Source organism: Salvelinus alpinus, chromosome 13 (assembly GCF_045679555.1).
Source record: "Salvelinus alpinus chromosome 13, SLU_Salpinus.1, whole genome shotgun sequence".
In the NCBI taxonomy this organism is placed as follows: domain Eukaryota; kingdom Metazoa; phylum Chordata; class Actinopteri; order Salmoniformes; family Salmonidae; genus Salvelinus; species Salvelinus alpinus.
In genome coordinates this window covers 9353637-9497815 of record NC_092098.1, presented here as the reverse complement: position 1 = coordinate 9497815, position 144179 = coordinate 9353637, and the positions used below count along the sequence as shown (strand labels likewise).

Here is a 144179-nt window from a genome sequence, read left to right as displayed (position 1 = left end):
TTCAGGTCATCCCATACAGAACAAGTCAGTCCATGAAGTCAATATTTTTGGCATCGTGTCATTTCCTTTTTTGGGTGTTTGGCAGCATCTCATTTATCTTTCTCTGACTGCGTCTCCATTCTCTGGTTGCATCTTAATTCTCCATACTTATCCCAAAGTGTGCACTAGTACACTTTTGCCCATGGATTTAAACGCACTCTAGCCAATGCTTACACCATTTCTATACTTTTAAATCCATGACAGGATGAAGCTTATGTCCTTAAACCTGAAGTGTGCTCTTGATCACTTGTTTTAATTAATCTGAAATAAAATGACTGGTATCCGCATTATGGTGGGAAATCCCCCTATCTCTTGTTTACACCAATGAAATTAAATGACAGTTGGGATGAAAGGAACAGATATATACAGTTGAAGTCGGAAGTTTACATACACCTTACATGCTGACCAGACCGGACACGTCGCGTGCGCGAGCGTCGCAAAATAAATTTAGAAATCCATGTTATTCAATTATTGCACCCACACTGCTCGCGCGAGCCAACGAGCGTCTGCGACGCCAAGGGCTAAAATAGAACTCATTCCTATTTCTGACGCAGATCGCACTGCAAGTCCTGCCTCTCCCATCTCCTCGTTGGTTTATAGAAGCAGGTACTCATGTGCCATCTCCTCATTGGTTTATAGAAGCAGGTACCCACGTGCCATCTCCTCATTGGTTATACCCACGTGGGTGATAGAAAGACGAACTGTTTTGCCGGTAGTCGTGGTAATACAATGAAAGTTTAGATGCGATCACCATATAATTTAAACGATTAAAAAGCCTGGAAGGAGGAGAGATGACTAGAAACGATTCGGTTGGCCGTTTTATGTGTGGATTAATTGTCGGAGTAGAGATCCTTGTGCATTTCAGGTAAAATAACAACTCAATGTTTATATCCCAGGACAAATTAGCTATCAACAGCAAGCTAGCTAAATAGGACAAATTAACGTTAGCTAGCAAGTGCAAGCTAACTAGCTAAATTACCACACATGTTTAATGCTTTTCGACCTGTCCCCAAATTAATGTCATTGGTTCAGAGTTTGTTTTGATATTTTAACCTGCGTGTCGTGATCGCGTTTGGTGTGGGGGGGGCAAAATACATTTATGCACGATAGCGCACGATGGCGCACGCGATTTGGGCAAGGTGTTAGCCAAATACATTTAATCTCAGTTTTTCACAATTCCTGACATTTAATCCCAGTAAAAATTCCCTGTTTTAGGTCAGTTAGGATCACCACTTCATTTTAAGAATGTGAAATGTCAGAATAATAGTAGAGAGAATGATTTATTTCAGCTTTTATTTCTTTCATCACATTCCCACTGGGTCAGAAGTTTACATACACTCAATTAGTATTTGGTAGCATTGCCTTTAAATTGTTTAACTTGGGTCAAATGTTTTGGGTAGCCTTCCTCCTGACAGAGCTGTTGTAACTGAGTCAGGTTTGTAGGCCTCCTTGCTCACACATGCTTTTTCAGTTCTTCCCACAAATGTTCTAATGGATTGAGGTCAGTGCTTTGTGATGGCCACTCCAATACCTTGACTTTGTTGTCCTTAAGCCATTTTGCCACAACTTTGGAAATATACTTGGGGTCATTGTCCATTTGGAAGACCCATTTGCGACCAAGCTTTAACTTCCTGACTGATGTCTTGAGATGTTGCTTCAATATATCCACATAATTTTCCACCCTCATGATGCCATCTATTTTGTGAAGTGCACCAGTCCCTCCTGCAGCAAAGCACCCCCACAACATGATGCTGCCACCCCCATGCTTCACGGTTGGGATGGTGTTCTTCGGCTTGCAAGCCTCCCCCCTCTTCCTCCAAACATAACAATGGTCATTATGGCCAAACAGTTCTATTTTTGTTTCATCAGACCAGAGGATATTTTTCCAAAAAGTACGATCTTTGTCTCCATGTGCAGTTGCAAACCGTAGTCTGGCTATTTTATGGCAGTTTTGAAGCAGTGGCTTCTTCCTTGCTGAGCGGCCTTTCAGGTTATGTCGATATAGGACTCGTTTTACTGTGGATATAGATACTTTTGTACCTGTTTCCTCCAGCATCTTCACAAGGTCCTTTACTGTTGTTCTGGGATTGATTTGCACTTTTCACACCACAGTACGTTCATCTCTAGGAAACAGAACGCGTCTCCTTCCTGAGCGGTATGACGGCTGTGTGGTCCCATGGTGTTTAAACTTGTGTACTATTGTTTGTACAGATGAACGTGTTACCTTCAGGCATTTGGAAATTGCTCCCAAGGATGAACCAGACTTGTGGAGGTCTACAAAAAAAATTCTGAGGTCTTGGCTGATTTCTTTTGATTTTCCTATGATGTCAAGCAAAGAGGCACTGAGTTTGAAGGTAGGCCTTGAAATACATCCACGGGTACACCTCCAATTGACTCAAATGATGTCAATAAGCCTATCAGAAGCTTTTAAAGCCATGACATCGTTTTCTGGAATTTCCAAGCTATTTAAAGGCACAGTCAACTTAGTGTATGTAAACTTCTGACCCACTGGAATTGTGATACAGTGAATTATAAGTGAAATAATCTGTCTGTAAACAATTGTTGGAAAAATTACTTGTGTCATGCACAAAGTAGATGTCCTAACCGACTTGCCAAAACTAGAGTTTGTTAACAAGAAATTTGTGGAGTGGTTGAAAAACGAGTTTTAATGACTCCAACCTAAGTGTATGTGAACTCCGACTTCAACTGTATATTGTTTATCTATCGCTATTATATATATATATATATATATGTATATTCCAACCCATACGTGAAGGCCAAAGATGTCATCACCTGTTTCTGAAGCCATTTCAGACTTCTTGTGTCTATGCGAAGCACAACTTCCTACCCATAACAGATTCCCTATAAGAAAACATTTGAGAGTTTAAGCAATGTACCTACACTAGTCATGATGATGATGATGGATAACTGTCCTGTGTATCAGATCATTTAAATGTCATTAATATTATATCTGCATTTAGAATAAATCAAACTTAGTTGTCATTGTCTTGTTTTTCTTTACAGATGTCATCTTTTAGAAGAAAACAAGCTACGCTGGTTTACGGAGACCTGACCAGAGGTGTGATAGTACGTACACTCCTGGAAAACAGAAAGGAAAACGCTGCACATTGCTGCTCATGCTCTCAGGTGATATTTATTTACAACGTTTCGACCCTTAGGTCTTCATCAGGCATCCATATCCCAGGGTGGAAGGTCCTATTTATATGGGCAGTACTCAGTGACATCACTTCCTGAAACAGGAGGTAAAAAATTTATAACATAGTTTCACAATATTAACATTCAATGTATCAAAATATATGATCGTACACAGAGAATGTGATCATTTTTTATAGTAATATACATACACATACAATATTCAATTAGGATTTTTTTTTAAACACAATTGAGACTATAAAAACGGTTTCAAGTCAAACTCCTTTTTAAGGCCAAGAGTTCATCCTGTGGATCCAGAAAGATTCCCGTTGAAGAAGTTTCCTCTCAATGTCCCCTCCCCTGCGTGACATCTTGACCCTTTGTATTCCAATGTATCTCAGAGAACTAATAGGATGTCCAGCTTGTACAAAATTAGCATCAACCGGATTTTTTGTCTCACCTGTCCGTATATTGCTGCGGTGTTCACTGATCTGTGTCTTTAGGCTTCTACAGGGTTTCACTATGTAAGACAACACCCAAAGTCCCTGCCCCACACACGGAGCAAGACATGGTAATAAACCTGTCCAACAGGTCTATACCTGATACATGTTCATCTGCCCTAGGTAAGGCACTATAATTTGTCCCAACATCACAGGCCAATGACTTTGATACAGTTACAGACTTTCAATTTTGTTTTGCGTGGTTTGAGATTGACTACATTTTTTGGTAATGGGGTTGCTCCCTACGCACCTGCCAATGTTAATCTATTGAACAATATTAGTAACCAGACAGGAACTGAAAACAGTGCTAATGTTTTTCCAATTGATAACCTCCATGACAATGAACTTGACTCTCGCCCTGAGGACATGACAAGGGAAAATACATATTTCAAGAGGAAAAGCACATTTTTTACCACCCAAAATAAATCCCTCTCTTGAAACATATTGCCGCCTAGTTGAGAAAGATGTACATAATCTCCTGGCTAAGAAACAAGAATACAAGGTATTCCACAATATGTTCAAAGCAGAGAAATAATCTCTTATGGAACTGAAAAATGACTCCGGTATCATTATAAAACCTGCCGACAAAGGAGGTGCAACAGTGATACTAAAAGAAGCAGACTATGAAAAGGACATTCTGAGACAACTTAGTGATGATGACTCCCAAAGTACCCTACTAATCAATTCAAGTCTCTGATCCATGATATATTGTCAACACTTTTGAATGAAGGGGATATTACAAAGACAGAATATGACTAGATTAAAGTTGCTTTCCCAACCACACCTGTCATATACGCTCCACCCAAAATTCACAAGAGCATGACACCACCTATACCAGGCAGGCCCATTGTGAGTAGTAATGGATCTCTGACAGAGAATATCTCTACCTTTGTAGACCATTTTGTGAAACCCTGGGTGATCTCCCTCCCCACGTATACTAGAGACTCGATTGATTTTATAAATGTTTTTAAATCTGTGGACCATATACCTGAAAATTCTATTCTGTGTACTTTTGATGTTACCAGTCTATATACCAACATCCCCAACAGGGCGGTCTAGAGGCCCTCAATTTCTACCTCAATGAAAGTCCCCCTAATGCTCTACCCAGCATCAATTGTATTGTGGACTTGGCGTAACTGGTACTAACCTCCAACTATTTTCTCTTCAGAGGAGACTTCTTCCTCCAGACCAAAAGGACAGCGATGGGGAGCACTATGGCTCCTTATTATGTTAACCTATATCTATTAATGTTTGAAAAACAGGTGATGCTGAATCCAGAACTTAACCCTTTTCTCTCCAATATTCTCCTAATTCTGAGATATTTGGATGACCTTTTCGTGATCTATACAGGCACCCAGGAAGAACTTTTGGAATTCCATGCTTATCTTAACTCTATGACTGAACACCTTCACTTCACCGTTAACTGATTTGTGATAGGTCATAGTTTTCTTGATGTGATGGTTATTAAGGACAAAACATCCCTCTCTACTGTTCTCTATAGGAAACCTACGGACAGGAATACCCTCCTCAGCTTTCATCCATGTCAACATAAAGAAATGTAGCCTAATTATTAATTAATAGATTTAGTTAACATTAGATAGTTAATCCAGCGATTCTTACCTATTCCTCGGTTCGGCAGTCTCGCACCAGATCATCATGGCATTTGTAGTTCTTTATGATAGCCACATTAGCAGCTAATTAGCGTTTCATTTTTGGGGGTTAAATACATGCAAATATATTGATAAAAGTCAGCTTGTCCTAGAGAGATTTACACAGTTATCAAAACGTCACGTTAGGGTAACCCTACATGAAACAGCCCTTATTTTAAGTGTTTCTAAAATCTATGGGAAAAATGAATGGTGGAAAAACTATTATTGGAACCATTTCCCTGTTTGACCTCTGGGTTTTATGGGTATTATGACTCATACTGTGGTACTCTATAGTCCACTCAGTAACAGTAAAAGGGCTCTCCAACCCTTTTCCTGGAGAGATACCCTTCTGTAGGTCTTCGCTCCAACCCCAGTTGTAACTAAGCCGATTCAGCTTATCAACCAGCTAATTATTAGAATCAGGTGTACTAGATTAGGGGGGCTGCAGTTCTGCAGCTGTGAGCTGCAACCTGGGCCTGACTATATTCAACCTGTTTGAAAATGATCGGGACACCACAAGTGCCCGTGAGAGCCATCAACCTCATATCGGTATGTTCTTACACTGTACGAGCTGCGGCGTTACATTTTACTCCGGGTTTGCTCCGATTTCCTCCGACTTGGAAAAATACGCCAAGAGCTGATCGAGAGCCATAGATCGGGCAAAACATTTGTAGTGTCCGCCTGGCTTTAGAAGTAGGCCTTATGTCAAAATTGGAAACTAATGCCACGTTCACGTCATGTCGGATTTATCTGAGGAACATCTTGGAGTGCTCGGAGCTCTGAAGGAATACAAGCACCATTCTAACCATTGACAGCCGTAATCGCAGCCATGTTTGTTGCCATTTGCAGAGGTGCGTAACGTCAGGGTTCAGCATTCGGGTCCAGAGATATTACCCGAGTCGTGAGCTGAAACCTGTCACCCTGATCCGCCACAGACTCTGGCCTGCCACCTCCCATCAGCCGCAAACTGCAATTTCAGTGGACCTCCTGCGCCAGTTTGCAGCCCTGCAGATGGAGTGTGGGGTGTCTTGGCTGGGGATGACCTTGCTGGAAAGCAGTTTTATTTTAAATTGGAAATCAAACCATACATTTCAGTGTTTTCTATGAGGAGTAGTTGTTCATTCTCCAGACAGTTGAGCTCTACAGGAAGCTCACAAATGATTCCTTTGAGGAGTTCAAACATTGGCAGTTTGAACGAGAGACTGTCAGGAAGTTGGCGCCACTCACCTCAGATGGAATAAACAGAGAATCTCAATTGCATACTCCTCACGTCCTTATTAACCTGTCTCCTCCCTTTCATCGACACAGATTGAAGTGGATTTAACAAGTGACATCAATAAGGGATCATAGCTTTCACCTGGATTCACCTGGTCAGTCGATGGAATGACAAGAGCAGGTGTTCCTAATGTTTTGTAGAGTCAGTGGCGACTCGTCATTCAGGGCAGGTGGGGCAGAGCAAAAAAATATATAATAAAAAATAAAATACTTTTTTTGGGGGGGGGTGGTTGCTTGTTTTGCATGTTATTTTGGCATTAATACGAGTCACATATCAGTTTGCAAACAATGTAAAAAAAAATATATATAATTGAGTTAATAAAGCCACATACAAACATGGTCTCTTTTTTGTTTTCTTGAGTAATGCAGGTGTTTCAGCCTAGCTCAGTGCTTTCTGTGGTCGTGGGGCAAGCCAGCAGAAAATAGGAGCGTTGTGCCGTGATTGGCTCAGTGTTCGGTCACTCATGGGGAAACTACGTCACCAGTCCATAGTAAGGGTAGACATCGAAAATTCTAGCCCTCTGGGTCCTGCCATATAGTTATATTAGTAATGCCCTTAACAAGAAGGCTCAAGGTCATTGGCCATAGATAAAATGACATTAAATCACATTATATGTGCAGTAGCTTTGATTGGACTGATCATGCCAACATCTTACTTTGAAAATCTTAGCTAGCAGTCATCATCATGAATCAAGTCCACAATCTACTGGCAAATCCTTTTTAATCCTTGTCATACAAAGAGAAGTAATGAAGATAAATGACAAATAAAACGTATCGGTGCTCATCGGCCATAAACATTTTACAACAAGTAGGAAATCAAAAATTCAACAATGAGTGGTTTAGAAGTAATCGTGACAGTTGATAACTGCAAGCATTGCAACTGGGAAGTCGGGAATAAATGAGTTCAGACTGGGAAAATACGTTTTTGAAAGGTCATCCAACTCGGAATTGTAAATCTTTGTAAAATTGTAAAACATTTGCCCACGAAGAATCGCTGCGCCACCCTGTTCAAGTGAGCACATCACAACAAGGTGAGTCCAAAAATGTCTTATATGCTGCTGCATAAATGATGTAATACGCCAGGGAGATATGTATACAGTAGCTAAGAAAGTAATACTAAGTGTATTTTGTGTTGTAAGCTGTTAGTAGCCCATGTGTCTCATCCTAATAATTTGGTCTATTTTCACCTCTTAATTTCGCCTAATGTTACTGTTTCTGACTCGGTGGTGCACATGTAGCCTATAACCTGTTTTTTGAGCAATGTCATCATCTAATATTGTAAGAGCTTTCATTGTCTGCTTATATGCCCTCTTTATTTATCCTACGATTCTGACTTGGTGTACAGGGAATGTTCTGCATTCTGTCACTGTACATTTCAAAAGTGCTGAACACATAGTTATATTGACTACGTTCGTCTTAGCTCGCTCATTAATGTCTTAATCGAAATTACGGAATACCTCTTATCCGCTCATCGTTCCCTTATGCCATCTCAATTGTCAGTAGAAACCACATTTGTTTAAGCAAAGTCAGCCATATCAGCTATGTTTTTTTTAAAGGCAGTAAATGAGGCTGAATGAACTGTTTCGCTGCCAGACAAGGCTCTGCTGATACCAGGTGTAGCAGTGGTAAGGATTCACTCCATGGTGCTGAAAAGAAAGCTCTGCTGTTGGGATAGCTTTATGTAGGCCCTAACTGATTGTGGGCACCGTTTGTCACCGTTATAGTGCAATTAATGTATTGTTTGGTGTTGTGTTGTGTCGTGGCCTTTGCTGGCATGCACCTAAAAAATGTTTTGGGTGTCTGCCCCACCAAGATTTATATGCTAAAATCGCCACTGTGTACAGTCATTGTACAAAGTCTCAGTAAGCTAATTTGTGATACAGTGAATGGTAATACACATATAGGTGAATTTGTTCCAATACTTTTGGTCTCCTAAAATTCGGGGACTATGTACATAAAGTAACTGTAATTTCTAAACAGTTCACCCGATATGGATCAAAATACCCTCAAATTAAAGCTGACACTCTGCACTTTAACCTCACAGTCATTGTATCATTTCAAATCCAAAGTGCTGGAGTACAGAGCCAAAACAACAACAAAAAGTGTCACTGTCCCAATACTTTTGGAGCGCACTGTATGTTAGCTATAATGATACATTAGATCATGTATTGAATATTTAACCACCCTGTAGTGACATTCATGAATTGCTTGACACGGTTTTATGAATGGCTTGATATGGATTTCTCCATACCCACTTTGAAGTAATGTTTTACACAAAAATGCATGAAAGAAATGCTCTTTACAATTTTTCTTTTGACATTTACAAAAACAGTCCCAATCTGATGGTGGACAGTGCCAGCCTTTCATGATTATGCTTACGATGGTGACTGGCAGATAATTACAACAACAAAAAAATGATTGATAATTTCTTCTGTTATACACTGCTTCTTTGTATAGTTGCAAACCGTTGCCCTGACGGTATTCATAAACAGCTAGCTGTAATCTGTCCTATTTCCTTAATTAAACATCACCCATTGTAATGCTCATTATGGTTTCTGATTGTACTTTACATTTCAGGTCACAGATGGTACCAGATATGTGACTGGTAGCAGGCTTGCTGACGGAGAACAAATTAAGTTTGTGGTCTTGCCTACAAAAGTTTGGGAAGATCACAAAAGAGATGACACCAGCTCATCGTGTTGACACCCTCATTGATTCCCTCCTCTATTACTAAGCCAGGGTCAGGGCAAGGTAGGAATTTATAACTGGAAATCAGTTAAGTATTGAGAGGGTCCATTTTTCAGGATTGTGTTGATATCCCATCATTTTGCACAGAATACAACGGCAATGTATTTGAAACAATCTATGAAATGTATGTTCCCCTTCATGTTTCAGCACTGGAAACACAACTCTGTCGGCAGAACGTCCTGAAGGAGGAAACCGAGGCAAAGGAGGAGTTGATGGTGCTGCTAGGCAGCATTCCAGGTTAGATTCCATGTGTTTTGCTCATATCTTTTGTTTATATGTAATGATCCCTTTCTGCCAATTCAATCAGTTGAAGATGTCATAGGCAGCACACTGTCGGACGTAGAGGTTTGAACCCGTCAGATAGAGGAGACCCTCACAGACAAGAGGATGTTGTCCCTGATACGTGGAAACTCTCGCACAGCAAGTAGTTGCTACATCTCTGACCTAAGGTTTTATCCCAATCTATAGACACCCCTTTCTGTCTGGCTTAGCCCTGCCATTCATGACAGACACGCTCCTATAGCCTACTGTGCGCTGTGTCCTGGTCCCACCATCTCCTGGATCTGCATAGCTACTCCCTGTTGCTTTATACTCTGATCACCACCTCCTGCTATCACCTGCCATTTTCCACTACATATCCCAGAAACTTAAGTGCCCCCTCCACTGCCTAGTAACCCTTTACACTCGTACCCGTATACGGGTTGAAAATAGCAGATTTGGGCGCTAATAAGAGCCTAAATTCTAACGTGGCTATACAGTAACATGCTATACATGACGTCAGAGCTCAGGCTCTGCGATTCACAGCTCTGTATGGGTTTTGACTGACAGTCGTTCTGAACTTGAGCACTGCACGCGACAAGCAGTTCCCCCCCATCCCTCCCGGTAATTAGGCAACTTTTGCACATTTCTTGTTGTCTGAGTGGGGGAAATGCTTGAAATGAAAATGACTCGATGTATTTTGAAAGATAAGACGTGGAGGATATAATAAATATCACTTTGACGTCATACAAGCATGCCAAACACCCGTGAGTCCAAAATTGCACTTCACATTTACAGTGTCAACATTTATGATCACTAACTTTGTTTGATGTATAGTTAGAAGATGACACGGCATCACACCCTGGGTGGTTCTGAACAAAATGAACCTATGTTTGTTTATTGTGAAGGAAATTCGCCGTGGCACACGCACCTGCCACTCATGACTCCTTTCGATGCTCACCAAAATGCTGTTTCCCTGGATTGCATTGTGAAAGCCTGACACTGTAAGATCCTATTTTATAACATAGCTAGTCCTGTTGGCAATATATCAAGCTTTCAAATCATGCCCACCTGACCCAGATTGCGATTTATAATGGACTGTTTTTGGATTGGGTAAACAACAATCACAGCTGACCACTCTGCTTGAAATGCAAATCACTTTTTTAGGATGCTGTCTCCATCATATTTGTCCCACTGTGTTGGTACAACTGTATATGAAAGATTTCGATCAAACACATTATTTTCAAATGTTTTTAGATGGATAAACCATTGCTGTGCGGCTCTCCAGAAATGTCAAGCGGAAATAGCAGAGAATAAAACACCAGATCGACGCCGACAATGGAAGGAACCTCAAAAAGACTGGAGTATGTGGATGTTCTCCAGCAAGACCATCCAGTCTGGTCCCAGGTGTCCAACAGCTTGGGAGACAGTCTTTATTTTTTATTTTTGTTTACTCTTTATAGTGTTTTATTTACATTTTAGAGTTGATAAGTTGGACAAATCGGGTGCTTGGGAGACAGTCTGCTACGGGCCAAGCAGCGTGTAGTGATGCTACACAACATGTGCCTTAGGGCAGCTGAGGAGAGGCACACCTACACAATGGCCTTTTTTATTGCCAGAGAGAGCTGGGGCTTTTTGAAGAGGCCCTTGCTTCTCTTGGGCAGTGTGAGGCCGAGCCAACACGCTTTCACATGGGTGCCTCTGTGCTGCTCCCAAATAAAATGCAGAACAGATTGAACTTCCAGCAAGCATTTACAATGTTGGCTGGGGGTGGTATGGTCAGGACTGATGTAGAGGTGGTGGACAGTGACCCAGAGGATGAAAGTGGTTAAGGAATGACTGTTTGAAATGGTATTGTTTGAGTTAGATATTATTCCTGTTTTCCCAAGGTATTTTTATGGAAAAGGTATAATTTGAGTTAGATTATATTATTATATTGTATTCCAGTTATGAACTATACTGAACTAAAATATAAACGCAACATGTAAAGTGTTGGTCCCATGTTTCATGAGCTGAAATAAAATATTTCCCATATCCACAAAAAGCTTATTTATTTGCACAACTGAAGAATTTCTGCACAAACTGTCAGAAACTGTAACGGTAGTTGTCATATTCCTCCTCCTCGGACGAGGAGAGGCGAGAAGGATCGGACCAATACGCGGAGTGGTTAGTGTTCATGATGAATGATTTATTATAACGGAAAAACTGAACACTGAAAATACAAAACAAATAAACGAAGTGCAGAAAACAGATACAGTACCGTGTGGTGAAAAACACAAACACGGAAACAAACACCCACAAAACACACGTGAAACCCAGGCTGCCTAAGTATGATTCTCAATCAGGGACAACGATTGACAGCTGCCTCTGATTGAGAATCATACCAGGCCGAACACAAAAATCCCAACATAGAAAATCAACCATAGACAAACACACCCAACTCACGCACTGACCAACTAAAATAAATACAAGACAAAGGAAAACAGGTCAGGAACGTGACAGAAACTGTCTCAGGGAAGCTAATCTGCGTGCTCGTCGTCCTCACCGGGGGTAACTGCAGTTCGGCATCAAAACCAACTTCAGTGGGCAAAAGCTCACCTTCGATGGCCACTGGCACGTTGGAGAAATGTGCTCTTCATGAATGAATCCCGGTTTCAACTGTAACGGGCAGATGGCAGACAGCGTGTATGGCGAGTGGTTTGCTAATGTCAACGTTATGAACAGAGTGCCCCATGATGGCGGTGGGATTATGGTATGGGCAGGCATAAGCTACGGACAATGAACACAATTGCATTTTATCAATGGCAATTTGAATTGTGCCATTCATCCGCCAGCATCAAATTTCAGCATGATAATGAACGGCCCCATGTTGCAAGGATCCGTACACAATTCCTGGAAGTTCTTCCATGGCCTACATACTTACCAAACATGTCTCTCATTGAGCATGTTTGGGATGCTCTGGATCGACGTGTACGACAGCGTGTTCCAGTTCCCGCCAATATCCTGCAATTCAAATCAAATCAAATTGTCACATGTGCCAAATACAACAGGTGTAGACCTTACAGTGAAATGTTTACTTACAAAGCCTTAACCAACAATGCGGTTTTAAGAAAAATAAGTGTAAAGTAAAAAATAGATAAGTAAAAAATAAAAGTAACATAATTAAAGAGCAGTAGCGAGGCTATAAACAGTAACAATAGTGAGGCTATAAACGGGATACCAGTACAGAGTCAATTAGCAGGGGCATCGGTTAGTTGAGGTAATTGAGGTAATATGTACATGTAGGTAGAGTTAAAGTGACTATGCATAGATAATAAACAGAGAGTAGTAGCAGCGGTCTTATGTCTTGGGGATAGAAGCTGTTAAGAAGCCTTTTGGACCTAGACTTGGCGCTCCGGTACTGCTTGCCGTGATGTAGCAGAGAGAACAGTCTACAATTTTTATACCGCCTTGTATAGAGGTCCTGGATGGCAGAAAGCTTGGCCCCAGTGATGTATGCACTACCCTCTGTAGTGCCTTGCGGATGGAGGCCGAGCAGTTGCCATAACAGGCAGTGATGCAACCAGTCAGGATGCCCTCGATGTTGCAGCTGTATAACTTTTTTAGGATCTGAGGACCCATGCCAAATCTTTTCAGTCTCCTGAGGGGGAATAGGCTTTGTTATGCCCTCTTCACGACTGTCTTGGTGTGTTTGGACCAAGCTCTCAACCTGCTCCACTACAGCCCCTGTCGATGAGAATGGGGGCGTGCTCGGTCCTCCTTTTCCTGTAGTCCACAATCATCTCCTTTGTCTTGAGCACGTTGAGGGAGAGGTTGTTGTCCTGGCTCCATACGACCAGGTCTTTGACCTCCCTAGCACAGCCATTGAAGAGGAGTGGAACAACATCCACAATCAACAGTCTGATCAACTCTATGCGAAGGAGATGTCGCGCTGCATGAGGCAAATGGGGGTCACACCAGATACTGACTGGTTTTCTGATCCACGCCCCTACTTTTTTTTAAAGGTATCTGTGACCAACAGATGCATATCTATATTCCCATTCATGTGAAATCCATTGATTAGGGCCTAATTTATTTATGTAAATTGACTGATTTCCTTATATGAACTGTAACTCAGTAAAATCTTTGAAATTGTTGCATGTTACGTTTATATTTTTGTTCAGTGTAATTTCCTCATCAGTTTTGACATTGATGTTATTTTATGTAAATATGTTGTGCTATGGTCCATATTCTAGCATTTATTTGCTGACTGTGTTACAATACTGTTGCTAACAGTTGTTATGGAATTAGTGTATGGTTTACATTGGGAATTTAGAACTTTACCGGTAACTATTGCATAATAAGATCCATTACAAATGTATAGTCCTTGTAATACTGGAGTCCTGATTTGTGTGGGGCTGGACAGGGTCCGGACCAGAGGTGACACACACATTCCCTGTCCACTGCACCATAATACACACACTCACACGCTTACACTCACACTCACTTTGTTTGTACTCATGTTATAGCCAACTCTTGACTTTGGTATTAATTGTTTTTAATACAATATTTTTTATGTAGTTCACTGTCATTTATTCATGATCTTTAACTGGTTAAATGTTTGTAGTTTGAATGTTTCAGGATTGATTGACATGTTTAAATAGTTGTAAATATCTGCTCGATATGAAATGATCAGTCTAGACTCCGAAGCCATTCGGCTATGGGTTTCAGAACCCTGTGATAATGATACAAGTTATATTAGCTTAAAAAGGGTTTATTTACAACCTCAGGGGTATAACATGTTTGGCAAAGTGATATAGGAGATTCTGACATGAAATATAACCCCTAACCCTAACATGAGTTCAGTCTAAGCTAATGAGAACCAAGAGGGGTCTAGCTTCGTGCATGCCTCCACTGAGTGAGAACGGCTGCAACCTGTCCTACTAGGCCCCTTGCGTGCAACTAACACTATATCTGACCCCAATACAGTAGTGGTCGTCAGTGATGCAGCTTTCTGTCCTTCATGACTGGGAAAGGCCTAGATTCTAGGCCGTAGAAGATCCTACAGCGATCTCATTAGATCAAAACCGGATGGATCAACAGTGATTCATATTACTGGTTTGCATCCTAAAAAAAGGAAAGTTGTGTTTTGCTGCATAACACATTATTTGTCTACCGATATGATGTGGATCATTGTCAGGTTATTAGATGTATACGTTTCAGTAACAACAGAACACCATGGTTGCAATAACACTTTTAACAGGTAGTTTGTAAATGTGTAGAATGTGTTTGTTTTGGGTCATCACTGGTAAATGAATTGATGTAAATTAGACAGTCAGAGGATTTTCTGAGTAACTGGTCAGGGAATAGCACTTTCCATTCAGCTTCAGGCAACTTTGATGTAAGGCTTGATCACACCTGTAGTGACTACTTTATCAGGCCCATTGATAGTGAACAATGGATAAGCAACAATGTATTACACCCAACACAATGTTGACAAAAAAGGTTTTTATCAAAAAACTATTCATTGTGATAATGGGGTTAATTGTAACTGCCATTGCAAATGTTTATGACTGGGGGGAAAAAAATAAGATACACAATAATGAAGTGATAATTGTGAGGAAATACTGTATGTTCTTCATAATCAAAGAAAAAATACAGGTTGACTTGTTGTCTACATTCACAGTACACTTTGATGTGTTTTGAATATGGTGTCTGCATTGAAACACCTCCTCCAGTTCACACATTTACTCAGATTCTAATTCAGGATTTACAACTTTCTACGCCGGCAAAAATTCTGGTTTATTAACCAGGTTTCCATCCAAACTTTCTATGCAAGTAAAGTACATGTTGGATATAGAAAATGTCATGACCTGATGGAAACAACATATTTCCAAATGTCGACAAAACGAAATACGCTAGACAATGTGAGATATTTTTGTGTCAGTAAAATACTTTTTGTGAGAAATGTGGGCTGCAGGGGCAGTATTGAGTAGCACTGATAAAAGGTGCCCATTTCAAACGGCCTCGTACTCAATTCTTGCTCGTACAATATGCATATTATTATTACTATTGGATAGAAAACACTCTCTAGTTTCTAAAACCGTTTGAATTATATCTGTGAGTAAAACAAAACTCATTTGGCAGCAAACTTCCTGACCAGGAAGTGGAAAGTCTGAAAACGATGCTCTGTTCTAGGGCCTGCCCATAAATGGGCATGATACGTATTAGTATACATGCACGTCATACACCTTCCACTAGATGTCAAGAGGCAGTGAGAGAAGAAATGGAGTGATTATCTTGGTCTGAGGTGGAATAAATCCTCTTGGAATGACGTGTCACCCATTTCCTGTTTTCTGGAAAGCGCGAGGATGGACCTGGCATTGCCTTCTGGAAAGCTGTCGTTATAGGCGACTACTATCTCCGGCTTTGATTTTATTTGTTACATGTGACAATGTCATCGTAAAGTATGTTTTTTCAATATAGTTTTATTAGATTATTGACATTTTTTCGGGACGTTAGGCGTGTTGCTTTGTCTGCGTATGTTCAAGAAGGAGAGCTTCGCGCCACTTTGCTAGCTTTCTGTGCTAATTGACTGGAGAAGAGGACGTTCTAAATCCAAACAACGATTGTTCTGGACAAAGGACCCCTTGTACAACATTCTGATGGAAGCTCATCAAAAGTAGGACCCATTTTATGATGCTATTTCATATATCTGTCGAACTGTGTACTATTAGTTTTGCGCCCAGGTTTTGGGCACTATCTCGCCATAACGTAAGCCTTATGTCGTAATGAAGTTATTTTTAGAATTCTAACACTGCGATTGCATTAAGAACTAGTGTATCTATCATTTCCTATACAACATGTATTTTTTAGTCATGTTTATAAATAGTTATTTGGTCAGAATATGTGAGTGTCAGATAAATATCCGGACGTTGTGGGAAAAATATGCTACGTTAGCACAATGTATAACCACTGATTTCAGCTCTAAATATGCACATTTTCGAACAAAACATAAGTGTATGTATAACCTGATGTTATAGGACTGTCATCTGATGAAGCTTATCAAGGTTAGTCAAAAATTATATATCTTTTGCTGGTTTGTTACGATCGCTAACTTTTGCTGCTGGGAAATGGCTTGTGTTTCTGGCTATTGTGGTAAGCTAATATAATGCTATATTGTGTTTTCGCTGTAAAACACTTAATAAATCGGAAATATTGGCTGGAATCACAAGATGCCTGTCTTTCATTTGCTGTACACCATGTATTTTTCAGAAATGTTTTATGATGAGTATTTAGGTATTTGACGTTGGTGTCTGTAATTACTCTGGCTGCTTCGGTGCTATTTCTGACGGTAGCTGTGATGGTAGCAGCAATGTAAAACTGATTTATACCTCAAATATGCACATTTTTCGAACAAAACATAGATTTATTGTGTAACATGTTATAGGACTGTCATCTGATGAAGTTGTTTCTTGGTTAGTTTGGTTGGATCTTGGTTAGTTATGTTGGTTTTGTGCATGCTACCTGTGCTGTGAAAAATGTCTGTCCTTTTTTGTATTTGGTGGTGAGCTAACATAAATATACGTGGTGTTTTCGCTGTAAAACATTTTAAAAATCGGACATGTTGGCTGGATTCACACGATGTTTATCTTTCAAATGCTGTATTGGACTTGTTAATGTGTGAAAGTTAAATATTTCTAAAAAATATATTTTGAATTTTGCGCCCTGCACTTGAGCTGGCTGTTGTCATAAGTGTACCAGCGTCGGGCGTGCAGCCAGAAGAAGTTTTAATGCACAAGTATTGATATAATAACCATCATATTGAAGTCTCCCAGTCCCTGCCTCTGAAAAACATCCCCACAGCCTGATGCTGCTACTACCATGCTTCACCGTAGGGTTGGTGCCAGGTTTACTCCAGACTTGACGCTTGGCATTCAGACCAAAGAGTTCAATCTTGGTTTCATCAGACCAGAGAATCTTGTTTCTCATGGTCTGAGAGTCCTTTAGATGCCTTTTGACAAACTCCAAGCGGGCTGTCATGTGCCTTTTACTGAGGAGTGGCTTCCGTCTGGCCAATCTACCATAAAGGTCTGATTGGTGGAGTGCTGCCAGAGAGGGTTGTCCTTCTAGAAGGTTCTCCCATCTCCACAGAGGAACTCTGGAGCTCTGTCAGAGTGGCCATCGGGTTATTGGTCACCTCCCTGACCAAGGCCCTTCTCCCCCTATTGCTCAGTTTGGCCAGCCGGCCAGCTCTAGGAAGAGACTTGGTGGTACCAAATAGAGGTTGACCGATTACTTAGGGCCAATTTCAAGTTTTCATAACAATCGGTAATCTGCATTTTTGGACGCCGATTATGGCCGATTACATTGCAATCCACGAGGAGACTGCGTGGCAGGCTGACCACCTGTTATGAGAGTGCAGCAAGGAGCCAAGGTACATTGCTAGCTAGCATTAAACTTATTTTATAAAAAACAATCTTAACATAGTCACTAGTTAACTACACATGGTTGATGATATTACTAGTTTAACTAGCTTGTCCTGCGTTGCATATAATCAATGCGGTGCCTGATAATTTATCATCGAATCACAGTCTACTTCGCCAAACGGGTGAAGATTTAACAAAAGCACATTCGCGAAAAAAGCACAATCGAAGCACCAATGTACCTAACCATAAGCATCAATGCCTTTCTTAAAATCAATACACAAGTATATATTTTTAAACCTGCATATTTAGTTAAAAGAAATGCATGTTAGCAGGCAATATTAACTAGGGAAATTGTGTCACTTCTCTTGTGTTCCATGTAAGCAGAGTCAGGGTATATGCAGCAGTTTGGGCCGTCTGGCTCGTTGCAAACTGTGTGAAGACCATTTCTTCCTAACAAAGACCGTAATTAATTTGCCAGAATTTGACATAATTATGACATAACATTGAAGGTTGTGCAATGTAACAGCAATATTTAGTCTTAGGGTTGCCACCCGTTCGATAAAAGACGGAACGGTTCCGTATTTCACTGAAAGAATAAACGTTTTGTTTTCGAAATGATAGTTTCCGGATTTGACCAAATTAATGACCGAAGGCTCGTATTTCTGTGTGTTTATTGTATTAAAATGATGTCTATAATTTGATATAGCAGTCTGACTGAGCGGTGGTAGGCAGCAGCAGGCTCGTACGCATTCATTCAAACAGCGCTTTCCTGCGTTTGCCAGCAGCTCTTCGCAACGCTTGAAGCATAGCCCTGTTTATGACTTCCAGCCTATCAAATCCCGGGATTAGGCTGGCAATAATATAGTGCCTATAAGGACATCCAATAGTCAAAGGTATATGAAATACAAATGGTATAGAGAGAAATAGTCCTATAAATTCATATAATAACTACAACCTAAATCTGGGAATATTGAAGACTCATGTTGAAAGGAACCACCAGCTTTCATATGTTCTCATGTTCTGAGCAAGGAACTTAAATGTTAGCTTTCTTACATGGCACATATTGCACTTTTACTTTCTTCTCCAACACTGTGTTTTTGCATTTAAACCAAATTGAACATGTTTCATTATTTATTTGAGACAAAATTGATTTTATTTATGTATTATACTAAGTTAAAATAAAAGTGTTCATTCAGTATTGTTGTAATTGTCATTATTACAAATACAGTGGGGAGAACAAGTATTTGATACACTGCCGATTTTGCAGGTTTTCCTACTTACAAAGCATGTAGAGGTCTGTAATTTTTATCATAGGTACACTTCAACTGTGAGAGGCGGAATCTAAAACAAAAATCCAGAAAATCACATTGTATGATTTTTAAGTAATTAATTTGCATTTTATTGCATGACATAAGTATTTGATCACCTACCAACCAGTAAGAATTCCGGCTCTCACAGACCTGTTAGTTTTACTTTAAGAAGCCCTCCTGTTCTCCACTCATTACCTGTATTAACTGCACCTGTTTGAACTCATTACCTGTATAAAAGACACCTGTCCACACACTCAATCAAACAGACTCCAACCTCTCCACAATGGCCAAGACCAGAAAGCTGTGTAAGGACATCAGGGATAAAATTGTAGACCTGCACAAGGCTGGGATGGGCTACAGGACAATAGGCAAGCAGCTTGGTGAGAAGGTAACAACTGTTGGCGCAATTATTAGAAAATGGAAGAAGTTCAAGATGACGGTCAATCACCCTCGGTCTGGGGCTCCATGCAAGATCTCACCTCGTGGGGCATCAATGATCATGAGGAAGGTGAGGGATCAGCCCAGAACTACACGGCAGGACCTGGTCAATGACCTGAAGAGAGCTGGGACCACAGTCTCAAAGAAAACCATTAGTAACACATTACGCCGTCATGGATTAAAATACTGCAGTGCACGCAAGGTCCCCCTGCTCAAGCCAGCGCATGTCCAGGCCCGTCTGAAGTTTGCCAATGACCATCTGGATGATCCAGAGGAGGAATGGGTGAAGGTCATGTGGTCTGATGAGACAAAAATAGAGCTTTTTGGTCTAAACTCCACTCGCCGTGTTTGGAGGAAGAAGAAGGATGAGTACAGCCCCAAGAACACCATCCCAATCGTGAAGCATGGAGGTGGAAACATCATTCTTTGGGGATGCTTTTCTGCAAAGGGGACAGGACGACTGCACCGTATTGAGGGGAGGATGGATGGGGCCATGTATCGCGAGATCTTGGCCAACAACCTCCTTCCCTCAGTAAGAGCATTGAAGATGGGTCGTGGCTGGGTCTTCCAGCATGACAACGACCCGCAACACACAGCCAGGGCAACTAAGGAGTGGCTCCGTAAGAAGCATCTCAAGGTCCCGGAGTGGCCTAGCCAGTCTCCAGACCTGAACCCAATAGAAAATCTTTGGAGGGAGCTGAAAGTCCGTATTGCCCAGCGACAGCCCCGAAACCTGAAGGATCTGGAGAAGGTCTGTATGGAGGAGTGGGCCAAAATCCCTGCTGCAGTGTGTGCAAACCTGGTCAAGAACTACATGAAACGTATGATCTCTGTAATTGCAAACAAAGGTTTCTGTACTAAATATTAAGTTCTGCTTTTCTGATGTATCAAATACTTATGTCATGCAATAAAATGCTAATTAATTACTTAAAAATCATACAATGTGATTTTCTGGATTTTTGTTTTAGATTCCGTCTCTCACAGTTGAAGTATACCTATGATAAAAATGACAGACCTCTACATGCTTTGTAAGTAGGAAAACCTGCAAAATCGGCAGTGTATCAAATACTTGTTCTCCCCACTGTATATATATATATTTATATATATATATATTTATATATATATATAAAAATCGTCCGATTAATCGGTATTGGCTTTTTTTGGTCCTCCAATAATCGGTATCGGTATCGGTGTTGAAAAATCATAATCGGTCAACCTCTAGTTCCAAACTTCTTCCATTGAAGAATGATGGAGGCCACTGAATTCTTAGGGACCAGACATTTTTTGGTACCTTTCCCCTGATCTGTGCCTAGACACAATCCTGTCTAGGAGCTCTACGGACACTTCCCTCGACCTCATGGCTTGACTTGCACTGTCAACTGTGGGACCTGATATAGACAGGTGTGTGCCTTTCTAAATCATGTCCAATTATTTTAATGTACCACATGTGGACTCCTATCAAGTTGTGGAAACATCTCAAGGATGATCAATGGAAACAGGATGCACCTGAGCTCAATTTCGAGTCTCATAACAAAGGGCCTGAATACTTATGTTTTTAATTTTTAATACATTTGCAAACATTTCTAAAAACTGTTTTCGCTTTGCCATTATGGGATAGTGTGTAGATTGCTGAGGATTTTTATTCATTTCATCCATTTTGTAATGTAACAAAATGTGGAAAAAGTCAAGGGGTCTGAATACTTTCCCGAAAGGCACTGTATATACCGTCAGAGTCACCCACCCCCCCCCCCCCCCACCCCAGTCCCATTCTTCGTTGCATTTGTTGACCTCCAGAAGGATGTCAAAGGAGGGGGTAGGAGGAAGTTTGTTTTCCATTGACCTTCCCCAGGCTCCATTTTTAGCTCTGCCGATGCTGGCGTCGGCGGTAAATGTGCTGATGTTGGCAGTAAAGGTGCTGATTCTACAGTCTTTAGCTGACCGCGACGGTAACAGCGACGCAGGGAGTCAAGAAGCAGGTGCAGTTAGTGAGTTTTAATAATAATGAACGTAGAACGATACAAAACAAGAGAAGCGTCTGACAAGGAAACATAACCAATACTACCTGAAGAGTGATGCTAGGGAGTGCTAGATAAAGGGGGAGTAGTCAGGGAAGTGATTGAGTCCAGGTGTGCCTCTTGATGGGGTGCAGGTGTGCCTCATGATGGGGCGCAGGTGTGCGTAATGAGGGTTGCCAGGTGTGCATAATGATGGGTTGCCAGGACCGGTGGTTAGTAGACCGGCGACGTCGAACGCCAGATAGGGAGAGCGGGAGTAGATGTTACAGTTACGCTGCTCAGATCTCTCCTTCCTGTATTTCTATATTTTAAGTGTAGCTCAGCAGTAGTGAGAGTTATATCCAGCCCATGGGTCATTAAAATAGTCAACACAAAACTATCATCTTCCAGGGACTAGTACTCTTGTGGACGACACCTTTTTCTAGCTAGCAGATTGTAACGGGTAAATGTGATGCTCCATTAGCCTTTACAGGTTAGCTTATACAAGACAGCACGATAGATTTTTCAACTAACCTGCCCTTGGCGATATTGTCTTTGATAAGGGATTTGTTTTCTTATTAATGTCCGTGTCCAGTTATAGATAGCCACATCCTTCCCCTCTCCTCAGTGATCACTAATTTGGGTGTGAAATTCAAACCCTGCTCTCTTCTTCAATGCCCACATTAGTCACATCTGTAAAACATAATTCTTTCACCAGAAGAACATCTCCTGCCTAAGACCCTCTCACCACATCGGATGCAGAAAAGCTAATCCATGCATTCATTTTTGGGAACGCAGTACTTGGGGACCTGCATGCAAATTCAATTTGTGGTCCTTTTGTTGTTTATTTTGACTTTATTTTCTCTAAATGTATCCGCTATCATTTCTAAGAACCGATAAAAACTTTTGAACATCAGATCGGCAGTTACTTACATCAATTCCGGCTTCAACTTTGACTCATCTGCCCTGGGCTCTTTCTGTAATTCCTACCCAATTTTCCACTACCGAAGAGGAAACGCCCATGTTACGGAGGCAAGAGAGTGGGGATCCGGCCACCTCTTCCCTTCATTCTACTGGCCAATGTCACTTGATAAGAAGATGGATGACCTCCGACTGCAATATTCTCTGCTTTTCTGAAACATGGCTCTCCAACTTGATGTATTCTCCATTCACCGTGCCGACAGGACAGTGGAATTGGGGAAATCGAGGGGGGGGGGGGGGGGGGGGTTTGAGTCTTCATCAACAACAACTGGTGTGCTGACTCGAGCGCGGTGGAAGTGTCGACCCATTGTTGACCCATCATGGAATACCTGATTGTCAAATCCTTTTACCTCCAGAGGGAGTTTTCAGCTGTTATCGTGACTGTTGTACATATTCCAAGAAAAATAACAAGTGAACTATACGAGGAAAACGTACATCCAGAGGCTGCTTTTCTGGTTGCTGCCGATTTTAGTTCTGCGTCATTACAAGTGATGTCCAAGTTCCCTTAACACGTCTCCCTCGCCGGTAGGCGACAAAGTCCTAGACCACTGTTTTTCTACCCACAAGCAAGCATACAAGGCCCTGCCTTATCCACCTTTTGGCAAATCAGATCATGACTCCATACTCCTGCTTCTTGTTTACAAGCAGAAGCTCAAACAGGAATTCGCCATGACTTGCTCCATTGAGAAATGGAGATTATGCTAGAATGCTTTGCCAGAAAGACCCAGCCATGATCTGCCCAACGATGCCTCTACCAGATTAACTCAATGCATTTTATGCACGCTTTGACAATAACATCGTGCTGGGTGTGAAGGCAGCCACCGACCCAGAAGATTGGGCGATCTTGCTCTCTCAGAGGCCAACATAAGTAAAGTCTTTAATCAGGGGCGCATTCTCAGAGCATGCGCAGAATAGCTGGCAGGTATATTCACGGTCATTTTCCACCTCTCCTTGTCCTAGTCTGTAATCTCTACATGTTTTAGAATTACCACCATCATTCCTGTTCCCAATATCTCTAAGGCTTCATGCCACAATGACTACCCCCCTGTAGCACTCTGTAATCGTGAAGTGCTTTGAAAGGCTGGTTATGGCACACATCAACTTCATCATTCCAGACACCCTAGACCCACTACAATTTGCATACCACCCCAAAAGATCCATAGATGATGCCATCTTAATTGCACGCCACACTGCCCTCACCCACATAGATTAGAGGAATACCTATGAGAGAATGCTGTTGATTGACTACAGCTCAGCGTTCAACACCATTGTCCCCTCCAAGCTCGTCACCAAGCTTAAAATCCTGGGACTGAACACCTCCCTCTGCAACTGGATCCTGGACTTCCTGAAGGGCCGACCACAGGTGGTCACCTCTGCCACACTGACCCTCAACATGTGGGCCCCACAGAGGTGTGTGCTTAGTCCCCTCCTGTACTCCCTGTTTACCCACAACTGCGTGGCCACGCACGACTCCAACACCATCATCAAGTTTGCTGATGACACAACGGTGGTAGGCCTGATCACCGACGATGATGAGACAGCCTAAAGGGAGGAGGTCAGTGACCTGGCAGTGTGGGTCCGGAGCAACAACCTAAGGGATTTGAAATGACTCATACTTTTACTTTTGATACTTAAGTATATTTTTGCAAATTACATTTACTTTTGATACGTGTATTTAAAGCCAAATAGTTTTAGACTTTTACTCAAGTAGTATTTTACTGGGTGACTAACTTTAACTTGAGTCCTTTTCTATTAAGATATCTTTACTTTTACTCAAGTATGACAATTGGGTACTTTTTCCACCACTGGTAATTGTTTACAAAAAAAATTGTGAATGTGCTAGAAAGCTAAACGGCTACCTAAGTTAGCTAGCTAGTTGACTGCTGTGGCTAGCCAAAAAAGGACTTGTTTTGAAAGTTGGATCATCTTATCCTTTGAGGCTTTAAAAGTGTTCTTACCCTGTGATTTTCAACATTCAAAGCAACTGGGAAACATCCATGGCATGCATTGTTGTCACCTTAGCTTGCGACGTAACTTCGGAGTGATAGGAAGCACAAACACCACCACCGATCAGCCTACAACACTGCACACACACCTGTCGTTACTATGACAACTAGCATTGCCTTGTCAGCAAATTACTGCTGTCTGAACACACACAAATACGATTTGGTCACTTGTAACTTTCTCTTTGGACTGTCAGTAGTCCAAAATGGATTTGAAAAACAAAACTGAGAGCATTAAGGCCTGCATTGTGAACGAGGCTTAAGTAGACCCAGCTGCTATCGCATTGCATGTCTATGGGAGAGCCACTCCTTCAAATCGGCAATCAGCAGTTGAAACTATAACAAAGCATTCTACCTGAGTTGGCCTTAACTGGTTTTTGGAGTATCCATTTCACAGCCACCACAAAAATGGAAGTCAAAACCGGTTTAGGCCAGCTTGGACGTGTATATCTGTGGAGCATTTCAGAAGGACTCGGCTGATCCAGAGTGCTGGTTGTGTATTGGTTTTGTACTGCCGTACTTTGTTTTCTTAATTGGGAGTAAAATATTGCCTTTTGTCAAGATTGAAGTGTTTCCCAACTCCAGTCCCACCAACACACATTTTTGTAGTTGCCCAAGATAAACTCAAATGATTCAACTAATTGAGGGCTTTATGATTAGTTGACAAGTTGAATCAGGTGTGCTTGTCTGTGGCTACAACAAAAATGTGTGTTGGTGGGGTTTCTTGAGGACTGGATTTGGAAAACACAGCCTTACACACCACACACACACACACACACACACACACACACACACACACACACACACACACACACACACACACACACACACACACACACACACACACACACACACACACACACACACACACACTCTATGCAATAACAACAACTACCTCTGACTTGACTCAATGTGCCCACCGGACCTACTGTAAGCTGTATTTTTATACAGTGCATTCAGAAAGTATTCAGACCCTTTGACTTTTCCACATTTTGTTACGTTACAGCCTTATTCTAAAATGAATTAAATCAAAAATTGTCCTCATCAATATACACACAATACCCCATAATGACAGAGTGAAAACAGGTCTAGATTTTTTTTGCAAATGTATAAAGAATCAAAAACAGAAATACCTTATTTATGTAAGTATTCAGACCCTATGCTATGAGAATCGAAATTGAGCTCAGGTGCATCCTGTTACCATTGATCATCCTTGAGATGTTTCTACAACTTGATTGGAGTCCACCTGTGATAAATTCAATTGATTGGACATGATTTGGAAAGGCACACACCTGTCTATATAAGGTCTTACAGTTGACAGTGCATGTCAGAGATAAAACCAAGCCATGAGATCGAAGGAATTGTCCGTAGAGCTCCGAGACAGGATTGTGTCTAGATACAGATCTGGGGAAGGGTACCAAAACAATTCTGCAGCATTGAGTGTCCCCAAGAACACAGTGGCCTCCATCATTCTTAAATGGAAGAAGTTTGGAACCACAAAGACTCTTCCTAGAGCTGGCTGCCCGGCAGAACTGAGCAATCGGGGGAGAAGGGCCTTGGTCAGGGAGGTGACCAAGAACCCGATGGTCACTCTGACAGAGCTCTAGAGTTCCTCTGGGGAGATGGGAGAACCTTCCAGAAGGACAACCATCTTTGCAGCACTCCACCAATCAGGCGTTTATGATGAGAGTGGCCAGACCGAAGCCACTCCTCAGTAGAAGGCACATGACAGCCCACTTGGAGTTTGCCAAAAGGCACCTAAATGACTCTCAGACCATGAGAAACAAGATTCTCTGGTCTGATGAAACCAAGATTGAACTCTTTGGCCTGAATGCCAAGCGTCACGTCTGGATGAAACCTGGCACCATCCCATACGGTGAAGCATAGTGGTGGCAGCATCATGCTAGGGGGATATTTTTCAGCGGCAGGGACTGGGAAACTAGTCAGGATCGAGGGAAAGATGAACGGAGCAAAGTACAGAGAGATCCTAGATGAAAACCTGCTCCAGAGCGCTCAGAACCTTCCAACAGGACAACAACCCTAAGTACACAGCAAAGACAACGCAGGAGTGGCTTCGGGACAAGTCTCTGAATGTCCTTGAGTGGCACATCCAGAGGCCGGACTTGAACCTGATTGAACATCTCGGGAGAGACCTGAAAATAGTTGTGCAGCGGCGCTCCCCATCCAACCTAACAGAGCTTGAGGATCTGCAGAGAAGAATGGGAGAAACTCCCCAAATACAGGTGTGGCAAGTTTGTAGCTTCATACCGAAGACTCGAGGCTGTAATTGCTGCCAAAGCTGCTTCAACGTACTGAGTAAAGGGTTTGATTAGTTATGTAAATGTATACTTCTGTTTTTTATATATATATATATATATATATACACATTTGCAAACATTCTAAAAACCTATAGAAAGAGGAGGAAGGGAAGCGCTACTAAGGTACACAATAGTACATTTTGGTAGATAGAAGGTGCTCTTTGGTAAAAGGGGTAAATTGGTCATCAAAAAGAAAGGAGGACCATGGCACTCTTCATATAATTAACTAAAATGCCTTTATTAGTATGGCATGTTCAATAGAAACTTTTTTTTATTTTTTTATCCGACGCGTTTCGGCTGCATGGCCTTCAATAGGGAGTACAAAGAAATAATACAATGTCCTCTTTTCAAATTAGCCCTAATTTGAAGAGAAAGTGGTTACAAAATTGATTGGACACACCTAGTAAACAATACTATACACATTAAAAAGTTAAATACTCTAGCTATGTTATCATAAACATACAACTCCAAGCTAGAAGTATCAGAACACTTAGAAAGGTAGTTCTAACCTTAAATATGACTGGGAGAAGTGTCAAGAATAAGAAAGCAATATATTCCATAGTACACTAGAACACAGCAAAACATGAACAACAGTCTAACATAGCTGAGGGCAATTGAGTAAAATGTCCACTAGATGACAGCAAATGGACCTATCACGACCCTATAGGAAGGGTGAGAAATTCATATCTTCATTTAAACCAGGGTATTTAGTGGCCTGTAGTTTGTAAATCCCAAAACTTTCCCTTTGGTTTAACTGTTTAAGACGGTCCCCTTTTCTAATAGAGGCCGGAACATGATCAATACCCATAGCTTGTAGGGAGGCAGGGTTGCCATGGTGTAAGGACTTGTAGTGCCTTGCCATGGGGTAGTGTTCATTGCCTACCAGTATAGCATACTTGTGTGTTCCGCTAAGCTGTCTTGAAGGCGTCTCTTTGTCCGTCCAATGTAGAACACCTTGCACTGTGGACATTCCAATCTATAGATGACATGAGTGGTTTTGCAGTTAATGAAATGCTTGACGTAATACTCCATTTTGGAAGCTGTGTCAACAAAATACATTTTCTGTGCAATATTTCTGCAATGGTTGCACTGGTTATATTTAAAAGAGCCCTTGGGTTTGTGGTCAAGCCAAGTTTTTTGATAATTTTATCTGCCGAAATCGTTGCAACCCCTATTACTAGCCTGTTCAACCTCTCTTTCGTATCGTCTGAGATTCCCAAAGAATGGAAAGCTGCCGTGGTCATCCCCCTCTTCAAAGGGGGTGACACTCTAGACCCAAACTGCTACAGACCTATATCTATCCTACCCTGTCTTTCTAAGGTCTTCGAAAGCCAAGTTAACAAACAGATTACCGTCCATTTCGAATCCAACCGTACCTTCTCCGCTATGCAATCTGGTTTCAGAGCTGGTCATGGGTGCACCTCAGCCACGCTCAAGGTCTTAAACGATATTATAACCGCCATCGATAAGAGACATTACTGTGCAGCCGTATTCATCGACCTGGCCAAGGCTTTCGACTCTGTCAATCACCACATTCTTATTGGCAGACTCGACAGCCTTGGTTTCTGAAATTATTGCCTCGCCTGGTTTACCAACTACTTCTCTGATAGAGTTCAGTGTGTCAAATCGGAGGGCCGGTTGTCCGGACCTCTGGCAGTCTCTCTACACGGACGACACCATTCTGTATACTTCTGGCCCCTCTTTGGACACTGTGTTAACTAACCTCCAGACGAGCTTCAATGCCATACAACTCTCCTTCCGTGGCCTCCAACTGCTCTTAAATGCAAGTGAAACTAAATGCATGCTATTTTACATTTACGTAATTTAGTAGACGCTCTTATCCAGAGCGACTTACAGTAGAGTGCATACATTTTATTACATTTTACATACTGAGACAAGGATATCCCTACCGGCCAAACCCTCCCTAACCACGCTATGCCAATTGTGCGTCGCCCCACGGACCTCCCGGTTGCGGCTGGCTGCGACAGAGCCTGGGCGCGAACCCAGCCCAGCCTGGGCGCGAACCCAGAGACTCTGGTGGCGCAACTAGCACTGCGATGCAGTGCCCTAGACCACTGCGCCACCCGGGAGATTCTAGATTTAATTCAATCGATCACTGCCCGTACCTGCCTGCCCGTCCAGCATCACTACTCTGGACGGCTCTGACTTAGAATACGTGGACAACTACAAATACCTAGGTGTCTGGTTAGACTGTAAACTCTCCTTCCAGACTCACATTAAGCATGTCCAATCCAGAATTAAATCTAGAATCGGCTTCCTATATCGCAACAAAGCATCCTTCACTCATGCTGCCAAACACACCCTTGTAAAACTGACCATCCTACTTATCCTCGACTTCGGCGATGTCATCTATAAAATAGCCTCCAGCACTCTACTCAACAAATTAGATGCAGTCTATCACAGTGCCATCCGTTTTGTCACCAAAGCCCCATACACTACCCACCACTGCGACCTATACGCTCTCGTTGGTTGGCCCTCGCTTCATACTCGTCGCCAAACACACTGGCTCCAGGTCATCTACAAGTCTCTGCTAGGTAAAGCCCTGCCTCATCTCAGCTCACTGGTCACCATAGCAGCACCCACTCGTAGCACGCACTCCAGCAGGTATATCTCACTGGTCACCCCCAAAGCCAATTCCTCCTTTGGTCGCCTTCCTTCCAGTTCTCTGCTGTTAATGACTGGAACGAACTGCAAAAATCACTGAAGCTGGAGACTCATATCTCCCTCACTAGCTTTAAGCACCAGCTGTCAGAGCAGCTCACAGATCACTGCACCTGTACATAGCCCATCTGTCAACAGCCCATCTATCTACCTCATCCCCATACTGTATTTATTTATTTATCTTGCTCCTTTGCACCCCAGTATCTCTACTTGCACATTCATCTTCTGCACATCTACCATTCCAATGTTTAATTGCTATATTGTAATTACTTCGCCACCATGGCCTATGTATTGCCTTAACTCCCTTATCTTACCCCATTTGCACTCACTGTATATATATACTTTTATTTCTTTTTTTCTACTGTATTATTGACTGTATGTTTTGTTTATTCCATGTGTAACTCTGTGTTGTTGTATGTGTCGAATTGCTATGCTTATCTTGGCCAGGTCGCAGTTGCAAATGAGAACTTGTTCTCAACTAGCCTACCTGGTTAAATAAAGGTAAAATAAATAAAATACAAAATTAAAGATAACTGTGGACTAATTTGTAATTTAGGGTAGGACATCTCTTAAAGCTTATGACTGGTGGCTCAGGAAAGACTTGGCGTAGTAGCGTATCACTTTGGATGATTCCCCAATTATTTTTAATGATTCTTTTAATGTTCTCTGCTTCAGTGCTGTATTTTGTAACAAAATACACTCTCTCTGATGTATCACGAGGCACTCCCCTTCGCAACAAGTTCTTTCTGTCAAGTAACCTGCATCTTTCAGGACCTGAACGCTGTAGCCCCGATTCAAGAAGCGATTCTCCAATTCAGCAGATTTGACACTGTAGTCTGTTTCCTGATCGCAAATTCTGCAGACTCTTTGGAATTGGCCATATGGAATATTCTCTTTTAGCCTTTTGGGGTGAAAGCTGTCTGCCTTCAGAATGGTATTCCCATCTGTAGGCTTCCTAAAGATTGATGTGTGCAAACAACCTTTGTCATTTTTACTGATGTCGAGGTCCAAAAAATGAATGTTATCCTTGCTGTACTCCATAGTTAGTTTGATGTTAGGGTTAATGCTGTTAAGGTATTGGTGGAAGGAAATAAGTTCATCTTCTGAGCCGGACCAAAACAGGCAAACATCAATATAGCGTCCCCACCATATAATCCGGTCAAAGAAATGGTTATTAGAAGGATCCAAAATGAAGTCATTTTCCCATTTACCCAAGTACAAACCAGCGTAGGAAGGGCTGTAGCAAGCTCCCATGGCACATCCTTTGACCTGTTTAAAAATACGGTGCTGAAAGATAAAGATGTTATGATTAAGAGTCCATTCAGTCAGTGATACAATGAATTCTGTAGGAGGCATCTCAGTTTCAGGTCAGGTACTCAAGAAATGGTGCATAGCTGCCAATCCTTGTTCATGTTCAATGGTGGTGTATAGAGACTCCACATCCATGGTGACTAAAAAGGAAGCTGTACCTATATTGTTCAATTCCTTAATTTTGTTCAACACATCTGTGGTATCTTGAAGATAGCCCGGGAGTGACGTCAGAAAAGGCTTAATAAAGTAATCAATGTACTTAGAGATGGGTTCTGTCAGACTTTCATTACCACTAATGACTGGTCTTCCTGGGGGATTTTCAAGATTTTTGTGGACTTTTGGAAGAAGGTAAAAAGAAGCCTTACGCGGACTGCCATTGAAAAGAAATTTGAACTCATTATCTGAAATGTAGACATTCTCCTCAGCTTCTGTGAGGATCCCTTTCAATTCAGTTTTTAGGTCCTCAGTAGGGTTGAAGATAAGAGATTGGTAGAATTCATCATTGTCTAATTGACGGTAGGCTTCTGTCACATATTTGTCTTTACTCCACACTACTGTAGCGCCACCCTTGTCTGCTTTTTTAACCACAATCCGTTCGTTTTTGGACAATGATTCAACTGCATCCCTTTCTGTCTTAGAAAGATTACGTCGTGTTTGGTTGGAGTCAATTTTTATCCTTAAACAGATTCTCTACATCAAAATTCACTTTCTTGGCAAATGTATTTAGTGTGGCATTCTGGACGATGGGACAAAAGGTGGACTTGGGCTTAAAAGGTGTTTTTGAGGGAACAGAAACTGCCTGACCTGAGACACTGGTGTCTGTAGTTGGAGAGATGTTTTGCTTGTACCAGGCCTTCAGATGTAGATTCCTGTAGAAACGAAATAGGTCAATCTTCGTATTAAATTAATTAGTTGAGTATGTGGGGGCAAAGGACAGTCCTTTAGACAATACCCTTACACAATCATCAGTAAGGGGTTCTCCAGAAATGTTGATCACAGCCTTGTTCTGGTCCTGCTCCGTGTGGTTGGATAGTCTTGATTTCTTCCTCCCCCTTCGTGTTGGCCTTTTCCGCGTCCTCTCCCTCTCTTGTTGAGGAACCTGCGTGACTCCTCTTCCTGATCTAAAAAATCTTGGGAGGAGCTGGCCTCTGAGTGTCTGAGGTGATCCTCATCGTCACTGCTCGTAAAGTTGAAAGAAACAGATCTAGGCTTCCTCCTCTGCGGATGTGATTCTGAATTCTCGCGCGCTGGTTTTCTCCAGGCAAAGACCTTGCCATCTTTATCGTCTACTTTCATCTCTTCTAAATTTTCTTAGCTTGTCTTGCTTCAATGTCAGAGTGAATGTGTCTGCTTTCTCTTTCAAGATCTCATCACATTGTGCTTTGTTAGAATTGTCACTGTGTTCTGTGATTTTCCTTCTTCAATTTCGATTTGGATTACTTGTCTGTCCTTTTTAGATTCTTCTAGTGGAAGAAAAGCTGTTCAAAAGAGGACATTCTATTATTTCTTTGTACTCCCTGACGAAGGCCATGCAGCCGAAACGTGTCGTTTAAAAAAAAAAAATTTCATTTGAACATGCCATACAAATAAAGGCATTTTAATTAATTATATGAAGAGTGCCTTGGTCCTCCTTTCTTTTTGATTCTAAAAACCTGTTTTTGCTTTGTCATCATCGGGTAGTCGGTGTACTGTAGATTGATGAGGAGAAAAAACGATTTAATACATTTTAGAATAAGGCTGTAATGTAACAAAATGTGGAAAAAGTCATAGGGGTCTGAATACTGTACTTTCCGAATGCACTGTATGTATAGTAAGGTTTATTTGATCTTGTACACATTGGCAGCTAAAAGGTTAATTTAACAGAAGTCTATAAATGACAAAAGGACATATAGAATGGAATGGTTGATTCAAGCAGTCCTGGATGAATTGTGCCTGCGCAGGGAGTATCATCAGTCGTGGTATAGCATCACCTACAATTCAAAGAATTACGAATGCCTCATCTGCCTCCTTGAATCCAATGTTGACACCGTCACCGGTGGGGGATGAGTACTTGTTGCGGATGGTATTCACGACGCAACTGCGCATCACTCGTCTTGACAACGGCCAAGTTGTTCGCTGATCAACCCCATGCCAAGACTACTCTGTAAGAAACCAGCCTAAATTGCCTAAGGAAAAATATTATAAAACAGGTGAGCTTGCTATACCAAAGCGGAATAACACTAGGTAGATCTACTCTGATGAAAAATATACACTACATAGCCAAAAGACACCCCTTCAAATTAATGGATTTGGCTATTTCAGCCACACCCATTGCTGACAGGTGTATAGAATCGAGCACACAGCCATGCAATCTCCACCAAAAACATTGGCAGTAAAATGGCCTTAGTGGAAAGCTCAGTGACTTTCAACGTGGCACTGTTATAGGATGCCACCTTTCCAACAAGTCAGTTCGTCAAATTTCTGCCCTGCTAGAGCTGCCCCAGGCAAACTATGTGCTGTTATTGTGAAGTGGAAACATCTAGGAGCAACAACAGTTCAGCCGCGAAGTGGTAGGCAACACAAGCTAACAGAACTGGACTGCCGAGTGCTGAAGTTCGTAAAAATCGTCTGTCCTCAGTTGCAACACTCACTACCGAGTTCCAAACTGCCTCTGGAAGCAATGTCAACACAAGAACTGTTCGTCGGGAGCTTCATGAAATGTGTTTCCATGGCCGAGCAAGCCAAAGATCACCATGCTCAATACCAAGCGTCGGCTGGAGTGGTGTAAAGCCCGCCGCCATTGGACTCTGGAGCAGTGGAAACATGTTCTCTGGAGTGATGAATCACGCTTCACTATCTGGCAGTCCGGCGGACAAATCTGATTTTGGCGGATGCCAGGAAAACGCTTCCAGCTTCCAACATCTAGCAATGTCCCAACATCTAGTGGAAAGCCTTCCCAGAAGAGTGGAGGATGTTATAGCAAAGGGCGTGACCAACTCCATATTAACACCCATGATTTTGGAATGAAATGTTTGGCGAACAGGTGTCCACATACTATTGTCAATGTTGTGTATGTGTGACAACTGGCATTTTTTTTTACACAAAGTATAACAGAATACTGCAACACTGGGAAAACTATTTATCAAACACACACATGTTATTGACAACTGACCATTAGGTCACTCTGACCAAGGTCTCTTCCAGTTTATTTTTGGCTCATCGAAAAACATTTCTACAACTGCAGGATTGATGAGTGCTGAAAAGTAATTGTCAATTGTTGCACTGAGTGGGGTACACTCGCGGGGTCAACGTTGTCTCGTCGATCAAAATGGAATACAACGTTGCGCACAAAGTTCAGAATGACACAATGTCACGTGTACAACATCTAAAAACATGCATCACTATGCTGAGAGGTTTACCGTTTCTAAAAGGACATGTTTTGGGTGTTTTAGGGGCCTTTGATCATGTTTTTTAATGAGGCCCCATACTGTTAAACAAGGATGAGGAAAAGATTCACTGGTTGGGGTAAGTTTCTCAAAAACATGTTTACTCACACAAAAAAAAGTGTCTGGACCCTTCCATAAAATGCCATTTTCATCAAAAATTGCAATTTGGTTGTAAAAACAGGAAACTTCTCACTTAAATGAAGATATGGATTTCTTACCATTACTGTAGGGTCTTAGTGGTTATTTTGCTGCCATCTAGTGGACATATTGCAGGACCGAGCTTGGGAAACCCTGAGATTCTAGTGTACTATAAAATGTATTGCTCTCTTACTCTCACCCTTTTGCCCATTCCTATTCAAGGCTAGTACTACTTTGGGCTCTATTCAATCTGTATCGCGTAAGTTCAGCGTTACAGCGTGATTAAAATGTAAAGGCAATGCTCATCCCAAGTAAGTGGAGACGGTATTCACGGGATTTGTCGGCTCAATCAGAAATTACCTTTACATTCATATTGCGCAGTCTGTAACGCTTCAGTGATAGATTGAAGAGCCCCAAGTCTTTTCTAATAGTTTTGGGGCTCTATTCTATCTGTAAAGTCGAAGCGATATAATTGTAAAAGGTCATTTCCAATTTGTCACATGCTTCGTAAACAACAGGTGTTGACTGAGTGTTAAGAATCCCTTTGGCCCGGCAGTCTAGGGGGGGGGGGGGTGGTAACGAGACCGTAACATAACTCATGCAAAGTATAATAGTGAAAAAGTAACAGTGAGAACAAAAAAAAGACAACTAAATCTACCGTCAAACACTCATGGTTTATTTGGTATACACGCAGTAAAGGGGGACAGGAAAAGGGGCTGAGCTGGACCCAAGGAAAGAAACAAATATCCAAAAACACTCCTAAGTTAGACTAGCCTACTTCAACAGCTAGCTAACTAACCAAAAATACAGAGGTTGGTCCACCCAGTTCTAACCAGTGTTCTTTAACAAAGTATTCCTACGGGTAGTGTATGCCCATGGGCAACTTGTCTTGGTACCCCCTTTTCCCACATCAAACAGTCAAACACCATAACAAAACAATACTCACAGGGTAACGGACAAAGGGACATGTAATTGCAAAAACAAGAGATCGCATGACAGAGCGATCGAGCTACACAGAGAGATTAAGCTCATGAGAAAACAACTGACAGGGTTTTTAAACAAAGGGAAAGGGGATGTGATAGGGTAATGGAAACAGGAGGAGGTGTGTCTTCTGATTGATGACTGATTGGGGAATGATGATTGCCACCTGTGAGGGAAGAAGGAGAGCAAAGAAATACACACACAGGATACACACAGGATACCTGTATCCGTAACACTGAGAATGAAATGTCTACTTACGGCCCTTCCCAACAATGCAGAGAGAAAAAGATAAATTAATTAAAAGATTAACACAAGGAGTAAATAGACAATGAGTAACAATAACTTGACTATATACACGGAGTACCAGTACCGAGTCGATGTGAAGGGGTACGTGGTAATTGAGGTAGATGCAGTATGTACATAGAGGTAGGGATAAAGTTACTAGGCAACAGGATAAATAATAAACAGTAACAGCAGTGTATGTGAAGAGTCAGTAGAGTAGGCTCAAAAAGGGTCAATGCATATAGTTACATAGTTAACCAATAGCTACCTGGACTAACTATTTAGTAGTCTTGTGGCTTGGGGGTAGTAACTGTTCAGGGTCCTGTTGGTTCCAGACTTGATGCGTTGGTACCGCTTGCCGTGCGGTAGTAGAGAGAACAGTCTATGACTTCTGTGGCTTGAGTCTTTGATAAGTCTTTGATTTGGTTGAGTATTGTGATCTATTGGATGACTTCCCTGTTTACCTTATTTTGGGATTTTACGAAAGCATTTGATACCGTAAGTCACAATTTTATCTTTGATTGTCTTAAGCATTTGAAGTTTGGGAATTATTGCTATTAGAACAATAGCTGTATCAAACTCTGTCATTGAACATCCTCAAGGTTTAACATTTACAAAGGAATATGACAAGGTTGTCCAATCTCACCTTTTTTATTTTTGTTATTATCTCAAACCGTATGCTCATTAGTTTATCAAAGTCCATTTGAAGGCATTACATTCCAGGGCAGAGAGATCAAGATATCCCAACTGGCGGATGACACCTAACTTCTCCTCATGGTTAGGGAGGGATTTAAGTCTTCAAGGGAGGGTGTTTCTATCCAAAGCTGAGGGGCTATCTCGTACATCTTTTTTTCATCTATTGACATTCCCAAATCCACTTGCTGTACCTTAGATATGCTATTGTACAACTTCATGTGGAAAAATAAGCCACATAAGATAAAAAAAGATGTTATCACCAACAGGGTTTGTGATGGCGGTCTAAATGTCTTAGACTTCACTCTCTTTAATCAGATATCAAAAGTAATCTGGGTTAAAAGGTACTTAAAAAATCCTCTTAGTTTCTGGAATATTGTACCTCATTTTGTTTTTCAGAAGCTCGGAGGGATTCATTTTTTACTACAATGTCCCTATATTGTGAGTAAACGTCCTGTGAAATTGGCAGGTTTTCACAAGCAGGCTTTAATGTGCTGGTCTTTGCTGTATAAACACAACTTTTCACCTCATACATGTTTTATATGGAATAATTTGTCGATATTATATAGAAACAAGATGTTATTTTACCAGAATTGGTTCTGAAAAAACATTGTCCTTGTCAGCCAATTAGTTAGTATTAGTGGGAATCTATTTAGGCGGAGAGAATTTATGGAAAGATAGAACTTTGAGGTTTCAAGTAAGGAATATGACACTGTTATAAAAGCTATACCTAGTGGGATAAAATCTTTACTTCCGGATAATGCATATTTTGGAACATCTCCTATCGAGGTAAATGGCATAGGTTTACTTGATAAGAAAATAAATAAAAAAATTATTGAAGCATATTTTCTACATGAAATATGTAAGGACGCTGGAGACGAGAAACAAGTACAGGGAGTGAACATTTCATGGAAAATGGACATCAAACAAAACAAGAATAGCTGGACGGGGGGAACAAAACGACATGACGACAATAATGCTGACACGGGAAACAGAACTGAGGAACAAACAGATATAGAGGGGGCAATCAACAACATGAAAGAGTCCAGGTGAGTCCAATGAGCGCTGATGTGCGTAATGATGGTGACAGGTGTGCGTAATGAAGGGCAGCCTGGTGCCTTTGAACGCCAGAGAGGGAAGCGGGGCCCCCTAGGGGCGCCACCCGAGGTCCCACCTGGGCGAGCCTGACGTACCGGCCGAGGTATGGGCGCAGGACTGGCTGGCTGAGGCGTAGAAGCCCGATGAGGCGTGGGAGCCTGACGATCCGGCTGAGGCGTGAAAGCCTGATGATCCCGCTGAGGCGTGGGAGCCTGTTTGGCTGGCTGAGGCATGACGTGGGATGGGAGCCTGATGAGCCGGCTGAGACGTAGGAGCCCGACAAGGCGGCTGAGGCATGACGTGGAATGGGAGCCTGCCGAGCCCACCGAGGCAAGGAAACCTCTCGAGCCAGCTACGGCGTGGAAGCCCGACAGCTGAGGCACCCCCGGTTCCATTGGCGTAGGCACCCGGAACCGACGTCACCACCAAAAACAGAAAACAAGAACTCACTGATGCCTCAAATAGTGTTGTCAGCATTCAAAAAGGAATGATGCTGGTAGACGAGAAGCAAATACTGGGAGTGAACATTTAATTAACAACGGACATGGAACAGGACAAGACAGCATGGACATGAAAACATAGCGACATTAATGCTGACACGGGGAACAAAACTGAGGAACAAACAGATATAGAGGGGGCAATCAACATCGTGAAGGAGTCCAGGTGAGTCCAATGAGCGCTGATGTGCATAATGATGGTGACAGGTGTGCGTAATGAAGGACAGCCTTCATTACGTGACAGAAATCTATTCTTTCTGCTATATTTTGCTGGGCTTCATCATTTGATGTTAACTGGCGCCGTGCAAGGCTCACTCCACACACATTTATGATGACCAATGAAGTAAAGGAGATGTCCTTTAAGATTATCCATAGATTCAACCCGTGTAATAGCTTGATTTGTAAATACAGTGGGGCAAAAAAGTATTTAGTAAGCCACCAATTGTGCAAGTTCTCCCACTTAAAAAGATAAGAGAGGCCTGTAATTTTCATCATAGGTACACTTCAACTATGACAGACAAAATGAGAAAAGAAAATCCAGAAAATCACTTTGTAGGATGTTTTATGAATTTATTTGCAAATTATGGTGGAAAATAAGTATTTGGTCAATAACAAAAGTTTATCTCAATACTTTGTTATATACCCTTTGTTGGCAATGACAGAGGTCAAATGTTTTCTGTAAGTCTTCACAAGGTTTTCACACACTGTTGCTGGTATTTCGGCCCATTCCTCCATGCAGATCTCCTCTAGAGCAGTGATGTTTTGGGGCTGTTGCTGGGCAACACAGACTTTCAACTCCCTCCAAAGATTTTCTATGGGGTTGAGATCTGGAGACTGGCTAGGCCACTCCAGGACCTTGAAATGCTTCACTCCTTCGTTGCCCGGGCGGTGTGTTTGGGATCATTATCATGCTGAAAGACCCAGCCACGTTTCATCTTCAATGCCCTTGCTGATGGAAGGAGGTTTTCACTCAAAATCTCACGATACATGGCCCCATTCATTCTTTCCTTTACACGGATCAGTCGTCCTGGTCCCTTTGCAGAAAAACAGCCCCAAAGCATGATGTTTCCACCCCCATGCTTCACAGTAGGTATGGTGTTCTTTGGATGCAACTCAGCATTCTTTGTCCTCCAAACACGACGAGTTGAGTTTTTACCAAAAAGTTCTATTTTGGTTTCATCTGACCATATGACATTCTCCCAATCTTCTTCTGGATCATCCAAATGCTCTCTAGCAAACTTCAGATGGGCCTGGACATGTACTGGCTTAAGCAGGGGGACACGTCTGGCACTGCAGGATTTGAGTCCCTGGCGGCGTAGTGTGTTACTGATGGTAGGCTTTGTTACTTTGGTCCCAGCTCTCTGCAGGTCATTCACTAGGTCCCCCCGTGTGGTTCTGGGATTTTTGCTCACCGTTCTTGTGATAATTTTGACCCCATGGGGTGAGATCTTGCGTGGAGCCCCAGATCGAGGGAGATTATCAGTGGTCTTGTATGTCTTCCATTTCCTAATAATTGCTCCCACAGTTGATTTCTTCAAACCAAGCTGCTTACCTATTGCAGATTCAGTCTTCCCAGCCTGGTGCAGGTCTACAATTTTGTTTCTGGTGTCCTTTGACAGCTCTTTGGTCTTGGCCATAGTGGAGTTTGGAGTGTGACTGTTTGAGGTTGTGGACAGGTGTCTTTTATACTGATAACAAGTTCAAACAGGTGCCATTAATACAGGTAACGAGTGGAGGACAGAGGAGCCTCTTAAAGAAGAAGTTACAGGTCTGTGAGAGCCAGAAATCTTGCTTGTTTGTAGGTGACCAAATACTTATTTTCCACCATAATTTGCAAATAAATTCATTAAAAATCCTACAATGTGATTTTCTGGAGAAAAAAAAATCTAATTTTGTCTGTCATAGTTGAAGTATACCTATGATGAAAATTACAGGCCTCTCTCATCTTTTTAAGTGGGAGAACTTGCACAATTGGTGCCTGACTAAATACTTTTTTGCCCCACTGTATATACCTGATGTAACCAGTGAATGCAGTTTTTGTGAAGTAGAAACTGAATCTATTGAACACTTATTTTGAAATTGTTTACATAGTGAGTTGTTCTGGACTGATGTGAAACTATATATTGGCAACAAAATGCATACAACCATTGAAATATCTAAGTTTGACATTATTTTACTACACTGATTCCACAATTGAACATCAGTATGTCATAAATCTCTTTATTTTATTAGGAAAAAATGTAATACACAAATCAAAACATAGGAAGAAAAAGCCCCTTCATTATTTTATGTTATCTGATTTGGAAAAATATTAAGAACCGTTAATACGTATACAAAACAAAACGTCATTTTTTTTTATTCGGTTCATGTCTGTATTTGAGTTGATACAATGTGTATTTGTACTATTACTTCCCTGGTGGGAAAATACACATTGTTTTAATTGATAACACTGCTACTCCTACTGCTCTCTCCTCGTCTGCCCACGTGTTCTCGCACACCCCGAGAGCTTCTGGTCAGCGGGGTGGTGGCACTGGGATCCTCATCTCTCCCAAGTGGACATTCTCTCTTTCTCCCCTGACCCATCTGTCTATCGCCTCCTTTGAATTCCATGCTGTCACAGTTACCAGCCCTTTCAAGCTTAACATCCTTATCATTTATCGCCCTCCAGGTTCCCTTGGAGAGTTCATCAATGAGCTTGACGCCCTGATAAGTTCCTTTCCTGAGGATGGCTCACCTCTCACAGTTCTGGGTGACTTTAACCTCCCCACGTCTACCTTTGACTCATTCCTCTCTGCCTCCTTCTTTCCACTCCTCTCCTCTTTTGACCTCACCCTCTCACCTTCCCCCCCTACTCACAAGGCAGGCAATACGCTTGACCTCATCTTTACTAGATGCTGTTCTTCCACTAATCTCATTGCAACTCCCCTCCAAGTCTCCGACCACTACCTTGTATCCTTTTCCCTCTCGCTCTCATCCAACACTTCCCACACTGCCCCTACTCGGATGGTATCGCGCCGTCCCAACCTTCGCTCTCTCTCCCCCGCTACTCTCTCCTCTTCCATCCTATCATCTCTTCCCTCTGCTCAAACCTTCTCCAACCTATCTCCTGATTCTGCCTCCTCAACCCTCCTCTCCTCCCTTTCTGCATCCTTTGACTCTCTATGTCCCCTATCCTCCAGGCCGGCTCGGTCCTCCCCTCCTGCTCCGTGGCTCGACGACTCATTGCGAGCTCACAGAACAGGGCTCCGGGCAGCCGAGCGGAAATGGAGGAAAACTCGCCTCCCTGCGGACCTGGCATCCTTTCACTCCCTCCTCTCTACATTCTCCTCTTCTGTCTCTGCTGCTAAAGCCAATTTCTACCACTCTAAATTCCAAGCATCTGCCTCTAACCCTAGGAAGCTCTTTGCCACCTTCTCCTCCCTCCTGAATCCTCCTCCCCCTCCTCCCCCTCCTCCCTCTCTGCTGATGACTTTGTCAACCATTTTGAAAAGAAGGTCGACGACATCCGATCCTCGTTTGCTAAGTCAAACGACACCGCTGGTTCTGCTCACACTGCCCTACCCTGTGCTTTGACCTCTTTCTCCCCTCTCTCTCCAGATGAAATCTCGCGTCTTGTGACGGCCGGCCGCCCAACAACCTGCCCGCTTGACCCTATCCCCTCCTCTCTTCTCCAGACCATTTCCGGAGACCTTCTCCCTTACCTCACCTCGCTCATCAACTCATCCTTGACCGCTGGCTACGTCCCTTCCGTCTTCAAGAGAGCGAGAGTTGCACCCCTTCTGAAAAAACCTACACTCGATCCCTCCGATGTCAACAACTACAGACCAGTATCCCTTCTTTCTTTTCTCTCTCTGAACGTGCCGTCCTTGGCCAGCTCTCCTGCTATCTCTCTCAGAATGACCTTCTTGATCCAAATCAGTCAGGTTTCAAGACTAGTCATTCAACTGAGACTGCTCTTCTCTGTGTCACGGAGGCGCTCCGCACTGCTAAAGCTAACTCTCTCTCCTCTGCTCTCATCCTTCTAGACCTATCGGCTGCCTTTGATACTGTGAACCATCAGATCCTCCTCTCCACCCTCTCCGAGCTGGGCATCTCCGGCGCGGCCCACGCTTGGATTGCGTCCTACCTGACAGGTCGCTCCTACCAGGTGGCGTGGCGAGAATCTGTCTCCGCACCACGTGCTCTCACCACTGGTGTCCCCCAGGGCTCTGTTCTAGGCCCTCTCCTATTCTCGCTATACACCAAGTCACTTGGCTCTGTCATATCCTCACATGGTCTCTCCTATCATTGCTATGCAGACGACACACAATTAATCTTCTCCTTTCCCCCCTCTGATAACCAGGTGGTGAATCGCATCTCTGCATGTCTGGCAGACATATCAGTGTGGATGACGGATCACCACCTCAAGCTGAACCTCGGCAAGACGGAGCTGCTCTTCCTCCCGGGGAAGGACTGCCCGTTCCATGATCTCGCCATCACGGTTGACAACTCCATTGTGTCCTCCTCCCAGAGTGCTAAGAACCTTGGCGTGATCCTGGACAACACCCTGTCGTTCTCAACTAACATCAAGGCGGTGACCCGTTCCTGTAGGTTCATGCTCTACAACATTCGCAGAGTACGACCCTGCCTCACGCAGGAAGCGGCGCAGGTCCTAATCCAGGCACTTGTCATCTCCCGTCTGGATTACTGCAACTCGCTGTTGGCTGGGCTCCCTGCCTGTGCCATTAAACCCCTACAACTCATCCAGAACGCCGCAGCCCGTCTGGTGTTCAACTTTCCCAAGTTCTCTCACGTCACCCCGCTCCTCCGCTCTCTCCACTGGCTTCCAGTTGAAGCTCGCATCCGCTACAAGACCATGGTGCTTGCCTACGGAGCTGTGAGGGGAACGGCACCCCCGTACCTTCAGGCTCTGATCAGGCCCTACACCCAAACAAGGGCACTGCGTTCATCCACCTCTGGCCTGCTCGCCTCCCTACCTCTGAGGAAGTACAGTTCCCGCTCAGCCCAGTCAAAACTGTTCGCTGCTCTGGCACCCCAATGGTGGAACAAACTCCCTCACGACGCCAGGTCAGCGGAGTCAATCACCACCTTCCGGAGACACCTGAAACCCCACCTCTTTAAGGAATACCTAGGATAGGATAAAGTAATCCTTCTAACCCCCCCCCCCTTAAAAGAGTTAGATGCACTATTGTAAAGTGGTTGTTCCACTGGATATCATAAGGTGAATGCACCAATTTGTAAGTCGCTCTGGATAAGAGCGTCTGCTAAATGACTTAAATGTAATGTAAATGTTTTTATGCAGATTTTACAATATTCGCATGATAATCTGTCGCCAATTGGATAGAAACCTAGCTAGTGATACAGTACTGAAGTTAATACTTAACTCGATTGTAATTTGTATTTTTCTCTTTAAACTGCTACAAACATCTTGCCCAATTGGGTACTGGGCTACATAGGGCAGCATGTTGGGAGCCTATTGAGCAAATTACCCACTCTTGCTACTCACGTTTCCTGGCAAGCTGTGCCCACGACCAGATTATCAAGTTCTGGGACATTTCAAGTCTCCGTGACATGACAGTCTGTGACTACCGGAGCGTAAGAAGAATGATAGAAACCTCAAGTCCCTAAGCAAGAAAGCCTATGGAGGTGGGGATGTTTTCTTTTCTGGGCTGATGGAGGAGACAGAGGCAGAAAAGGAAGAGAAAGAAGAGGAAGAAGGAGACATTGAGAATGAAAGTGACAGCGACAATTAATAAAATTTACTTGTGGAAGTCAAGTCTGTCTTCATGTATTGCCAGAAGTGATGTGTGCTATTGGTCAAACTCCTGACCGTTGCATCAATTTAAGTCCTCTCAACCGACACTGTTAAAACAGAGGCATCTTGGCAGAGTGAAGGCTTTAGATGGCATATACTTGAGGCATAGCCCTGGAGATGAGAACAGTCTGTTTCATCCACTGCTTGCAGAGTATTTTTCTCGTGAAACACAACTCTTCAAAAGTCTATTTAAATCTGGTGCAATCCCAGGCAAAAATATGTTGTGTTCTAAGGTAAAGTAAGGTATGGTAACTGTTTTTATGTTCCAAGTTTAGAGGCCTTGTAAATGAGTCTGCCACTAGTGATGAGATATGGTAACTCAGGATTAAGGAAGTTTGAGGCTGCTTATAGGGTCAGAGGTCAAGTATCACTGTTCAAAAGGAAATCCCTCTGCCTGGTTTGCAGTAGTATTGTAACGTCTGCTTCCAACTCACACTCTCAACACGTAGATCCCCTGAACGCAGCTCACTTTCCAGCTCACACTCTCAAACACATAGATCCCCTGAACCCAGCTCACTCTCCAGATCCCAATCACCTGAACTCTGATCACCTGTATGTCATTATCACACACTATTTAGTTCAGTTCTCTTTGCACCCCATCATTGTGAGGTATTGTTTGTTTTTGTGACACACTTCTAATCGGAGTGCTGTTTTTCCTGTAATTTACTCTTCCTGTGTATGATAGTTTTTGCCTGCCTCACTAATGACGCCTTTTGCCTATTCCCTGCCTGTACTTTAGTCGATCGGATTTCCTGTTATCAACCTATTACCCGATCTCCCGGGCAACGTTACTAGCCTTTTCCCTGCCTGTACTGTTGCCTTTTTGGACCCCTGTGTATGACCTTCTGCCTGCACCTGGACCCAGCCACCTGCCTCCTCTTGTGGTCCTTGACAATGAACACCTGCTGCGCCCCGTGCTTGAAACCAGCTCTCTGTCTCCTATCGTGTTCATTACAAGTATCTTTGAATGCCTTTATTACCAGTCCATTGTAACATGGGATCATGCACATGTCTGTAATGTACAGCATAAAAATGTATGTCCTATTCTAAAGTATATCAGCACTCATTGGCATCTTGTAAAAATAACCAGGTAAGGTGATGGTCTTGTTCTGTTGATTTTTGAAGACCCTCGTAATAGTAGTGAGGAGAGCACCGCCAGCACAAAATACACATTCCAACAGCTTTGTCTGTTAGAGGCCACAAACTCAAGGATCAACAGGGCAGCAGCATTTTAACGGTCCCATTCATCTCCGTAAGGCTCCCTCACCAGAGAGAAAGGTTGCCTCACCATCTTGGTTTGAATTACAGGGCCCAGAATCAATTTAGAAGGTGGCATCGTAAATCTAACTTTCAGTTCCTTTTTCTAATCTATACAGCTCCTTATTTGAGGGCAGTTAAGTTTGACCAATGTTAACTAGAACAGATGTTTCAAGAATGGGGTGTTTTAAGTGGATACTATTATCTCTACTTTCAAGAAAGGGGCACCTGGAAGTAGACTAAGGTAGTTACTTCTGCCCTAAGGGTGGAGAGAGAAGTGAATGACTAGAGCTTTGATAGTGTGCATACATTTATTTGGGCAAAAGACATATACAACAATATTTATGTACAAATATGTACAATATGTTCCCAGAAGAAAGCACTTAAATGAACTACAACACTTGTTTCCAAAGTTGTCCTCGATGGTAAGAACATCTAATGATGACAAGACAAAACGACCAACAAACCCATCACATTGATTCATACTGACATCCTAAAAAGTACACATAATCCCTAACCTTAAAAATACAAACTAACTCATTACACATCACCCTAACTTTAATGATACTAATTCATTGCACATCATTCCTAACTGTAAAAAAACAAGTTTTAGTTGCACATCATCCCCATCTCTAACAAAATCCAAGCTGACCAGTAGTAGCAGTAACAAAATGGTGCACACGGAGGCAGTGGAGTGGTTTCACTTAGTTAGACAACCTCCTCCAAATGAAAACCCTTGACTGCTTTTTAAAGCCGTTTCTGCTATTTCTTTGCTTGATCTCCAAGGGGAGGCTATTCCTTAGACAAATGCCTGTATAGAATAGCGTGCTCCTCATGGTACTGTTTACTCTTGGGATTTTAAAATATACAACATTAGTTCTGGTATCAATGTGTTTTTTTATTTTTTTTACCTGGGGTACAATCATTTATAATTAAGCAATAAGGCCAGAGGGAGTGTGGTATGTGGCGAATATACCACAGCTAAGGGCTGTTGTTAGGCATGACACAACGCAAAGTGCCTGGATACTGCCCTTAGCGGTGGTATATTGGCCATATACCACAAACCCCTGAGGTGCCTTATTGCTATTATAAACTGGTTACCAATGAAATTAGAGCAGTAAAATAAAATGCTTTGTCATACCCGTGGTATACGGCTGTCAGCCAATCAGCATTCAGGGCTCGAACCACCCAGTTTATAATATCAAACATATGACTAGTTAATGACTCCTAACTTTTCCTGGGTTAGTAACTATTTTGGGGAGCTGGGTATGACTTAATCTGATGAGTGGCTGGATCCTTGCCTTGTTTTCTTTGTAACACAACACAAAGACAGCTGCCATGATGTTGAGGGGGGATGGACTAGTGAAAGGGACCAAAATGACCCTGCACTGTAATACGTCAGCAATGAGTGTCTTACACTTTCCTCATTGAACAACACTAATCAGCACTGTTAATTAGCCAACTACTACCGTGATGTGTACGGAATGAGAGACTACAATAGGGCTGTGACGCAATTCCCTTGGCTTTAAATAACACATTTCTGTCTCCTGCTGTAACCAGCACAATGACTGTTTTCTTTCCACCCAGCTGCGTTACTCTCTCCAGAGATTAATATATCTATAATAACAAGGGGGACACTCCCTCAGCTGTGGTCGGTGAATGTCTGGTCTCAAATTGAGCTGGATTGTGCCTCATGCTTTCCATGCACATGGGTGACTGGACCTGGGTGGGAGTTTACTATTAAATCATTACCATGTGTGGATTTCTTTCTCTTACAAATCCCACTGTCTATATTTCTATCTTGTTTTCCATTTATACATCCGTGTGATGTAACAGTATATCATCATCAGACTACTAGATAGATAGATACCCTCCCACCATTACCTCTCCCAGACACATCATCAAATTCCTTCTCCTATAGTTCTATTTTGCTCAGTGTCATGTTTTGTTCCCAAGGTTTATAAATCTTACATAATGTGAAAGAATGCGTGTTCCTTACATTTGGAAATGTTTGTCACGCCCATGTACTATAGACTTACTTAACATACATACATTGGTTGGATCTCAAAGGACTAAATCCTAACATCCCTGCGTTCTATAACACTTTTCAGCCACACAATGTCATACCAATGTAATAACCCTGTAATAAGTTGTCTAATATGAATTTCTGTAACTTTGTGCCATTGACGGAATGGTTGTGTCCTCTTGAATAAGCCCCTTTCTGGTAAGCATCAGTGGGGATGTGATGTCAAAGGATTGTGAAAGCCTGCCCCCTGTCTGAGATTTAGATATAAGTTTCACCGTGGCACTAAGCATTTCAAACTCATCACTGGAGCAAGGTTCTACACATCGGAGTATCATCACCACAGATCAGCAACCAATCCCCTGAAATAAAATAATACGGTCTCGGTTTTACGTGGTTGAGAGTCTCTGAAATATTTGTATTCGGTTCAGCTGCGCACTCATCAACTGCTGGTAAGTGTCCCGTTTGTTTTGTGTTTAGCGGGTGCTATAAGTTATCGTTAGCTAGCTACATTTGTTTTGCAACACATATTGATAATCGACGGGATGGGGCTACATTCATGTAAAGAACGGGTCTGAATAAAGTATAGGTGGCTGGTGTACAGGCGCAAGTTAGCAAGATATACCGCTAGCGCTAGGTAACTAACGTTAGCTAGTAATATAACATCGAAGTAGTGGCTCCAATTGGAAACGTGTGGCAAGTTTTATATTAAACCCTAACGTTACAGTCCAGCATCATCACAGCAGGAAACGTTCCTCACCGGCCACAAAATGGTTTCTGATTGTGAAATGTAGTTTTATTCACTGAATAATTTTCAATGGTTTCTTTTGGTCCTTCTGTACAGATCTCTTAGGCAACTGGCAGCCGTACAACTGGCAGCCGTTTATCACTAGTAAATAGTACATCACAGAAATTTATCACAGTAGCTAGCTATTCTAACCAGACCAAAGTCAAGAATGTTTACATTAGTAGGATGATTAATATCTGCCAGGTCCTGCACGTTATTTAGTCATTTCTGGGGTAGAAGTTAGGAATAATGTGGCTTTTGTATCTAGGGGCCAGTTGTGTGTGTATGTCCCAGGGTGTTCCATCTGACCACACTGCACATAGAGCCCTCTCTGTGATCTAGAGAGCGTGGCAGAATGGGTGGAGTGAGGGGCAAACTGGCCAAATAGAGGTGGTTTGATTTGCTCCACGGAATTTTCCTTTAACTGTATTCCATTGATACCCACTGGGGAATCCAAGTGTAAATCTTGTAGCTATTGCCATGGCATATTCAGATTTTGCATTGGAATAATTTTTTGTTTCAACACATTTTTTGTTTCGACCAATTCAATATTGAATTTCAAATAGTACAGCACATAAACCCAACGTTTTGCCCTTGAGCCTTTGTCAATGATGTGCAGGATACCAGACATTATTGGGAAAGGACAAACTCAAAGGCTTGACTGAAACCATCGGTTGATGCGTTGGTTAGAATTTTATTTGAATGTTTTATTCTTAGCCCAACTGTGTATTTGCTTAGATCCTGTTAAATGGAAAAGTAGGATAAATAGCTATTCTATCACAAAAATAGAGTATTTGAGACCCCTGTCTTAAGTGCTTGTATTTTCTTTCTTTTTGAGAGGGAGAATGGTGGAGGTGAGGAGGATCTGTTGTATTGGGGCTGGCTACGTGGGCGGTCCCACCTGCAGCGTGATCGCCCAGATGTGCCCCGAGGTGACGGTTACCGTGGTGGACGTGAACGAGGACCGCATCCGTGCCTGGAATTCTGATAGCCTTCCCATCTTTGAGGTGAGTGTGAGTTGATATTAATACAAGGAACTAACATCAACTGCAGGATATGACGTAAAACGATTACACATTCATGTCTAACAACATCTCTCCTTTCTTTCTAGCCTGGACTCCAGGAAGTGGTGGACTCATGCCGCGGGGTCAACCTTTTCTTCTCCACAGACATGGATGAGGCCATAAAAAATGCAGACCTGGTTTTCATATCTGTAAATACTTTTTTCCCCAACACTTTCCCTTCTTATAATGTCAATGGCTTTCACACAATTTCCTTGAAACTATTGTTAAGATGAATGGAACTCAGTTTGGCTTTCTTTAAAGGTAAGATACAGTGATGGAGCAAGATCCATGATTGAATCCACCTGAAACATCTCCCCCTTCCTTTGCCAGGTCAATACGCCTACCAAGACATTTGGGATTGGTAAGGGTCGAGCAGCGGACCTGAAGCACATAGAAGCATGTGCCCGGCGCATTGCTGATGTGTCCATCGGGTGTAAGATTGTTGTAGAGAAAAGCACAGTTCCTGTACGTGCTGCTGAGAGCATCCGCCGCATCTTCAACGCCAACACCAAGAGTAGCTTCAACTTTCAGGTGATTGCAGGGGACAGTGTATCAAACGTCTACATTCATCGGTCTGCCATGTCATCAGGTCTTATAAGCATGATCTTGTTCTCCTGCAGGTTCTCTCAAACCCAGAGTTTCTTGCTGAGGGAACAGCCATCACTGATCTGAAGAATCCAGACAGGGTATTGATTGGAGGGGATGAGACCCCTGAGGGCCAACATGCTATTGAGGCCCTGCGGAGCATCTATGAGCACTGGGTCCCCAAGAGCAAGATTATCACCACCAACACCTGGTCCTCTGAGCTCTCCAAGCTGGTATTAATACCATTTTATGTCCGTCTGTTATATCAGTACAATCTCAGCTCAGCAGCATTACGATCTCAGACACCTCCTCCTGTGATGTTTCCTGCCTTTATTCATTTGCTCACTTCTATCCTTGTTTTTTTCCTTTTCCGTGTTTACAGGCAGCCAATGCCTTTCTGGCCCAACGTATCAGTAGCATCAACTCCATCAGTGCCCTGTGCGAGGTAACTGGTGCTGATGTAGAGGAGGTGGCTCATGCCATCGGGACAGACCAGAGAATAGGCAGTTGCTTCCTGAAGGCCAGCGTGGGTGAGTGAGAGGGAAGCAAAGCTGGATTGGTTGACTTGTGGGGCAGTATTAGTTGATGGTTGGATGACTGAGGGATTGGGTTTCAGTTATGAACTACTGGGAATTGAGTGGGTGAGTTCAGTCATGATACATTCTGTGTTTGTTTCACAGGATTTGGTGGCAGTTGTTTCCAGAAGGATGTCCTCAATCTTGTGTACCTATGCGAGGTGCTAAACCTACCAGAGGTTGCAAGATACTGGCAACAGGTGTGCTTCTTTTTTCATCAACTCAAAGTAGTGCAATACAGAACTTACTTCTCATTTGAAAATAAATTCCTGTAATTGTCTCTCGCAACACTGTTTTACAGTCAGTAAAATATCACAATGGCAAAAATGTGGAACATCCAAATGTTGTCTCTCCCAGGTTATAGAGATAAACGATTACCAGCGAAAACGATTCTCTTCACGGATAATCAGCTGCCTCTTCAACACAGTGACGGACAAGAAGATAGCCTTGCTAGGATTCGCTTTCAAGAAAAACACAGGCGATACAAGGTATGGATGGGGCATTTAAAATCTTTCTCTGCTTACATCCAAAGCTCTCAGAGCACATTTTTTTTCTGCTTCCCCCTCCAAGGCTATCCTTGTGTGTATTTTGTTTTCAGGGAATCCTCTAGTATCTACATCAGTCGATACCTGCTGGAGGAGGGAGCCTGTCTACACATCTATGACCCCAAGGTTAAAGCGCAGCAGATCATGCACGACCTGACTCAGCCCACACCCTCAGAAAGACATGACCCCGCCACAGGTAGCCACAGTATTCTGTGTTCTTTGTGTAAATTAATAGTAAGGAAGGATGTTTGATATGTCTTTTACAGTTGTAACACAAACCATTTTTTTTTTTATCACGATAAAGTGGCCATTTTAGGCCCTTTTTAGGCCTACAGTGGCCTTCAGAAAGTATTCATACCCCTTGACCTGCTCCACATTTTGTTGTGTTACAGCCTGAATTCAAAATTGATTAAATATGCATTTTCTTCTCACCCATCTATACACACTGCCCCATAATGACAAATGAAAACATGTTCTTAGATATTTTTGCAAATTTATTGAAAATGAAATACAGAAGTATCTAATTTACATAAATTTTCACAACCCTGAGTCAATACTTTGTAGAAGAATCTTTGGCAGCGTTTACAGCTGTGAGTCTTTTTGGGTAAGACTGGATTGTACAGTATTTTCCCATTATCCTTTAAAAAAAATATTCAAGCTCTGTCAATTTGATTGTTGATCATTGCTAGACAGCGATTTTCATGTCATGCCATAGATTTTCAAGCCGATTTAAGTAAAAACTGTAACTAGGCCATTTAATGTCGTCTTGGTAAGCAACTGTAGTGTAGATTTGGCCTTGTGTTTTAGGTTATTGTCCTGCTGAAAGGTGAATTAGTCTCCCAGTGTTTGTTAGAAAGCAGACTGAACCAGGTTTTCCTCTTGGATTTTGCCTGTCCTTAGCTTTATTCCATTTATTTTTATCCTAAAAAACGTCCTAGTCCTTGCCGATGACAAGCATACCCATAACATGATGCAGCCACAACCATGCTTGAAAATATGAAGAGTGGTACTGCTCAGTGATGTGTTGGATTTGCCCCAAACATAATGCTTTGTACTCTTTTGGTGATTTGCTGAATGTGCAATCCTACATGAGTGCTGTGATTGGTTAATGACCTATAATATCAATGTATATATATTTATTTATTTATTTAACCTTTAATTTAACTAGGCAAGTCAGCTAAGAACAAATTCTTATTTACAATGACGGCCTACCGGGGAACAGTGGGTTAACTACCTTGTTCAGGGGCAGAATGACAGATTTTTACCTTGTCAGCTCAGGAATTTGATCCAGCAACCTTTTGGTTACTGGCCCAATGCTCTAACCACTAGGCTACCTATAAAATGTATAATTTCTTTCAAAAGTAGCTGAGTGCCAACTCTGGAAATGTGATGTGTTTGAAGAATATATTGTTCCAACTTCTAAACAATGTCTAAAAAATAAGCAAAATCAAAAAGGGTACTTTTGAGATATTAATAATATTTTTTTATGTTGAACATATTTGTGAATGTTATTTTGTTGTTGCACACTATAAGAAGCATAATGACACCAATGTTGGCTTTACCATGTACAGTTCACGGATCATAAGGTCTCACAGGAGGCAAGTATAGGTCTAGAAAGGGCCTAAAATGGCCACTTTCATTGTGATTTTCTCAAAAATGGTTTCTGATATAAATGTAAAAAGCATGTTAAACATACTTCTTCCCAATTACGTTCTTATGTCCCCCTGAGAATTGAGAGAACAATCTGTGATACCCCCCCCCAAAAAAATTGGGCTATGCTGTGGGATTGTCTGAGACCAGCCACCCGGACAGTGGATTAAACTGAGTATTTCTGTCTGTAATGAAGCCGTTTTGTGGGGAGAAACTCATTCTGATTGGCTGGGCTAAGTGGGTGGGCCTATGCCCTCCCAGGCCCACCAATAGCTGCACCCCAGCCCAGTCATGTGAAATCCATAGAATAGGGCCTAATGAATTTATTTAAATTGACTGATTTCCTTATATGAACTATAACTCAGTAAAATCATTGAATTTTTACATTTATATTTTTGTTCAGTATAAGTTTATTGAATACATGTTGATATTTCAATCTGGGTGTACTGTTATCTCTGCATTAGGTTTTGGTTGCCATACATAACTGGGGACTTGTTTTGCTCATTCTAATGAGATGGGATGAATGTTTGTTATATAACTGCTTGAAAAAGTTGATTTATATTTATCTGCATGAAGTAAACTTGGTTTATACTCTCTCGTCCTAGTTTCTCGTCTAGTCACCATCGTCACTGACCCATACAAGGCTTGTGAGAACGCCCATGCAATTGTCATCTGCACAGAGTGGGATATGTTCACGGTGTGTTTTATTTTATTTTTGAAGCTACTCACTCATCAATTACTGACATCAAATGGCAAGGAGATGACTCTGACCACACAGATATTTTGGTGGCAATGATAATTACATACATAGTTGCATTGGACTGTACATGGATTAAAGGGAGCTCTCAATGTAAACCATAGAGTCCATATTTGTACTGCAGGAACTGGACTATGAGAAGATCTATAAAGCCATGCTGAAACCTGCCTTCATCTTTGACGGTAGAAGGATCTTGGACAGCTTGCACGACCAACTCCAGCATATCGGCTTCCAGGCAAGTAACCACAACCACAGAAAGACAGTAAACACTATCTAGGATTCTGATGAGGTAATGGCTTTAATATGAAAACACCCTAGGCACAAACAAAGGAGTTGTTTTTGCTTTTGGCACTGACAAAAAGCCAAAAGATCCATTTGCAGCAGCTCCTCTAATTAGTATTTGAGAAATGTCAAGTACTGGACAGTCCAGCAGTTTCCAAAGTAATTGTTTGTCTTTTTCCAGGTGGAGACTATTGGGAAAAGAGTTAACCAGAGGATCCACTTCACTGCCATTGAGGACAAGTCAGAAATAGACCAACAGCAACCATTGAAGAAGATCAAACTATGAAGCGTGCTTATGGGACAGGAGCGACAGAGCCAGCTCAGTGCAGTAATATATTAAACCAAGTTATCATTTTTTTATGTAATATTAAATCAGTGGGATGGCTAGGCGGTATACCGTATTTTACTATATACACCCCAGTATTGATGCACGGACCGGTTTGGGTTTTTTGAAACGGTGTTTCAATGTTTTGGTTTGTTAAATGTGTGGTACGCGACTCACACGCGTGTAATGTTCGTTTTTATAGTTTACTCCCTTTGCTACTTGGGCCATTGCTCTCCCTCTCCTCCTGCATGCCGCCAGAGAGGAAGAGGTGAAGCGAGAGGTTTTACTTGCTAATTTGCTACGTGAGGATTATTTGATCGAATAGAAGTTTCGTATTGGTTAGGTTGTTAAAAATGCACTGCTATAAGTGGACGCACGTTGCATTTTGGAAACGTTTTAGCATGGACATTGCCTTTGAGGGGTTCCACCATTTTAAAGTAGTCAGGGATTCCTATGAGTTGGGAGCAATCGGCCAATGAAGAAGATCATTGACTACTTTAAAATAGAGATAGCCTCAATGGCGTTGCCCTCGCTGTCACAGATGCTATAATGCACAGATAAAATGATGAGTCCTATACATCTCTATGGCCTGTTGTTCACACGCATATTTGCCCTCTCGTTTGCAAGAAAGGTCCCACCTGATCTCGCCTCCTCCCGCCTGCCTTCCATCTTTGAGGACGTGTATTTCCATTGTTAGAGTGGTCACTTGACTATCTTGTCAATATAATGCCACGTGCATCCACTTATATCAGTAAATTTGTAACAACCTAAACATTACAAAACTTCTATTAGATCAAATAAGCCTACCGTAATTAGACACTCATAGACTTCCATACAAAAAAGAGCTTATTTCATGTGGACAAATTTTGGGTAGAGTAAATCCTCTCGCTTCACCTCTTCCTCTCTGCTTTCACTCTGTCTGCATGGTCAGATGCAACGAGGTGTTGGGGACAATGATGCTGATTTATTCTTTGCTTCTTAATATACAGTGCATTCGGAAAGTATTCAGACCCCTTGACTTTTCCACATTTTGTTACAGCCTTATTCTAAAATTGATTCAATTGTTTTTCTTATTCATCAATCTACACACAATACCCCATAATGAGAAAGCAAAAACAGGGTTTTAGAAATATCATATTTACATAAGTATTCAGACCCTTTACTCAGTACTTTGTTGAAGCACCCTTGGCAACTATTACAGCCTGGAGTCTACTTTGGTTAGGATGCTACAGGCTTGGCACACCTGTATTGTGGGAGTTTCTCCCTTTCCTCTCTGCAGATCCTCTCAAGTTCTGTCAGGTTGGATGGGGAGTGTTGCTGCACAACTATTTTCAGGTCTCTCCAGAGATGTTCGATCAGGTTCAAGTCTGGGATCTGGCTGGGCCACTCAAGGACATTCAGAGACTTATCCCGAAGCCACTCCTGCGTTTTCTTGGTTGTGTGCTTAGGGTCGTTGTCCTGTTGGAAGGTGAACCTTCTCCCCAGTCTGAGGTCCTGAGCGCTCTGGAGCAGGTTTACATCAAGGATCTACCTGTACTTTGCTCCGTTCATCTTTGCCTCGATCCTGACTAGTCTCCGAGTCCTTGCCACTGAAAACATCCCCACAGCTTAATGCTGCTAACACCATGCTTCACTGTAGGGATGGTGCCAGGTTTCCTCCAGATGTGACACTTGGCATTCAGGCCAAACAGTTCAATCTTGGTTTCATCAGACCAGAGAATCTTGTTTCTCATGGTTTGAGAGTCTTTAGGTGCCTTTTGGCAAACTCCAAGCGGGCTGTAGAAACATTTCAAGGATGATCAATGGAAACAGGATGCACCTGAGCTCAATATCGAGTCTCATAGCAAAGGGTCTGAATACTTATGTAAATAAGGTCTCTTTTTTTTGCAAAAATTTCTAAAAACCTGTTTTCGCTTTGTCATTATGGGGTATTGTGTGTAGATTGCTGAGAATTGAACATATTTAATACATTTTAGAATAAGGCTGTATAACCTTACAAAATGTGGAAAAGTTCAAGGGGTCTGAATACTTTACGAAGGCACTGTAAATCTACAAGTGTTCTATTATTACCCTATTAGTTTGTGTATCCTACTGTCTGTCACACTGGTATAAAGGATTTTGAAGACAGGCGCAGGCGATACACAATAGGGGTTTTTAATACACCCAAAACAAACACGTATACAAAAACACTGGGCTGTACCCAAACAAAAGAGCGAGAGTAAACCTCACTGAACGACACGGGACAATACCCGTAATACACAATATATATATATAAAGCATGCAGCATAACAGCTGCACTAACGCATAGGTACTCGCACCACCAACGGACATGGGAACAATAACCCACAAAGACAGAGGGAACAGAGGGCACATATATATATAGCATACTAATCAGGGGAAATGGGAACCAGGTGAATGTAATCAGACAAGGCAGTCCGGGGTTGATGATAATGAATCCTGTTCAGTGAAGCCTAGAAAGCCGGTGACGTAGACCTCCGGAACTGGTGAACAGAATGAGCATCAATACCAACTTGCTCGCGGTCAGCAGATTAGACCAAAATGTTGTCTATATAGACCACTACGCCCCGTCCTAGCATGTCCCGAAACACTTCGTTGATAAGGACTGGAAGACTGAAGGAGCATTAGACAGGCCAAAGGGCATTACGAGATACTCGTAATGACCCGTGGTCGTGGAAAAAGTAGTCTTCCATTCATGCATACCAGATTGTAGGCACTCCTAAAGTCCAGCTTCGTGAAGTACTGCGCCCCATGCATTTGTTCGATGATGGTTGGGATAAGGGGTAAAGGATAGCTGAACTTGACGGTGGCCTTGTTCAGTAGTCCGAATTCCGCGCAGGGCTTCTTCGGAATGAATCTCGTTCAGTGAAGCCTAGAAAGCCGGTGACGTAGACCGCCGGAACTGGTGAACAGAATGAGCATCAGTACCGGGGGATCCGTGACACTGTCTGCAAACAGCTAGTGGGTCTTGTCTTAGCAAGTTGTTGCAAAAATAAATTGTGTTAGCTGGCTAGCTAAATGGACAAAGAATCAGAGCAAACTTAGCTAGCTAATACAGACTGATACCAGTGCTGGTGTAGGCCTAGATTAGCATGTTGTTTGTGCAACAGTATCTTCTAAAGCAGAGGAATAGGCAAAGCATTCATATTTTAGCTTGCGCTAGCTAACGTAAACTCGTACATCGCCTTGGTTCGTACAATTGCCCTTATTTTAGCGCCCCAAAACGTAATACTTCCAGATCAACTGTAATGTCAATACCATTGTAAAGCACAATTTCTCCCCTTTCCAACAGAATAAATGACATGACCTAAACGCTGCCCGTTTCTGCATAATTCAAGCAGGTAATGAGCCCCATCGGGTCTTTTTAAAAATGGCGGGTGGGGAAGCGAAACTAATGCGTGAGAGTGAGAAGGAGAGATATTGTGTGGGAAAATTGCTTTTTTTCACTCGATCTGTCCAACTTATCACCTTATCGCCTCTAAAATGTAAATAAAACACTATAAAGAGTTTAAATAATGTGTCATTACATACCTATTTGAAGGTTTGTGTGGAATTTGAATCGGGTTTTTAGGGCGGTGCTAAAGTGATCTTAGAAGTAAAGAGCGGCTTTGAGAATGATGATCGCATGCAATGAAGATGCAAAAAATGACTAGGTATCCCCCCTTACCCCCGTCACTGTCCATTTCTTGTTTTTAAAGGATGAGAGAAGTGCTACACCTGGTGGAGAGAGATTGTAAGACAGAAATAGTTGCTTTATGCGTGCTGTTACGACATGACACGTCTAGATGTAACGGAGGGTCCGTTTTTTTCAACTTTTCTCCAATACTATAGAGCCATTACCATGTCGATCAACACTTGAATAGAAACCTAGTTCACACCCCGGATTTTGGAGTCAACACAGTCGCTACAGTCCCATTAGTTTTCTTTGTAGCCTCGTTTGAATGTTGCGGTTGCGCACATTTGTACGGAATGGGGTGAGTTTACGTTAGCTACATGGAGTAAGAGAAAACATGTAATGTAGCATCTAATTAGGGTCCCTTGGGAAACGCTCACAAAAATTCCTCCATGGCTTTTTCATTCGTTGTCATGTCAAACGACAATGTATTAAAAATGCTGCCCACTATATTCCTAAAATATAATTAGAATCATTCATTTTTGATAATTCGAACAGTTCACCAGTTTATTAGGCCTTGATTTTTTCCCCCATATCATGCGGGGGCAATGGAGAAATCCCAAATTAAATCACATATAATTTATGTTATGTCACCCTAGGGTCATAAACTACTCATAAAGCATATTTAGAAAATTTTTATATATAAAAAATTATAAATACCGTCAAATACTGTAAAAAAAATATATATATATTGTTATATTACTTTTTGGCCATATCGCCCAGCCCTAATTAGTCATTTCAGCATCCTCATCAACTTGATATGGTGACTTGAAACAAATAATTATGTCAGCTACAATGAAAGAAGTTTTGGGCAATGCTTCGAAGTTAGGGTTGAGGACCTTGTTTGTCAGCAACATGTGGTAACAATACCCCTCCAACCTCGTTTATTTGTTTTGTGCATGTTGGATAACTACCAGGATTTGGATGTTTAACTTACACAAGGGGGAAAACAACTTAATTAAATTTCAGATGTTTCTATATTTTCCCTTTTTAAGAATATTTGCCCCAAAATAGTCATGTATGAAAGCATTTTTGGATGACTGATTCCATTGCTCTTTTAGTTTTGATTCACTTCTAAGCAATTTTCATGAAATAAAATAATTTTATTGGTCACATATATTTGTTTAGCAGATGTTATTGCGGGTGTTGCGAAATGCTTGTGTTTCTAGCTCCAACAGTGCAGTAATATCTAACAATTCACAACAATACACACAAAAGTAAAAGAATGGAATTAAGGAATATATAAATATTAGGATGAGCAATGTCGGACTGGCATAGACAAATACAGTAGAATAGAATACAGTATATACATATGAGATTACTAAAGCAAAAATATGTAAACATTATTAAAGTGACTAGTGCTGGTTGAATGTGAATTTGAGCGGTGTTAGTGTAAACATGTAACCGATATGCAATATTATAATTATATGTTGTTGTTTTATAATGTAAGAACTCTGTAAAGTAAAACATTACATTTTTTACCTGCAAAATAAAACCATGTTTAGTATCTGTGAATCCATTTTTATTGCATACCTAGAATCAATTGTACTGTACTATAATAATGTTCAAACATAAGTTGTTTTATGCCACTTTCTCTCAATTATTTTGTGTACTATGTAGTGATGTTGCCAGTTTACATTAGATGCTTTTATTCAAAACAATTCAAGGTTGCTCTGGGTCAACTCAAAGTTGCAAGCAACTCAACTCAATCCTTATTAGGTGCATGGCTCTTGTTTGGTCAGGCATTTGCTTAGTCATTCTGACAGTTAATTCTGGGAACGGGAAGACTTTCCTCACGGAACGGCGTACCTCTGTCGACAGTCTTGACCCACTGCTGGGTTTCCTGTGGATCAGCCATGGGTCAGTGGCTTTATGTGACACATGAACCTAATCATAAACATCTGTTCGGCTCTGACAAATGCACTTTCGCAACAAGGCCCATGACGCACTGATGTGCTGTCCACTAGTGTTAATCATAAATCCGCTATTTCCTTTCAATTACAGCTTAGAGCTAAACCATGGATGATTATGCCCAAGTGGATTGATTGCATTGGTAAGTCACCACAGCTTTCCTTATTCAGTTTCAGTTACTTTTATGCAATCTCTACCACTCCATATTCAGAGACAGGCAGCATTTTAATGACATGCAGGCTCATGTAATTGGTATTATAGAATACTCAAAATACATTCCTCATAGGGACTGGGGGGGGGGGAATAACCTGTAAAGGTTATTTATAATATGGGTTACATGGAAATAATTGGACCTCTCTGAAATGAAAATGGATAGCCCTCCCTTCAGCAAAATATATTTGACCTAAACCCTCCCTGAACACATAACAAAAAAGTAACCCTCCCCTATACCTAAAATAATAATTAAAACAACGTGGATAGCAGAGAGCATGTCTACAGTTTACCCTCACTTCTTGGACAGGCCAGAGCCTTAGATATGCCGTTTTAGAAACTATTCTATTGTAAGCATTACACGTCAACATGGGAATTTTGATAGAGCACAGGGCTGCGGGACAGAAGCTTATGGGTTTGTAGACCACCGTGGACAAGAGTAGGGGTGGAAAGATCTTCTTTATAGTAAAAGCATTGCATGAATCTATCATCTTATTTGCAGGTCAAGAAAAAATTCACATTTCATGCAATTCTACGTATTTTTTTAAATTTTACACCCTTTTTTCAACGCAATTTTGATCTTGTCTCATCGCTGCAACTCCCCAACGGGCTCGCAAGACGAAGGTCGAGTCATGCGTCCTCCGAAACATGACCCGCAAAACCGCGGTTCTTAACACCCGCCCGCTTAACCCGGAAGCAAGCCGCACCAACGTGTCGGAGGAAACACCGTTCAACTGACGACCGAGGTCAGCCTGCAGGCGCCCGGCCCGCCACCAGAAGTCGCTAGAGCTAATGAACAGAGATAGGCATATGTCTTCCTCTTATCATATTTCCCCAATGCGAAATCAATGTGTCTTGTTTGCAAACTAAACTGTCCCTGTTTGCAAATAATTAGGAATCTGAGCATGGCACTTTCAAAAGTTAGGCCTACCTTTCCACCCCAGACAAGAGTAGGCTTATCAATGCAGAAACATTTAAGCGTTAACTGTTCGCTACTCTTCTTCCGTGGCGTAACCCAACGAGAGAAGGTCACAAGCGTTTCCATAAAAGCTGTCTGGATTTAAACATCTTCTATTGTACAGAAAGTGAATAGCTTAATCAATTGACAGTGACAGATTACTTCCCAAGCAAAGCCAGCCTATGAATGTCAAAGAAATTAAACAATGATATCCCCATATGTATTGGAGTCACGTCTTTGTAGCATAAAGCATCGCGGAACAAAGCTCTGTTGTAAATCATTTTATATAATCGGATCCATTTTATTTTCTTCAAAATCTTAAGCTAACAAGGGGTAGACCTGTGCTTTTTGACATTTTCTTTAATTAAAGGTAGTTATATGGCAGACCCTCTCATACCCCCTCAATTGGAGTCTTGGTTTTAACTTAACAGCCCTTAATTGACACGGAGGTAGGCTATTTAAAGAGTGCATGGTCGGTGGAGGAATTGACCGACAAATCTATGGATATAGCAGCCTATGGACTAATTTAGTCTGTCAAACAGGTAGGCCTACCTCTTATTTCTTAAATACGAAGAAATAGGCTCCAACACAAAGTCCTCGTTGTTAGTAAAGTCTAATTAAAATAAAGACGTTGAAAATAATTATGCCTACTCGAATTTGCCTACTTTCACCACCATGAGCTGTCCACTTCCGATTGATTGTGCCGTGGTTGTTTTAACATCACAATGAAAATTACTCAAATCTGGCTTATTGTAAGGTCAATAACCCTGATAAATACCCTGAACAAAAATATAAATGCAACAATTTCAAAGATTTTACTGAGTCAATTTAAATAAAGTCATTAGGCCCTAATTTATGGATTTCACATGACTGGGAATACAGATATGCATCAGTTGGTCACAGATACCTTAAAAAAAGGTAGGGGCGTGGATCAGAAAACCAGCGCAAAATCATGCAGCGCAACACTCTCCTTCACATAGAGTTGATCGGGCTGTTGATTGTGGCCTGTGGAATGTTGTCCCACTCCTCTTCAATGGCTATGCGAAGTTGTTGGATATTGGCGGGAACTGGAACACGTTGTCGTACATGTCGATCCAGAGCATCCCAAACATGCCCAATGGGTGTCATGTCTGGTGAGTACTGTTGGATTTGGGGTAAACTTTTAACATTGTTATACGCATAAGCATAGTATATAAAGGAGTGGAAGAGACTGGTTTTTATGTCAGAGGTTAATGGTTCTCTGTAGAAAGACAGAGTGGCTGTGGAATGTGCTGGGTGGACGGGAGGGAGTCACGGCAGTGCGATAGGTGATACGGGTGGAGAGCTTTGGATTAGACATCAAGGGGGTTGAGGTCAGGTCAGGTCACCTTAAGGGAGACAGAACGGTTTATTACTCTGTCACTTCGTCTTCCTGTCGAACCATAAGATGTAAGGATTGGAGAGAAGGAGGAGTGCCTAAAGTGGAGTATATACACTGCTCAAAAAAATAAAGGGAACACTTAAACAACACAATGTAACTCCAAGTCAATCACACTTCTGTGAAATCAAACTGTCCACTTAGGAAGCAACACTGATTGACAATACATTTCACATGCTGTTGTGCAAATGGAATAGACAACAGGTGGAAATTATAGGCAATTAGCAAGACACCCCCAATAAAGGAGTGGTTCTGCAGGTGGTGACCACAGACCACTTCTCAGTTCCTATGCTTCCTGGCTGATGTTTTGGTCACTTTTGAATGCTGGTGGTGCTTTCACTCTAGTGGTAGCATGAGACGGAGTCTACAACCCACACAAGTGGCTCAGGTAGTGCAGCTCATCCAGGATGGCACATCAATGCGAGCTGTGGCAAGAAGGTTTGCTGTGTCTGTCAGCAAAGTGTCCAGAGCATGGAGGCGCTACCAGGAGACAGGCCAGTACATCAGGAGACGTGGAGGAGGCCGTAGGAGGGCAACAACCCAGCAGCAGGACCGCTACCTCCGCCTTTGTGCAAGGAGGAGCAGGAGGAGCACTGCCAGAGCCCTGCAAAATGACCTCCAGCAGGCCACAAATGTGCATGTGTCTGCTCAAACGGTCAGAAACAGACTCCATGAGGGTGGTATGAGGGCCCGACGTCCACAGGTGGGGGTTGTGCTTACAGCCCAACACCGTGCAGGACGTTTGGCATTTGCCAGAGAACACCAAGATTGGCAAATTCGCCACTGGCGCCCTGTGCTCTTCACAGATGAAAGCAGGTTCACACTGAGCACATGTGACAGATGTGACCGAGTCTGGAGACGCCGTGGAGAACGTTCTGCTGCCTGCAACATCCTCCAGCATGACCGGTTTGGCGGTGGGTCAGTCATGGTGTGGGGTGGCATTACTTTGGGGGCCGCACAGCCCTCCATGTGCTCGCCAGAGGTAGCCTGACTGCCATTAGGTACCGAGATGAGATCCTCAGACCCCTTGTGAGACCATATGCTGGTGCGGTTGGCCCTGGGTTCCTCCTAATGCAAGACAATGCTAGACCTCATGTGGCTGGAGTGTGTCAGCAGTTCCTGCAAGAGGAAGGCATTGATGCTATGGACTGGCCCGCCCGTTCCCCAGACCTGAATCCAATTGAGCACATCTGGGACATCATGTCTCGCTCCATCCACCAACGCCACGTTGCACCACAGACTGTCCAGGAGTTGGCGGATGCTTTAGTCCAGGTCTGGGAGGAGATCCCTCAGGAGACCATCCGCCACCTCATCAGGAGCATGCCCAGGCGTTGTAGGGAGGTCCTACAGGCACGTGGAGGCCACACACACTACTGAGCCTCATTTTGACTTGTTTTAAGGACATTACATCAAAGTTGGATCAGCCTGTAGTGTGGTTTTCCACTTTAATTTTGAGTGTGATTCCAAATCCAGACCTCCATGGGTTGATACATTTGATTTCCATTGATAATTTTTGTGTGATTTTGTTGTCAGCACATTCAACTATGTAAAGAAAATAATATTTCATTCATTCAGATCTAGGATGTGTTATTTTAGTGTTCCCTTTATTTTTTTGAGCAGTGTATATTTGTAATGTTGGAAACATGTTTGGGTCTGAATACAGCTGTGTCGACTCTTTGGAAGAATTAAACTTGGTTAAGCTTCTCTAGTGTCCGTGAGTTCATTACTCTGAAAAATTAGAACCTAACAGTATGCAGGCCTTGGAAGAATTGGGACATTTTCAGCTTCCAGGAATTGTGTACAGATCCTCGCGACATGGAGCCGTGCATTATCATCCTGGAACATGAGGTGATGGCGGCAGATGAATGGCACGACAATGGGCCTCAGGATCTCGTCACAGTATCTCTGTGCATTCAAATTGCCATTGATAAAATGCAATTGTGTTTGTTGTCCGTAGCTTATGCTTGCCCATACCATAACCCCTCCGCCACCATGGGGCACTCTGTTCACAATGTTGATATCAGCAAACCACTCACCCACACAATGCCATACATGCTGTCTGCCATCTGCCCGGTACAGTTGAATCCGGGATTCATCCGTGAAGTCCACACTTCTCCAGTGGCCATCGAGCATTTGCCCACTGAAGTCGGTTACAACGCCAAACTGCAGTCAGGTCAAGACCTGGTGATGATGACCAAGCAGATGAGCTTCCCTGAGACAGTTTCTGACAGTGTGTGCAGAAATTCTTAATTTGTGAAAACCCACAGTTTCATCAGTTGTCCAATTGGCTGGTCGCAGACGATCCTGCAGATGAAGAAGCCGGATCTGGAGGTCCTGGGCTGGCGTGGTTACACGTGGTCTGCGGTTGTGAAGCCCGTTGGACCTACTGACAAATTCTCTAAAACGACGTTGGAGGCAGTTTATGGTCGAGAAATTAACATTAAATTATCTGGCAACCGCTCTGGTGGACATTCCTGCAGTAAGCATGCCAATTGCACGCTGCCTCAAAACTTGAGACATTTGTGGCATTGTGTTGTGTGACAAAACGGCACATTTTAGTGGCCTTTTATTGTCCCCAGCACAAGGTGCAACTATGTATTGACCATGCTGTTTAATCAGCTTCTTGATATGCCACACCTGTCAGGTGGATGGATTATCTTGGCAAAGAAGAAATGCTCACTAACAGCATTTAGAGAAATAAGCTTTTTGTTTTTTGTGCGAAAATGTATGGCATCTCTCATTTCTGCTCATGAAACATGGGATGTTTGTTGCGTTTATATATTTTTTTCAGTGTACATCATGGGCAAGAAACATAATTGCTTTTAATAAAATCAATTATAGTAGTAGCAAGCTATCAAAGTTGACCTCTGGTCCTCCTCCTTATCTTCGTGCTCTCCTCAAACTGAACAGAACACAGGCTATAGGCTAGATGCGCGCAATATAGTGCTTTATTTTCGACTATGCCTTATCAACAACAAAAAAATCAGAAGAAACCTTTGACTCTCCTCCTGAACTACCACTGTAGCCCTACACAGCACAGCCATTGGTTAAGCAGCACACAAAAAAGTTTTTGATCTGCAAGAGCAGAGTAGGCCGGGGCTCAGGGTTGGAATATCCATTGCAGTGCGCAGCCAAGTTTTATTTACACCATCCCAGCAGCTATCTTAGAAATATAACTTTGCTCTGTGCTTCTCCCAGCATGCACTTCGTAGCCCATATGCTATGGATCATTTGCTTGAGACCACACTAAATAGCCTATAGGCGCAATGATATTGCCCGCCCAGTGGCGAATCAGAGATGAGGGGCGGCATCGGGCACACATCGATATATAGCCTAATATGCAACTAATTCTAAAACACTGAGAAATATAGAAATTTTATCAGTTACCAATTACTGTCCATTAGGAAAGTATTCAGACCCACATTTTGTTATGTTACAGCCTCATCTTAAAATGAATTAAATTTTAAAAATCCTCAATCTACACACAATACCCCATAACGACAAAGTGAAAACTGATTTTTTTTTTTTTAAATGTGCAAATGTATTAAAAATAAAAACTGAAATATCACATTCCGAATGCACTGTACATGACCCTCCCCTGGACTAGTTAAAAAAATAAAATAAACCCTCCCCTTGACTGAAATTTTAAAAGCATGAACCTCCCCCATTTTCCTCCAGGTAACCATTCTGTACACTTAGATCTAGCTAGCAAGCTAATATTCCAGAAGTTAGAGTATTTATTCTGAAGTGAATGGGAAAACAAACTTGTTTTCTATTGCCATTTTTTATTAATTTTAGTAGTTGATACAATTATTATTCATATCAGGTAATAAAAAAAAAAAGTTGAATCCTAGAATTATTTGGGGGCTTTTATTTTGAAGATTCTAAGGCTTTTATTTTAAAGTTCTGTCTGTACAAATGAACATTTCTTTATGCATTTGCATGCAGCGTTTCCATTTTTACTAGATCCAATTGACATCGGGGCACAAGCGTTTGTTCAAAGACAGACAAAATCCTGTTTTTCTGAAGAATATAATAATGAAAGGTATCACTTCTCGTCTCATTGTAATGCATACTGTTGGCACCATCTGTTGGCACCATCGTTGAGCAACGATACACTCCGCAGCTGTGGGCTTACAGTAATGCAAACACTGTGCATTGATTAAACATTTTCCGCGTGTGTAGAATTTATGCATAGTCGATGACGCAGGAAACTTGAGCAAATACGGAGAGCCATATGGAGAGTATACTTCTCACTGGCAAGAATTCTCCTTCATTTCGTGTCGTTCCTTGGTCATTTGCTCTCAACAAGAAATGTAATAGTTTTTATAGAATAGCAGGTGATGTATTCATTGATAGTAAGGTTAGGTCAATGCTTTGGGAGTAAGTTAAACTGTAAACTAGTTAAATAATTATTAACACCAGGACTACCTAATACTAAGGGGTGGACAAACTAGTTGACTCGAGGGCCACGTCGGGATTTTGAAATTCAACGGAGGGATGCATTTTTTGGGGGACCAATTGTTTGTTAAAATCAATCTGCAGGGGACTCCCGAGTGGTGCAGCGGTCTAAGGCGTCATTACAGACCTTGGTTTGATCCCAGGCTATGTCACAGCTGGCCGTGACTGGAGACCCATGAGGCAGCGCACAGTTGTCCGGGTTAGGAGAGGGTTTGGCAGGCCGAGATTTCCTTGTCCCATCGCGCTCTAGCGACTCCTGTGGCGGGCTGGGCGCCTGCACGCTGACATGGTCGCTTGGTGCACGGTGTTACCTCTGACACATTGGTGCGGCTGGCTTCTGGGTTAAGCGGAATTGTGTCAAGAAGCAGTGCAGCTTGGCTGGGTCGTGTTTCGGATGACGCATGGCTCTCGACCTTCACCTCTCCTGAGTCCGTACGGGAGTTGCAGCGATGGGACAAGACTAACTACCAATTGGATACCACAAAATTGGGGAGAAAAAAAGGTAAAAAAAAAAAAGATTAAATCATTTGCCGTACTATGCCCCCCCCTTGGGTTAGGGTTAAGTTTAGGAGTTCGGTTAAAGGGTTAATGTTAAGGTTAGGGGAAGGGTTAGCTAACATGCTAAGTAAACTCAGAAAAAAAGAAACTTTTTTTCCTTTTTCAGGACCCTGTCTTTCAAAGACAATTCGTAAAAATCCAAATAACTTCACAAATCTTCATTGTAAAGGATTTAAACATTGTTTCCCATGCTTGTTCAATGAACCATACACAATTAATGAACATGCACCTGTGGAATGGTCATTAAAACACTAACAGCTTACAGACGTTAGGCAATTAAGGTCACAGTTATGAAAACTTAGGACACTAAAGAGGCCTTCCTACTGACTCTGAAAAACACCAAAAGAAAGATGCCCCGGGTCCCTGCTCATCTGCGTGAACATGCCTTAGGCATGCTGCAAAGAGGCATGAAGACTGCAGATGTGGCCAGGGCAATAAATTGCAATGTCCGTACTGTGAGACGCCTAAGACAGCGCTACAGGGAGACAGGATTGACAGCTGATCGCCCTCGCAGTGGCAGACCACGTGTAACAACACCTGGACAGGATCGGTACGTCCGAACATCACACCTGCGGGACAGGTACAGGAAGGCAACAACAACTGCCCGAGTTACACCAGGAACGCACAATCCCTCCATCAGTGCTCAGATTGTCCGCAATAGGCTGAGAGAGGCTGGACTGAGGGCTTGTAGGCCTGTTGTAAGGCTGGTCCTCACCAGACATCACCGGCAACAACGTCGCCTATGGGCACAAACCCACCGTAGCTGGACCAGACAGGACTGGCAAAAAGTGCTCTTCACTGATGAGTAGCGGTTTTGTCTCACCAGGGGTGATAGTCGGATTCGCATTTATCGTCGAAGGAATGAGTGTTACACCGAGGTCTGTACTCTGGAGTGGGATCGATTTGGAGGTGGAGGGTCCATCATGGTGTGTGGCGGTGTGTTCAGAGCATCATCGGACTGAGCTTGTCGTCATTGCAGGCAATCTCAACGCTGTGCGTTATAGGGAAGACATCCTCTTCCCTCTTATGGTACCCTTCCTGCAGGCTCATCCTGACATGACCCTCCAGCATGACAATGCCATCAGCCATACTGCTCGTTCTGTGAGTGATTTCCTGCAAGACAGGAATGTCAGTGTTTTGCCATAGCCAGCGAAGAGCCAGGATCTCAATCCCATTGAGCACGCCTGGGACCTGTTGGATCGGAGGGTGAGGGCTAGGGCCATTCCCCCCAGAAATGTCTGGAAACTTGCAGGTGCCTTGGTGGAAGAGAGGAGTAACATCAAGAACTGCAAGAACAGCAAGAACTGTCAAATCTAGTGCACTCCATGAGGAGGAGATGCACTGCAATACAGCTGGTGGCCACACCAGATACTGACTGTTACTTTTGATTTTGACCCCCCCTTTATTCAGGGACACATTATTCAATTTATGTTAGTCACATGTCTGTGGAACTTGTTCAGTTTATGTCTCAGTTGTTTAATCTTGTTATGTTCATACAAATATTTACGCATGTTAAGTTTGCTGAAAATAAACGCAGTTGACAGTGAGAGGACGTTTCTTTTTTTGCTGAGTTTAGTTGCAAAGTAGCTAAAAAGTAGTAAATAGTTGAAAAGTTGCTCATGAACTAAAATGATAGTTGTCCGAGATTAGATTCACACTCACAACCTTTAGGTCCAGATCAATACGAAATGCTCTGAGACCAGATTGGATTTCACAAAACAGAATTTCGTAGGATAAATGTGTGGTTATTATTGACGAAGATGTAAATGCTATGCTCTCAACTCTGCCAAATAAATTAAACATTTTTTAAATATATTCCTATAGCAAATCTCATGTGAAAATGAAAACTCAAAGCATTTAAATATCTTCCAGATTGTTTCTAATTTGCAATGTCTTATCACAAACATTGAGGCAAAGTGGCCTGGATCTGTGAATGACTTCAACATACTCCGAGAGAGAACACTGTACCATCAGTGACATAGTAGTGGAATGCATAGTACTTCCTAACATTGCCATCATTTGTAAGGAGGTACCACCCTGTATCAATTGGATGCCCTGCAAAAACCCAGAGCCTGTTCACTGTGATCAACAAACTGGTACAGCAATCAGGGATAGCATCGCTGCTTGGCTCTTTACATCATGCAGACAAGTGTTATGATAATTTCACCCCAAAAAGCCAAGAGGGTAAGAGAGGACTCGCTCCACTAAGTGACTGAACAAAAATGAGTGACTACAGACACTGCAAGAATATGCTCTCCAGAGATTAGTAAATGGTATCGAAAGAAGGAATCTGTTGACCAATGTTTATTTGAAAAAGGGAAATTTATTAAAAAAGTTAAACTGGAAGATTGCAATAACAACATAAGCATGATTAATTTATGTTCCTTGTGGTTCATGACTGAGAAGAGAAACAAAGGCTTCACGTGCAACACAGCATTCCTAACTTAGCCCACAATGTCTGCTGTGTGGATCGAGCAGTCAACAAGTCGAGCAGTCTTTTGAAATAGTAAGAACATTTCAGCAAGACAACTCAATGGCAACATCCATTAAAGCCAAGATAATGGAATTCATTGCCCTTGACAATCAACCGTTCTCTGTCGTGGGTGATGTTGGCTTTCGCCGACTGGTCGAGCACACACTACCAAGTGCGCTATTTTTCAGATGTTGCCCTACCAGAGTTACACAGTAATAGCGTCACTACTACTAGCTTCACGACATACATACTGTAATGAAACAGGCAGGGAGCAGGTCTCGAACCCTCGACCTTCTAGCCCGAAGTCCAGCACGCTAACGACTGTGCTCCAAAAGCATACTCGAACGGCAGAGTTGATATCCACGCTTATAAACCCAGGGTCGTTACACTACTCCCTCCTTTCAAAGAGCGTGTCCTCGCGCTAGCTTGCGACTCAACGTCTTATAGGAACGCGCTCACCGACCAAGCACACGCACTGTCGTGGATGCAAGGTTCGATCACTTCTGACACCAATGTAATGAAACAGGCAGGGAGCAGGCCTCGAACCCTTGACCTTCTAGCCCGAAGTCCAGCGTGCTATCGACTGTGCCGCAAAAGAATGCTCCAGCGGCAGAGTCGATATCGCGCTTATAAACCCAGGGTCGTTACAATACTATGGGTCTTTGCATGTGTCAAAAAAGATACAGTAGTACTGTCAAAGCTGTATAAAAAAGTATGCAAACAAGCAAACACCGGCCATGAACGATGTGTTTTCAATACCGCGTTTGTAATAAAGCATCGTTTGTTCGACGGCAACTTCTGGGGTAGCTAGCTTTAGCTTGGTACCTAGCTAGCACCAATACAACCAGCCTGAAAACAATGACCAGTAGAAACTGCTGTCATTTTCATCATTCTTAGCAATGATTTAGGAATCCTTGTGAGTAAGTATTAGCTAGGTTGCCACTTGTAGTTCGTCTATTGAAATTGAACTTCAGTTCATGAAAATAAATAGCTAGCCAGCTACTAAACCGTGTTGCCCAAAGCTAATGTTGTAAGCAGCCAGCTAGCTTCATGTGGTTAAATGATTATGTGACGTGCAGTCATATTCAGGTCCTGAACAAATGAACAACGAAACAGCACAGCAAGTAAGTGAAAGAAATAGGTTTTGATTATATTTTACTGTTAATGGGAACATACGTAAATGCCAACAAAATAATTTTATGGTCAGTGTGGTGTGTGTGTGTGTGTAACCTTTTATTTAACTAGGCAAGTCAGTTAAGAACAAATTCTTATTTACAATGACGGCCTACCCCGGACAACGCTGGGCCAATTGTGTGCTGCCCTATGGGATTCCCAATCACGGCCGGATGTGATACAGCCTGCACTCAGATGCAGTGCCTTAGACCGCTGCGTCCGTCCGTGTGTGTGTTAACTTTTTAACTACTAGAATGCTTAAAAGGCAGCTAAAATTTTTAATATAGGTATCGTTTTTTGGGGAAAGGAAAATACCGGATATCGGTATCGGCCAAAAATGTCATATCGGTGCATCACTAGAATAAATCCTAAATTGGTTAAATTAGAAACATGAGAACTGGTTGTTGAAGTGATGTGGAAAGTTAATATACATTCCCGAACGGATATCCAGTTAGTTTCCCCAATCTTGGGCCTTGAATTCCACCAAGTTTGACTTACTGTTCATACAAAGCTCTTAGTTTATTATTTATTTAACCATCCTTCTACAATTATACAAACATGATACTGCTTTTTTTTATGACATCCTGTAAACATTAAATTGTGAAATGTACATTTAATTGTTTCTCAAGTAATTTAATCTCCAAGGTAATCTTTTGCGTCTTGAATTTCCTGTAGTTGATCTCCTGTTGCAAGTATTTAATATACAAGTCCTTCATATTGACATTTGAGGGCTTTCTTTGTTTGTCACCCTGAAAAACATTGATTTAAATCAAATGCATAATTGTAATTGTTTAACAGCTGCCATTTCACCCATTTTCTCAGTACATTGTATTCATAATGTAGAAATAAGGCCTTATATGGCAAACACTTTTTTTCAACAACTTATCATTGAGTTAGTGTAATAATCTTACCTCTGTCCCATGTTTTGGAAGTGGATGCTGTGGCCTCAGGCAGGTTCTCGTTTATGCCTGGACCCTATGAGGTGTAATGTTTAGGCCATTATCTTTATCCATGATGTCTGATTACTGATTAGGCCACTTACAGAATACTTTTTCACTTTCAATGATAATGTATACATCAATAAATGTATTTAACAAATTCCACGAACATTTTCCAACCGCACAAATCTCTTCTAAATAAACGGTATTATGCCTACCTCATGTGTAGAGGATTCTGACGTGATTTCTTCTGCATTGTCAATGTATATGACTGGTACCTAAAACATACAGCGGTCAAAATAACAAAAGTACTGTAGGCTAAGTAACCACTGCTTGAATGTTTTCTATAGCTTTTCATAACTCACATTACTCAAAGACACTTTGGACCCAGATTCTGCTGCTGTCTCCTCTGATGTCATGTGGTTTGCTAGCACTGCAAAAGCATAATGCTCTTGTTAAAACCATGGTGAGGTCCATGCCAGATCTAATAAAAGACGCAGAGATGATCCCAAAGGATCTTGCCTCACAAAGTTTGAGCGGGACAGTGTTGACTCAAGCTCGGAGGTTTCTCCTGTCATACAGTCTATAGTGGAACAGAACTGTTGGGTTTCATCCATATGTTCCTTTGCAGCAGAAAAGCCAGGTTGTAGTGAGCCTTCCCTGGTCATACGCCTCTCTGCTTTATTTGGTCTGGAATCAGAGATTACATTGTACATCTGTATCTTGACAAAACGTCACAGTGGAGAGTTAGGGGCACTGACTGTGCAACTCACTTGTTTGTACCATATTCTTATATTTCACCTTGACCTGCACCCAACTTCGTTTTACTCCAGATTAGAGGTTGACCGATTATGATTTTTCAACGCCGATACTGATTATTGGAGGACCAAAAAAGCCGATACCGATTAAACAGACCATTTTTTTTATATATATTTGTAATAATGACAATTACAACAATACTGAATGAACACTTTTATTTTAACTTAATATAATACATAAATAAAAAAAATCTATTTAGTCTCAAACAAATAATGAAACATGTTAAATTTGGTTTAAATAATGCAAAAACACATTCTTTCTTGAGAAAAAAGTAAAAGTGCAATATGTGCCATGTAAAAAAGCTAACATTTAAGTTCCTTGCTCAGAACATGAGAACATATGAAAGCTGGTGGTTCCTTTTAACATGAGTCTTCAATATTCCCAGTTAAGTTTTAGGTTGCAGTTATTAATGGAATTTATAGGACTATTTCTCTCTATACCATTTGTATTTCATATACCTTTGACTATTGTATGTTCTTATAGGCACTATAGTATTGCCAGCCTAATCTCGGGAGTTGATAGGCTTGAAGTCATAAACAACGCTATGCTTCAAGCATTGCGAAGAGCTGCTGGCAAATGCAGGAAAGTGCTGTTTGAATGAATGCGTACGAGCCTGCTGCTGCCTACCACCGCTCAGTCAGACTGCTCTATCATATTAAATCATAGACTTAATTATAATATAATAAACACACAGAAATACGAGCCTTTGGTGATTAATATGGTCAAATCCGGAAACTATAATTTCAACAAAGAAAAAAGGTTATTCTTTCAGTGAAATACGGAACCGTTCCGTATTTTATCGAACGGGTGGCAACCCTAAGTCTAAATATTGCTGTTACATTGCACAACCTTCAATGTTATGTCATAATTATGTAAGATTCTGGCAAATTAATTACGGTCTTAGGAAGAAATGGTCTTCACACAGTTCGCAACGAGCCAGGCGGCCCAAACTGCTGCATTTACCCTGACTCTGCTTACACTGAAAACAAGAGAAGTGACTCAATTTCCCTACTTAATATTGCCTGTTAACAAGAATTTCTTCTAACTAAATATGCAGGCCCAAATTAGGCACATTTGGGCAGTCTTGATACAACATTTTTAACAGATATTCAATGGTTCATTGGATCAGTCTATAACTTTGCATATACACTGCTGTCATCTAGTGGACAAAATCTAAATTGTGCCTGGAATATAATACATTATGTTCTTTCTCTTGCATTTCAAAGATGATTGTACAAAAAACGCATGTTTTTTTCTTTGTATTATATTTTATGTGTTATATTGTCCTACATTAATTTCACATTTCCACAAACTTCAAAGTGTTTCCTTTCAAATGGCATCAAGAATATGCATATCCTTGCTTCAGGTCCTGAGCTACAGGCAGTTAGATTTGGGTATGACGTTTTAGGCGATTTTTTTTTGTTAAACGGTTGGGTCCTTATTAACCAATCAATCCACCGCTAGCTAGCATAACATTCTATCCAACATAATATTAGCTACAGCTACAGGGGCTAACTTGCCACTCACTGGGTACTGTAGGTTGTCTATATGGCAGCTACTTAAGCGTTGACTGAATCGGCAATTTTATGCCATGCTTCCTGTCTAAATTTGCGAGCAGCAGTTGTATTATTTTTGTGATAGAAAATATGTTTTAGGTCGTCAAACCGCTGAAGTATAGCTTGCTGCTCTGAAAACCGCCCTTTGTCCCTTTTCCAATCACGTGGTGTTATCGTTGTCATGGTTACCGCTCTTCTATTTAAAAAAAATCAAACATCCTTAAACCCCTACCTTTACTCACCCTAACTATAACCCTTACCTTAACCATTTTAAATGTAAACATCAATGGGGTAGGGCATCCCAAGAATTATTATGACCACGCTATGGAAAGGGGAGACTCCGTTTTGCTCTACGCCCCCAACAAGTGTCACGGGACTCGTTTCAATTTGATTATGCTGATGTGCACTGTTTGAACTACAACCTAACAGTGGTGGAAAAGTACTCAAAAGTCATACTTGAGTGAAAGTAAAGATACCTTAATAGAAAATTACTCAAGTGAAAGTCATCCAGTAAAATATTACTTGAGTAAAAGTCTAAAAGTATTTGGTTTTAAATATACTTACTGTAAGTTTCAAAAGTATGAAAAAAAAAAAGTACGGCTATGGAACCCTGACCTGTTCACCGGACATGCTATCTGTCCCAGACCTGCTGTTTTCAACTTTCTAGAGACCGCAGGAGCGGTAGAGATACTCTTAATGATCGGCTATGAAAAGCCAACTGACATTTACTCCTGAGGTGCTGACTTGCTGCACCCTCGACAACTACTGTGATTATTATTATTTGACCATGCTGGTCATTTATGAACATTTGAACATCTTGGCCATGTTCTGTTATAATCTCCACCCGGCACAGCCAGAAGAGGACTGGCACACCCTCATAGCCTGGTTCCTCTCTAGGTTTCTTCCTAGGTTTTGGACTTTCTAGGGAGTTTTTCCTAGCCACCGTGCTTCTACACCTGCATTGCTTGCTGTTTGGGGTTTTAGGCTGGGTTTCTGTACAGCACTTTGAGATATCAGCTGATGTAAGAAGGGCTATATAAATACATTTGATTTGATTTAGTGAGTCTGCCAGATCAGAGGCAGTAGGGATGGCCAGGGATGTTCTCTTGATAAGTGTGTGAATTGGACCATTTCCCTGTCAAAATGTAACAAGTACTTTTGGATGTCAGAGAAAATGTATGGAGTAAAAAATACATTATTTTCGTTAGGAATGTAATGAAGTGAAGTAAAGTAAAAGTTGTTAAAAATATAAATGGTAAAGTACGGATACACCAAAAAACGACTTAGTAGTTAAGTAGTACTTTAAAGTATTTTTACTGAAGTACTTTACAACACAGCAAACTAATATAAAACACAAGTGTAACGGGACTCGTTCCTGAGCTGTCTTGTGTGTTATTCAATGTGTTTCTATCGTAGTAAAGGCCAAGTTCAATGTTTTATCAAATAATTAGTTTAGATTTTTTTTTTTTTACCTAAAGGGGTCCTAAAATTCTAAACCAAATAGCTAAATGAGCCATGGTATGACCATCTTAAAACAATTCCATATATTAGCTTAGTAACCCCCCCCCCCCCCCCCCTCCTTCACATGGATCCAGCTGTCCATACAATCAGCTGAGAACCCAAGACAGGGACTGGCTGTATGCCATTTTGGGCCCCCTTGAGTTCTCGAGAGCTAGTGCCATGACTTGTGAATAAGACGAGGCTAAACCTACAACCATGATCTTTATACCTCCATATTTACCCATCTTTATCCCATGCATCGCCTGCATTACTTAGTGACACTCCTCGGCAATGGTTGAACATGTCTAGACATCGCAGAGGAGTGAAACTAAGTAATGCAGGCGATGTCTGGACCTGTCCAACCTCAGCACTGGGAGTGTAGACGATGCTGCTGCACAGGGATCACCACACAAAGGTGAGCAATTCCTTTTACAAAGGCCTATTCATTCACACACAAAAAATGCTTGACAGCAAGTCAGCAACCCAGGGGAAACCCCCAAAGAAAAGCAGAGGAGACAATGGCAAGGATCTGAACAGGTCTCGGATCCGAACCAGCACAGGTCTGTTTGGGTCTGTTTTCCACACTACTTTTCGGAAAGGGTCTGACTGTTCTCGCGTCCATTTGGAACGGGTCTCTGTTTTTTGAAAATGTATTTATGCATATCGGTCAGGCGGGAAAGCCACGGATCCATTCCCAACTTTTTGGACCCGTTAAGACCTCTAACTCCCAAGGAAGGAAGACCCGAGACGCCAGTCTTGGCTGGGCATAAGTTCAGAGTGAATGACCATCTATGCTTGTGTGTGCGTTGCATATTCTGTCCACAAACTCAGGTAAAGTAGCAGAGGCTTTGCACTTTCAGTAAAATGTTGCACCATTTTAATTTCAGTTGCCACTCCTTTGTCTTTGTTTGTCTTTTGTATGTCATTGCATCGTGATATGCTGTTTTCACTCCATCCTCACCATTTCATGCTTTTTTGGCACATTATTTCCTGTTGGTTTGCAGATAAGCCTACTTCTTCTCCAGTGGCCTTGGGCTCTCCTGCACCTACTGTAGGTGCCAGGCTTATTCCTCTCACCTTCAAGAACACCATTAACTTGAACCCTGTGTATAGAAACATTCTGGGAACACGTATGAATGCTGTATTCATTTGTGGAGGGATGAGTACCTGGTCCCCATTGGCCCTGTGGATCCCAGTGGTATTGTGTTGCTACCTGCATCATCTCAAGTAATGATGTTCTCCTTTGTTCCAGGAGCAGTCGCAACAAGAAGTTTATGTTTTACCTTACCAGGCAAGTCAGTTAAGAACAAATTCTTATTTTCAATGACGGCCTAGGAACAGTGGATTAGCTGCCTTGTTCAGGGGCAGAACGGCAGATTTGTACCTTGTCAGCTCGGGGATTCAATCTTGCAACCTTTCGGTTACTAGTCCAACGCTCTAACCACTAGGCTACGCTGCCACCCCAGTTACGGTCCTTCCTGGTAAAGAACAGTCTGTGGACACACTCTACCTATGAATGTGTTTTTAATGATTCTCATTGTGTTTACCACACTCTCTTCTCACCCAGCTCAGGTTGCTGTGTAGCAGTCCAAAGCTTCCATTCAGTGAACGTCCATTCAGTAACAAGGAGAATGTGAACGGATGCATTTTGACATTCAGGGCTACAATATGCTTTATTTAAATTCTGTCATCAGTCAGAGATTGAATCTTTCAATAGCATAAATTATTACGTTTCAGCAACAGCTCAGTGCCCTGTGGGGCTTATTCAACTATGGCCACTAGATGACAGAATGGGATTGCTCAAGTGTCTCCACCTCTGTTGTGGATGTGTTTTTGAGGAGTTACTCATTCTCTGTATCTCACCTGAATTACAATGACTGCATTGCTGTGGTTTCCCCTGTGTTTAGATGGCCCCAGGAAGAGATCTCAGGGCAAGCCAAAGTGTTTTATGCCTATTCCAGACTCTCAGCTCCAAGGTGACAGTGAGCCCTGTGCCTTGGGAAGTCCCATCTACCCTGCATCTCCCCCCTAACCCAGCACTCTCCAGGGGATCCAGATGGATTCATGGAAATCCTGGAGCAGGAAGCTGATGACGTGATCTGGATCTCATAGACTTGTCTTCAGCTCTTGCCCCATTGTGTTAATCTTTGTCACTGAATGGATCATGCAGCGAGGTTTGCACCTGTGTGAATCTTGAACCTGTATTCAATGCACGGTTCAATCTCTGTTGCTACAGCTTTGAATAATTCTTCCCCAGATCTTCTTCCTTTTTTTTCTGTCTTCCAACATGACTCCTTCCTTTTCCCCCAATTTTGAATCTCTCCCCTGCCCTTTCCTTTTCTCATGTGTCCATGGCTTGACGTACATCATGGTTGACACAGTAAGTGTAATGCGATGTAGTGCTCCTCCTAACATAGTGCACCTTACATTTGCAGGAAGATACATTATACCTAAAAATACTTAATTCTCTCATTGTCCCAGATGAGTGTTCTTCTGGAAGGGAAGTTCAGCTGCTTGGTTGAGTCTTTTGCCGTGGTGGACTGCTGTTACCCATATGAGTATCAGGGAGGACACATTATGGTGAGAATAATTCCCTGGGCAGTGCAATCTTTGTTTATATCAATGTGGAGTGTGAACTGAGTGTGTTCGTCTGAGTTAGTGTTATCCCTCTCATCACCTGCAGGGGGCTCTGAGCCTGCCCAAAACAGACGAGGCAGTGGATAGCATACTGTCCCAGAGGCTAAAAGCCCACACATTTGATGAGGCTTGTGTTGGAGCTGCACTGTGAATTCTCCTCCGAAAGAGCACCCAGAACGTGACATACATACCTTTTTGTCACATCCTCCTGTGTGTGTTTTCGTGTCCGTGTGTGTGTATCAAATCTGCAGATTACCTATTATCTGCTTTTGACTCCTGACCAGAAATGTGTTTTTTCTGCATGTATTCCATTTGAGATTAAATCTCTCCTCATGAGAGAGTGCTTTTCTCCTTCTGTAGGTGTCGCCTCCTGCGCAGTGTGGACCACAGCATGAACGAATACCCAGCCCTGCACTATCCTCAAGGGTGGCTACAGAGACTTCTCTCACCAGGTATGGACCTGACAATAAATCAAATCAAATTGTATTTGTCGCATGCGCCGAATACAACAGTTGTAGACCTTACTGTGAAATGCTTACTTATAAGCCCTTAACCAACAATGCAGTTCAAGAAATAGTTAAGAAAATATTTACAAACTAAAAAATGGACATGTGGGTGGCCATTTGATTAATTGTTCAGCAGTCTAATGGCTTGGGGGTAGAAGCTGTTAAAGGAACCTTTTGGTCTTAGACTTGGCGCTCCGGTACCCCTTGTCGTTCGGTAGCAGAGAGAACAGTCTATGACTTGGGGGATTGGAGTCTTTGACACATTTTGGGGCCCTTCCTCTGACACCGCCTAGTATATAGGTCCTGGATGTCAGGAAGCTTGTCCTCAGTGATGTGATGTGCTGGGCGGTATACACTACCCTCTGTAGCGCCTTACGGTCAGTTGCTGAGCAGTTGCCATACCAGGCCTCCTTTTCCCGTAGTCCACGATCAGCTCCTTTGTTTTACACACATTGAGGGAGAGGTTGTTGTCCTGGCACCACACTGCCAGGTCTCTGACCTCCTCCGTATAGGCTGTCTCATCGTTGTCAGTGATCAGGCCTACCTACCACTGTTGTGTCGTCAGCAAACTTAATGATGGTGTTGGAGTTGTGCTTGGCCACACAGTCGTGGGTGAACAGGGAGTACAGGAGGGAACTAAGCACGCACACCTGAGGTGCCCCAGTGTTGAGGATCAGCTTGGCTCCAATACTCAAATAGACTCTGGGCTGTTGGGCAAGGCTGTGATCAGTTTATTTCTCACTCCCCTGGTCTCGTCTGTCTGTCAGGAGCACTGTGAGCCCAAGTCCTACTGACCAATGCACCACGAGGACCACAGAAAGGAGCTGCTGCGGTGCCGCACACACAGCCGAGCCTCCGCCTAGGAGCGCCGCAGACGCCACCACATCCAAACTTTTGTCAAACTCTGAGCCAGTCGTGTCGGGGATGGAGTCCGGGAGAAGAACAGACACTCAGAGGGACAGCTGAGTCCAAACAGTGACCTCGAGATCGTCCGTTTAATTATCCTACAGGAACCTACTTGACTATGTGATAACAAATTGCCCTTTTGTTGTGCTTGCCAGCTTTCCAAATGGAACCCTTTTTCACATGCTGTCATGTAAACTATGCACTATGTCGATGTTCACTGATGCCTTTGTCCATTTTGTAGTATATTTTAATTACAGTAGAGACCGCAGGTCGCCTTTTCAAATTGCTTTAATGTCATTTCCACATTGCAGAGCAGAAAATGGTGGCATTATTTCCAGTGTCAATCATGGATGTATGTTTTTATTATTAATGGGAATCATGACTTAATTTGAGCTCTTCTGAATACCATTTTTTTAACCAGAGTGAATGACCTTGGAGTTTAGGTTGAATAGTTTTTAATGTTTTGATTATATCAGGGACCTGCACATGAATTAATGCATTAACTATGACGTTTATAATTAAAAAACACACCAAAAAACATAACTCTTATTTTAATTATATAATTTCAATGGGTATCATATGGCCCATGGACAGTAAAACCACAACATAAAGGAGAAATCTTTAGAAGTATTTTTTTTATTAGGCTTGTCCTTGTGAATATCCTTATCCCTGTCGGTGCCACAGGTGTGTCTAGTTTGCAGCTGTGATTCCTCCCCCAACACAGCTGGGTTAACTCTATCCCCCTCGCTGTTAAAAAGCCCCCCTCTTCTATGCACAGCAGCTGTAATTGCGGAACAACTGTGGGATTTCACAGGCCCCAAAAAGTGGTATCCGGCTATACTGAAAGCAGATAGGGTGGGAATGGCCATGGTTCAGACTTCAGACCTTTCCCAGGAGGAAGGAAGGCTGGTACTGGCTGGCTGTTGCAGTGAATGACCTTTTGGCAGTCAGTTTTTATGGGTTTTTAATACCACGTATGGGCCTACATACTCATATCTCTGGCAGCAACAACCCAGAGTCCCAGGCAAGGCCATGAGAGGACGGGAGATTTTGGACATTGTTGGAGAAAATTGGGAATTAAGAAATCACATGAGATCAACAGCTATGTCCAAGTGGAGGTATCAAATTGCAGTTTTCAAAAGTCACTTGCTCAACAAAATCATCCTGTCGACTACCATGACTGTATGTGTCTAAAAATGCTTTCTGGTGCGGTGCAATGTTTGGAATATACAGGCTGGTTTCAACTGAGCCAATGGATTTTGAGTTCCTTAATCCCTGCTCCTCAAGTCATGCAGTCCAGAGTGGAGAGGTAACAGGGGGGAAAGTGAAATGATCCATTCCATCTTGTTTATAAGTGGCATTATTAGAGTGGCGATGATGGAGAGATTAGTTATTGTCTGTCAGCGCAATATGCAGGAAGCCCAGGTGCAAAAGCCCAACTGCTAACAGTGAGAGGAAATCCAACCTTATAGTGGACTACAATTTGCTCGTTTTTGGAGTCCAGTTATTTTCTGCAGGGTCAAATTACATTTCAGTAGAGAAGGACATCATGTAGGCCTTCAGAAAGTATTCACACCCATTGACTTTTTACAAGAAAAATTGTGTTTCAGCCAGAATTTAAAATGGATTAAATTAAGATTGTGTGTCACTGGACACACAATACTCCATAAAGTCAAAGTGGAATTATGCTTTTAGACATGTTGACAAATTAATTAAAAATGAAAAGCTGAAATGTCTTGAGTGAATAAGTATTCAACCTCATTGTTATGGCAAGCCTAAATAAATTCAGGAGTAGAAATGTGCTCAACAAGTCACATAAGAAGTTGCATGGACTCCCTCTGTGTGCAATAATAGTGTTTAATATGATTTTTTAAATGACTTCCTCATCTCTGTACCACACTCTGTACCATACTCTGTAAGGTCCCTCAGTCGAGCAGTGAATTTCAAACACAGATTCAACCACAAAAACCAGGCGTCCTTCCTAACTCAGTTGCCAGAAAGGAAGGAAACGGCTCAGGGATATCACCATGAGGGCAATGGGGATTTTAAAACAGTTACAAAGTTTATTGGCTGGGAAAGGAGAAAACTGAGGATGGATTAACAACATTGTAGTTACTCCACAATACTAACCTAATTGACAGAGTGAAAAGAAGGAAGCCTGTACAGAATAAAAATATTCCAAAACATACATGTTTGCCATAAGGCACTAAAGTAAAACTGCAAAAAATGTGCCAAAGAAATTATCTTTATGTTCTGAGTACAAAGCATTATCATTGGGGAAAATCCAACACATCACTGAGTACCAGTCTTCACATTTTCAAGCATGGCGGTGGCTGCATCATGTTATGGGTGTGTTTGTCATCAGCAAGTACTAGAGTTTTTTGGGGGGATAAAAATAAACGGAATAGAGCTAAGCACAGGAAAAATCCTAGAACAAAACCTGGTTCATTCAGTCTGCTTTCTAACAGACACTTGGAGACAACTTCACCTTTCAGCTGGACAATAACCTAAAACACAAGGACAGATATACACTGGAGTTGCTTACCAAGACGACATTGAATGTTCCTGAGTGGCCTAATTACAGTTTTGACTTAAATCTGCTTGAAAATCTATGGAAAGACTTGAAAATGGATGTCTAGCAGTGATCAATAACCAACTTGACAAAGCTTGAAGATTTTAAAAAAAATGAATAATGTGCAATCCAGGTGTGCAACGCTCTTAGAGAATATATATATATACAGTTGAAGTCGGAAGTTTACGTACACTTAGTTTGGAGTCATTAAAACTAGTTTTTCAACCACTCCACAAATTTCTTGTTAACAAACTATTATTTTGAATTTTACAATTCACTGTATCACAGTTCCAGTGGTTCAGAAGTTTACATACACTAAGTTGACTGTGGCTTTAAACAGCTTGGAAAATTCCAGAAAAGGATGTCATGGCTTTAGAAGCTTCTGATAGGCTAATTGACATCATTTTAGTCAATTGGAGGTGTACCTGTGGATGTATTTCAAGGCCTAGCTCCAAACTCAGTGCCTCTTTGCTTGACATCATGGGAAAATCAAAAGAAATCAGCCAAGATCTCAGAAAAAAAATTGTAGAACACAAGTCTGGTTCATCTTTGGGAGCAATTTCCAAACACCTGAAGGTACCACGTTCATCTGTACAAACAATGGTACGCAAGTATAAACACCATGGGACCACGCAGCCGTCATACCGCTCAGGAAGGAGACGCGTTCTGTCTCCTAGAGATGAACGTACTTTGGTGGTCGAAAAGTGCAGATCAATCCCAGAACAACAGCAAAGGACCTTGTGAAGATGCTGGAGGAAACAGGAACAAAAGTATCTATATCCACAGTAAAACGAGTCCTATATCAACATAACCTGAAAGGCCACTCAGCAAGGAAGAAGCCACTGCTCCAAAACCGCCACAAAAAAGCAAGACTACAGTTTGCAACTGCACATGGGGACAAAGATCGTACTTTCTTAGAGAAATGTCCTCTGGTCTGATGAAACATAATGACATAATGACCATCGTTATGTTTGTAGGAAAAAGGGGGAGTCTTGCAAGCCGAAGAACACCATCCCAACCGTGAAGCACGTTGGTGGCAGCATCATGTTGTGGGGGTGCTTTGCTGCAGGAGGGACTGGTCCACTTCACAAAATAGATGGCATCATGAGGAAGCAAAATTATGTGGATATATTGAAGCAACATCTCAAGACATCAGTCAGGAAGTTAAAGCTTGGTTGCAAATGGGTCTTCCAAATGGACAATGACCCCGTGCATACTTCCAAAGTTGTGGCAAAATGGCTTAAGGACAACAAAGTCAAGGTATTGGAGTAGCCATCACAAAGCCCTGACCTCAATCCCATAGAAAATGTGTGCGAGCAAGGAGGCCTACAAACCTGACGCAGTTACACCAGCTCTGTCAGGAGGAAGGGGCCAAAATTCACCCAACTTATTGTGGGAAGATTGTGGGAGGCTACCCGAAACGTTTGACCCAAGTTAAACAATTTAAAGGCAATGCTACCAAATACTAATTGAGTGTATGTACACTTCTGACCCACTGGGAATGTGATGAAAGAAATAAAAGCTGAAATAAATCAATCATTCTCTCTACTATTATTCTGACATTTCACATTCTTAAAATAAAGTGGTGATCCTAACTGACCTAAGACAGGGAATTTTTACTAGGTTTAAATGTCAGGAATTGTGAAAAACTGAGTTTAAATGTATTTGGCTACGGTGTATGTAAACTTCCGACTTCAACTGTAGCTTGTCTAACTATCTTAGCTGGCATACGTGCTGGCAAGGTTGGTAGACTTTAGAAAAGCATGCAATAACTAAACGTACTGAATAAGACTCACATTCCTTTCAATCTTTTACACAGGTTTTAGAAGAGATTCATAGTTTGTTTCTTTAAAAGAATAACCTCCAGTCAGGAGGATAGAGACAGCTCAAGAGGTTTGTTTAGATATGCAGAAATATTTTTTTTACAGAGAATGAAGCATAATGATTATGGCTCTAGATTGCAGGGAAAAAGCTGTTTCAGGTGCTTAGGCCCCCTCCTGACCACTCAGCCTGGTCTCATAGACTAGACGTAACATAGTAAATGTACATCCGGGGCACTCAAATTAGTTTGATATGTTACGTTTGCTATGGTTACATAAGGCAGAAGGTTACTTAAGTCAAAAATGAAATGAGGGTGGTAGGGTGGGCGTATAACATGAATGTCTAGCTACCCAAAGGTTGCGTGTTCGAATCTCATCATGGACAACTTTATTATAACTTTTTATCTACTTTGCAACTACTTAACATATTAGCTAACCCTTTCCCTAACTCTTTAAGGTACCTCATAACCTTAATAACACTTTAAGCGAATTCCTAAACCCTCACCTTAACCCTAACCTTATCCCCTAACCCCTAGCCTAGTCAACGTTAGCCACAAGAAATTGGTATTTGTAACATATTGTACGAATTGCAATTCGAAACATATCATAAGAATTGCAATTCATGACATATCATACGAATTGTAATTCATAACATATCATATAAAATGGACGATGGACATCCACAAATTAATAAATACCATATGAAACGTAACATATCATACTAATTGGATATTCTCAGATTTGCTGACAGAATAATACAAACTGCTCTGAGACCAGGTTGGACCACCCCCCAGCCATCCTCATACTTTGAGCACCCTCAGATTTTTGGGGTGCAGGATGTCCCTGCTGGTGGCAGTGGTGGGATAATGCTGCTGTTGCTCAGGCTGGAAGTATTTGAGGTGTATTAGAATCGAGTTCATCAGTAAGTTTATGATACTATGTAGAGGTGATGTACAGTGGGGCAAAAAAGTATTTAGTCAGCCACCAATTGTGCAAGTTCTCCCACTTAAAAAGATGAGAGAGGCCTGTAATTTTCATCATAGGTACACTTCAACTATGACAGACAAAATGAGAAAAAAAAATCCAGAAAATCACATTGTAGGATTTTTTATGAATTTATTTGCAAATTATGGTGGAAAATAAGTATTTGGTCACCTACAAACAAGCAAGATTTCTGGCTCTCACAGACCTGTAACTTCTTCTTTAAGAGGCTCCTCTGTCCTCCACTCGTTACCTGTATTAATGGCACCTGTTTGAACTTGTTATCAGTATAAAAGACACCTGTCCAAAACCTCAAACAGTCACACTCCAAACTCCACTATGGCCAAGACCAAAGAGCTGTCAAAGGACACCAGAAACAAAATTGTAGACCTGCACCAGGCTGGGAAGACTGAATCTGCAATAGGTAAGCAGCTTGGTTTGAAGAAATCAACTGTGGGAGCAATTATTAGGAAATGGAAGACATACAAGACCACTGATAATCTCCCTCGATCTGGGGCTCCACGCAAGATCTCACCCCGTGGGGTCAAAATGATCACAAGAACGGTGAGCAAAAATCCCAGAACCACACGGGGGGGGACCTAGTGAATGACCTGCAGAGAGCTGGGACCAAAGTAACAAAGCCTACCATCAGCATGGGCATTGAAGATGAAACGTGGCTGGGTCTTTCAGCATGACAATGATCCCAAAACACACCGCCCGGGCAACGAAGGAGTGGCTTCGTAAGAAGCATTTCAAGGTCCTGGAGTGGCCTAGCCAGTCTCCAGATCTCAACCCCATAGAAAATCTTTGGAGGGAGTTGAAAGTCCGTGATGCCCAGCAACAGCCCCAAAACATCACTGCTCTAGAGGAGATCTGCATGGAGGAATGGGCCAAAATACCAGCAACAGTGTGTGAAAACCTTGTGAAGACCTACAGAAAACGTTTGACCTCTGTCATTGCCAACAAAGGGTATATAACAAAGCATTGAGATAAACTTTTGTTATTGACCAAATACTTATTTTCCACCATAATTTGCAAATAAATTCATTAAAAATCCTACAATGTGATTTTCTGGATTTTTTTTTCTCATTTTGTCTGTCATAGTTGAAGTGTCATAGTTGAAAATTACAGGCCTCTCTCATCTTTTTAAGTGGGAGAACTTGCACAATTGGTGGCTGACTAAATACTTTTTTGCCCCACTGTATGTGTGAGGTATAGGCCTACATTTAATGTGGTAATCATGTATTTTCTGCCAATTTGATTTTCAGACGCTGATTTCTGACCTATCATATTTTAAATATTTTCCCCAAAAGTACTGTACAGAATATGCATGCACAACTGAGACCTACGTTCGGATGAAATAAAAAATGTAGTCACTCCAGCTCATCATACTGAAGGACATATGTAGCATACTCTATCCTCTCAAAAATGGAGGTATATCAAATAAAATGGGATTGGTCGCATACACATATTTAGCAGATGTTATTGCGGGTGTAGATATGTGTACATCTGTTTTCCTCTAGTGTAATTACAGTTGTAAACGAAATATGTAGCGCTCTTTTAAGTAAACACACACACACACACACACACAAAGTAAACGCACACACACAAAGTAAACGCACACACAGAGAGGCGCGCAGCATCACTGTGGAGTATGGTTATTTTATTCACCGACTTTTTCTGAATGTGTATTAGGCTACTCGGGGGCCAATCACAACACGGCTCTGTGTTTGAGCTGCACCATGCAGTCTGACTATTCTATTTTCAAGTCTTGCAAGCGCAATTGAGGACCGACGACGCAAGGCGACATAAGTGCAATTGAGAATTATTCTAAACAAATTCAGCCTCTGTGTCGCTTAAGCTTTTAGGAAACTTCGGAGGGACATTTTTCTGAAAAGACCGCGGAACGCTTGCAGTGTGTGATGCACGGTATTTGGGGTAACCTATTCTTGACCACTCGTCTAATTATAATATAAATGTAATTTATTTTACTGCAAGTCCTCTCTTTGAAAAAAACGCGATAACTGCAAACGTTGCATCCCTGCGAGTCCACGTTTGGGAATTGTCACAAATTTGCGATAATCGGCTTGGCTTATTCACTCAGTCGATCCTGGGACATACGCGGTGTGGCTGGATGTTGCATGCGGGTCAATGAGCGCGAGGACAAAGTGCCTCCGAAGTCCCCAACTCCCCGACCTCTCTTACCTGATGCCGTGCATGATGATTGTCCTTGGAATACTTCTGAATGTCCTCAGTCATGGTAAGCGAAATTCGTTAGTCACTATAATATTGTTTATTTATCATGTAGTCAATTCTAAAGTGATGAAATATTACCCGGCGCATTTTGCACTAAATGTTCCCCCTTGTTTAGAAAATCCAGTCTCTCCAAACTGTAATGCTGTAAAAGCAGTTATCAAATTTTCTAGTTCTCTGTCACTTTCCAAAAAGGGTTCAACCGATGGACAGTCGGTCTGGGGAGTTATTTTTTTCTAAGGCATCTCCAGGGATCCTAAAAGCGTGCTTCTATTTCTAAATATAGCAGGTCATTGGTTCAGAAAGCACTCACTGGATGAGACAAAAAGTTAAACAGGCTACAATGGTTTTAGTTGACTTTTATAACAATTCTATGACAAATAGAATATTGACAATCCTTTATAATTAGACAATATTAATAATTTACAGTAGGCTAGGCCTATTATTAGTTTTAAAGCGACATCAAAACTCTCACTTCAGCTCAATTCTCTATTTTAGGCAGGAAACTCCCGTTTTTAAAAATGTTTTTAATCAAAGCACTCATTAGGATCAATATGGATAGTGTTTCATGTGTTTTCATGAAATTGCAATTCACACAAAGTTAAGGATTGCATGCAGTGTTGAATGTAGAATTGGATTCATGATCCCTATCCAAAATGAATTCTCTACTGAGGTCATTTTCATTTAGCATATTCATTTAGCACAGGAAACTCATGTATGTGTCCTCTCTTGCTATAGCTGACAACGGAGCTATATATTTAATTGCCGGTTCTATAAAATGTGTTGTAATCTTTCATACCAAGATTTTGTGACTAAAATTGAAGATCTTAAATCAACTCCCAAAGGCATGCGAGAACATGAGACAGTATGATCTATGGATATCGATTCAGTTAAGACCATAGCTCGATGACATCATTTTGAAGGTCTTGTCCTGCTCTTATACTTACACGACTAGAGTGGGAAAAGTGTTCTGCCTGGTCCTTTTACAGTTTTAATCTGCTTTTATGACTTGTTTTCCTGGCCATTCTTTTTTACTGATACAGATAGAGCTCATCATGCTCTTACCCTAGTTAATTGTGATGTCATTGGAAAAACCACTGCCCGCTCATCCAAGACAAGTTATCACAAAGGTGTGAACCAGAAGGCTGCTATCAAATTTAATGCATTCTGCCATGAAAGGCATGTTGTTGGAGCCTGTTGGTGTCAGACTTGATTCACCGGTACCACTTGCCATGCGGAAGCAGAGAGCACAGTCTATGGCTTGGGTGGTTGGAGTCTAATAATTTTCCAGGCCTTCCTTTCACACAGGCTGATATAGAGATCTTGGATGGTAGGGAGCTCGGCCCCAGTGATGTACTGGGCTGTCCGCACCACCCTCTGTATCACCATGTGATCGAGAGTGGTGCTATTGCCATAAGCTGTGATGCAGCCAGTCAAGATGTTCTCAATGGTACAGCTGAAGAACTTTTTGAGGATTTGAGGGGCCATGACAAACCTTTTCAACCTCCTGAGGGGGATGAGGTGCTGTTGCATCTTCTACACGACTGAGTGAGTGTGTGTGGACCATTTTAAGTTCTTATTGATTTGAAGCTGTCGACCCGCTCCACTGCAGCCCCGTCGATGTGGAGGGGGGTGTGCTTGCCCCCCTGTTTTTTGTAGTCCACAATCAGCTCCTTGGTCTTACTGACGTTGAGGGAGAGGTTGTTGCTCCGGCCCCACACTGCCAGGTCACTGACCTCCTTCCTTTAAGCTGTCTCATTGTCGCCAGTGATCAGGCTCACCACCGTCGTGACGTCAGCAAACTTGATGATGGTGTTGGAGTCGTGGGTGAAAAGGGAGTACAGGAGGGGACTAAGCACACACCCCTGTGGGGCCCCCGTGTTCAGGGTAGCGTGGCGGAGGTGATGTTGCCTACCTTCACCATCTGGAGACAGCCCGTCAGGGAGTCCAGGATCCATTTGCAGAGTTAGGTGTTCAGTCCCAGGGTCCTCCGCTTGTTGACGAGCTTGGAGGTGATAATGCTGAGCTGTAGTCAATGAACAGCATTCTAAAATAGGTATTCCTTTTATCTGGAACGGTGAGGGCTGTGTGGAGTGCAAATGAGATTGCGTCTATGGATCTGTAGGGATGGTATGCAAATTGGAGTGGATCTAGGATGTCTGGGATGATGGAGTTGATGTGTGCTATAACCAGCCTCTCAAAGACCTTCATGATTACAGATGTGAGTGCTACAGGAGGGTAGCCATTGTTGCATGAAGCCTTAGAGTTCTTGGGGACAGGAATGATGGTGGTCATCTTAAAACATGTGGGGATTACAGACTGATACAAGGAGAGGTTGAAGATGACTGTGAATATACCTTCCAGCTGTTCTGTGTATGCTCTGAGAAAACGCCCTGGAATACCAATCGGGCCCCGCGGTATTTATTTTATTAAAGACTTTACTCACATCGGCCTCGGAGAGCGAGATCACCCAATCTTCTGGGTCGGTGGCGGCCCTCACACCCGGCATTACATTTACATTTACATTTAAGTCATTTAGCAGACGCTCTTATCCAGAGCGACTTACAAATTGGTGCATTCACCTTATGATATCCAGTGGAACAACCACTTTACAATAGTGCATCTAACTCTTTTAAGGGGGGGGGTTTAGAAGGATTACTTTATCCTATCCTAGGTATTCCTTAAAGAGGTGGGGTTTCAGGTGTCTCCGGAAGGTGGTGATTGACTCCGCTGACCTGGCGTCGTGAGGGAGTTTGTTCCACCATTGGGGTGCCAGAGCAGCGAACAGTTTTGACTGGGCTGAGCGGGAACTGTACTTCCTCAGAGGTAGGGAGGCGAGCAGGCCAGAGGTGGATGAACGCAGTGCCCTTGTTTGGGTGTAGGGCCTGATCAGAGCCTGAAGGTACGGGGGTGCCGTTCCCCTCACAGCTCCGTAGGCAAGCACCATGGTCTTGTAGCGGATGCGAGCTTCAACTGGAAGCCAGTGGAGAGAGCGGAGGAGCGGGGTGACGTGAGAGAACTTGGGAAAGTTGAACACCAGACGGGCTGCGGCGTTCTGGATGAGTTGTAGGGGTTTAATGGCACAGGCAGGGAGCCCAGCCAACAGCGAGTTGCAGTAATCCAGACGGGAGATGACAAGTGCCTGGATTAGGACCTGCGCCGCTTCCTGCGTGATGTTGTTATTGTCAAAGTGTGCATAAAATGCATTGCATTTATCTGGTAGAGAGGCATGGTTGGGCAGATCACGGCTGGGTCTTCCTTTGTAATCCGTAATGGACTGTAGCCCCTGTCACATTCGGCGGGTGTCGGAGCCTGTGTAATATGATTCCACCTTATTCCTATATTCCTATATATTCCGACACCGGTGCCCCCGCACATTGACTTTGTACCGGTACCCCCTGTATATAGCCCCGCTATTGTTATTTACTGCTGCTCTTTAATTATTTGTTATTCTTATTTCTTACTTTTTAAAAGTATTTTCTTTAAACTGCATTGTTGGTTTGGGGCTTGTAAGTAAGCATTTCACTGTAAGGTCTACTACACCTGTTGTATTCGGGCACATGTGACAAATACAATTTTATTTCATATTCCTCAACATTCACATATTTAAATCAGTGTATTTAAATTGCTGTGTTTGTTCAGGACGTTTCTCTTTGAATGATTGTCTTGAACGATGAACAATGTAGTTGTCATTGTTCATTGAGCTGTTCATCAGTCACCCTCCTACTTCTGACATCAATATAATAAAGTTAGAGGTATGCTTGAATCAAACTTAGAATCCCTCCAAAACAAAATGTGAGTCACCAGACCAAACAAAAAAGGAATAACTGTGTGCCTCTGCCCAGCAACTAATAAAGTGGCAAGAAGGTGTCCACATAGCAAGGACTACAATTAGTAGAAAGAACCTTAGGTCACTTTGAAGACTTGGACTCAATGTAATGACACTGGAGCACTCGATCGTCTTTACAATTCTTTTAATGGATCAGAGATTGACAGACAGCCATTTTGCTCCTGAGGCTGACCATTCTTCAGAATGGTCCAGACCCGTCATCTGCAATGTAGAGTTAATCCTGTCAGGTTCCCTGTGATGCCCATTTCTATCCCTGTCTGGTACCTACAAATGATATGGCAAGGGACATGCATAATCTAGTAGTACTATCAGTACTCGGCCACACCTCTCTACCACCTCAGACAGTACACGGTCAGAATAACACCACAACAACATACTGTAAGTGTGCGTTGTCAATGTACCTACAAGTCAAACCTGTTACAGAATAAATCAGGAACACACACTGGTGCTGCTGTTGCTGCTTATGCTAGTCCATTGTATCCAATGATGACTTCCTTTGTTTTCATTTTTGTGTTAAACAGTAATCTATGAGCTCCTTTGTAACTGTAAAATCGAATCCATGAACCCCTTTGTCTATCGCAGACAGGGCATGTCAAATCTTGGTTTTGTGGGGCACACATACACACCGATACGATTACTTCACTGCTACCAGGAGCCATGTACAATATGCACTTATCTCTGGAGATTGATACAAGAAATGATGTCACCTTTAAAAAGTGTCATCAACAACTTCTGGGAGACCACTAAGTCACAAACTGGGCCGCAGCTGGCGGTAATGTTGACATGATGTAAACGCAGATGTTTGAAAGTGACTTCCCAGTGGAGAGGCAAAGACATACAGTACAGTCAGGGAGTCAGTCGGTAGAGGGAACATTTGCATGTGTGTGTTTTGTTGATAACCTTGATTTGGAACACACTGTTGGTCTCCAGGAGCAGATGGCACAGAGCTCTATCCATGGTTGGGAGGGTAGCCCAGAGTGGGTGTGTCTGTCTGTGTGCCATTGTGTGTAAGCCTTGTGTGTGTCTTGCATTTGTATGTGTTTGTGTGTCTGTTTTCTTAGATACATTTTGCCCTCATTGCATGTATATAATTGTGCACATCACATCTTTGGCCTAGGTGAGCATGTGTGTGTTCTTGTGACTTTGTACCAGTATTTGGCTGTGTTCATCAAATTTGTTCCCCACAAGATGCACCCCTCGTCCCCTGCACTATCAAGGGTATGTCTTGACCGGTCTTATTAAATACTTACAAGAGCACAAGACAAACTTCCACACATCCCAGTAGATTACATTTATTTTCATGTTTCCCTCCATCTGACTAATCAATGCATATGTCCTTCTCTTTTTAAGACTGTTCTAAAGAACACAAAGAAAAGGAGAGATTATTTCTGCTATCATCCTGTTACCCTTCCTCTTATCCCCGTCCCTTTATCTTCATCCTTCCATTTTTGTTTGTCAGTATGAATAAGTGAATGAGGTCATCCCTTGCCGTCTTGACTTTTGCCTGTAAAAGGGAATTGATTATCAATGATTTCAAGATTCATTCATATTTCATCATACTTATGATTCAGGTCAAAATAACGAAACAAATGATCTACCTTTGTGTATGTGGCACCTTCAGATTTAATTACTTGACTTGGATATTCTATTTGAAACAAAATAACTCAACTCACACCCTAGATATTTGGGGCTTGCTATATGCCGATTTTTATATATATATTTGTAATAATGACAATTACAACAATACTGAATGAACACTTTTATTTTAACTTAATATAATACATAAATAAAAATTAATTTAGTCTCAAATAAATAATGAAACATGTTCAATTTGGTTTAAATAATGCAAAAACACAGTGTTGGAGAAGAAAATAAAAGTGCAATATGTGCCATGTAAAAAAAGCTGTCCAAAAGTTCCTTGCTCAGAACATATGAAAGCTGGTGGTTCCTTTTAACATGAGTCTTCAATATTCCCAGTTAAGAAGTTTTAGGTTGTAGTTATTATAGGAATTAAAGGACTATTTCTCTCTATACCATTTGTATTTCATATGCCTTTGACTATTGGATGTTCTTATAGGCACCATAGTATTGTATAGTATTTATAAACACACAGAAATACGAGCCTTAAGTCATTAATATGGTAAAATCTGGAAACTATCATTTAGAAAACAAAACGTTTATTCTTTCAGTGAAATATGGAACCGTTCCGTATTTTAGCGAATGGGTGGTATCCATAAGACTAAATATTGCTGTTACATTGCACAACCTTCAATGTTATGTCATAATTATGTACAATTCTGGCAAATTAATTACTGTCTTTGTTAGGAAGAAATGGTCTTCACACAGTTCGCAACAAGCCAGGTGGCCCAAACTGCTGCACAGAACGCAAGAGAAGTGACACAATTTCCCTAGTTAATATTGCCTGCTAACATGAATTTATTTTAACTAAATATGCAGGATTAAAAATATATACTTGTGTATTGATTTTAAGAAAGGCATTGATGTTTATGGTTAGGTACATTGGTGCAACGACAGTGCTTTTTTCGCGAATGCGCTTGTTAAATCATCACCCGTTTCGCGAAGTAGGTTGTGATTCGATGATAAATTAACAGGCACCGCATTGATTATTTGCAATGCAGGACAAGCTAGTTAAACTAGTAATATCATCAACCATGTGTAGTTAACGAGTGATTATGTTAAGATTGATTGTTTTTTATAAGATAAGTCTAATGCTAGCTAGCAACTTACCTTGGCTCCTTGCTGCTCTCGCGTAACAGGTGTCAGCCTGCCACACAGTCTGCTCGTGAAGTGCAATGTAATTGGCCATAATCGGTGTCCAAAAATGCAGATTACCGATTGGTAATGAAACTTCAAATCGGCCCTAATTAATCGGCCATGGTCGGAGTCATTTTTACACCATTTGTTTTTACCATAGGGGATTTTAAAAACACTTAAAATAAGGGCTGTGTTTTGTGTAGGCTTACCCTGGCGTGACGTTTTGATAACCATATAAATCTCTCTCGGACAACGTGACTTTTATCAATATACAGTTGAAGTCGGATGTTTACATACACCTTAGCCAAATACATTTAAACTCAGTTTTTCACAATTCCTAACATTTAATCCAAGTAAAAATACCTTGTCTTAGGTCAGTTAGGATCACCACTTTATTTTGCTTCTACACCTGCATTGCTTGCTGTTTGGGGTTTTAGGCTGGGTTTCTGTACAGCACTTCGAGATATTAGCTGATGTACGAAGGGCTATATAAAATAAACTTGATTTGATTTTAAGAATGTGAAATGTCAGAATAATAGTAGAGAGAATGATTTATTTCAGCTTTTATTTCTTTCATCACATTCCCAGTGGGTCAGAAGTGTACATACACTCAATTAGTATTTGGTGGCATTGCCTTTAAATTGTTTAACTTGGGTCAAACGTTTCGGGGAGCCTTCCACAAGCTTCCCACAATAAGTTGGGTGAATTTTTGCCTCTTCCTCCTGACAGAGCTGGTGTAACTGAGTCAGGTTTGTAGGTCTCCTTGCTCGCACACACTTTTTCAGTTCTGCCCACACATTTTCTATAGGATTGAGGTCAGGGCTTTGTGATGGCCACTCCAATAACTTGACTTTGTTGTCCTTTAGCCATTTTGACACAACTGTTGTCCTTAAGCCATTTTGATACAAGTATGCACGGGGTCATTGTCCAATTGGAAGACCCATTTGCGACCAAGCTTTAACTTCCTGACTGATGTCTTGAGATGTTGCTTCAATATATCCACATAATTTTGCTTCCTCATGATGCCATCTATTTTGTGAAGTGGACCAGTCCCTCCTGCAGTAAAGCACCCCCACAACATGATGCTGCCACCCCCGTGCCTCACGGTTGGGATGGTGTTCTTCGGCTTGCAAGCCTCCCCCTTTTTCCTCCAAACATAACGATGGTCATTATGGCCAAACAGTTGTATTTTGTTTCATCAGACCAGAGGACATTTCTCCAAAAAGTACGATCTTTGTCCCCATGTGCAGTTGCAAACCGTAGTCTGGCTTTTTTGTGGCAGTTTTGGAGCAGTAGCTTCTTCCTTGCTGAGCGGCGTTTCAGGTTACTTTTGTACCTGTTTCCTCCAGCATCTTCACAAGGTCATTTGCTGTTGTTCTGGGATTGTTTTGCACTTTTTGACCACCAAAGTACGTTCATCTCTAGGACACAGAACGCGTCTACATCCTGAGCGGTATGACAGCTGCGTGGTCCCATGGTGTTTATACTTGCTTATTATTGTTTGTACAGATGAACGTGGTACCTTCAGGTGTGGGAAATTGCTCCCAAGGATGAACCAGACTTGTGGTCTACAATTTTTTTCTCTGAGATCTGGGCTGATTTCTTTTGATTTTCCCATGATGTCAAGCAAAGAGGCACTGAGTTTGGAGCTAGGCCTTGAAATACATCCACAGGTACACCTCCAATTGACTAAAATGATGTCAATTAGCCTATCAGAAGCTTCTAAAGCCATGACATAATTTTCTGGAATTTTCCAAGCTGTTTAAAGGCACAGTCAACTTAGTGTATGTAAACTTCTGACCCACTGGAATTGTGATACAGTGAATTGTAAGTTAAATAATCTGTCTGTAAACAATTATTGGGAAAATTACTTGTGTCATGCACAAAGTAGATGTCTTAACCGACTTGCCAAAACTATAGTTTGTTAACAAGACATTTGTGGAGTGGTTGAAAAACGAGTTTGAATGACTCCAACCTAAGTGTATGTGAACTTCCAACTTCAACTTTATTCACACAGAGAGAGAGAGTAGCACAAACACTAGACGGTGCTGCAAAGTATTGGAAAATTAGAATGGGTTGCACCTCTATCACTTGGTTATGTCCTTGCCATTGTTATCAACATTACACAGATGCTGTAGCCACATTGATGTCCAAAAGTAGACTGGGAGCTGATGACTTTGAACTGGAGTTAATGACTGTTTCGCCCAATGATGTCGTCAAGTCACTAAACCTTGGTTCCGAATCGAGTCCCAAGTCACCTTTGCTCGAGTTCAAGTCCGAGTCACCAATGGTCGAGTCACGAGTCGACCAACCCTATGGCTGAAGTCCGAGTCCCAGTGTTCGAGTCCTTGTCCAAGTGCTCAAGTCTGAGTCACTGGGTCCACATCAACTCAAAATAAAGTTATTTACCCAGTCAGATATAGTGTAATGGCAAGAGGAATTTAGTCAATAAATTTTTTTGGGGATCCCTTTTCCTTTCTTTCTGTACCATCAAATGTTTGCATATAGGCTACTGGTAATGGTACCAGGGCCACGTTCAGTTGCAAAATAATCTTCAACATTGCAGATGGAAATACTATGAAAAGAACCAATGTTATTTCTAATTCAACATGTCAGAGAGGCATGTTGGTTCTACATAGCATATTTCTATCTGAACGTTCCAAAACTTTGCATCCTAGTGAATGCCCCGCCCCCCAAGTTATTACCTATAGCTAGGAGGTGGAGCCGGAGCGAAGCCTGTGTGCCTGTCTGCCTACACTCCTCGTTTGTTCCCCCGCAGCTCACCAGCTGATGTAGGCTGTGTGTGGTATGTGGCGCGTCCTTCCCACTCCTGAACAAAACTGTGCTGCGCACATGTGCTGCTAATATTAATTCTGCTTATCACTACTGTCCAGTACACTTAGTCAGAATTTAGTCACAGAGATCATTTTGTCTCGTCTCGTTTCAGGTAACTGACCTTTCTGGGTCAATTCAGTTAGTTCCCAGATAGCACATTAGGTTCCTTGGAAGTTGTGTTTTTTTTTAGGTTTTGGGTTTCCCATTGGTTCTGGGAACAAAGCCTTAAGTTTCCTGAAAGGTAAAATGAAAAACGAAAACAAAAATGATGGTTATTTGAAGGTTTGAACTTTTAGGAAACGTTCTGTAAGTTCCTTGAATGTAATGAGAATAGTCCAAAGCCAAGCAACTATCCTGCACCATTCCCAGAAAGTTGTGGGAAGGATGTATGCAAAATAACCATAGGACAACTACGCTCTCACCACTCTCTCACCAACATATGGTTCTCAGAACGTTATGTGTAAGCTGGGTTATAGTCTCGTCGATTTCCACTGAAAAATAGGTGTTTGATGAATACAGTGATCCCTCGCCACTTCGCGGTTCACTTATCGCGGATTCGCTATTTCGCGGATTTTCATAATGCATTTTTTTTTTTTTTTTGGTGCATTGTGCTCTGCATTCTGATTCGCTAAAAACTCACTCCCGCTTCTTGTATCAAAACATGCTACGAATTGTGCTATCATTTTGTCGTCTCGTGCAGTTATGTGTACGTACATAAAACAGCTTGGCAAATTTACATTAAGTTGGCCAAATTATCTTGTAATTTCGAACATCTCCTAAACCCATAATGTCGACGAAACGGCCTACACGTGAGTCACTGTATTTGTATACATGTAATAGTTGCTAATTGTAAAAAAAAAAAAAGTTTTCTATTTCGCGGATTTCACTTATCGCGGGTCATTTTCGGAACGTAACCCCCGCGATAAACGAGGGATTACTGTACTCTATTTTTGTTGATGAATTAACAGTGCCAAGGTGGCATGCCAAATTTCTCCAGCCACTTTAGGAAGTAGAGGCACTGTTGCCCCCTCTTGACAAGAGTGGTGGTGTTGTTGGTCCATGTCAAGTCCTTGGTGATGTGGACTCCAAGGAACTTAAAACTGCTGACTCTCTCTCCTGCAGTCCCGTCGGTGTGTTTCCTTCTCTGCTTCCTGGAGTAAACAATCAACTTTGTTTTGCTAACGTTGAGGGTGAGGTTGTTGTCCTGGCACCACAATGCCAGTTCACTTGCCTCCTCTCTATAGGATGACTCGTCATTGTTGTTATCAGGCCTACAACCATGGTGTTGTCAGCAAACTTGATGATGGAGTTGGTGTCATGCAAAGCCATGCAGTTGTGGGTGAACAGGGAGTGAGGACACACCCCTGGGGGGCCCCTGTGTTACGATTCAATGTGGAGGGGGCGTTGTTGCAGATCCTCACAGCCTGTGGTCTTCCCGTCAGGAAGTCCAGGATCCAGTTGCAGAGGGTGGTGTCCAGACCCAGGGTTCTGAGCTTGGTGTCGAGCTTGGAGGGAACAATAGTGTTGAATGCTGAAGTGTAGTCAATGAACAGCATTCTCACATACTGTAGGTGTCCCTCTTGTCCAGATGTGTTAGAACCGTATGAATAGCGATGGAAATGGCATCTTCCGTGGATTTGTTGGAGTGGTAGGCAAATTGGAGTGGGTCCAATGTGCCTCAAAGCACTTCATGATGACCGGGGGGAATGCAACGGTGCGATAGTCATTTGGGCATGCCACCTTGGTTTTCTTGGGCACTGGGACGATGGTGGTCTCCTTGAAGCAAGTGGGGACTACAGCCTGGGACAGGGACAGGTTGAAGATGTCCGAGAAGACGCTTGCCAGCTGGTCAGCACGCGGCCAGGGATGCCATCTGGGCTGGCAGCTTTTTGAGTATAAACTATTTTTAGAGTTTTCCTCACGTCGGCCTCAGAGCGAAAACACCTGGTCGTCCGGAGCAGCGAGCGCCTTCCTGGATGGCTTGGTATTGTCTGCCTCAAAGAGAGCATAGAATGTGCTTAAGTGGGCACAACACTGCTGGATTTGCCTTTGTAGTCCATGATAGTCTGTAGTCCTTGCCACATGTGTCCCGTCAGGAGTCTGAGTTGTTGAAGAAGTTTGAGTTTGTATTGCCTTTTTGTGTCCCCAATGGATTTGCGGAGCTCGTACCTGCTTGCCTTGTACGCGTCACGCGCCACCGAGTCATCGAGGTTCTTTCTGCTGACTTTGAATGTGGTACTATGGGCTCGCAGCACTGATTTCTCCATTCATCCAGGGTTTTTGGTTTTGGTTGGTCCGGATTGTTATTGTGGGTACAACATAATCAATGCATTTTCTAAAAAAGCCAGTTATTGACTATGTATATTCCTCAATGTTGATCAATGAGCCCTGGGCATATGAATCTTTGAAAACAATTCCAGTCAATGTTCTCATAACAGTCCTGCAGATTTGAGTCTGCCTCTGTCCAGCGCCTCACTATTCTCTTTGTTGGTGGCTCCCTCTTGAGTTGCTGCTTGTAAGCAGGGAGTAGGAACCGAGAAGCGTGATCTGATTGGCCGAAGTGGGAACGGGGAACAGCTTTCTACGCGTCCGGGATCAAATCAAACTTTATTTGTTACATGCTTCGTAAAACAACAGGTGTAGACTAACAGTGAAATGCTTACTTACGGGTCCTTTTTCAACAATACAGAGTTAAAGAAAACCAAAAAATGTTATAATGACAGGAGGAATAAATACACAGTGAATAAAGAATAACAATGACAAGTAAAAATAACATGGCTATACAGGAAGGTTTTCAGTCCCAGGGTCCTGAGCTTGGTGATGAGCTTGGAGGGGACTACGGTGTTAAATGTTGATTTGTAGTCAATGAACAGCATTCTTAAATAGGTATTCATTTTGTCCAGGTGGGTGAGGGCAGTGTGGGGTACAATATAGATTTGTACTCCACACTGTGGATCTGTTGGGGCTGTATGCGAATTGGAGTGAGTCCAGGGTGTCTGGGATGATGGTGTTGATGTGAGCCATGACCAGTGGTTCAAAGCATTTCATGGCTATAGTTGTGAGTGCTATGGGGCAATAGTCATTTAGCCAGGTTACCTTGGCATTCTTGGGCACGGGGACTCCCGTAGTCTGCTTGAAACAAGTTGGTTTTACAGACCAGGTGAAGGATAGGTTGAAAATGTCAGTGAAGACACTTGTCAGTTACCTCTAAGGTATGCGTCCTGGTATTCCATCTGGCCCCATGGCCTTGTGAATGTTAACCCGTTTAAAGGTCTTATTCACATTGGCTATGGTGAGCAAGATCACACAGTCTTTCTGGATCAGCTGGTGATCTCCAGCATGGTTCAGGGTTGCTTGCCTCGAAGCGAGCATAGAAGGCATTTTGTTAATCTTGTAGGCTTGCGTCGCTTGGCATCCCAGGGCTGTTTCCCTTTGTAAGCTGTGATAGTTTGCAAGACCTGACATATCCATTGAGCGTCAAAGCCGGTGTAGCAGGATTCAATCTTAGTCCTATATTGATGCTTTGCCTGTTTGAGGGCACGTCGGAAGTCGCTCCTTGAAAGCGGCAGCTCTAGCCTTTAGCTCAGTGCGGATGTTGCCTGTAATCAATGGCTTCTGGTTGGGGTATGTACAGTACGTACGGTCACTTTGGGGACAATGTCATCGATGCACTTATTAATGAAGCCGGTGACTGATGTGGTAAACTCCTCAATGTTATCAATGTTATATTCCAGTCTGCCTTGCCTGCCTCTTTTTTTCGCTGCCGCTTCCTCTTTTGAGTCCCGGATCATATTCCAGTCTGTGTAAGTGAAACAGTCCGGTAGCTTAGCATCCGCTTCATCGGACCACTTCTGTATTGAGCGTGCTACTGGTACTTCTTGTTTGAGTTTTTGCTTGTAAGCAGGAAACTGGAGGATAGAGTTATAGTCTGATTTGCCAAATGGAGGACCTTGTATGTGTTTCTGTGTGTGGAGTAAAGGTGATCCAGAGTTTTGTCAACTGTAGTTGCACAGTTAACATGCTGGTAGAAATGAGGTAAGAATTAGGTAAAACAGATTTCAGTTTCCCTGCATTAAAATCACAGGCCACGAATAACGCAGCCTCTCAATGTGCATTTTCTTGGTTGCTTATGGTCCTGTACAGCTCGTAGAGTGCGGTCTTAGTGCCAGCATCAGTTTGTGGTGGTAAATAGACAGGCAGTTATGAAAAATATAGATGAAAACTATCTTGGTAAATAGTATAGTCTGCAGCTTATCATGAGGTATTCTTACTCAGGCAAGCAAAAACTTGAGACTTCCTTTATATTAGAGATTGTGCACCAGCTGTTTTTAACAGAGACACACCCCTCCTCCCTTCGTCTTACCCAAGTCTGCCATCTGGTCTTGACGATGCATAGAAAAACCAGCGAGATGTATATTCATGTCCTCGTTCAGCCAACACTCTGAGAAACACATGATATTACAGTTTTTCAAGTCCCGTTGATAGGATAGTCTCGAATGGAGATCATCCAGTTTGTACTCCAGCGACTGCATGTTCGCCAACAGAACAGAGGGCAATGGCGGTCTATTTGTTCACCGATGTAGTCTCATCAGGATGCTGCCTTGCCTGTCTCTTTTTTTGCCGCCGCTTCCTCTTTTGAGTCCCGGGGATCTGGTCTGGAGTAAACAGAACGTCCAGATCTGCAGACTCGTTGAAGTACACATTTTCATCCAAATTGAGGTTAGTGATTGCTGTTCTGATTTCCAGACGCTTTTTTCGGTCATAGGAAATGATGGCGGAGACATTATGTACAACAAAACTTACGATCAGCGTAAAACCCCTCTCACAAAATAGCAGAATTGGCCAGGAGCCTGTAAGAGGGCTGCTATCTACTGCAGTGCCATCTCGTTATGTTTGTATACACATGGTCCAGTACGTTGTTTCCTCTCGTGGGGCACATGTTGGCTGGGCGGTATAGCGTATATTACTATATACCGGTATTGATGCACGGACCGGTTTAGGCTTTTACTTTACCTTCTATGACGGTATTTCAATATTTGGTTTGTTAAATGTGATACGCCTGTGTAATGTCAGTTTTTATAGTTTAATCCGTTTGCTAGTTGATTCATCTTTCTCTGTCTCCTCCTACTGCATGTCGACTCACACACCAAGCCCTGCCCGCTGTCACTGAAGGAGAGAGCAGTTGCTCGACCCTGGAGTCACTTTATTGACGTTCACTCTGCAAAGGTCAGATAGATGCAACTAGATGTTGGTGACATACTGCTTTCCACAAGCGTTCTATAATTACGCTATTAGTTTGTGTATCTTACTGTCTGCAAACTACTGTCTGTTAGTTTGTCTTTTCTTAGCAAGATGTGGCTAAAATAAGTCTTGTTAGCCGCTAATGCTAATTGCTAGTTAGCAGGCTAGCTAGCTACCGTGCTATATTTACTAAGAGTCAGATCAAATATAGCTATCTAATACAGCCTGGTACCAGTGCCCGTGTAGGCCTAGATAAGCATGTTGTCTGTGCAACGGTATCTTCTAAATCAAGAGGAATAGGCTAATCATGAATATGTTAGCTAGCTACATGAGGTAAGAAAACATGTAATGTAACATCTGATTAGGATCACCTGAAAACACTGACCTACCCTGTCAATAATTCCTCCCTGGCTTATTAATTAATTGTCACGTCAAACAACAATGCACTATATTCCAACTTTAGAATTAGAATAATCATTCTATTTCCATGAGTCCAACAGTTCACCATTTAACTAGGCCAAGACACATAATGTAAATGATAACAAAGTGCAGGAAATGCAGAAATTGCTGAAAATGTTGAAAAATAGTTTTTGTTTGAAGTTAGATTTAACAGTATAAAACAATCAGAATAGAGAAAGCCCCATTGAAATCACGTATAATGTATGTGTTGCCACCCTAGGGTCATGAACTACTCATAAAGCATATTCAGAACTTTATTTAGAACTGCAATATTTTGCTTTAAACTTGCTTGGTTAAAATCTCCCGCGACAATAATGTCTGCTTCTGGGTGAGAGAATTCTTGCTGGCTAATGTTCTTGTACAGTTCGCTGATTGCCGTCTTGATATTTTCTAGTGGCAGTATGTACACAGCTGTGATAATAACACGTGAATTCCCTCCGCTTATAGTGGGTCTGCATTTGAGCTAATTTTGTTTATTTTTGACCATTTTAATTGAAAACAATCATAGTAGGGTACTTAATTGTGATTTGATATTTAGATAAAAACGGCTGCATTGGACATTTAAACTTCAAATACACTACAAGTAAAAAATGCAGGAAAGTTATCCTGCCACAGGGTGATCAAATTAAGATCCTACACCTGTATTAGAGGAGACTGGGGGCAATTGTAAAATGTTTTGTCTTTTACTCTATTGCTCAAAGACCACTTCAGCTAAGCCAGCAATTTTTTTATATAAGAAACTTACATCTGTCTCCTAATCATTTATAGGTCTGTCAATAAGACAGTTGGATCTAATGTTGCACGGTATACCAAAACTTCGGTACCTTTTCGATACTAGAACATGAAAAAAACGGTTCGGTACTACAATTTCTGTTACTTTCTGTACTTCTGTCAAATGTGTCTCATGGATCACGTCTGTCTATTAGCGCAGCCGATGACCCAGTTATAGTGCACCGTGCCTGCTCCATTTAGCCTGCACTGGGTGTCTGGGCTGCATCATGAGCTAATCCCCACATGAGCTAATCCCCGCTGCACAGAAGTTAACACACTTGAATAATGCAACACGGCATGTAGAAACTGTTAATTGCTGTTTGCAAAACACTTTACAATGCAAGAAGATACCAGTAGCTTCCAGCTTTGTAGGATAACTTTCCTTGGTAGTTCACAGCTGAAGCGAACATAAATTCACTACCCAGGTAGGCCTGTTATGATGACCGGTGACCATATATATATTTTTTTATATATATATATATATATATATATATATATATATATTTTTTTTTTTATATATATATATATATATATATATATATATATATTTTTTTTTTTTATTATCCCCTTTTCTCCCCAATTTTCGTGGTATCCAATCGCTAGTAATTACTATCTTGTCTCATCGCTACAACTCCCGTACGTGCTCGGGAGAGACGAAGGTCGAAAGCCATGCGTCCTCCGAAGCACAACCCAACCAAGCCGCACTGCTTCTTAACACAGCGCGCCTCCAACCCGGAAGCCAGCCGCACCAATGTGTCGGAGGAAACACTATGCACCCGCCCCCCTCGGTTAGCGCGCACTGCGCCCGGCCCGCCACAGGAGTCGCTGGAGCGCGATGAGACAAGGATATCCCTACCGGCCAAACCCTCCCTAACCCGGACGACGCTAGGCCAATTGTGCGTCGCCCCACGGACCCCCCGGTCGCGGCCGGCTGCGACAGAGCGCGAACCCAGAGACTCTGGTGGCGCAGCTAGCACTGCGATGCAGTGCTCTAGACCACTGCGCCACCCGGGAGGCCCACCGGTGACCATATTACTGCCACACCGGCGGTCACAAGTCATGATGGCAGTCAAATTCCATGTGACCGTTTAGTCACGGTAATTAGGCTTCTCCAAGCTCTGATGCTCCTTATGGTTATTAGTAGCCTACCAAACGTGATAACTGCCTGATACTCAGCACTATATTGTCCCTCTAATCACTCTGACATCAATGCAAATGTAATCGAAAATCTAATCAAACATGAGTTTATGTTGCGCAACATTTCTATAGGCTATACAATTGCGTGAGAAAACAGAGCGATGGCCTTTATTAAAAAGAGTAGGATCCCATCAGTTTTCTTTAGGTTAGACCTACTATATTTATTTCCCAACTTTCCTAATATTAAGCACATTGGTTCGCTTTACAACAGGTGTATAGCTTACCTGGCTGGCATGAAAATGAACCACGGGATAGAGTCCTCCATTCGCTATGTAAGTGCATAGATGACATGTATTTTTTCCCCCTGCCTGTTTCCAGACAGGTGCATGATAATGATCCGTTCTAAATCAAGACAAATTTCACACATATTGTAATCAATACTCAGGGAGAAAAAGGTGTAGATTCACACGCAGAGCGTGGCAGATGTTTATTAAGCCTTCGCAGAAGGCAGGAATCATGGTCACAGGCAGGCAATGGTCAAACACAGGTAGGTAGTCAAAAACAAACGATACATTTACGTCATTTAGCAGACGCTCTTATCCAGAGCGACTTACAAATTGGAAAGTTCATACATATTCATCCTGGTCCCCCCCGTGGGGAATGAACCCACAACCCTGGCGTTGCAAGCGCCATGCTCTACCAACTGAGCCACACGGGACCAACTAAATAGGGAGCTGATGAGACCAGGTGAGAAATGAACACAGGTGAAATCAATGAACAAAAATGAAAGACAGGGCTACGTTCCAGAAGACAAAGAAACAGGGCTACGTTCAAGAACACAAAGAAAAGGATCAAAAGGTTGACTAAGAAAAGAAAAGCAGAACCTTACACATATATTGTTTAGTATATGTAAAGACAGGATTAAATCGAGAATAGTCTGATGGGTGACAATATTAGCCTATCACGTTTTTCAAATCATAGTCTCACACCTCATGTAGCCTAGCAAAGAGGACTGTATGTTTTGATAAGGTTTGTATCACAACTAAAGTAGCCAAATAACTTCTTAAAATTACAATGGGTGCAGAGCCTAACTGGCATACATATGCAGCGGGAGTTTCAAGTTTGGGGAAGATCATTTGCACCATAAAAATGCACCTTTAAAATAAATGCATTACATACATAATTGCATTTGTGGTAAATTTTGAGAATGGTGTTTTCCTGCTAATGGAACATTTGCCCTTATAGTCTACTGCTGTGTGCGCATTGCTGCGTGTATAATGTGAAGAAATAGCCTAATAGTTTCTCAACATTTTAAGCTAAATGTTCTGATCTGTTGCGTCAACCTCATTACTTAAAAAAAAAAATGTGATGCTAGTGGTTGTATTCATTTGGGATCTACCGCATCCCACAACTCTCCCAAGCTATGTTTGGAATATTTATTTATCACACAGAATAGAATAGGTCAACTTTTGTACTGTGGGGGATAGTAGATTGACATAGGCTTTTGCTGTTCATTAGGTCTACTCATCTTGTTGGCTGATGAAAGTAAATGTGGACAGTTCTTCCTATATCTTCAACATGCTCCTCGGAATTGGATAAGGACGCGCGCAGTTGCGTCTTCACTTGTAGCCTGTGAGAAAGACCCGATCATGTGACAGAGAGCCATGTGAGTGAGAGGTTCTTCAGAGCGTGTAGCCGGGACAAGGGAATTATAATGATTATATTCAGCCCAAGGACATAAAGCCCACTGGTCGCAAAAGGCATGGATTTCTAAGGGAGCATTACGGCCACACAAAGGGGATGCTGCCGGGAAATTCAAGGCATTATCAAATGCTTGTCAAATTGTAAATGAGAGACTGATGAAGTGTGTACAGCCTGAGCAAAAAACTAAGCAGAGCTCATGCCTTCCATGCAACTTTTTTCAAGTCATCTTTAGAGTCGCATCATGCAGCCTTAGAATGTATTCAAAATCTAAACATATAGCCCAATGTTTGTATCACAACTAAAGTTACATAAATACCTCTAAATTAAGCATATAGGAGTACCTGTTTCTTTGTTAACCGCTCAACACGTGCGCACTCCCTAAACTTTTATTCAGCTATGTTCAATTGTATTCCTCATACTAGAATATATAAAATATATAATGCCACAGAATTCTAAGCAAATCTTGTCCGCTAAATTAACTAGTGTAGCCCACAGCCATATGGCATAGTCAGATCAGCCAAACATTTAATTTTATTTTAGCATAACATTATTAATGTTAACATTATTTTATTTTATTTAACTAGGCAAGTCAGTTAAGAACAAATTCTTATTTACAATGACGGCCTACCCCGGCCAAACCCGGACGACACTGGGCCAATTGTGCGCTGCCCTATGGGAATACCAATCACGGCTGGATGTGATACAGCCTGGATTCAAACCAGGGACTGTAGTGACGTCTCTTGCACTGAGATGCAGTGCCTTAGACCGCTGCGCCACTCAGGAGCCCAACATAAGGACAACTCAGAGTATGCTATTCTGTTCTTCCGAAATAGACTACATTTTCTTCATATCATGTTTCTTTAGACCTGTCTGAAATTTATAATGGATTTATTGTGATGGTGTAGGCTATATTACATGGATTTATTAGACTTTTTAACATGCAGATGTTGCAAAGGTCTGCATCAGTGGCTTGTAGGCTGAGCATGGAAGCCATGAGATGCTAAATGTGTTTATGTTAATTATAGGTCAATTACCGTGAGACCGGCAGTTATTTGCTTGGCAATCACCGGCTGACAAAATTTAATGACCGCCACTTCCCTATATCCAGGTACTTTGTTTGTGATAATATGCAAACCATAATGGAAAATATGCTGATTTCAAAGCCACCAAAACTTTATTCATTCACTTAATCGGTCCCTGTCTCACGTCTCTCCCTAAGATGATCTATTGCCTCAGTGAACTGACTGTGTATGTGAATAGGGCTCCGATGGGCCGCTTCTCTCTTGCCTCGTGAATGACGCCATTGCCGGTTAAAGAGACAGATGTATGCTAATGTTGTTGATCAGTACAGTAAAATAAGTCCCAAATAGAAGGGAAACAGATTGTTTGTCATCTGTCTGTAGCCCCATGAAATCAGCCAAAATAAGCTCAATAACTCAATGCATGCACACACTCCTATTGAATACTCATTCACCTATATTGAGAATTGGCCTAGACTACATCTTGATTACCCAGTTTATCAATAGAGATTTACTATTGAAATACATGATTACCATTATGTTGTTATGTAGTTAGATTGGTAAAAACAAAGTCAAATTGATTGTGTAATTGATTCATTAATGCATACATGGCTGTCTCTGGAAAATGTTGACGTACAAAATGTCAAATATAATGATATTGAACTTAAACGATTGATCAGAGCAGTAGCTGAGTTTATCTCTGGATCAAGTGCCATTCTGTGACTCTGGCTAATATGCTTTCTTTTTTTTGCATGGTATCGTTTTGGTACTGTTATGGTATTGAGTATTGTGATGGTATCGAGTATCGTGATACTAAACCTTGTCTCTGTATCGAAGTCAAAGTTCTGGTATCGTGACCACACTAGTTGGATCACTATATTGATACTAATATGAAAAGTACGGAGTCCGGACATTACATTTGCCCTCGTGCCAGGGGCAATTGTAACAGTAGCTGGGGTCAAATATAACACCTAAAGAATAAACCAAATAAATTCACATTGCTCTTTCCTGCAGTCAATGACCAAAAGTGCACTTTTTTGGCCTCATGGGTGGAATGTTATTAATATTTTTCAGAATTTCAGAATGAATGAAGATGACTTTTCTTTTAAACGACGAAAATCCTGTGTTTCTACGTCCAACAGTTTTGTTATATTTCAGTCTTCACTGATGTATAGAAAGTGTAATATTGGGATGCAAACTCAAAATGTAATACATCTCTGTCAGGTTTTGGCCAGGACTGTTCTGGTTTTTTGTCACTAGATGTCCCCATTGTACCTTTTTTGTACCTTTTGTTTTTCCCTTGCTCTATTATTGTTTGCACCTGTATGTCGTTCCCTTGTTAGTATTTAATCCCTGTGTGTTCCTTAGTTCCTTGCTCAGTGTTTGTATGTTAGCACCCAGCCCCAGCCCAAGCCTTGTTGTGAACATATATTTTTCTCTTGTTGGATTTTCCAGAGGTTCTCTGGTTTTGTTCTTTTGTATTTTGGATTAGTCTTTTAGGTTTGTTTTTTCCCTTGCTGTTTTTACCACTTTGTGGATTTTCTTTGTATTTTGGAAGTTATCTATTTTTATTAAACCACCATCTCTAGTACTGCTGTGTCTGCCTCATCTTCTGGGTTCTGCCGATTTAGTGACTGTTTCTCGCACCGGGTCCTGACAGAAACACTGAGCCATTAATATGAACCCAGAGGCAGCCAGTACCCAGGACTTTTTTCCCATGCTGTCCCACCACGAGGGACTGTCCAACGTCACGAAGCTGCTCTGGTTCAGCAAGAGGCCTTAATGGCTGGACATTCTCAACTTCTGTCGGAGATGATGACTTCCATAAAGCAGATTTCTGATCAACTTTCTCCTGCAACCGCTTCTGCTCCAGTTCATCAGATTCAAGTGCCCGTGGCAGTTAACCCCCTGGCTGAACCTCGTCTGCCGCCTCCCCAACGGTTCTCAGGTGATCCGAGTGGTTGTAAGGGGTTTTTCACCCAATGTTCTCTCTCCTTCGAGCTGCAACCCTCGTCATTTCCCACCGACCGGTCCAAGATAGCATATATCATCACCCTGCTGTCGGAAAAAGCCCTAGCCTGGGCTACTGCTGTGTGGGATGCCCAAAGTCCCTGCTGTGCCAGCTACTCTACCTTTGCTGATGAATTCAAGCGAGTGTTTCAAGGTCCTACCAGCGGTCCTGACTCAGCCAAACAGCTCCTGACTCTCCGCCAAGGTCGGCGCAGCGTGACGGACTATGCCATCCAGTTCCGCACGGTGGCAGCAGCGAGTGGCTGGAATGACGAGGCGCTCACAGTGTGCTTTTTGAAGGGTCTTTCCGACACCATCCAAGATGAACTGGCCACTCGGGAACCACCGGACAACCTCGAGTCCCTGATCAAGTTGGCTTCACGCATAGACCAGCGTCTGAGAGAGAGAGAGCTCAACCGTAGATCTCTCACCCTAGCTCCTATCGGTCCCAGCTCCGAGTCTCCACCTTTATCCCCACTGACTCCACCGGAACCCATGCAGGTTGGACGCATCTCCCAGGCTGAGAGAGACCGCCGGATGAGGGAGCGATGCTGTCTATATTGCGGCAAACCGGGCCATTTCCTCTCCACGTGTCCCGGGCTCCAGGGAAAACGCACTCTCCCGTGCAGGCCTGGGAGGACTGTAACGGGAAACATAACCTCCTCCCATCCATCCAACTCCCGCCTGCTCATTCCAGTTACCCTTTCCTGGGACAACCACGAGCTTCCCCTTCAAGCCTTGGTAGACTCTGGAGCCGCAGGTAACTTCATGGATGGTGTCTGGGCGAAGGAGAATGGCGTTCCCTCTGAACCTCTAAGTGACCCCATAAGGGTTACAACGTTGGATGGAAGCCCTTTGGGATCTGGACTTGTCACTCGTGTCACTACCCCCTTGCGTCTTTCAGTTTCCCAACACCAGGAAGTGATGAACTTTCATCTGACCTCGTGTTCCGAGTTCCCTCTCGTCCTTGGATACCCCTGGCTTCACAGCCATAACCCTCACATCGACTGGTCTGTGGGCACTATCAAGCAGTGGGGTCCTACGTGCCAAGCCACTTGTATCTTCCCAAGTTCCCCGAGTTCCCCTCCCGAGTCTCTAGAATCCATCGACCTGTCCCGAGTTCCCGAGTGTTACCATGACCTCAAACCGGTATTTAGCAAACAGAGGGCCACCAAACTACCACCCCATAGACCTTACGATTGCCCCATCGACCTGTTTCCGGGCACCTGCCCCCCCAGGGGTCGGATCTTTTCCCTATCTCCTCCCGAACGAGCTGCTATGGATACCTACATCAAGGACGCTCTGGCAGCAGGCCTCATGCGTCCATCCACCTCGCCGGCGGGAGCAGGGTTTTTCTTTGTGGCCAAAAAAGACGGGGGATTACGTCCTTGCATCGACTACCGGGGACTTAATGCCATAACCGTCCGTAACCGCTACCCGCTACCCCTTATGGCCACAGCCTTTGAGCTGCTCCAGGAAGCAGTGGTCTTCACTAAGCTTGACCTGCGGAACGCATACCATCTTGTGCGGATCAAACCCGGTGACGAGTGGAAGACCGCTTTCAACACGCCTACTGGTCACTACGAATACTTGGTGATGCCCTTCGGCCTGACCAACGCCCCGGCTGTGTTCCAAGCGCTCATAAACGATGTGCTTAGGGATATGCTTAACATTTTCGTGTTTGTTTACTTGGATGACATCCTCATCTTTTCGAGCTCCCTTCAAGAACACACTAAGCATGTCAGACAAGTGCTCAAACGCCTCCTAGACAGCCATTTGTACGTTAAGCCGGAAAAGTGTGAATTCCATTCCTCTCGAGTACAGTTCCTGGGATTTGTAGTGGAACCCGGTCGAGTCCAGATGGACCCCAAGAAGGTAGGGGCGGTAGCAGATTGGCCCACCCCCAAGTCCGTTAAGGAAGTTCAGCATTTCCTGGGCTTCACTAACTTCTACCGCAAGTTCATCAAGAACTTCAGCTCGGTGGCAGCCCCTCTCTCAGCTTTAACCAAGGGTGGCAACACAAGGTTTCTGTGGGGAAGAGAAGCTGAGACGGCCTTCCAAGGACTCAAGCAGCGCATCCTCTCTGCTCCCATCCTGACACTACCAACGGCGGATGAACCTTTTGTGGTGGAGGTAGACGCATCAGAGGTTGGTGTTGGAGCTGTCCTGTCTCAGAGGGGTGAAGACAAGAGGCTTCATCCTTGCGCCTTCTTCTCTCACCGGCTTACCCCGGCCGAGAGGAATTACGATGTGGGGGATCGTGAACTCCTAGCGGTTAAGATGGCATTGAAGGAATGGAGACACTGGCTCGAGGGGGCTTCTCAACCGTGCTTACAGACCACAAAAATCTGGAGTATATCCAGCAGGCGAAGCGGTTGAACTCCAGACAAGCTCGATGGTCTCTTTTCTTCAGCCGATTCCAGTTTATTCTCACCTATAGACCCGGGTCGAAGAATCTCAAACCGGATGCCTTGTCACGAGTCTACTCTCCTGCCATTCGAGAAGATACTGACATGACTGTTCTTCCTGCCGCTAAGATCGTGGCTCCGATCTCGTGGATCGTGGCTCCTAATAATCCCCAGTTTATAATTGGCTCATTCATCCCCCTCCTCTCCCCTGTAACTATTCCCCAGGTCGTTGCTGCAAATGAGAACGTGTTCTCAGTCAACTTACCTGGTAAAATAACTGTAAAAAAAAAAAAAAAAAGTGGAGGATACCGTGAAACAAGCTCAAGCCATCGAACCGGGCCCTGGAGGAGGTCCTGCTAATCGGTTGTTTGTTCCCAAGGCAGCAAGGTCCCAAGTCCTTCTGTGGGGGCACTCCTCTCGCCTCACCTGTCACCCGGGCGTAGGTCGCACTTTGGAGTTCATCCAGCGTAAGTTCTGGTGGCCCACCATAAAAGAAGACGTTGCCACTTTCGTCAAGGCCTGTTCCGTGTGCTGCCAGGGCAAATCTTCTCACCTCCGCCCTCAAGGACTCCTTCACCCTTTATCTATTCCCCACCGACCCTGGTCCCATATCTCGCTGGACTTTATTACTGGCCTTCCTCCGTCCCATGGTAATACTACGATCCTAGTCATCATCGACAGGTTTTCTAAGGCGGCCAGGTTTGTTCCCTTGACCAAATTACCTTCTGCCAAGGAAACAGCTGAGTTGGTGATTAACCATGTGTTCCGAGTCTTTGGCATCCCGCAAGATATGGTTTCCGACAGAGGTCCCCAGTTCGCCTCAAGGTTTTGGAAGGCCTTCTGCCAACTCATAGGGGCCACGGCCAGTTTATCTTCAGGGTACCATCCGGAGTCCAACGGCCAAACTGAGAGGATGAATCAGGAGCTGGAAACCACCCTCAGATGTATGGTTTCCAACAACCCATCCACATGGTCATCCTTCATTGTTTGGGCTGAGTACGCGCACAACACCTTGTGCTCCTCCTCCACTGGTATATCCCCGCACGAGTGTCAGTTTGGCTATGCTCCTCTATTGTTCCCGGACCAGGAGGCAGAAGTCAGAGTGCCTTCAGCCTCGAGGTTCATCAGACGCTGTCGGCTTACGTGGAAGAAGGCCCGTCTTAATCTTCTGCGTTCCTCACAGCAGTACCAACGACAAGCCAACAGACGTCGCCGTCCCGGTCCTACCCTGTACCCCGGCCAGAGAGTATGGCTCTCAACAAAAAACTTACCGCTACGGGTGGAGTCTCGCAAGCTGTCCCAGAGATTCATCGGACCCTTTAAGATTGCCAGGAGAGTCAATCCCGTTACTTTTCGCCTGCACTTACCCAGATCCCTTAAAATCAATCCCACATTTCACATTTCTTTATTAAAACCTGTTGTTTTTTCTCCCCTTATTCCGGCAGGCAGACCTCCCCCTCCGCCCCGTGTCATCGGAGGCCAGTCGGCTTATACCGTCCACCGGATACTGGACTCCCGCCGGGTGCAGCGGTCCTGGCAGTATCTGGTGGACTGGGAAGGCTACGGTCCCGAGGAGCGCTCCTGGGTTCCTGCCAAGGACATACTGGACCCTGACCTCATTCGTCAGTTCAGGGCCCTCCACCCTGAGAAGGCTGGTAGGAACGTCAGGAGCCGTTCCTAGGAGGGGGATTCTGTCAGGTTTTGGCCAGGACTGTTCTGGTTTTTTGTCACTAGATGTCCCCATTGTACCTTTTTTGTACCTTTTGTTTTTCCCTTGCTCTATTATTGTTTGCACCTGTATGTCGTTCCCTTGTTCGTATTTAATCCCTGTGTGTTCCTTAGTTCCTTGCTCAGTGTTTGTATGTTAGCACCCAGCCCCAGCCCAAGCCTTGTTGTGAACATATATTTTTCTCTTGTTGGATTTTCCAGAGGTTCTCTGGTTTTGTTCTTTTGTATTTTGGATTAGTCTTTTAGGTTTGTTTTTTCCCTTGCTGTTTTTACCACTTTGTGGATTTTCTTTGTATTTTGGAAGTTATCTATTTTTATTAAACCACCATCTCTAGTACTGCTGTGTCTGCCTCATCTTCTGGGTTCTGCCGATTTAGTGACTGTTTCTCGCACCGGGTCCTGACAATCTCAACTCTATATCTGACATGGTACAGGTGTCTTCTTTTTTTAAAGCCCATGACCACGTGTATGAGGTGTATACTTTATTTCAAAGTAGATTTGTTTAAGACCACCAAGAAACGTTATTTACAGTGACACCTCTGTTTGTGGATGGCCATTCGGTTCCTCTCAAAACATCTGAATAGTATGATGATAACCAAACTATAGTATATACAACTTATTTGGTACTCTACAGGTCCCCATTGTTATTTAAAGTTTGTTTTTGTATAATTCATACAGTCCTAAATTAAAATCACACTGACAACAATAGTGAGATGACAATCATGTCAATGTTTAGCCAACATATAGCCTCCTGAGACCCATGTCCTCTCTAGTGCACGTCAGTTCTTGGTCCGTATCTCTGCCATACAAGCCACTGTATTAAGTACTGTTGTCCCTTTGAGAGGATATTCCTGTCTTTTCAATGATTCCACACATGTGGGGGTGTGACCTTGATGACTTTATCTTCCTGGTTCTTAAAAAATGGCTGCCGTCAAAATGTGTACATTTTCTGGAAATTTGAAAATAAGTGTGTGTAATTATGAATGATCATTTCTGTGAGTTTGTTATTCAGATTTTCTTCTAGTAAGTGAATATCTCAGGAATAGTTAAGTGAGTTGTCAGGACTGTGTACACATTTTTTTCACATTAAATAAGAGCTAAATAAGAGTTTATCAAGAAATGTCCTCTGGAGTGGACACCCAGATGCCGCATAAAACGTGCAAAGAGTGAGATATGTGGCTTCGGGAGAGAACCTAAATGGGCACGTACTAAGATAATTTTTATCACTCTACCTTGTTTCTGTTTGAAGAAATTCAAGGTGTTACAATATCCCCCTGTCTCGCCTACTGTTTGTTCTTCTCATTATTTTTTAAGTAAAGTGTATTTCCATGTCTTTCCCCCATGGTATGGAGTTGTTTTTGAAACCGTATACTGGGCCGACCTTGTAGCCTTGTGATATGTAAACCCCGGGAGTGAGAAGCTCTGAAGTGGACCACAGCCCTCCCAACATGTCTGTCATCATCACCAATTTACAGAGTTCACTGAGGTTGAGCTAATTTATTTAATTTTGTTCCTCTTTTTCCCCTATGTTTGTAGCAGAGTTATTATCCAATATTCAACCCTCAATTACCCCAGTAAAACAAGGCTGGTGTGCCCTGGGTGAGCGCTGAGCATATTAGATCCTGAAACTCCTCCAGCGTTTCCATGTTTACAAAATGGTTACCAAGACCCCTCTAAGGAATTGTTGTAGACGAGAGAGGCTAGATGGTGGAATTCATTGGTTGCGGAACTGCTCCCTCTGGGTGTTTGTCCTCTTATGTTGCTAGGCAATTGTAGTGGTTTTGTGTGTTTAACTAACTATTTCGCGGTGAGAACGGATGAGTAAGTAAATGTGTGTTTACTTTAAAGGATGTGGTTCAGTGTGTGGGTCTGTGTGTGTTGATATGCGGTGCGGTGCTGCTCTCATGACATTAACACAAGGCGGGTCACTGAGCTAGCAAGCCATCAGCTTTGCCTTACAAATTCTATAAATCGCCCCCCCGGAGAAATCAATAGTGCACATTAAGCCTCACATATCACAGGTGTTCATCTCTCCTCCTCACTCTTAAGATTTTTTTTTACCCCTTACTTTTCACCCATCACACCCCTTCCCTCCTCCACCCCACCCATTTTGTCGTAAGTGAAACTGCCCAATGTAGCGTGGCGACTCTTCATCATCGTGCCAATAAAGAACGCTCAAGTTATTACCATAATTATAACTTCTCTGCCTGACAAGATTTAACCGAGCTGGTCTGTACCTGACATGGGTTCTAATTATGTGCCTGTGTATTAAGATAGGCCTTCTGAAACAAACGTTGCTGATGGTGTCTATCTTGGGCCTGGTCAGCCTTAGGGAGCGTACATGCTGGAGTGGAGAGTAATGAACAAACCACTGCCCATAATGGAGATTACTGGCAGGCTGTTTAATTGCACAACCTAAGCCTCGGGCCCCGCCTGCTTTTCTGTGATATTACTTTATTATGTGTCAAGAACTCACAATGGTGTGTGTGTGTGTGTGTGTGTGTGTGTGTGTGTGTGTGTGTGTGTGTGTGTGTGTGTGTGTGTGTGTGTGTGTGTGTGTGTGTGTGTGTGTGTGTGTGTGTGTGTGTGTGTGTGTCACATCTCCTATTACCTGTGCCTCACCCACCACACTTTGCTAGGGACATGACGTGGCGATCGCTGAAAGACAACAATAGCAAAGCAAACTGACGAGTTGAACTCTTTGGGAATTAATGTTCTTCACATTTCAATCAATCCAATATCTTCTCTCTGTTACCAGAGGACTTTGAAAAGGGCAGCACTCTCATCTGTATGAACATGCTGGCTGGTCTCATAGTCCCCAAGGTCTCCATAGTCCCCAAACTATCAAATGAGCTGAGAATGTGATTATTCGTTTGAACATGTTTCATTAGGATGTGTATGGCGTTCTGGATTTCATAAAGATGTACATCTTGCATTTAGTTTAATATAAATGTATTTAAGTACTTGGTGTCATTAATATGATCAGTTAAACTTACATGCTTGGTCTCGTTACCATATACAGTCAGGTCCAAAATTATTGGCACCCTTGATAAAGACGAGCAAAAAAGACTGAAATAAATAATACAAATACTGAGCTGTATTGTATGCTACACAAAATTATATTATTTTATACAAATAGAATTGCTCCAAAAAAATACATTTTGTTCAACAAGTAATAAAAACAATTCTAAAAAAGAGAGGGGTCAAAATTATTGGCACCCCTGTTTTCAATATCTTTTAATACCTCACCCTGCGAGGATAATGATACTGACCCTTTTACTAAAATGTTCTATGAGATTGGAGAACACTTTGGGAGGGATCTTGAATTATTCCTCCATACAGAATCTTTCCAGATCCTTGATATCCTTCGTCTGTTTTATGGACTACCCTCTTCAATTCAAATCACAGGTTTTCAATCGGGTTCAAGTCTGGAGACTGAGATGACCGTTGCAAAATGTGGATTTTCATGATTTCCACATGCGGCCAAGTTTCAGGCTCCTGGCAGAGGCAACCAGGTTTTTGGCTAAAATGTCCTGGTACTGGGTAAAATGAATGATGCCGTTGACCTTAACAAGGGCCCCAGGACCAGTGGAAGCAAAATGCCCATAACATTAAAGATTCACCACGATATTTTACAGTTGATATGGGGTTCTTTTTTACATGTGATTCCTATTTTCAACACCAAACCCTCCGCTGGTGTGCATGGCCAAAGAGCTTTATTTTCATAGAGTTCGCATGGAGACGTGAATCCAACATATAATTTGTTAACTTGCCTGCAAGTTAATAATCCCTAACTACAACATTTTCAGACAAGATAGAACAGCCAAAGGGGGCGGTGTTACAATCTACTGCAGAGATAGCCTGCAGAGTTCTGTCCTAATATCCAGGTCTGTACCCAAACAATTTGAACTTCTACTTTTTAAAATAAGTGTCTCACCGTTGCCGCCTGCTACAGACCACCCTCTGCCCCCAGCTGTGCTCTGGACACCATATGTGAACTGATTGCCCCCCATCTATCTTCAGAGCTCGTGCTGCTTGGTGACCTAAACTGTGACATGCTTAACACCCCGGCCATCCTACAATCTAAGCTTGATGCCCTCAATCTCACACAAATGATCAATGAACCTACCAGGTACAACCCCAAAGCCGTAAACACGGGCACCCTCATAGATATCATCCTAACCAACTTGCCTTCTAAATACACCTCTGCTGTTTTCAACCAAGATCTCAGCGATCATTGCCTCATTGCCTGCATCCGTAATGGGTCAGCGGTCAAACGACCTCCACTCATCACTATTAAACGCTCCCTGAAACACTTCAGCGAGCACGCCTTTCTAATCGACCTGGCCCGGGTATCCTGGAAGGATATTGACCTCATCCCGTCAGTAGAGGATGCCTGTTTTTTTTTTAAATGCCTTCCTCACCATCTTAAATAAGCATGCCCCATTCAATAAATTTAGAACCAGGAACAGATATAGCCCTTGGTTCTCTCCAGACCTGACTGCCCTTAACCAACACAAAAACATCCTGTGGCGTTCTGCATTAGCATCGAACAGTCCCCGTGATATGCAACTTTTTAGGGAAGTTAGAAACCAATATACACAGGCAGTTAGAAAAGCCACGGCTAGCTTTTTCAAGCAGAAATTTGCTTCCTGCAACACAAACTCAAAAAGGTTCTGGGACATTGTAAAGTCCATGGAGAATAAGAGCACCTTCTCCCAGCTGCCCACTGCACTGAGGATAGGAAACTGTCACCACCGATAAATCCACTATAATTGAGAATTTCAATAAGCATTTTTCTACGGCTGGCCATGCTTTCAACCTGGCCACCCCTACCCCGGTCAACAGCACTGCACCCCCCACAGAAACTCGCCCAAGCCTTCCCCATTTCTCCTTCTCCCAAATCCAGTCAGCTGATGTTCTGAAAGAGCTGCAAAATCTGGACCCCCACAAATCAGCCGGGCTAGACAATCTGGACCCTTTCTTTCTAAAATGATCTGCCGAAATTGTTGAATGTGAGCTGATTGAGTCAGGGGTCTGGCAGAGTGCCACGAGCTCAGTCTCGCGTGCTCCCGTGAGAGTTAGCTGCGTTCCATTGCATTTCTACAGACAAAGGAATTCTCCGGTTGAAACATTATTGAAGATTTATGATAAAAACATCCTAAACATTGATTCTATACTTCGTTTGACATGTTTCTACGAACTGTAATATGACTTTTCGTCTGAACTTTTGCCTGGACTTGCCCGCGCCTCCTGAGTTTGGATTTGTGTACTAAACGCGCAAACAAAAAGGAGGTATTTGGACATAAATGATGGACTTTATCGAACAAAACAAACATTTATTGTGGAACTGGGATTCCTGGGAGTGCATTCTGATGAAGATCATCAAAGGTAAGTGAATATTTATAATGCTATTTCTGACTTCTGTTGACTCCACAACATGGCGGGTATCTGTATGGCTTGTTTTTGCGTCTGAGCGCCGTATTCTGTATATATCAATGATGTCGCTCTTGCTGCTGGTGAGTCTCTGATCCACCTCTACGCAGACGACACCATTCTGTATACTTCTGTTGGTTTGCAACATGCAGGTTAATCGCAAGATTGAACCCAACATGGGGGGACTGTCATGACGTTGGCAGTGGGGGTAGGTTTATGACAGTCATAAATACCTATTTCCCCCCTCCCCCGTTCCTCTTCCCTACTGATGTGACATAAGAAAACCCCTTGGTTAACATAGAGATTCTGGGGACATCAGAAGGTGGGGGGGAATGAACTATATTCTGGTAATCCGACCAACTGAACATATGCGGTGGTACTTAAGGTATATTATGTCAGTTCGGTTGCCCTCTGACACATTCTCATCAATGATAGAATGACATAAACTCTACTGTGGAAAGTCTAAACGTCAGAGGTATCGGATTCACATGGAATTGTTGTTTAATTCAAATGTTTGAATATGAGATTATTTGTGAAGAGATTAAATGTAATTGTAGCTTCCAAATGAGAGATCTGGGTTTTCATAAATTTGGCTTCTGCTCAACCAGGGGCCCGCCCCTGTGAAGAGGCATGGGTTATAAACTTTTCAGACACACCCCTCTCCCTCCACTATAAAAGCCATTGACAAGAATATAACTTCCTGTTCCAGGTACATTTTGGATGACGATCCGATGTCAGAATGGTTCAGATAATAACTACAGAACCAAGCCAACATCAGCATGGACTTTGATTGTGAATGGTATGAACTTTGAACTCGTATTCACTACAGAAGTGATATCTCCTAACCGTTGAGTTAGCAACAGCTAAACGCAGGTTAGGAAGGACAGTCCGAGTACCCCGTCTACTACACACAACGTTACTACAACGTATCCCGTGACTACCAGAGACATTCTCCAAAGGACAGAGGACTCGGGTTGGCGATACGGCCTTCCATCTACCACCAACCTACTGAAGCGCAGCTCAGAGTAAATATTTATTGCATTTTCCTTTTCAAATGGGCGGTAATTTAGAATGCATCAGATACTGTATTTACGATAGCACAGCTCGCCTATGTTCCAGTCTCCCGCTCTTTCACTAAGACTCAGCCCCTTCCCTTTGTGTAACAAGCTGTCATATCTATTCCGCCCGCTAGGGACGTTTTTCTGTATGACGTAATTTGTGATCAAGTTATGATTTAATTGTGTATGTGTGTTTCTGTGTGATTAGTTAGGTATTTAGTAAATAAATAATTAAACCCAATCTTGTATTGCTGATTCAACTTGTTAGCCAGGATTCTTGCAGATAACAAAGGATTTACCACTTTCAGATGAGACTGAATAAAATGACGATTAATGTGACTGCTATTTAGTAAAATATTACTAAATCTTTAAGAGTTTATTCGGAAGATAACAGCTCTATAAATATTATTTTGTGGTGTCCCTCTCTGGTTAATTAATATTTACATGATTAGTTCAATCAGGTAATATTAATTACGGAGAAATTATTTTATAGAATAGCATGTCATAGCAATTAATCTGGCATAGTCAAAGACACGACACTTCTGTCCCTTCTTTGGACACTGTGTTAGCAACCCTCCAGACGAGCTTCAATGCCATACAACTCTCCTTCCGTGGCCTCCAACTGCTCTTAAATACAAGTAAAACTAAATGCATGCTCTTCAACCGATCGCTGCCTGCACCTACCCGCCCGTCCAGCATCACTACTCTGGACGGTTCTGACTTAGAATATGTGGACAACTACAAATACCTAGGTGTCTGGTTAGACTGTAAACTCTCCTTCCAGACTCACATCAAACATCTCAAATCCAAAGTTAAATCTAGAATTGGCTTCCTATTTCGCAACAAAGCATCCTTCACTCATGCTGCCAAACATACCCTCGTAAAACTGACCATCTTACCGATCCTCGACTTTGGTGATGCCATTTACAAAATAGCCTCCAACACCCTACTCAACAAATTGGATGCAGTCTATCACAGTGCCATCCGTTTTGTCACCAAAGCCCCATATACTACCCACCGCTGCGATCTGTACACTCTCGTTGGCTGGCCCTCACTTCATACTCGCCTCAAAACCCGCTGGCTCCAGGTCATCTACAAGACCCTGCTAGGTAAAGTCCTGCCTTATCTCTGCTCGCTGGTCACCATAGCTGCACCCACCCGTAGCACGCGTTCCAGCAGGTATATCTCACTTGTCACCCCCAAAGCCAATTCCTCCTTTGGCCGCCTCTCCATCTAGTTCTCTGCTGCCAATGACTGGAACGAACTACAAAAATCCCTGAAACTGGAAACACTTATCTCCCTCACTAGCTTTTTATTTATTTTGTATTATTATTATATATATTTTTTACCCCCTTTTTCTCCCCAATTTCGTGGTATCCAATTGTTAGTCGTTACTTGGGAGAGACGATGGTCGAGAGCCATGCGTCCTCCGAAACACAACCCAACCAAGCCGCACTGCTTCTTAACACAGCACGCATCCAACCCGGAAGCCAGTGGCACCAATGTGTCAGAGGAAACACCATACACCTAGCGACCTGGTCAGCGTGCACTGTGCCCGGCCCGCCAGGAGTCGCTAGTGCGCGATGAGACAAGGATATCCCTACCGGCCAAACCCTCCCTAACCCGGACGACGCTAGGCCAATTGTGCGTCGCCCCATGGACCTCCCGGTCGCGGCCAGCTGCGACAGAGCCTGGGCTCAAACCCAGAGTCTCTGGTGGCACAGCTAGCACTGTGAAGCAGCACCTTAGAGCACTGCGCCACCCAGGAGGCCTTTCCCTCACTAGCTTTAAGCACCAGCTGTCAGAACAGCTCACAGATCACTGCACCTGTACATAGCCCATCTATAAATAGCCTAAACAACTACCTCTTCCCCTACTGTATTTATTTATTTTGCTCCTTTGCACCCCAGTATTTCTACTTTGCACACTCATCTACTGACAAATCTACAATTCCAGTGTTTTAATTGCTATATTGTATTTACTTCGCCACCATGGCCTATTTATTGCCTTTACCTCCCTTATCTCACCTCATTTGCTCACATTGTATATAGACTTATTTTTCTACTGTATTATTGACTTTATGTTTGTTTTACTCCATCTGTAACTCTGTGTTGTTGTATGTGTCGAACTGCTTTGCTTTATCTTGGCCAGGTCGCAGTTGTAAATGAGAACTTGTTCTCAACTAGCCTACCTGGTTAAATAAAGGTAAAATAAAAAAATAGGCTATGTATTGTATTTCAAAAGTGGTTTTGAGTTGAGCTTGGTTGTCAATGCAACCAAATATCAACATGTGAAGGAGAAGTATCGTCTGCTTGGAAGGTTCCATCTGTGCAACTGACTTAGTCTGGCTTTAATTCCAGTTTGACTGCACATTAATAATTAACATGTTGGATTCACATCTCAATTTCAGCCAAAAATCTAAGTTCAAGAATAGGACTAAATCGAATCCAACTTGATTATGTATCCATCTGTGCCAAACAGAAGATCTCAAATGTTGTATTTGGATGCGTTGACAACCAAACACAATTCAATATCACTAAATATCATGACATTTTAAATCAACCAGAGCTTGAAACCCTAAGCCTATTGTATTGTCTATTTTTAGTTGAATTCTGGGTAGAATTTAAAAAATAGTTGTTGATGACTTTGCAAATGCTACGTAGACCTAATTAACATAATTGATGATATACATCAATGGTTTGTACACTCAGTGGACAGTATGAGGGATAAAGTATGGTCACATTTCATTTACTCTGTTAAACCTACCCTTTGGAAGGACTTCAATAGCAACAGTGAATCTATTTTGGTTTTTGAACTATCATTCTCACAATAGCACATTGGTGATAGTCAGTGTCAAATATCATAGCTAAGCTGGGCTTGGTTAAAACCCTGGATGGGAGACCAAAGGGAAGCTGTATATAGATACATTCTCTTGTCTAACACAGTAGCAGGCTCAGCCCAGTGGAAATAAGGTTGAAGATCTGACTTTATTTTTACAGGTACAAATTCCACATATTTAATAGAAGGTTTGTCAATGTTGAAATGTGGTTACCATGATGACATAATCCTGTGGTTGAAAAGCCACCCTCAAATTCGCCATGATATCTCTGGCAGACCTAATACATTCGTTAAGATATGACAGCCCTTTATAGCGTATCTTTCACGTGATGATGGGCAACACAACATACAACCTGCAACCCGCCCTGATCCATAGTAGTTATTTTTAATGACAAGCATAATCCTTATACTGTAGAGTATGTCAAATATCAATGAAGCAAGGTGCCAATTCCTTAAGAGCAATGTTGTGTTCAGTTTTCTTTCTTTCTGTGTCTTGTTGAGGGGTGGGGGGTATTCTTGATATACTGTTTGCTGTTATTATCTGTCTGTTTGTAAAACAGAAAATGAATCAATAAAATATATATCATTTTCTTTTTTTTTTAAAGGTCACCCTCAAAACAACAGCTGACATTGATAACTTTTTTCCAAATCCAATGTATTTTCAATGTAGATTCCACGTCACAATACATTGACAAATTACGTTGAAACAACTTTGATGCAATCAGTTTGTGCCCAGTGGGTTGTCCACAAATAGATCTTCCAGCAAGACAATAACCCCAAGCACACATCAAAATCCACAAAGAAATGGTTCATTGACCACAACATCCAAATTGTTCAATGGGGTTGAAAACCTATGGTTTGAATCAGAGGGCAGTCCAAAGGATATCAAGGATCTGGAAATATTCTGTATGGAGGAACGGTCTAAGATCCCTCCCAAAGTGTTTCTCCAATCTCATAAAACACTTTAGATAAAGGCTCAGTGCCATTATCCTTGCAAGCTGAGGTATTGAAAGGTATTGAAAACAGGGGTGCCAATAATTTTAACCCCTCTTTTTAAGAAAAAATAACTATTACTTGATAAACAAAAATTGTCAATTGTATTAGTATAAAATATATATATTTTTAAATTGAGCATACAATATAGCTCAGTATTTTTAGTATTTATTTTATACGGCCTTTTTTGCTGGTCTTTATCGAGGGTGCCAACAATTGTGAACTTGACTTTATATGCCTCATCACCCTGTATCTTGGTGGGAACTCCAGAGTTTATGTGCTTGCCTTGCCGGCCTCGTCTGCTAGGGTCCCCTGCCTATGGTGACGGAGCGTGTCCATCTGTTTTTGATTTGTTTCCTGCCAGAGTGAGATGTGGAACTCATGGGGCGTCTGTGATTGTAACCACGCGCCACTGGAGTTTGATTTCAGCTGTGCTGTGCGCTCCTAGGCAGCATGGGCTTAATTGAAGTGCGTAACCATAATCAGTATTCCCCTCTGTATGTGTGCGTTTGTATTTGTATATATAGGAGCGTGGTTGAATGTGGGCTTATAGTCGTACTGTATTATACAGTAGATTTATTTGTTTGCAGGTATGTGCGGGTGTGAGCAAGAGAGAGAGTGCACAACAAACATGTTGAATGAGGATATAACTGCAAATCCGGATTCCATTTGTAGTCTGATCCTTAAAACCCTCAGGGAAAAAGCTGCATTTGCCACTTGCCAGGAACTATTTCAATGCTACCACAGTTGAACTTAATTAAGTCCCCCCTGAGAACAGAAAAAGGACAGTTGTGAATTAAACAACATTGCTAGCCACTGCTTTACTCAACCTCTTCAGTCTGTGCTTCTGCCTGGCCTTTATCCTTGACAACTGATGGGCTGCCAGTTCTTCATAGAACATACTCGGAAGTGAAGTGTTTTGTAGATTGTCTGTCTGTCAACCTCTGATGTTAGGCTCTTGCTTTTCAACAAATAAGCACTGATGCTCATTGTCAAACAGGTGGGTCCTTCCACCAATTCGGTGACTTTTGCAAAGTGTAACCTGGTAAAAAAATATATATATATACAGTCATGGCCAAAAGTTTTGAGAATGACACAAATTTTAATTTTCACAAAGTCTGCTGCCTCAGTTTGTATGATGACAATTTGCATATACTTCAGAATGTTATGAAGAGTGATCAGATGAATTGTAATTAGTTGCAAAGTCCCTCTTTGCCATGCAAATGAACTGAATCCCCCAAAAACATTTCCACTGCATTTCAGCCCTGCCACAAAAGGACCAGCTGACATCATGTCTGTGATTTTCTCGTTAACACAGGTGTGAGTGTTGACGAGGACAAGGCTGGAGACCACTCTGTCATGCTGATTGAGTTTGAATAACAGACTGGAACCTTCAAAAGGAGGGTGGTGCTTGGAATCATTGTTCTTCCTCTGTCAAACATGGTTACCTGCAAGGAAACACGTGCCGTCATCATTGCTTTGCACAAAAAGGGCTTCACAGGCAAGGATATTGCTGCCAGTCAGATTGCACCTAAATCAACCATTTATCGGATCATCAAGAACTTCAAGGAGAGCGGTTCAATTGTTGCGAAGAAGGCTTCAGGGCGCTCAAAGTCCAGCAAGTGCCAGGACCGTCTCCTAAATTTGATTCAGCTGTGGGATCGGGGCACCACCAGTACAGAGCTTGCTCAGGAATGGCAGCAGGCAGGTGTGAGTGCATCTGCACGCACAGTGAGGCAAAGACCTTTGGAGGATGGCCTGGTGTCAAGAAGGGCAGCAAAGAAGCTTCTCTCCAGGATAAACATCAGGGACAGACTGATATTCTGCAAAAGGTACAGGGATTGGACTGCTGAGGACTGGGGTAAAGTCATTTTCTCTGATGAATCCCCTTTCCGATTGTTTGGGGCATCAGGAAAAAAGCTTGTCCGGAGAAGACAAGGTGAGCGCTACCATCAGTCCTGTGTCATGCCAACAGTAAAGCATCCTGAGACCATTCATGTGTGGGGTGGCTTCTCAGCTAAGGGATTAGGCTCACTTACAATTTTGCCTAAGAACACAGCCATGAATAAAGAATGGTACCAACACATCCTCCGAGAGCAGCTTCTCCCAACCATCCAGGAACAGTTTGGTGACGAACAATGCCTTTTCCAGCATGATGGAGCACCTTGCCATAAGGCAAAAGTGATAACTAAGTGGCTCACGAACAAAACATCAATATTTTGGGTCCATGGCCAGGAAACTCCCCAGGCCTTAAACCCATTGAGAACTTGTGGTCAATCCTCAAGAGGCGGGTGGACAAACAAAAACCCACAAATTCTGACAAACTCCAAGCATTGATTATGCAAGAATGGGCTGCCATCAGTCAGGATGTGGCCCAGAAGTTAATTGACAGCATGACAGGGTGGATTGCAGAGGTCTTGAAAAAGAAGGGTCAACACTGCAAATATTGACTCTTTGCATCAACTTCATGTAATTGTCAATAAAAGCCTTTGACACTTCTGAAATAATTGTAATTATACTTCAGTATTCCAAAGTAACATCTGACAAAAATATCTAAAGACACTGAGGCAGCAGACTTTGTGAAAATTAACATTTGTGTCATTCTCAACTTTTGGCCACGACTCTCTCTCTCTCTATATATATATATATATACATATTGTAACAGGAGGAATGGGTGCTTGGTGTGTGCAACAGGGAGTGGCAATTGAATGCAAGCTTCACAAAAAAAAGGACATTGTTAACAGTTCTAGCCTGTCTATTTGTGGGGAACAGGGTTGACATGTTATGCTCGACCCGCTCCGTTTTCCACCACACAACATCAGAACATTGCCGAAAAGAATACCACCTTCTTTTACACTATGAATTGACTATTAGATGTTCAATGTTTCTTTTGAAAAACAATAGTTAAAAAAGGAATAGTTTAGCCACATTAAAATGAGAGTTCAGTTCATGAATGACTTGATCAAGGAAACAAAAATAACTACAGCTTTACAATGATGGTGAAAACTTGGAGAAAGTTTGGGGTTAAGTGGGTTAAAATCTTCCATCGTGTATGGAGGGACACTTCAGCAAGTCTTTATTCATAAAAAAAATGGTTGAATTATTGAATTCTCCATGTGGTCTATATTAAAGGGCACTTCATTTAATATAACCGGCATTTAAAATTCAATATTGGTGCACAATTTCTACTTAAAATATCAAAGGGACGCAAAAGGCACTCTTTTCGTGGAACGACACAGGTGCTGACCGACAGAACAATTCTCATCTGTAAAAAATAGCTGTTCAGGAACACAGGTGACCAATTACATTAATGTTCCCCATCTTCCACCTCTTCCAGGTAGTGTGCTGGCTGGCTCCATAGACTGTCTGGAGGCGGAACGAGGCTGTGTACAGGATGAGGGCTGTATGGGGGTGTACAGGGTGCTGGAGTACTGTGCTGCTGAAGAGGCTGTGTCGCCCCTGGGCCCAGACGCCCGACGTGAGTGCCTGGAGGCCCAGAGCGCCCTGCAGCACTACCACCCCCTCCAGGCCTGCAAGTGTCAGCGCGGCTCCCGCCGGGAGGAGCTCTGCCTCAGGGTCTACTGGACTGTCAGATTCGCTGGTGGGTTTGACTGTGTTTATGTTTTGTATTTTATGTGTGCGATTGTATTGGTGCGTGTGAGGTGGTTTCTGTCCTTACGGCCTCTGTGTTTTCACAGTGTACGATGAGAACGAGGTGTCTCCGTATGAGGATCTGGAGGTGGAGTTTGTGAGGCACATAGAGATGACACGTATGGCCTCCATCATGGCAGGTAAATACTGCTCACTGCTCTGTAAGCTCTCTCTTATTGAAACATCTCTGAATAATTCGCTCTGGCTATCTACTCCAATTTCAGAGCACTCTCATCTGAATGTGCCAGAGTGCAGAATAACTGATCAATTTACGAACGCTCAACACCCATGGAATATGGCCGGTGTCAGTAAACGTCGGCAAAAAAGTGTATTTAAGTTGTTGCCAGTAGCAGATACAGTCACCAACATAAAAACAGCCTAACCAGCTCTGCTAGGGCGAGTAAAATGGTCAGAGTGAGGTGTTCTCTCATTTGTGTCTGGAAGCAGCTAGCAAGCTCGCCAACATTAGCCAGTTAGCTTGGGTGCTTGACTGCCAATGTGTGGTCAGAACGCTTGGATCAACCCTACTCCTCGGTCCGAGCGTCCAGTGTGCGCTCTGGACGCTCCGAGAGCGAAATGCTCAGGATTTGCGAACGGACAATCTGACAACGCTCTGAATTTACGTACGCCCAGAGCGCACTCTGAGCACACTCTGGCTCCCCAGAGTGAATTTACGAACACACCCCATGTCAGTCTGGGACGTTTTTGTGTTCCAGAATCATATATTTTATGGTTTTGTCTTCCTTTCTCTGTTATTCATTGCCCCTTTTCCCAAAATACAACCACCTTCCTCCATTCTTCTCTGTGTTTTCTCCCTCTCTTCCCAGCTTCCTCTCTGCCTCTGGATGGGCAGAACCAGTGTCTGAAGGCAGCCCAGGACTGTGGTCTGTATGAGAAGTGTGGTTCTCTGAGGTCGGAGTATGTTGTGGCCTGCACCAAGCGGCCACCGGGCTCCGACGGCAGCTGTAACAGACAGAAGTGCCACCGAGCGCTGCGGCGCTTCCTGGAGCGGGTACCAGAGGAGTACAGCTTTGCCCTGCTCTTCTGCCCCTGCTCCGATGCCCTCTGTGGGGAGCGCCGGCGGAAGACCATCGTACCGTCGTGTTCCTATGAGGAGAGAGACGGCAAGCCCAACTGCCTCAGCCTGCAGGGCTACTGTGCCAGGGACAAGCTGTGTAGGTGAGCTGAGCTGGCTGGGGAAACATGGTTACTGGGAGGTGTGACATCAGACTAAACTTTTCCACTCAACTCTAAGTACTGTATTGAGGCATATTAACAGTTATAATCACAATGCAAAGATTCATAACTAGTGTAGTATTTGCAGAGGGCTTAACTGATTTGATTATAGTTCATGAGTGTGAAGGGAGGTTTTGTAGCGAGTATGAGGGTAGACAGGTGGAGAGGACTGGATGTACATACAGTAAGTATTTCATGAACTACCACCTGAATCTTCAACTTCAGATCCTTAAATACAGTACAATAGTTACAGTACAAAGAGTTCAGAGGTTCGAGTTCCCTACAAAGAAGAGGTTGTTCAATAATCTTTAAAAAAAATTCTCCCCAATTTCATGGTATCCAATTGGTAGTTACAGTCTTGTCTCATCGCTGCAACTCCAGTACGGACTCGAGAGCCGTGAATCCTCCGAAACACAACCCAACCAAGCCGCACTGCTTCTTGACACAATGCCCACTTAACCCGGAAGCCAGCCGCACCAATGTGCCAGAGGAAACACACTGCACCCGGCCCGCCACAGGAGTCGCTAGTGCGCGATGAGACAATGACCCTCCCCTAACCCGGATGACGCTGGGCCAATTGTGCGCCGCCCCATGGGTCTCCCGGTCACGAACCCAGAATCTCTAGTGGCACAGCGTTGCAGTGCCTTAGACCACTGCGCCACTCGGGAGGCCCTGTTTTCCAATAATCTTCATAATTAGCTAGGTTTCCATCCAATTTGCGACAGATTTTCATGCGAACATTCTAAAATCTGCATAAATGGCTATGCGTGATGACGTAGTTAACATAAAAATAACCCTTTCCGTTAAAATACCATGTAACGAATGAAAAATACAAGTTAAATGGATCTCCGTCGCACTTTCAACTCTACTGATGGTTTTGTCACAAAACCTATTGCATTATATAGAAAATGTCCCCACTCTGGTCTTGGTACATGTGCTCTAGCCAACAGCTCACAGATAGAGTGGGGGTAGGCTACCTAAATGATGAGATTATTATGGATAAGAGCGATATTATCTGTATTTGTCAAATGACAGCCAAGCATCGAGCATTATCTTACCAGAATAAGACCCTCAATAAGATCCTACCATATCCACCAAACAAATTGTTAATGTTTCCATCAGCCCGGTCATGACTTTTTTTCGTGCGCTAGGTATTTTATTCACATAAATGGCTGGATGGAAACATTGATGACATTCATAATAATAAAGACTAATGTCGATACGTCTCTGTGTCTGGCTCTGTCCCAGGCTGCAGTGTTTTTATTCCGCCGGCTGCTCAGAGGTGTTTTGTATGGATGAGTATGCTTGGGGAGCAGGTTTAGAGGTGTTAGTCTGTGAATTATGAATGCACCACTGGGTTTGACTAGCAGAGTCTATTTCCCAGTGTTCCTATAAAGTCAATATTCATGCAACAGGTAACATCCAAAGCTAATATTCGATATGTTTATAACAGTGTTAATTTTGTCAACAGAAATAGTGATTAAAATATTTGTCAAACACACACATTTTTCAGTTGCAATTGAGGAGACTTTAACTGACTAAATAGACAAAAAAAACTATAACTAAACAACAACAAAAAAATCATTTCAGTTGACTAAAACGAGACAAGATGAAATGATCTCTGACTAAAATCTGACTACTAAGTGGACTGGACAGGAGTTTTTGGAGAGATTGAGAGCTTTTGTGATAAGCACAACTAATATTAGCAGCACAGATGCGCAGGGCAGTTGTGTTCAGCAGTGGGAAGGACACACCACACTCGCCACACACAGCCTACATCAGCTTCGTGAGCTGTAGGGGAGCAACATTTAGAGCTGTAGGGGATAATTGCGTTGTTTGCTCTATAAACTCTTCGTTCATACGCCACCGTGATATACAATAAGGCCGTGACAACAAAAAGACAACACTCACACAGTGGCGGAATAAATTCAACTACACATACGTTTGTTTCATCACAAAACCAGAGAGCAACATCTGTCCAGTGAAGTTCACAAAGCAGATATTGCATGTAACAAACCGTTATGACCTGTAGCATGGTCAAGCATGTTCATGTTTTCGACAGTTTACTAAATCAACAACGACTGATTTAGAACCATGGAGTTACAGCAAGGCAGCACAAAGACTACAGGAGCCCTGCCTCCGCTATTCCAGCACCATTTACACTTAAACATTTAAACGTCGACAAATCAACACGGCTGTATACTGAGACCGGCTAAGGAAGGATTTTTAAGCCTTGAGAAAATTGAGACATGGGTTGTGTATGTGTGCCAGTCAAAGGGTGAATGAGCGAGACAAAATATTTAAGTGTCTTTGAACAGGGTATGGTAGTAGGTGCCAGGTGTACCAGTTTGTGTCAAGAACTGTAACGCTGCTGGATTTTTCACCCTCAACCGTTTCCCGTGTGTATCAAGAATGGTCCACCATCCAAAGGACATCCAGCCAACTAAAAACAATTTAGTCCAATCAATGTTGCTAAATATCATGTGGCTGTGCATGGTACTGATTTATGTCTGTCTGTGTGTGTGTGTGTATGTGTGTATGTGTGCGAGTGGACGTGTTTAACTATTCTTGTGGGGACCAGAAGTCCCCACAAGAATAGTAAACAAACAAAAATGTGACCAACTGGGGACATTTTGTTGGTCCCCACAAGGTGAAATGCTATTTCTAGGGGGTTTAGGGTTAAGGTTAGAATTACTGTTAGGGTTACAATTATGTTAAGTGTTAGGAGCTAGGGTTAGGAGCTAGGGTTAGGAGCTAGGGTTAGAGTTAGGGTTAGGTGCTAGGGTTAGGTTTAGGGTTAAGGGTACGTTTTTGGGTTAAGGTTAGGGTAAGAGTACGGGTTAGGGAAAAAAGGTTTTTGAATGGGACTGAATTGTGTGAGTATTGCGCAAGTAAAATATTTTTGGGGGACTCACCATACTTGTAGACTAGTTGAACACCAATGCCATCCTCCTCTCATTCATGTTGGCAAAACAGTGAATGTTTTGGAGAGTAATACTCAGTAATGTGTTGTATTGGATTTGCCCCAAACATAACACTTTGTATTCAGGACAAAAATATAATTTCTTTGACACATTTTTTCTAATTTTACTGTAGTGTCTTGTTGCAAACAGGATGCATGTTTTGTAATATTTGTATTCTGTACAGGCATCCTTTTTTTCACTCTGTAATTTAGGTTAGTATTGTGGAGTAACTACAATGTTGTTGATCCATCACAGCCATTAAGGTCTGTAACTGTTTTAAAATCACCATTGGCATCATGGTGCAATCCCTGAGTGGTTTTCTTCCTCTCCGAGATGAGGCAGTCATTCAGACCCATAGGGCGGCGCACAATTGGCCCATCGTCGTCCGGGTTAGGGGAGGGTTTGGCCGTCAGGGTTGTCCTTGTCCCATCGCGCACTAGAGACTCCTGTGGCTGGCCGGGCGCAGTGCACGCTGACACGGTCACCAGTTGCACGGTGTTTCCTCTGACACATTGGTGCGACTGGCTTCCGGGTTAAGTGGGCATTGTGTCAAGAAGCAGTTTGGCGGCTTGGTTGGGTTGTGTTTTGGAGGATGCTCGGCTCTCGACCTTCGCCTCTCCCGAGTCCGTACTGGAGTTGAAGCGATGAGACAAGACTGTAACTACCAATTGGATACCACGAAATTGGGGAGAAAATGGGGGGGGGGGAAACGACAAAAAAAACTATTATTGCACACAAATCAAATCTGACAATTTTATGGGCTTTCCTCTGACACTGCCTATTATATAGGTCCTGGATGGCAGGAAGCTTGGCCCCGGTGATGTACTAGGCCGTACTCACTACCCTCTGTAGAGCTTTATGGTCAGATGCCGAGCAGTTGCCATACCAGGCGGTGATGCAACCGGTCAGGATGCTCTCGATGGTGCGGCTGTATAACTTTTTGAGGATATGGGGACCCATGCCAAATCTTTTCAGTCTTTACACAGAGTGAGTCCATGCAATTTCTTATTTGACAAATGTTTACTCCTGAACGTATTTATGCTTGCCATAACAAAGCGTTTGAATACTTATTGACTCAAGACATTTCAGCTTTTCATTTTTAATTAATTTGTAAAAATGAATAAAAACATAATTCCACATTGACATTATGAGGAATTGTGTGTAGGCCAGTGATCAAAAAATCTAAATTTAATCAATTGTAAATTCAGACTGTAACACAATTTTTTTTGTAAAAAGTCAAGGGGTGTGAATACTTTATAAAGGCACTGTAATCTTATTACTTTCAGTTACTTTTATATTACTTTCCCCTAAAGAGGCGCAGGTTAGCGTGCTTCGTCATGAATCTTGTTCTGGAGTCAGCTTTGCAGAGTGGTCACTAGCTGGCACAGCCACAAAGTCATACAATCTGATGATTTTTAACCTAACCCTAAACTTAACCACACGGCTAATCCTAATGCTTAACCTTACATTTATGCACATTTTTGTTTTCCTTAATTTGTACAATATAGTCCATTTGACTTTGCAGCTGGCCCATCTAGCGGAATTAGTTCTGCCTCAAGGACAAGACTCATCCCAATAAACGTTAACCTGCTCAAGAGGCATTAAATGAAGAATAACAAAATATTACCAATTGAATGACATCTATTGCAGGATAAGTCAATGTTAGAGTTTACATAGCTGGCCATAAATGGATGTTCCATTTTACTTGGATATGTAGGCTTCTACTACAGATAATAATATTATTAGGCTATATCTTTACATAAAATAAAAAAAGTCATTCCAATTAATTTAATATCCCTTGATCTTCAAGAATATGACTTGGAGATATGGCAAAATATATATAAATATAGCCAAACAGTTTTGCCTGAGTATAACCCAAAAACTAAGGACTTATTAGCCTACTCTGTTGTTTATGATTTTGTAGTCATTGAGGACTGATTGGGCTCATTGCTTCGAGTTGAGAAAAAAATGCACAACACCACGGGGGAGTTTAGAATGGAGGAACTCCCTTAAACTTTTATTCCATAGGCTGGGATCCGCACTGCAGCTGTTCCAAGAGCGCATTTTTCACTGGCTGTCCACTAGTCAAAAAAACAATGATTGATATGCAGCTTAAACTTCTTCAATTCAACCATTATTGGGTTAAAATACACGTACACATTTGTGAACAGCCATACACAACAACCACAATCCTTAAGGCACAAATAGCTAAATGAGAGAGCAGCAGTGTAATTCTCATCAATGTGCTATGTAGATATCAATAATCATTTATATCCGTATCGCCCGTAGGCTACACCACTGCTGTCGTATACCTCCAAGTGTTTATTCAAGTTGGATAATCTTTGGATGCAGATAGCAGTCGCACCATTGGAAGACATAGTTTGGATTGTAGCCTACTAGAGGTCGACTGATTAATCGGCATGGCCGATTAATTATGGCCGATTTCAAGTTTTCATAACAATCGGTAATCGGCGTCCAAAAATTATGGCCGATTATGGCCGATTACATTGCACTCCACGAGGAGACTGCGTGGCAGGCTGACCACCTGTTACGCGAGTGCAGCAAGGAGCCAAGGTAAGTTGTTAGCTAGCATTAGACTTATCTTACAAAAAACAATCAATCTTAACATAATCACTAGTTAACTACACATGGTTGATGATATTACTAGTTTAACTAGCTTGTCCTGTGTTGCAAATAATCAATGTAGTGCCTGTTAATTTATCATTGAATCACAGCCTACTTCGCGAAACTGGTGATTATTTAACAAGCGCATTCGCGAAAAAAGCACTGTCGTTGCACCAATGTACCTAACCATAAACATCAATGCCTTTCTTAAAATCAATACACAAGTATATATTTTTAATCCTGCATATTTAGTTAAAATAAATTCATGTTAGCAGGCAATATTAACTAGGGAAATTGTGTCACTTCTCTTGCGTTCTGTACAAGCAGAGTCAGGGTATATGTAGCAGTTTGGGCCGCTTGGCTGGTTGCGAACTGTGTGAAGACCATTTCTTCCTAACAAAGACAGTAATTAATTTGCCAGAATTTTACATAATTATGACATAACATTGAAGGTTGTGCAATGTAACAGCGATATTTATACTTATGGATGCCACCCGTTCGATAAAATACGGAACGGTTCCGGTATTTCACTGAAAGAATAAATGTTTTGTTTTCGAAATGATAGTTTCCGGATTTGACCATATTAATGACCTAAGGCTCGAATTTTTGTGTGTTTAATATATTATAATTAAGCCTATGATTTGATTTGATAGAGCAGTCTGACTGAGCGATGGTAGGCAGCAGCAGGCTCGTAAGCATTCATTCAAACAGCACTTTCCTGCATTTGCCAGCAGCTCTTCGCAATGCTTGAAGCACAGCGCTGTTTATGACTTCAAGCCTATCAACTCCCGAGATTAGGCTGGCAGTACTATAGTGTCTATAAGAACATCCAATAGTCAAACGTATATGAAATACAAATGGTATAGAGAGAAATAGTTCTATAATAACTACAACCTAAATCTTCTTAACTGGGAATATTGAAGACTCATGTTAAAAGGAACCACCAGCTTTCACCTGTTCTGAGCAAGGAACTTAAACGTTAGCTTTTTTACATGGCACATATTGCACTTTTACTTTCTTCTCCAACACTGTGTTTTTGCATTATTTAAACCAAATTGAACATGTTTCATCATTTATTTGTCACGGCCGTTGTAAGAAGTGGACCAAAGTGCAGCGTCGTGGGCGTACATTTTCCTTTAATTTCAATGTCGCCAACAAAACAAGAAACGAAAGCACAACCGTGACGCTTACAGGGCATAAGTGCCACTAACAAAAGTCAACTACCCACAACGAAAGGAGGGAAAAAGAGCTACCTATGTATGGCTCCCAATCAGAGACAACGATAGACAGCTGTCCCTGATTGAGAACCATACCCGGTCAAAACATAGAAACACAAAATCATAGAATGCCCACCCCAAATCACACCCTGACCAAACCAAATAGAGACATAAAAAGGCTCTCTAAGGTCAGGGCGTGACATTATTTGAGACTAAATCGATTTTTATTTATGTATTATATTAAGTTAAAATAAAAGTGTTCATTCAGTATTGTTGTAATTGTCATAAAAAATCATTGTCATCAGAAATCGGCCGATTAATCGGTATCAGCTTTTTTTGGTCCTCTAATAATCGGTATTGGTATCGGCGTTGAAAAATCATAATCGGTCAACCTCTATAGCCTACAATAAATGGCTATTCCTGCTCTTTTCCTGCAATCCATCAAACGCATATGGTATTATAGTTGTCTCTGACTTGTGGTCAGACTCGATTAGGTGGAACAAACTTAAACTTGTGCCCTTTTTCAATGCTGATTTGAATGTCATTGAGAAAGCAGAAACGGGCCCCCAAAAAAATCTAGAAGTAATCATCTAGTTTTTCAACGTTTTGGAACTTTCAGATAGAAATGTGCTATGTAGAACAAACATGTCTCTCTGACATGTTGAATAAGGAATAACGTTGGCTTTATTAATGGTATTTTCATATGCAACGTTCTAAGAATGTCTTGCAACTAAACTTGGCCCTGGCAACATTACCAGTAGCCTCAATGCAAATATTTGGTGGCACAGAAAGAATGGAAAAGGGAGAGCAAATAGTTTATTGACTAAATTCCACTTGCTACTACACTATATCACACTGGGTAAGTAACTTTAAGTTAATGTTGACCCGGTGACTCAGACTTGAGCACTTGGATCACGACTTGAGCACTGGCTCTCTGACTTCAGCCATAGGGACTCGTGACTCGAGCACAGGGGACTTGGGACTCGATTTGGACTCGAGGTTTAGTGACTCGACTACATCATTGGGCGAAACAGTCATTAACTCCAGTTCAAAGTCATTAGCCCCCGTTCTACTTTTGGCTGCCAGTGTGGCTGCGGCGTCTCTGGAATGCTGATAACAATGGCAAGGACACAACCAAGTGATGGAGGTGCAACCCATTCCACTTTGCCAATACTTTGCAGCACCATCTGGTGATTGCGCTACTCTCGCTCTCTTTCTCTCTCTGCACTCCTGTGTGTCTGTTTGTTTTGTATGTAATATCTACGTAGGCTGAATTAGGAATTTACATGGCATAAATAATTCTTATATATATTTATTCTGTTGGGAAGAGAATAGGATGTTATGCAGAAAAATCCTGTACGTTGGTAAGACAATGACATGTATGTTGGTGCACATGGATGTCAGTGACTTATGTTTACTGTAGGTTACTGAGGGAACACAAATGTGATGTGACTAAAATGTGACAAAAATGAAAGGACATTTAGTTTACTAAAATGGCCCACTGTTTTCATCATTTTGACAATAACTAGACCAAATCATTATTCAAATGACACAAATGTGTATAAGACTAAATGATACTTTAGTCAAAATGACTAAGACTAGACTAAATCTAAAAAAAGAGTGCCAAAATGAACACTGGTTCATAATAATGATGCAGCACCTCTCATCATGCTTCAGATAATGTTTTTAAATTGTCTATGAAATAAACATTGCGTGTGCTAACACTAAGATTCCTAGGTGGAAGGTTATCTTTCTGTAGGCTTTCATGTGCTGTGGATTCTGCCTTTCGTTAGGTACTAAATCCCCCAAAACACAATTGTAAAGGTGCCCTCAGAAAATTACATCGCCAAGTTGCCAACCCAATATTGGCACCTGTTTACAATTATGTTTGTCTCCCTTTGTGTGTGTTTGGGCGGGTTTGTGTGAATGTTTGTGTCGGTGTGTGTGTCTGTCAGATCTCGGCTGGCTGATTTCCAGCACAACTGCCAGCCCTCGTCCCATTCTCCCTCTGGCTGCATGAGAGAGAGTGGAGCCGTCTGCCTTAAGGCCTACGCTGGACTCATAGGTGAGCTGGCGAAAGAACAGGATCGAGGGGGTGGATGAAATGAGATGGAGGGAAGGGATGGAAGAGGGATTAACAACACAAGAAGGAAGGAACAATGCTAGAGATAGAGTTCTGAGTTGACTGGCCTTATAATCAGATCATTGTTGTTAGCTCTTGCTAACCCCAGGGTATAGGTAGGCACTCATTTCATAGCCAATTGCCTTGTTTGGCTTTGGATCAAACGTTCCAAAGTTCGTATAGAAGTCAGGCCTGCTGACACATCTCTAATCAACAACCTCCTCCAGGCACCATCATGACCCCCAACTACGTGAACAATATCAGTATGGACGTGTCCCAGTGGTGCAGCTGTGAGGGCAGTGGGAACCAGTGGCAGGACTGTCTGCGCATCCTGCACATGTTTGACAGCAACGTCTGTCTGCGTGAGTAACACTCCCTCAACCGCCTACAATGACATCCCCTAGAGGCTGCTCCAGCAATATCCCTGGTCCTGTGAGCCCACTTGAAATCAGCAGATCACACAAATAGATTAGCGGGCGCTCTGTAGCCCTAGAGAGCTGCCTACTTGTTCTGTATGTTATACTGTAGCCCAGCACTTAATTACAATATTGATGGACAGCAGTGTTAATTGAAACTGTTTCATTCGTGTCTGATTCCCATATTGCAACTGAGGTGAATAGCTGAACGATTGCCATGCCTCAATGCCCAGTTGATCAACGCATTCATGGCTGCTATGAATAATGGAATGTTCTGAGGACATTTGGCCTCATCGGCAGTGGGTATAATGGGGATGATGGGGATGATGATAATGCTGATGATACTGTGGGTGGTGGTGGTAATGATGATGTCTGCTGTTGTGTCTCAGGTAATGCTATCAGTTATTTGGGTGGCTCTTCCCCTCGCCCTGTGCAGAGCACGACTCTGCCACCTCGTCGCCACGCGTCTGCCACCCCCTCCCCCCGCATCTTTCAGGACAAGATCAATGTCAACGTTTTATCAGAACGCAACAGTGTGAGTATAAGTACTCTTCGTTGCCTCACCAAACCCAGACTGCTTAAATACTGTACAGTAACTTAAAAACAATGGTGGCCGAAAAGCTTTTTTCGGTAGGTTCTCACTGAGATGCTCTGTGATTTGCATGATGACCTACGGTGTGACGTGAGTGCCAACAGAGCTGCCTGAGTGTCAAAGTTCACGCACAGAACTGACCTGATATATACTCCCAACACATCTGACTCAACACACGGCTCACGGTCACAGTCAACACATTACTGTTGCGTTGAACAAGAACCAGCACCTCCCTTTTTACCTTTACTTCCCTTTATTTCTCCCAATCTTTCTGTCCCTTTCCCTATCTCTCTCTCACTCACTGTGCGTGAGGATTAGCCAGAGGTGTTTGCAGGAGGGAGCATCAATCCTCTTGTGTTGATGTTAATTTATTCACACCCATCTGTCTCCTCTCCCCCTTTCTCTTGTCATCCTAATCCCTCTCACTCGCTTTCTCCTCTCCTCCGCTACAATCCTTTACACCGTTCCAATCCCTCCCCTCTCTTCTTTCCCCCTAACCTCTAAACCTCCCTCCCTCTGAGTGCAGGTTGTAGATGTTCCTATGTAATACACTTATTTTCTTCCACTTTCTTCTCCTCACTCTGGTGATCTTATTCCGTGACCAAGACGCTCACCTTTCTTTCTAATAATAAAGATGCTGACACCTTTCGAATCGGGATTCAACACCTACATTGAAAAGCAACTTTTAACGCTGAGTTGAGTTTAACGCTGTCAGAGGGCTCATGATAGCCTACCGATTCCACACAAATAATGGATCGTTTTAACGAGCTTGTTTACTGCCAAGATGTTTCATATTTACAACAAGCAGATACACTATGGACTGACTGTATGTGATGGTTAATTACCTGCCAATTCCATTCGCTCTATTCAGGGGTGCAACTTTCACAGGGGACGGGCGGGACATGTCCCCCCCACATTCTGAAATAGCATTTTTGTCCCCCACCAGTTTTATCATTGGAATGTGATACACAACGAGGCAATGGTGTTCTTTAGGACCATGCGGACGCCTACCAAGCAGCCGGGTAGGCTGTTTGGAGTGTTTATCCGACCGGATATTTAAAAAACAATGTGTGTCCCCCACTTCTAAAACCAAAGGTGCGCCCCTGGCTCTGTTTGAATTCTGAATTATCACATTCCCTCTCTCTCTCAGGTGAAAGACACTGAAGAGGAAGAAGAGAAGGAAAGTCAGGAATTCAACGTTATCCCTCAATATTCTGAGAAGGAGAAGTCTAGTGTGGGCTCCGGTGCCCGAGGGGGCCATAGAGGAGCGGCAGGCCAAACAGTACCCATGCTGCCTCTGCTGCTGCTTCTGCTGCCCGCTGCCATGCTGGGCTGGGGGTGTCAGGGTTAACGAACCCCCCTACTACCTCCCTTATGCTCCTACAGTATCACATCCAACCTCCACCATGGCAATGAGATAGAATGGACTGATGGGGAGACTTAAGGCTGAGGGAAGAACGACCACAAGGAGGAAATGGACATTTCTTCTGGTTTACATTACTTTCATTATTTCTGTTTTACTTTCTTACTTTCCAACAACTGGTCCTTTTCTGTAATCTCTATCTTTCCTCTCCTGCTCAGTCTACTTGCGATCTGTTTTAGTATTCATAGCTGCCCATCTCTCTGCTCCTCTCTCACATAAGTAGACGTAGTTGAACAACCTGGGCCGATAAATAAGTCAATGGCTGAATTAATAAGGTCTGTCTGGATGAATCGATATGGCTGTCTGTCCAGTGCCTGTCTCAAGATTGGCTATCCAGCTCCACTCTCCCTCTTCATGAGGAGCTCATCGCCCAAGGCCAGTAAACAGCACCTATCTCAAAGAAAACATGACCAGTGATTGGTGGAACCATGACAGTTCATTCCTTTGATTTTTGTGCCATGCCATGCCTCACCTCACCTTTTCTTTCTCCTTCGTTAACTTCCTTTCTTTCATCATCCCTTGGATACGAGGGTTGTTGGGCAAGCCACTCTGTGCTAAACCACAGAGTCCTCTGTTGCACTTCCTTCCTGTCTCTATGTTGCTCTCCTTGTTTGCACCCCTCTTCACCACCTCAGACTAGATGCCACTGACCTCTCCAGTTTGTACACCACTTATTCTCAGCCCTGTGGAGGAGATCTGAGAAACCCACCACAGGCACAATAATTATACCAAATTCGAATAATGACAATGGCAGAGGAAAACAACATAAGCAATAAAACATGAAATTAGATGGCTCAGCGGGCAGGTGCTGGGGCCGTCTGGATTTGAGCTCAGGGGAGAGAGGAACCAATTTACTGCTGTCTGTAGTTCACAAGTGCTCTCTATCCCTAGGTGTTGTTATAGTTTTGGAGAGACACTATCACACTTAGCTATACCTTTCCTGCCTGTGTTTGAGTAGGAGGACATGGGGAGGGAGAGGGGGAGTACTATAGAGCCTCTGGCAGCTCTGATCATTGAGCATCACATTGAGCCTCTTTCTCGCTGCCTGATAAATCTTTTGCTGATGTTAATGTTTTTCTTTCTTGCATCGCTCATTTTCTTGTGGACTTGCAAAATTAACTCCCACCTGAGGGGAAGTAGGTAAAGGGCTGTCGGTGAGAGTTAAAGGGGGAAACTACTCGACTGTGGAATTGTGTACGTGACTTGTATTCATCGACTTCTTTCCGTTCTAGAGAGAGATGTTAGATCTGACTCATGCTCTCGCAGATACTACATGATGCTAAAACGAGATAAATATTTACAGGGCATATTTGTGCTGCAGCTCTTTACATCATCTGCCACCAGTGAGGGGAGTCGCTGGGACTTAATTCTGAGTATTAATTAAGCAGGCAAGATGGCATTAGTGCAGTCTAACACCATCTCCAATCTGGACAGTGACGTTCAAGACGACTGCTGTTCTTTTTTAATAGGCACTGTCATTTCTCACTGCCTGGCAATGGATCCTTATGCTAGTGGTCGTCAAAGTGAGTGACCGCACAAGAGATGATGCGAGAGCGACAAGCCTTGATTTACACACTGAAACAGCCTAAATAAATATGAGCATAAGCCATACAAGCGAACAGCAAGAGAGAACGAGCGTGCCAACTCTAAATGTATCACGTCGGTTTTGTTTGTACAGCTGTATTCACACATATTTCCCCCATGGCCAAATGGTTTTAATAATATCCAATGACGTTAGTGCTGACCCAGGAGGGCGCTTCTTGAGGTCGGTTCGGTTTCGATCCGATTATTTAAAAAATAATCACGGTTTTCGATTTCGGTTTCAATCATTTTTTTTACACATTAAATGCACTAAGCATTATGTGGGTTGAATTCTGTAACACAGAATAAAAAGTCAAGTAAAAGTCCCATGGTGGTAGTGACTGTCCATTACTGCTCATCACTTATTAACCATCATTTATTCACATTACTTTGCTTTAATACAATATTTTGTTTTATTTGATGGTTTTATTATTTCATTCCAAGTCATCATCTTATGTCTATAGAGCGGCCGCCGCTGTCTGACAAAATCACTATTTAAGTAATTCTTCAAAGTAAATAAGGCATACTTTTATGACTGCTGAATACCAACTATCAATCACTTAAATCATGTATTTTCATGTAGAGATACCTCACAAAGCAACTGCTTTGTCTCCATTATCGAGGTCTCCGTGTGGAATATGGTCATTGTGGTTAATTACCACATATTCTGCGCTAAACTATGTAGAATATTAGCCTGTTGGAAACTACAACTCCCTACTACATCACACAGTTTGGGCTTGATCTGATTTACCTCTACAGAAACTTAGCAACGAGCTCACAGAAAAAAAATTTACTAAATGAAATTCAAATCATTTTGGTTAATCACTCAGAACAAAAATATCTTGTAATCTATTACCATACCCATTGCAGAGTTGATATAATGTTTTTGTACTCAAATAAATCCACAGATAAAGGGAGAGGTAGAGAGGGAGCGAATGAAAAAAGTGAGACAGTGGGGGATTTGGGAAAGATGGGGAGAGTGACAGACGTAGATGCAGAGAGAGAGAGAGAGAGAGAGAGAGAGAGAAAGGGCTCTTAAAGCTTTCAGTAGCATTGCTGTTGTAGTCAGGCCCTCTCAGATTGACTTTCATGCCTGTGGCTATGAGGCGAGTGTCTGTTCCACTCTATTACTCGTGTGCTTTAACGTCCTGAACTGTGTGCCTCCACCTCAGTTTGGCCTCACAGACAGACAACGCTACTCTCCCGTACATGCATTCCCATCACTCTGCCACCGTGTGTATTTTACCATCATCTGCTGCCCCTCACAGACAACATGCCTCTACATCTACTACTCTTTTCCTTTCATGTTGAAACAACAAACACTGGACCATCAAATACTTGTACAAAGCTTTATTTTATGGTAGGCTTATGTATGCTTTAAACAGAAAATGTGTATATATATTTTGTGTTTTCTTTTCTCTTGTTGTAATTATCATTGAGAGTGAGCTGTGCCATATAGGGCTGGATCTGCCCTGTTACAGGATCTTATGTATGCCTCTTGTAAGTGTATATGTACGGATTATGGTCAAGCATTTGTCAGTCTCTCTGTCTGTTTGTAACAGTGAAACACTGTTGTTCTGCGGTGTCCTGCTTGTGTTGACCTTGATATCCCTGTTGATGGTCATTTTTAGTATGGTATATGATGATCATCATGTTCCACATTAGAATCAAACTGCTCATTTACAAAGCCGACGCCACCAAGCCCCGCACAGTTGTGTAAAATAGGATTAGCTGTCTGAATCACACCACTCCTGAGAGTTGTTGAATGAACACTCTGTGGATATGGTGTACGGCCACTTCTTGAAAGTGATCCTCAGTTGGCAAGCTGGTTAATACGTTCAACTTGAGCAGTTGCCGGCCTCTCTGCCAGCCCTCTCAAACAGTCTTGGGCTCTGTCCATTAGTATCAAAATGGTCGCCATTTAGAAAATGGACCCTTGTTATTTATGGATGAGCCCAGTGAGACACTTAGAAACTATCCAAGTAACATAGTAAGCGCATTGCACTGACCGTGTCTATGTAGACTTCGGTTGGTGAAAGGAATGAAGGACACTACAGTGGGCTGAGTTTAACATGAAACAGCCACCGGATTAGGGGCGATATCGATCCTTATTTTGACAATGAGGTATCTCGAACTTCAGAGTCCAGCAATGCCAAAATGTCCCAGCCATCGCCGCTGCTTTAAGCCACACAGTGCCCTCCTCATCCCTACCTGTGTCACACCATCCACCTTCATGGCCATGAGTTCCGCCGTGCCCTATTCATGCCTGATGGTGTGAGTTTACAATCAGGTGTGAGCACTGTGTGGTTCTCCATCAAATGTGAGAATTTACAATGCTGTGTGAAAAAGACTACGTACAATAATAAAAATGTAAAAAATTATTGTTTTCGGTGTGGAACTTTTTGCATGTCTGGATGGGGATCTGGATGATTTGACTTTTCACTAACGTGCCGACCCCTTTGTCTGGCGCATAGATCAATGGTGTTCCACAGTTTTATCTGAGCATATTAAAGGTTAGAAGAATAGATGGTTTCAATGACTGTGTGATGCAGTGTTATTGCAGGTGCATAAAGTAGACTAATCAGGAAGGACGAAAGACGCGGACCCTTCTGACTTGCCAACCCCCAAAATCTATGAGTTGACATGATAATGTTTGGAAAAGCTTTGAGGACAAATCTCAAGGACATCAGGCCAGATTTATTCCCCCCAAAAACTGTCCTCGTGAGTTAAGCCGACCTAAGTGTGGATTGTTTTGTATCAAAGTCTATGAGAGTGCTGAATTACTGTACATGAGGCTTACTTGATCGAATAGAAGTTTCGTAATGTTTAGGCTGTTGCAAATGCACTGATATACAGTGCATTCGGAAAGTATTCAGACCACTTGACTTTCCACATTTTGTTACGT

General features: G+C 42.6%; 2 protein-coding genes and 2 long non-coding RNA genes across 7 annotated transcripts in view; all 4 read left to right on the top strand.

Moving 5' to 3' along the window:
* LOC139536968 (uncharacterized) overlaps nucleotides 1-11666 on the top strand; it is a 12761-nt gene extending 1095 nt beyond the window's left edge. The window contains exons 2-5 of one of the 2 annotated variants that reach the window (XR_011667436.1): nucleotides 3064-3186; nucleotides 9194-9367; nucleotides 9512-9601; nucleotides 10880-11666. This is a non-coding gene — a long non-coding RNA (uncharacterized lncRNA). Of the gene's footprint in view, nucleotides 1-3063; nucleotides 9368-9511; nucleotides 9602-10879 lie in introns of both variants that reach the window. The other variant, XR_011667437.1, reaches the window with a different exon arrangement.
* Nucleotides 11667-47543: 35877 nt separating this feature from the next.
* On the top strand, nucleotides 47544-59044 carry LOC139536964 (UDP-glucose 6-dehydrogenase-like). Of its 2 annotated transcripts, none has more exons than XM_071337734.1 (12): nucleotides 47544-47728; nucleotides 48902-49076; nucleotides 49175-49276; nucleotides 49458-49658; nucleotides 49748-49945; nucleotides 50095-50242; nucleotides 50393-50487; nucleotides 50645-50775; nucleotides 50886-51028; nucleotides 53088-53179; nucleotides 53364-53474; nucleotides 53703-59044. In XM_071337734.1, exons 2-12 carry the CDS (start codon nucleotides 48909-48911, stop codon nucleotides 53805-53807), a joined length of 1494 nt encoding a protein of 497 aa, XP_071193835.1. In that variant the 5' UTR covers nucleotides 47544-47728; nucleotides 48902-48908; the 3' UTR covers nucleotides 53808-59044. The 2 variants fall into 2 exon arrangements, with proteins under 2 accessions (XP_071193835.1, XP_071193836.1); XM_071337735.1 differs by having other exon boundaries at nucleotides 47545-47728; nucleotides 48902-49070.
* Nucleotides 59045-75848: 16804 nt separating this feature from the next.
* Nucleotides 75849-80103, top strand: LOC139536963 (uncharacterized). Of its 2 annotated transcripts, XR_011667435.1 has the most exons (4): nucleotides 75849-76342; nucleotides 77993-78091; nucleotides 78195-78600; nucleotides 79422-80103. It is a non-coding gene; the product is annotated as an uncharacterized lncRNA (long non-coding RNA). The 2 variants fall into 2 exon arrangements; XR_011667434.1 differs by having other exon boundaries at nucleotides 75851-78091.
* Nucleotides 80104-86593: 6490 nt separating this feature from the next.
* On the top strand, nucleotides 86594-139661 carry LOC139536962 (GDNF family receptor alpha-4-like). The gene is made up of 8 exons (XM_071337733.1): nucleotides 86594-87193; nucleotides 126786-127049; nucleotides 127147-127239; nucleotides 127927-128278; nucleotides 137096-137205; nucleotides 137490-137624; nucleotides 138068-138213; nucleotides 139421-139661. The coding sequence occupies exons 1-8, from the start codon at nucleotides 87085-87087 to the stop codon at nucleotides 139619-139621; spliced, it is 1410 nt and encodes a 469-aa protein (XP_071193834.1). The 5' UTR covers nucleotides 86594-87084; the 3' UTR covers nucleotides 139622-139661.
* Nucleotides 139662-144179: the final 4518 nt, after the last annotated feature.

What these genes read in the sequence shown, in the direction of transcription:
- LOC139536964 (XM_071337734.1), top strand. Translation starts at nt 48,909, where the DNA reads ATGGTGGAGGTGAGGAGGATCTGTTGTATTGGGGCTGGCTACGTGGGC. An exon ending in TTCCCATCTTTGAGGTGAGT is followed by an intron (nt 49,077 to 49,174) that starts GTGAGTTGATAT and finishes CTTTCTTTCTAG; the next exon opens with CCTGGACTCCAGGAAGTGGT. An exon ending in CCTCTGAGCTCTCCAAGCTG is followed by an intron (nt 49,946 to 50,094) that starts GTATTAATACCA and finishes CCGTGTTTACAG; the next exon opens with GCAGCCAATGCCTTTCTGGC.
- LOC139536962 (XM_071337733.1), top strand. Translation starts at nt 87,085, where the DNA reads ATGAGCGCGAGGACAAAGTGCCTCCGAAGTCCCCAACTCCCCGACCTC. An exon ending in TATGGCCTCCATCATGGCAG is followed by an intron (nt 127,240 to 127,926) that starts GTAAATACTGCT and finishes CTCTCTTCCCAG; the next exon opens with CTTCCTCTCTGCCTCTGGAT. An exon ending in TTTTATCAGAACGCAACAGT is followed by an intron (nt 138,214 to 139,420) that starts GTGAGTATAAGT and finishes TCTCTCTCTCAG; the next exon opens with GTGAAAGACACTGAAGAGGA.